Genomic DNA, 132,023 nt, shown 5'->3' on the forward strand with positions numbered 1-132,023 from the left:
ATTTGAAATGGTAATCTTATTCATAAATGACTGATTATGAAAAATAGTCAGATAAATAGTATGGGGTACTTTCACATGAACAAAATAGATTACTGGATCCATTTAGATTGCTTTTGTGTGGATATATTAAGTTCATGGAGGATAGGTCCATCAGTGGCTATTTGCCAGGATGGGCAGGGATGCCAAACCATGCTCTGAAATGTCCCTAACCTCTGTTTGCCAGAAGCTAGGAATGGGCGATAGGGGATGAACCATTTGATGATTACCTGTTCTGTTCATTCCCTCTGAAGCACCTGGCATTGGCTACCATCGGAAGACAGGATACTGGGCTAGATGGACCATTGGTCTGACACAGTATGGCCATTCTTATGTTCTTATTGTGACAGCATTTGGACTCCATCATCAGTAATGCCCTGGACAGGAGTTTCAGGACTGACAAGAAAGTAACTGAAAGAAGAGTATATTCATTTTCAAGATTACATTTTTAAAATGTAATCCATTTTTATAATCACTTACTTAAAATTTGATTATATATGGCTGTTTCTTGTAAACAATTTCATAAACATCCTTGGTCACAGGGCAAGCATTTAAACACTATTTGTTTTCTGGATTCTTTCATAAGAGATATTATTTCATATAAAACTGCTAAACAAAAAAGTCTAAGCAATTTTAGATTAGAGAATTCCAAAAGCCATCTGTGATTATGAGAGAATTTACCAAAAAAGTATTTCAGTAAAAATATCTTAGAATTGAAAGCCAGAAATATAGCTTTGAGTAATTACATTGACTAAAATATTATGTCCAAATTATGGTTCAAAGCGAAGTTTTTCACATATGGAAGTAAATCCATTAGATTACTTTTACAGCCTGTCAATATTATGGGGGCTGCTAACATAATATCAGCTGTGAGGACTGAGAAGGGGCAGAATAATTTGTATTTGGGTTATCCAAATGGCATTAGAAAGGAGGAGTGTCTTGTAAGGAAAAACTCTGGCTTTCTAACTACAGTATTCTTTAAAGGTTTTATATACATATATAGATATATATTAACAACTGTAATTCCAGCTTAATTTTTGTTATGAATGTTTTTAACTGTTTTGATGAATGACTCTGTGACACTTTGATGTCCATTATTGTTTCAAAAATTGGAGTGCATTTTAATCTATATTGATTTGATACAGGTATCACTTGCTTAAATTCTATGCCTTGTGTTCTGGAGGTCAGACTAAATCATAATGGGCCTTTCTACAGGACTGAAAAGCTTTACAGTAGTCCAGCCAGAAATTCAAAGTTCTGCAAGAGCCCATGCAAATTTTATAATAATTATAATCTCAGCCAAACTCCATGTAGGTTTTATGGACATATTAAGAGGCACAACAGACCACACAGAACTTGCAGTATTTGTAGGCTGCACCTGTAGGTATTGTAATGTCCATGTCAATGTCATAATGCCCATGATTACAGTATCAGTAGGCTGCTCTTGCCAGTCCTGTAAGGTTCACATCAGATATCACAGAAAATAAAGTGTACATCTGACCTCATGGAACTCTCAAAATTCTCCATAAGTGGACTGAATTCACTACTCAACTTTTCAGTATCACTGAAGGCAACAAAATAAATTGATATTGGAGTTTATAGCCCAAGCTGTTCATGCCACAATGTTCCCAAAAAAAACACCCCAAAAGTTTGGGAGACTTTTCAAAAGTGAAATACTTCTGACTTTTCACATTATCATGCCTTGTTTCATAACTACACCTCAAAAGTACATTTCCTAAAAATTCTCCTCTGTCAGAGGAGCACACTTGATAAGTTTCAGACAGATTATTACTGTTTTGATGAAACTGGAGGGGGTTGAAATCTAATTTATAACAGAAAGCTAAACCAGTTCAGTGGCGGATTAATGATTTTGCCGCCCCTAGGCCCTGAAATAATTCCCGCCCCCTCCCCCAGCAGCTCCCGGCTCCCCCGCTGTAGCTCACCTCCGCTCCAACTCCGCCTCTGCCTCCTCCCCTGAGTGCGCTGCCGGGTCCTGCTTCTCCCCGCTCCCTGCCAGTGCTTGTGCGTGAAACAGCTTTGCGAAGAAGGGGGGAAGAGGGGGAAACGCAATGTGCTCAGAAGAGGAGGCGGGGCTGGGGCAGGGATTTGGGGAAGGGGACCAATAGGGGCAGGGAGGGGGTGGGGAATGGGGGCGGGGAAGGGGTGGAGTTGGGGTGGGGCCAGAGGCGGAGGGCCCAAACCAGCACCGGGGGAAGCAGCCTCTGGCTGTTATTATAAATTTGCCACCCCTGCAAATTTGCCACCCTAGACCTAGGCCTTGTCGGCCTAGGCGTTAATACGCCACTGAACCAGCTGCTATCTACTGTCCAGAAGACATAAAGATGGAGTTATGGCTCAGTATTTTTTGTATATGCTAGAAATCCAATAGCACTTTGATGAGATGGATATTTTAACAGATGATGGAACCAAAGACCTCTTTCCTGCCGTATCTGGAATGAGTATGAGGAAAAAAATCTATCCTTTGCATTTTCAAAGTGATGTGCTGGGGTTTGGTCACATGAATTTGATCAATAATTACTTCTTATATGCTATATTGCATACAATAATGTTAATAAAGAGTTGCATGGCTGCTTAGTCTGTCATTTGCTTTGAATATTTTGAAGTTTTTCTACATGTATTTTGACATTTCAGTTTTATTTGCCACTGAAACTGGTTCGCCCCATTAGGCTTTTAGTTTGTTTGTTTTTTGTTTCCCAAAGTTTATTTTTAATATAACATTTCAGAAGTTCTAAAATTAGCAGGATGTTGTTTTTTTCTTTTGGAGGATTTATAATTACTATCCACTGTTAGGGGTTTTTGCAAGATTGTGCCTGCCACATGTGAGCATTCAGAAAAATTCAGGAGCACCTTATTTTTAATAATGTCTGTATCACAATTTGTTACTGAAATTTTAGGATTATGTCTATATAGTTGCATAACATTTAAGTTGTTACATGCTGATGGATTTTCCTGTAAGTGTAATCTTACACTTCTAATAAATTCTGCCTGTAACAAATACAGTAAATGAAAATGCTAAATTATGCCATTCCTATTTTCAAATATAAACTTCTCTGTCAAGAGGAAATTAACATAATGGAAATATATTTGGGATTATTCCATGGTTGAATCAGCAAAAGATTGCATAAGCATCTGCAGAAGCAGTTTTGTGGGTAGAAAGATTGAATAGCTGTCCATAGGTGCTGTTATAGTGGAATCCCTTTGCTCAATATCCTCCTGTCCAATGAGGTGGAATGTTTCAAAGGCACATGGTTTATGCTGCTCAAAATAACTTGGGACCTGCAAACTGACAAATGCTATTGCTCCGGTGGTGACAGGTTGTCCGGCTTCTTACGGCCATCCTCACTATAACTAAGGTTAACTCCTTTCACCTATGGACTTCTAGTTGTTTCTGTTCCTAAGGCCCTGAAGAATTCCTGTGCTTCTATAACTTTAATTTTATACTTCTGGATAATTGCATCGCTGCTGAATGCCAGAGTTGGACATCAACATCTGGAGAAATTGAAAAAGGTAATGTCTTTACTTTAGATTGTTACTGTGTTTTGACAACACTGCACAGGTACACAGAGGGTCGATGAAAATGTATACCTCAGTACTACTTATTGCAGATCAGAAATATGCAGGGAGCAGATCGCTTTTAAACCATCTGATTTAAATTACACTGAAGCATGTGAGTTAGAGTGAAAGAGAAACAATGTCCAATAGGATCATGAAGAGCTTGAATAGGATTGGTGGGGTTCTCTTAGCCTGTTTGCCTCTGATGGAAGAATCAACAGAAGGCAGCAATGACATGAAAATTGCATTGCTGGAATTTTACTTTTGTTTTCCCCCCTTTTACCATATAGCAAAATGATTACTTTATAATCGCTAGGATTACACCAATATAGAGCAATTTGCATTTCCTTCATAAAGAAAATTGAGCCTAATTTAATTTGACTCCTTGGTTAAATACTTTCTTTCTTTTTTTCAAGTAAAATGACACTGCTGGCTATATTTAGTGTTGGGAGATCTGCTCTCTGGATTAATGTACACAACAGCTGCAGAAACACTCCAGATAGAAGGGCATTGCTCTCTCTCCCGCCCCACCTCACTCAGAAAGACATTGACTGTCAGTGGCAAGTGTTTGGCCCAATATATTGCAACATTAAGCAGTAATCAGAAGCACATCTTGAATTATATTAAATAATACTTAATTTAAAAGAGAATAGAGTAGCTCTTGAGCTCATCTGCTTTGTCAGGATAGTATTATGCAGATCATGTTAAGCAAATTGATCATTTTACTGGCAGATTTTTGTTCACATCATTAGGTTTAAATTTATTTAGAAGCTCTTAGGTTTGTAAACTAAATAAAAAATCAGCAAATATTAAAGGATCCAATTTCATAAATTTCAACTCTACTCTTTCCCCTGACCTTCCTAAAAGTTCATGAGTACAGGGTATATTTTCTTTCCTCTTTTTTCCTCAGAGAATGCGATCAAAATTAAATAAAATTAAATGTATTTGTACTGATAACCAAAAGTAATTACTTATTTAAGCTAATAAAAACTCCTTCTACAATAAGTTTAGGAGCAAGCTTTTATAGACAATAGTCTATCATAGTTAAAGACCATGACACAACATAGTTCAGACTTTTTAGGTACTATTCCTGTATATTCTTTTAAAATTTTACAACAGTTTTGTTATGGGACTGAAGGAATTATACAGACCTTCAATGTTTCCTGCCAACAGCTAGCATTAGCAGGGTAACTACATTTTTATAAGTAATGCTACAGTAAGATTTTGGGCTTTAAAAATTACGTAGAACAATAAAGAACAATCGTATAATGCAGTCAAAGATCATAAACCATTGTCTGAGTGATTAGTAAATCAGTATTGCACAGTACAAATCAGTCCATTTACAATTAATTACAATACTAATTAATATTTCACTTGTTTTAATAACCAATGTACTGCAGGGACGGGCAAACTCAGTTTGTCTAATTTCAAACTCACTCAAATCTTGTAGTTTGAAAGTCTGACAACTTCAGTGTTAATTGATTTCACATTTTGTTTAGGAGAGGCTGCAAAAAAAAAAAAGGAAGAAAAATTTAGTGAAAAAATTGGGGTGAAAATGGAGCATACAACAGGCAGAGAGAAAAACAAATATAGCGGGACTGTGGGAAAAAAGAGTGAAGAAAAGTAGTCAGAAAAAAAATCTAATGAGGAAAAATACAGGTTATCTATTGTAAATAAGGCATCCACCTGTACGTGGCAGGAGGAAAGGCTTCCTTTTCACTAGAAAATGTTTTTATTTAAACTGAATCTCACTTGAGAAATCATAGGTTTAAATTACAAGAGGAAAAGTTTTGTGATCTCAAGCAAGTATGCACACTCAAAAAACAGGACGACTGACAAGAAATCTCAAACTCCACTAAGTTTGTCCATCCCTATCATACAGACTGTTAGCCGAATTCTGCTTCAGGTATACCAGTACAACCCCATTGAAGTAATGTCCTCATGTGCATGGTATAACACAGCAGAACATAGCTCATTGTTTAAATAATGTAAAATACCACACAGTACCTTGTTGGGTATCTTAATGTGTCAGCCTAACAATGAACACATGAAATATATTAAAATTATATCTGAGCACTAACATTTAAGTTTTGGCTTCAGACATGAACTAAGGTTGTATTCAGACTGTCCTCAGTCCTAATTCATAGTGCTCCCATGCATTGATCAGACCTAATACTAGCAAGAATAATATAAAGAACTGGGGTGGATAAGACTGAGGCTAAATCAGGCTACATATTCCATAAAACATTTGGGCCACAATCTCTGATCTTTAACTTCTGCCTGGAAAGCTTATCTATAGTTCTGGGCACGGAGGACCCACCGAGTCAAGTCCCCTTATGTTTGGATGGGAGCCAGAATAGGAGCACAAAGTTTTGTCACTCTTGCTTTGCTTTATAGTTGTGGCTTTTTTGTATCTATACATGACATCCTGTTCTCCCTTTGGGTTTACCAAAGCAGTGCTGTGCAAAATCTTTGGTACAAATATTTTATTCACCAAAGAGTGCATTTTTGGGTTGAGCAAAACTCAAAAATTTCTGTTGAATTCAGTGAATAGTTTCATCTGAAAAAAAATTGGTTTTAATGTAGAAGAATTCAAACCATTTTTATATAAGTTTCTAAACAAAACATTTTTTTTACATTTTAAATTTTTTTTTTTACATTTTGATGTTTGTTTTGAAACTTGTTTAAACTAATTTTTAAACGGTTAAAAATCTAAAAATGAAACTAAATGTTTTTGTTTCAGGTTGAACAAAATGTTTCAATCAACCCAAAATTTATTTTTGTTTGTTTTTCATTTCACTGAGAAAACTGATTTTTTTTGTTTGTTTGTTTTAGGTAGACCCAAAATGAATTTTTTATGGTATTTTGGGCTGGACAGCAAACAGAAAAATCATTTGTTCACACAGCTCTAGAGTGCTAAATCTCAAAGTCTACAAACTGTGGGCCCAGAATCAGAGGTGATCTGTGTGGGAGGGGAGCACCTGGGGGTCATGTGACACCACCACTCCCAATTTCTTGGGATGCCTCTCACCAGGACACCCAGTAGCAAGAAGGATGTGGGTCCCTCTAGTGGCAGCACTCGCCGTGTGTCCATGCAGCATGGGGAGAGAGCAAGCAACAGGGAGGCTGGCTGAGCTCCCCACATCTGCTACATGGGGCTGCTTCTCCTCCCTGCTGCTGGAGTCTCAGCACTTTCTGATGCCTGCCTTGCAGACCGCCCATTGATGTGAGTCGGAGATGGAGGCAGAGGCAACACATGGAGTGGTCACATACCCGCCCCCAAATATTTTAATTGTGCCCCCACTATCCACAGTTATGCATCATCTCTGGGCCCAGTTATACAAACTCTTTCTTATGGGGGTAATCCTTGATATAAATGGGATGGTCCATGTGATTAAGGATTACTTGAGTCAAAAAAGGGTTACAGTATCAGGGCGTACAATACTGTATTTAGGGCCCATTGACATTGGTTCTGGTCTCACATCCCAGTAGGAGAGGAAGACATCTGGTTATAGAAGCAACTACGCCAGCTCTCCAAGACTGCAGCGCTAATGCTGACTTCTGATAAGTAATAGATAATTTAGAAAACGTGTTCATCTTTAGCAGTTTTATATTTTAAAATTAATCCTGAATTTATTTAAATTTCAATCTGACTTCAGCTAGTATTGCTCAAAAATATTGTTTGCTTTGCAGTCCAAAGAGAGCTACTGAGAAGGCAAAAATAACTCAAAATCAGGGTAAGAGAGGGTCTTAACTAGTCTCATTTTATTAGAGCACCACACATCTAAACTTTGAACTAGGGATAATATCTGTTGTGCATAATAGTCACAAAAGTGGTTTATTGTGACCATAGTCCAATACCACGTATATAGTTCCTAATATATGGCAAGATTAAAAAAGCTTTAAAAAAAGAACAATATAAAGGAAAAGGGAAAATTTCTATGTGTTTTTTTAATTTCATGAAGGTTTGAAAATTCTACGTTGCTTCTTTCTTAGACATCCCATTGATGTAACTCTGATATAGAGGGTCAGGTGAATAAATATTCAAGGGCAGGGCTTAAAATATATATTCATAAGAATGGCCTCTGTAGAAATATGTCAACACTCACTAATAAACATGTAATTGTCTTCCACAATTCAGCAACACTCTACCTTTTTTATTAGATTTTGTTTACACAAAAGACCTGATTCTGATCCAATCTAAGTCAATGACAAAATTCCCATTGACTTCAGTAGAAGCTGTAGCAGTCCCAAAGGGAATCAGTGTTTTCTCCATAGATCCTAAGTTTACATCAGTTATAATCACAATTTTTAAAAAATCCATGAGAAACTAAATACTTACATACAACCTAAAGGCTGGAATAACAGTATGTGGAGATATTTAAATTATTTTTACTTATTTACAAAATTATGTAACAATGAGCAAACACTTGTAAGAATTTCTTAGCCTCCCAATCAAATTATGTTTGTAACTATTAGGGATTCTAAAATGTATTATAGATTATACAAAGCAGGATGCATATTAAAACGTGAATGTTGAAAAGTAAATTATCTAGAAAAATATATCTGAAGCAATAGACAGACTTGCATTTTACCCTTATTATAGGTATTTTTCCTATCAGAGGCTGTTCCTTTCTTTGAGAACTGGGAAGCTTCCTTTATTTTTCTTTGTTTTCATGCCAGTATTTTGAAATGTGATTTCTATTATGAGGTTAACTGCAATTGGTGTGGGCAGCTGGATTAAAAACTACTAACTGTATCTAAAAGTGATATACCATTTTCTTGTAAGTAATTTTCCATAATACATTTTTTTTAAAAAGTCTTAGGAACACAGAACACAGCTGACTTAACTCCCCAGCTCCAGCCTAACCTTTCATGAGCGTCTCAAAGTCTGTCTAACATATCAACAGGCAGTAACCGGAAACAGAAACTAGGACAACTGTTATGTGACAATTCCCACAAGCATGTGGGAATGTGATTGTGATCTTCAGATATCTGAAAGATCACATGTGACATCTCTGTGCTTGTTTTTTAATTGCCAATGTACCATTTTAATTATTAAAAACTAATTTGTTTAGTGTTGAAGTTTTTGTGTTTGGTTAATGTTATATTTTATAAATTGGGTAGGGATGACTTATGTTAAATGAAATTAATTGGAGATGGATATAGTCTAATATCACTAATGATTTAGTGATTTAATGATTTAATGATTTAACCAGAAGCAGTAGAAATACAGGAAGAAGGCCTCAGCTCGTGTGACATGAACAGAGCAACACCAATTCTCAACCTGTCAGCAACTGACCCACAAATTTCAATATGCAAGAAAAAAGGTCAAACTAGCAATCTGCTAGTTATTCTATGGCTGGAGATTTTAAACCTCAGTTTCTTTCATATTCTATTAATGGGAGTTAGAAGTGTCAGGCAGAAATTATATGTGTTGACTAAATCTACTCATTTTAAAATCAGACTGAATGCCAAAGAAGGTGTTTGAATGCTTCACTTCCAGATTACCACTTTATTATTAGATAGCTTGTAACATCAGGCATTCAAATTTTTTCCTAGCCAAACACAGAAGCTGACTTGTGTCCAATGTGCCCAAGAATTATCCCTATTTGCTAAGATTTCACTATCATTTATCTCAACAAGACTCAGGATTCTTTCGGTGACAACAAGAGAATGAATTTAAGTGTCTCCATACTATATAAAATGAATTGGCACATGACAGTCTCATGGTACAAGCTTCTGTCATTTAGAAATCCCCTTGATTTCAACATATGACATTTAGGTCAAGCCATTGCCAAAATCGACTTGTGGAAGCCAATTCGAGCATTGTGGTATATCTGACCCTAAAGGACATTTGGCTAACAACAGAACATTGGCAGATATGTAGGCTTTTTGGAAATCAGTGTTTATCCAGTTAATTGAACCCAAATTAGCAGGGTGGACAGAAGAACCATGTATAGTCAATGTTGCTGGTCTCTGTCCTTGTGTCAGTGGAGACAATCAGGTTTTATCTCCCCATTTTCCATCCTAAATATCACTAACAAGCTATTTAGAAGTAGCTCACAATTTCTCCTGTTGACTTTTAGTTTACTAAAACAGATGCTCTTTTTTCCAATCTCCACTAAAAAATTTGGCTAAGGTTTTGGTGCTTTGATTTATCTGAGAAAATCTAGTCTAATGTGTCCTTGCTAGAGTCCATCTCTGTTGAGTAGCGCTTTACTGGGGGTAGGAGGGTGTCAAGTCACAGAGTCTAAACATAGAGATGCATAACTCTGTATAAGTTTTATTGATCACATCAGCACTGTATGGGTATCTCACACACCACTGACTAATCTCCCAAACTTCTATCCCGCTATGCATTGGGTTCACCGTGAAGCATGGAATAGATTATGTAGGGCAAACTCTTCTTTGGCTGTTCCAACGTTCTGATGAGAAAAACGAAGGGGAAATCCTCAAGACATAACCAGGCCAAACCAAAATCCTGAAATTTGAGCCAGAAAGGAGATGTTAAAGACTGGATCAAAATCTGGATACTTTGCAGTTCAGATTCTAGTTTTGAAATCTGGACAGTTTTAGCTTACCCAGATGTACTTCAGATTCCTCTGTAGTCCCTACCATTGCAATATAGGAACTCTCTATGTACTTCTTTATCACTTTGCTCTGTGGAGTCCTTGAAGAGTACAACTTCTTTTAATAAAAGAAAATAAATTGCACATCTCTCAAGACTTATTTGTAATTTGGCTGTTTGATTTTCTCAAAGCAAGTCCTTGGTGAAACTCAGCATTTTTTCATTTGACTCTAGCTATCATATTGTTCACAATATTTCTGATTTTAGATAATCAAATGCTGTCTCAAAGTGTGATGTTTGACTAGCAGCCAACTTCTACCTTACTAAAAATAGAACAAAAGAATTATCTTCTAGGCAAGCTGAAAATAGAAAATAGAGTTAGATACAACAATTTGACCCTGAATGATCTCTAAAGAAAAATGTAAGCATAACTAGGATTAGATTGAGCTTTTATGTTTAGCCTAAGTATGAAGATATGCCTAGATGCACTTTCCTAGGAGGAACTCTGTGCTCCACTCCTGCTCTGATGGGTAGGAGGAAGAAAGTTAACTCATTCCCTTTCTGGGGTACTGTTTGTTTTCCCATCTCATGCCTGGCCAGAGTTGCTGGCTGGCACATAGCTGGGTGGAGTCTTAGTTTTGCCTATTTCCTGCCCACATGTTTACAGGGGTCAGTGTTAGGTACAGAGCCTCAGCTCTCCCACAGTGTCTGAGGTCTGAGCCATCAGGCAAGCAGCCCTAGTCTGGCCACATGAGAGGGGAGATACTTTGCACTCCCCTATGTGATTGTGTTATAGCTAGTCAAAATCTAGCCCTTGGTATTTTAAAGGTATCAGGCTTCAGTTATACATGTTTTGGTTTTTGTTATTTTTATTACAGATCCTTTCTGAAGAAGTTGCATGACCAAAAAATTATATCTGCTATTTTATATTTTCAAAGTAATGCTCCTTTTTTTGTTATTGAAAGATGCCTATTTATTGTACTCTTTTGCTAGTGTACATTCTTCAACTACTTTGGTAAGCCAAATGTTCCTCCTTATGACTGGCTTAAATGACCTACCAGACATCAGAATTTTACTTCTTCAGGGAATTAGAGATCATTTTATTTGTGTTTCAATGTTTTGTATGAAGAATCCAGAGGAACAACACAAGCCCCAGCACAAAGATTCAGAAGAAACACACAGAAACACAACTGTTTGTTTTGTCTAGGTGCAGAAAAACTGCCTGATGATAAATGAGGACCGTGGGAATAGACATCACACTAAAATGAGAAATGTGTAATCCCAATAGATCTATATAAATGAAATCTTGATTAGCCATCATTAGATGATTCCATATATCTTCTCCATCCAATCAATTTATGAAGCATTCACCTTTATTTCTCTGCAGGAGATGACAGGGTTTGGTCTCATTGAGTCATTTTTCAACTTGTATCTCCTCGTGTGACCATCCATTGTGCTCATATTTGTACAGGAATGCATCCTTCCTCTTCAGGTCTTGATGGACAATGCATTTAGTTTTACAGAGAGCACAGAAATGGAGTGACATTGTGGTTAAATATAATGAACTTTTCAGGATAACAAACTTGCCCAGGCAAATCAGTGGGACAAATACTGCTGTTAGTTACACTTGTACAATTGTACACTTGTAAAATATCAAACCATTCCCATGTATAAAACCACAAAGAGACAGATTGTAACATTTAGCCTCAGCCTTAAATGGAGTGATATGAAACTGCCCCCACTCAGAGACACTCTGTAAGGGAGTGTGTCTCCGACAGCCTCAAATGGAAACAGGCAATGTGCTTTCCTCCCCATGCCCAGCCAGCTCCATGGTATGGAGTAGGAATTAGGATATGGCTCTGCCTCTCCTTCTTCCTGACCTGCTCTGGAGTGATTTATGCCCCTGGTGAGCCCAACAGAGGGACTGAAATTGTCCCTGGCCTTGGTGTGATATAGATAAATAGGAGAAGAAGTCTCCTTGTGCCCTCCCATTTACATATACAGGTTAAGGACAACTTGGCTGACAAGTTAGGTTATTACAATCTTGCAGGGTCTACCAGTACTTCTTGTTTCATGTTATCTGCCTTTCTGATAGGTTTCAGAGTAGCAGCCGTGTTAGTCTGTATTCGCAAAAAGAAAAGGAGTACTTGTGGCACCTTAGAGACTTACAAATTTATTAGAGCATAAGCTTTCGTGAGCTACAGCTCACTTCATCGGATGCATTTGGTGGAAAAAACAGAGCGGAGATTTATATATACACACAGAGAACATGAAACAATGGGTTTATCATACACACTGTAGGGAGAGTGATCACTTAAGATAAGCCATCACCAGCACCAGGGGGGGGAAAGGAGGAAAACCTTTCATGGTGACAAGCAAGGTAGGCTAATTCCAGCAGTTAACAAGAATATCAGAGGAACAGTGGGGGGTGGGGTGGGGGGGAGAAATACCATGGGGAAATAGTTTTACTTTGTGTAATGACTCATCCATTCCCAGTCTCTATTCAAGCCTAAGTTAATTGTATCCAGTTGGCAAATTAATTCCAATTCAGCAGTCTCTCGTTGGAGTCTGTTTTTGAAGCTTTTTTGTTGAAGGATAGCCACTCTTAGGTCTGTAATCGAGTGACCAGAGAGATTGAAGTGTTCTCCAACTGGTTTTTGAATGTTATAATTCTTGACGTCTGATTTGTGTCCATTCATTCTTTTACGTAGAGACTGTCCAGTTTGGCCAATGTACATGGCAGAGGGGCATTGCTGGCGCATGATGGCATATATCACATTGGTAGATGCGCAGGTGAACGAGCCTCTGATAGTGTGGCTGATGTGATTAGGCCCTATGATGGTATCCCCTGAATAGATATGTGGACAGAGTTGGCAACGGGCTTTGTTGCAAGGATAGGTTCCTGGGTTAGTGGTTCTGTTGTGTGGTGTGTGGTTGCTGGTGAGTATTTGCTTCAGATTGGGGGGCTGTCTGTAAGCAAGGACTGGCCTGTCTCCCAAGATCTGTGAGAGTGATGGGTCGTCCTTCAGGATAGGTTGTAGATCCTTGATGATGCGTTGGAGAGGTTTTAGTTGGGGGCTGAAGGTGATGGCTAGTGGCGTTCTGTTCTTTTCTTTGTTGGACCTGTCCTGTAGTAGGTGACTTCTGGGTACTCTTCTGGCTCTGTCAATCTGTTTCTTCACTTCAGCAGGTGGGTATTGTAGTTGTAGGAATGCATGATAGAGATCTTGTAGGTGTTTGTCTCTGTCTGAGGGGTTGGAGCAAATGCGGTTATATCGTAGAGCTTGGCTGTAGATAATGGATCGAGTGGTATGATCTGGATGAAAGCTAGAGGCATGTAGGTAGGAATAGCGGTCAGTAGGTTTCCGATATAGGGTGGTGTTTATGTGACCATCGCTTATTAGCACCGTAGTGTCCAGGAAGTGGATCTCTTGTGTGGACTGGTCCAGGCTGAGGTTGATGGTGGGATGGAAATTGTTGAAATCATGATGGAATTCCTCAAGAGCTTCTTTTCCATGGGTCCAGATGATGAAGATGTCATCAATGTAGCGCAAGTAGAGTAGGGGCATTAGGGGACGAGAGCTGAGGATGCGTTGTTCTAAGTCAGCCATAAAAATGTTGTTATACTGTGGGGCCATGCGGGTACCCATCGCAGTGCCGCTGATTTGAAGGTATACATTGTCACCAAATGTGAAATAGTTATGGGTGAGGACAAAGTCACAAAGTTCAGCCACCAGGTTAGCCGTGACAGTATCGGGGATACTGTTCCTGACGGCTTGTAGTCCATCTTTGTGTGGAATGTTGGCGTAGAGGGCTTCTACATCCATAGTGGTTAGGATGGTGTTTTTAGGAAGATCACCAATGGACAGTAGTTTGCTCAGGAAGTCAGTGGTGTCTTGAAGATAGCTGGGAGTGCTGGTAACGAAGGGCCTGAGGAGGGAGACTACATAGCCAGACAATCCTGCTGTCAGGGTGCCAATGCCTGAGATGATGGGGCGTCCAGGATTTCCAGGTTTATGGATCTTGGGTAGCAGATAGAATGCCCCAGGTCGGGGTTCTAGGGGTGTATCTGTGCGGATTTGTTCTTGTGCTTTTTCAGGGAGTTTCTTGAGCAAATGCTGTAGTTTCTTTTGGTAACTCTCAGTGGGATCAGAGGGTAATGGCTTGTAGAAAGTGGTGTTGGAGAGCTGCCTAGTAGCCTCTTGTTCATACTCCGACCTATTCATGATGACGACAGCACCTCCTTTGTCAGCCTTTTTGATTATGATGTCAGAGTTGTTTCTGAGGCTGTGGATGGCACTGTGTTCTGCATGGCTGAGGTTATGGGGTAAACGATGCTGCTTTTCCACAATTTCAGCTCGTGCACGTCGGCGGAAGCACTCTATGTAGAAATCCAGGCTGCTAATTCGACCTTCAGGAGGAGTCCACCCAGAATCCTTCTTTTTATAGTGTTGGCAGGAAGGTCTCTGTGGGTTAATATGTTGGTCAGAGGTGTGTTGGAAATATTCCTTGAGTCTGAGACGTCGAAAATAGGATTCTAGGTCACCACAGAACTGTATCATGTTCGTGGGGGTGGAGGGGCAAAAGGAGAGGCCCCGAGATAGGACAGATTCTTCTGCTGGGCTAAGAGTATAGTTGGATAGATTAACAATATTGCTGGGTGGGTTAAGGGAACCATTGTTGTGGCCCCTTGTGGCATATAGTAGTTTAGATAGCTTAGTGTCCTTTTTCTTTTGTAGAGAAGCAAAGTGTGTGTTGTAAATGGCTTGTCTAGTTTTTGTAAAGTCCAGCCACGAGGAAGTTTGTGTGTAAGGTTGGTTCTTTATGAGAGTATCCAGTTTTGAGAGCTCATTCTTAATCTTTCCTTAGCCTTTCTGATAGTCATCTCCTTAGAGCAGCAGTTGTGTCTTTATTTGTGGCTTGTACAGCATCTTGCACACTATCAGCAGGTACATAAATAAATATTCTACTTTAGCTCCATTATATTTCAGTAAGATTGGATGGTTGTAAACGAAAGCAGAAGCTGGCCAAGCAATTATTGTAGCATCTATACTGGCATTGACCTATGCATTAGAAAGACATTGTCCTCTAAGAGGTAATATTCCCTTCTCTGTCCAGTCATTTACAAAGCTGTGAGCATCCCAAATCACTGTTCTTTTATGTGTCAAAATTCCACTGAAATGTTGTGTCAACCAAGCACAGCGGGACAGCGGGATATGGTCAAGAGTTGGTACCTATCTCTCTCCCCAGGGGCCAGGTCCTTGGGAGCCAGTTCTCTCTCTCTCCAGCTGAGCTGCAGCTCTTCCAGGCAGCAGCAGCTGCTCTCCCTGCCCTCCTGATGGGGAGGTTCATTGCAGTTACTCCTGTAACTGGACTTTTAGTGTCAGGACACTGCCAGGTCTGCTTTTTGACTGGACTTTCCAGTTGAAAACTGGACAGGCTGGCAACCATAATGGGCCCCTTCCGAGTGTAGACCTGGTGCAATGGCACCATCGGCACCATTGTAAACCCAGTACTGGATGCAAGGGTTGGCTTGTCCTGGTTGGCTAAGCCTGACTCTTACGAACAGAAGGCAAAAAGAGAAAGATAGAGAAGAGACAGAAGCAATAAGTTTTGTGAAGAAACTGACCCACTATGGAAGCAGTAATAGTAGAACATTAGGTTCCAATTTTAGGAGTTGCTTAGGATAAAGCCATGGAAATAATGATGATGTCTGGTTCCCCTCCTTCCATCTGGTCTGTTGAGAACATCTTACAGGATCAGGAAAAACAAAATGTAGTGGTGTCTCTGGGTCCCAGCATGGGTTGGTGATGATGAAGGCAAGAAATACAGTGATCCTTGTTAATGCGTCCTCCAGGCATAAACCAGTTGCCAAGTACTCCCCAGAAAAGGAGTGTACAAAAGGGATAGCAACCTTGTCTATCCAAACTGGCTAATGAAAACAAGTGTCTGATGGTCCACATATGCACACTTTCTCTGATCTTGCATTTGGGCCTGTTGCTATAACAATTCTGTAATCCTGAAAATCCTTTTATCAGCAGTTCTTTTAGTTCAGAAAAATTCAGTTTACACTTGCCTTTGACTTCTTTCTGTGCTTCTTTCCGCAACAACTTTACATAACATGTGTACAGCTAAAATGGTCTTTCTACCACCTTTTACCCACTTTGGATAATTTAAGGCTTCAACCCTGATGTAGTTCCAATCTACAAAATTAAGACTGGGATTCGGGCAGCGCTTTGGGAAATGGGGTGCTTATTGCAGAATTATAGCTAGGAGGTGACAGGGCAGCAAGAGAAGTGTAATAGCACAGTCCATCAGCAGGGCTAGCTAGACAGGGGAAGTTTCAGGTCTCAAGGTATGGATGAGCAGATGATGTAAAGAGGAGGGATTTACATTTATTAGACACTAGAAGTCTGTTGGGGGAAGGTGGAACCTATATAAATATAAAATAGATGTTTCACCTTTAAGAACCTTTCCTTTTAACAAACACTAAGGTAAGGAATAAATTAAGTAAGAAAGAGGTACTCTACTTTGCATCTTTTGGTATTGGTAAACTCATAACTAGCCATACCTTTATTAACTTCATTCAGAGAATATTTACTATATATATACATACACACACCCCTGCTACCTAGTCCTCTGAATAGAATCTCTCCTTTTCTTCTAAACAACTTCAAGCTAAATTTTCAAAATATAAGCACCTTAACAGGATATTCAAGTCCCACATTTGGATATTCATATTGGGCCTTATATGCATAAAATGAGGATTTATGTGCTGAAATGCTGATCTGAGCATCCAAATGTAGGATTTCGAATTCTTATTAAGGCATTTAGAATTGAAATTTGGGCTTCCCAATACCACCTTGTCATCTTTAATGGTTCACTGCATCTTGGTTGACTTGACTTAAATAGTTTTATATGGTCCAATTATAGAAATGGCATTCTTGTCAAAGTATAAAATCAACATCCATCTTTACTCAAATACATATTGTGAAGTTAATGTGCTGAACTGTATGTCTTAATCAATGGATAAAACAATTCATAATATTCTGTCTGATAAGTATGTAAAGTAAGTAAAGTACAGTATATGCTGTGCCATAAGTTGTTTTTTGTAATGGTTGAAGTTATAGTAAAGAACAGTATTATCAGACGCATAGATAAACATGATGTTGGGAGTAAAACATGGCTATTGTAAAAGGAAATCATGCTTCACCAATCTATTAGAATTCTTTGAGGGTGCCAACAAGCATGTGGACAAGGCAGGAGCGTTGGAAGCTCCCTAAAAGTGCGCGGGTGACTGATGCTTGAACTGTAGCCCTGCTTCCTGATCTGCCCCTCCCACCTGAGGCTCCATTCCACCTCTTCCCTTGCGCCCCCGTCCCTGCTCCACCTCTTCCCCAAGGCCACGCCCCCACCCTGCCTCTTCCCCTGAGACTCTGCCCTCACTGTGCCTCTTCTCCCGAGGCTCTGCACACTGCTTGCTCCTCTCCGCCCCCTCGCCCCCCATCGCTTGCCCTTAAGGCAGGAAAAAAGCTACGGAGCCATGGCCACTTCCTCTCTCCCACCCCATTCCAGCGCCCCTCAATATATTGCTAGTCAATATAGTGTACTTGGACTTTCAAAAAGCCCTTGACAAAGTCCCTCACCAAAGGTACTTAAGCAAAGTAAGCAGTCAAGGGATAAGAGGGAATGTCCTCTCATGGATCAGTAACTAGTAAAAAGATAGGAAACAAAGGGTAGGAATTAGGGCTGTCAAGCTATTAAAAAAATTAATCGCAATTAATCACGATTAATCGTGCTGTGAAACAGTAATAGAATACTATTTATTTAAATATTTTGGATGTTTTCCACATTTTCAAATATATTGATTTAAATTACAATACAGAATACAAAGTGTACAGTGCTCATTTTATATTTTTTATTATAAATATTTGGACTGTAAAAATAAACGAAATAGTATTTTTCAATTCACTTAATACAAGTACTGTAGTGCAATCTCTTTATCATGAAAGTTGAACTTACAACTTATGTACAAAAAATAACTGCATTCAAAAATAAAACAATGTAAAACTTTAGAGCCTACAAATCCATTCAGTCCTACTTCTTGCTCAGCCAGTCACAGACAAACAAGTTTGTTTACGTTTGCAGGTGATAATGCTTCCCGCTTCTTGTTTACAATGTCACCTGAAAGTGAGAATAGGCATTCGCATGGCATTGTTGTAGCCGGTGTTGCAAAATATTTACATGCCAGATGCACTAAAGATTCATATGTCCCTTGATGCTTCAACCACCATTCCAGAGGACATGCGCCCATGCTGATGATGGGTTCTGCTCAATGATCGAAAGCAGTGCAGACCAATGTATGTTTATTTTCATCATCTGAGTCAGATGCCACCAGCAGAAGGTTGATTTTCTTTTTTGGTGGTTTGGGTTCTGTAGTTTCCACATCGGAGTGTTGCTCTTTTAAGACTTCTGAAAGCATGTTTCACATCCCGTCCCAATCAGATTTTGGAAGGCACTTCAGATTCTTAAATCTTGGGTCGAAAGCTGTAGTTATCTTTAGAAATCTCACATTGGTACCTTCTTTGTGTTTTGTCAAATCTGCAGTGAAAGTGTTCTTAAAATGAACAACATGCTGGGTCATCATCCGAGACTGCTATAACATGAAATATATGGCAGGATGCAGGTAAAACACACAGCAGCGGACATACAATTCTCCCCCAAGTAGTTCCGTCACAAATTTAATTAACACATTTTTTAACAAGTTTCAGCAGCATAGAAGCATGTCCTCTGGAACAGTGGCCAAAGCATGAAGGGGCATATGTTTAGCATATCTGGCACTTAAATACCTTGCAATGCTGGCTACAAAAGTCACATGCAAACATCTGTTCTCACTTTCAGGTGACATTGTAAATAAGAAGTGGGAAGCATTATCTCCCATAAATGTAAACAAACTTGTTTCTCGTAGTGATTGGCTGAACAAGAAGTAGGACTGAGTGGACTTGTAGGCTCTAAAGTTTTACATTGTTTTGTTCTAAGTGCAGTTAAGTAACAAAAAATCTACATTTGTAAATTTCACTTTCATGATAAAGAGATTGCACTACTGTACTTATATGAGGTGAAATGAAAAATACTATTTCTTTTATCATTTTACAGTGCAAATATTTGTAATAAAAATAATATAAAGTGAGTACTGTACACTTTGTATTCTGTGTTGTAATTTAAATCAATATATTTGAAAATGTAGAAAAATATTTAATACATTTCAATTGGTATTCTATTGTTTAACAGTGCAATTAAAACTGTGATTAATCGTGATTAATTTTTTTGAGTTAATCTCGTAAATTAACTGCAATTAATAGACAGCCCTAGTAGGAATAAATTCAGAGAGTTAAATAGCGATGTCCCCCAAGGGTCTGTATGGAGACCTATCCTGTTCAACATATTCATAAATGATCTGTAAAAGGGGATGAACAGTGAGCTGGAAAAATGTACAGACAGTACAAAATTATTCAAAATAGTTAATGCCAAAGCTGACTGCAGAGTTACAAAGGAATCTCATTAAACTGGGCAACAAAATCGCAGATGAAATTTAGTGTTGATAAGTGCAAAGTAATGCAGATTGGAAAATATAATCCCAACTATACATACTAAATAATGGGGGCTAAATTAGTTGTTACCACTCAAGACAGAGATCTTGGAGGCATTGTGGATAGTTCCCTGATTCACTCAATGTGCAACAGCAGTCAAAAAAGTTAACAGAATGTTAGGAACCATTGCAAAGGGATAGATAATAAAACAGAAAATATCATAATTCCACTTTATAAATACACAATATGCCCACATCTTGAATACTGAGTGCAGTTCTGGTCAGCCCATCTTAAAAAAGATATATTTGAATTGGAAAAGTACAGAGAAGAGAAACAAAAAATAATTAGGGGCATGGAACAGCTTCCATATGTGGAAAGATTAAAGAGACTGGGACTGTTCATCTTAGAAAAGAGATGACTAATTGGGGATATGAAAGTGGTCTATAAAATCATATTTTGGTATGGAGAAAATGAATAGGGAAGTGTTATTTACCCCCTCACATAACACAAGAACTAGGGGTCACCCAATAAAATTAGTAGGCAGAAGGTTTAAAACAAGCAAAGAGATGTACTTCTTCACACTGCGCACAATCTGCTTGTGAAACTCATTGTCATGGGAAATTGTGAAGGCCTAAAGTATAACTGGGTTTCAAAAAGAATTAGATAAGTTCATGGAAGATATGTCCATCAGTGACTATTAGCCAAGATGTTAAGAGACACAACCCTATTCTCCAGGTGTCCCTAAGGCTCCAACTGCCAGAAGCTGGGACAGGATGACAGGGGATGGATCACTCAAAATTACCCTATTCTGTTCATACCCTCTGAAATATCTGGCACTGGTCACTGTTAGAGACAGAATACTGAGTTAGATGGACCATTGGTCTGACCTGGCATGGCCATTCTTATGTACTTAATATATTATTTTCTATGAGTTTTCAATGAAAAATTGCCATTAGAGTGTGTTTTAACCCCAAAAATTGACTTTGTGGGGTTATACACTTATTGACTCTCAGTGATTTCAAACCAAAGTTGCTCAGTTTATAAGTACCATAAAGCTGTTTGTTTGTTTTTTCTCCTAATTGTCAGTCCTACAAATTCAGCATCAAATCTAAAAGTCAAAGCTGTCTTGCACATAGTCAACCATAAAGGCTTTGCAACTGGAAGTTAGTTAACAATTCTCTTGACCTATTACCTGGAATAGAATAGTTCTGCAAGTCTAAGAGGAGTAAAAAGTAATAAAAACTGATTTTAGTTCACAAAGTCAGCAGATCTGACTCTGAATATACACAAGAACAGGTCTATTTAATAAAAAGAGCCCATTTTTAAAAGAACATTTTTAGAATAGAAGTACAATTTAAAAACTTTGTGTTCTGCTTTTCAGACGCATATAATTCTGTGCTGGTAACTAATATACTATTGATGAGGTGTGGTCCTATTTGTCCTTTTTGTTGACAGCATGCAAGACAACAGTTTAGAATCTTCCACTTCAATATCTCAACTTCTGAGAGAGAGTTATTTAGCTGAAACCAGACATCAAGAGAACAGTGAAAGAAGTAGATCAGAAGCATCTCCACACACTTTCCATTATGGCAGTACTTCTGGGGCTTCAGAGGAAGTAGCTGGCCAAGATGACCTACCAGATCTCTCTGCCTTTTTGAGCCAAGAAGAATTAGATGAAAGTGTAAATCTGGCAAGACAAGCAATTGATCAAGATCCACTTGAAAAACAGGATGAGCAACAGACACGTGTACATTATAGCTCTGATCAAGTGAAAAACTGTGGAAAAACAGTTTCAAACAAACAAGTGGCCCAGTCCACAGTTTTGCCAACTTCAGACAATGGTCTCCACTCAGACTTTTGCCTGGATCATGTCACAGAAACGAAAGGTTCCAAAGAAAGCACTCAGGATCTAAAGAAACAACTGTTTGGTTCTGAAGCAGAATCCAAAAAGGAATTCCTAAACAAGGCAGCAGATTTTATTGAGGAGCTTTCTTCACTTTTCAAAGCACATAATTCTAAAAGAATAAGACCTAAAACGTGCAAAAACTACAGGAGCAAACTTGAATCTAAAAATAAGGCTGCTCAAGAAGATAGCCCTAGTTTCCCAAAGCTGTCAGAAAAGAGAGAACGACCTTCTATTCCAGTACCTCAAGACTTGGATAATAAAGCAGAGCATATACTTGAAAAAACAAATGATCAACAGGAGGAAAACTTGGAAGCTATAAATCAATTAGAAAGTACAGACTTAACAACAGAGGCAGCACCCACATCTTTATATTTTGAGGAGCCTATTGGACAGCCACCACGCTTTACACAAAAGCTGAAAAGCAGAGAAGTTCCTGAAGGAACCAAAGTGCAGTTGGACTGCATTGTGGTAGGAATTCCAGCACCTGAAGTCAGGTAAACATATTCAACTTTTGCCGTTTTGTATTTCATAATGGCAGGTGGATGTGTTACACTTTTAAGATGGTTTTGTATATATGTTTTAAAAGTTTGTAGCAGAAATTCTTTGATCTTGGTTATTAAAATTAATTAGGAAAAACAATTGCTTTCTTTAAATCATCCAGAGGGTTGTTGCTGTTAAAACTTAAGACATTTAGGGGGCATGCTTTTTCTCTGAATTGTAGAGGAGATACCTGTTAAGAGCTACACTTCTGTAATTAGAAAATGTGTTATCTCCTTTCTGAGAAAGATTTGTTCTTTTTATGGGAACTGAGTGATTAATCAAAGTGAACCAGGTGAAAATAGGTATATGCATGATGCTTGTTGCTATAGTTTGAATGCATTTGGGTTGAGTAAGTACAGGATTGTATGACCAAGAGATTTTCACTAATAAATGCATAAATATAAATGATGAGAAATTAAAAATCCCCTCTTCAGTTATTACACTCGGAGCCAGGAACTCCTTAATTTTAATATAGGGTCTGACAAGGATTCCCTCTGTAGCCTTGGGAAAGTCACATAACCTTAGTGTCTTCAACTGTGAAATGCTTTAACTAATCACTGTTTGTTACTCATGTGGTTGGACAGCTAAACCATATGGTATAGTTTCTGCCTACATCTCAGGGGAATGTCAAGGATTAATTAGGTAATGTTTGTAAAGACCTTTGGTGATGAAAGGCACTATAAAAGTGCTAAACATTATATGCCAGGGACACAGATTGGGAAATAGTTTATTAAAATGCTCACTTTTACCTTCAAATTCTCAGATTTTATTGGTGTTTCTCAACCTAAACTTGTTTAAAGATAGCCCATAGATTAAATGTGCTCAGTCACCTGGGTGCAACCCCAGTGACTGCAATGAGGATGCATCACAGTGCCTGAAAGGAGAATTCAACCTATCCACTAATGAAAAGTCATGCTATTTACTTTTATTTCTCAATTAATATTGACAGTATCTTAAATAGCCCAATAGCTCAGACAGTCATCTACAATTTTCTTCATAGTTTAGAAGTCTCTTTTAAAATATATTGCTGGGTCTTTCTTGTATCTTCAGAGTCGCCATTCCCAACTAGGTTTATCATTTCTCTCACAAGAATAACAGGCTTCAGCATCAAGACATCCCAAGATTTTTGTAGTAAAAAATCTTTGTCTTCCACTCTCCCAGCTTTTTTCCCCAAGAATTGCTACTTCTCAGAAAGAAGCAGTCACGGCAGCACATTCCTGTAATAAGGACAAAGGAATGAGCATCTACAAACAAATCCTTTGGTTTTGGCCATGTTTCAGCTAAGAGAAATCCTTCCAAGAAGACAAGAAGTCTCACAATGTATGGGGCTCCACTCTTATCTGACACTGCCAGATCATTTTTATTCTTGGTGAGCCTAGCTTCTGAACCCCTAACCAGGCCACAACCCATGGTGCCACAAAGAATTTCTTGCTAAGTTTCTCAATGGCAATAATGTGCCCTTCCTCCACAGGAGCTGATTGTTGTTAACAGAGGAGGTAGGGGTATATTGTTTCTAGGCTGAAATCAAAGGGAAACATCTTAATGGGTAGCAATGTGCATTCCGTATGTTTCCTGCCCAAACTCACTGCTCGGATTAACAGTTTCCTCTGAGCCTTTCTTTGTACTCCTCTTGTTCAGCCTCCATCATCACAAATGCCAAATTGAATTCAGCTCTTTGTTTGGTAGAAGAGAAAGAGGATGAAAGAAGATAGTAGTGTAAGGGAGTTGCTTTTCCTGAAGAGATTAAAGGGGAAACATTGCCAAGTCCTAGATACAAATTCCCTACTTTGAAGAAATCTCTAACTTCTCAGATTCCAAAGACTCCGGGGCTGACTTGTCCAGGCACTTTGCCTTCGAGGATCTTTCCTATAATACATTTTAAAAAATTCCACAAGACCTATACTGACTCACACTGGGAGCCAGACAAGTGGGTCCTATGAGATCAAACCCAGAGCATAAAAGGTTTGAACATCTCCCTGAAGCAGGTGGAATTAAGGGCAGGGATAGAGGAATCCCAAAGAGAATAAAAAAACCGAGGAGCAGCCAAGCTCAGGAGAAGCTTTGGCTCAGCAGTAATTTCTGTTACTAAACTAACCAATAACAGTAAACACTAGGAAGAGGCTAAGTTTGTTCTGTGTATGTGTGTGAGTTTACAGTGTGTTAAAGAGCAGATTGGGAACACCAGCTGCTTGCAAAGGGTAGTCTGGTTTTGTGTTAATAGTTTTTGTTAAGGCATAATGCAGCATTTGGCCTGTGAATCCCACATCTCATTACCCCTGTAAATGGGCAGTAATAAACACTGGGCATGGGTGAAAGGAAAATCTATCCTGAAAACCAAGAATACTCTTCCATCTTCCAGGTTCAAACCTAGCCAAGATTATACTTTGTGAGAACTGGTGAGAGCATTATGTGGTATTTTGTGCTGCTTGATTGTATCTGTCTATATTATATGTTTCCATATACAATGATCCAGACTCACTCATAGTCATTGGTTCCAGGAAAAAATAAAATCCGAAAATAATTTACTTGTGGACCAACTTCCAACAAGCTATGGGGACTTGAGCATACAATTCACTAAAAATATTGGGTATCTTTATTGGGTGTATAGAGCTGTCAATGACAGTAAAGAAGGTATCTTGTTGCCTGTAGATGCTGAAATGTGTTGACCATGGATTACAAAAAGTATTGGAGATCAGCCTACTTTGAGGGTAGCACTTTTTAAGAAGGTGTGTGGTTGGTTAATGTAATGGCTGTGAAGTTATGCAAGGAGGAGACAACTATATTCTAATAGCCAAGAAAGACAGATACAAAAGTCAACAGCCTGTGGAAAGCAGGAATTTATCAGCAGTTCATGAAGCAGAGCTTAATGCGGGGTTCATGGAATGCTTGTCCCTTCTCCTAACCTTGCAGAAGCCCCTCTCTGAATGCTCAATTGCTTTAATAATCTATGGTTAGAGAAGGGCAATGGCTTCTCTCCAAATCATAATTCACCCCCCATCCCTGCCCCACACACACTCCTAGGCCTGTAGGACATTCTGGCACAAGTTAATACAAGAGTGGGTCAGTAGTAACTCGCATTGGTCCTCCCACTGACCAATGGAAGGTAGTCAGGAATGAGGGCATGGATTGTCATGTTGGATGTGACAGCATGGCTTCTGATGGAATATTTGGGTGGCAAAAAGGTAATTTGTTTCTATGGTACAACCTGGGTCTTAAAAATATACCCCTACAAAGACTATTTCAAAAACTGTGTAGAAGAGATGGTTCAAACTACAACCTTTAGTCTGAGGTTTGGATACAAGCTATTGCCTGGAATCTATAATTCCTGAATCCAAATACCAAATTTGAATGAATCTGAATTGAAGGAAGTTTTGATTTGTACTTTGAAACTCCAGGTTTAGAAGTGCTTAGTTCCATCATGTTGGTTTGATCTATTAGAGTTATTCTGACCTCATTTACACTGGTGTAAATCTGAATAACTCCACTGACTTCAAAAAAGAATGATTGTCAACACAAATTGTTGTTTAAACAGGTTCCTTTTTTGATTCATAAACCTGTGATAAGATAGTATTAAGAAAGAATAGAAACTAACTTTATCATTTGACATTCGGTTCACATTGCTGGTATCAGCCATCTTGACAGAATGTACTGGCCTTCTGCACACAAAGTGGTGGAACAGATTTCCTAGAGAAGAATGCCTAAAAGGAACACAGTATCATGGGTTGTCTGCAGCTACAATTTTGATTTATGTTTTTGCTGGGCTTCAAAGCAAATGATAGTGATCCTTCTTTTCCAAGAATATGCATGTGGGCATTTGAGAGTGCATTTACTTTTTGTAGCCACTATCTGAGGTAAATGTCAATTAACTTTTAGCAGATATTGGGATTGCAATGTGGGTTTTGTTATTACTGATTTACTTTTCACGTTAGCCTGTCATTACTGCTGCAGAACAAGCACTTTTCTAAACAAGTAATTTAAATCCAAAATGTTATCATGATTTCAGTGCTTCTAAATCAATGAGTTTCAGTACCGCAGAGAGATGGGTGCAAAGAATTTCCATCAAAGACAGATGGATTAATAGGAATAACTGCTACCAAATGGTCAATAGTAGCAAGAAATCAGACAGAGTCTAGTTCTTTTGACTCAATGGCAAGATGGAAGAAGTCAGAGGTTTGAAATAAAATATCCTGATTATCATATTAGAGGCTGGAGTCTTGAAGTGAACCTCTCATCCCTGGGACTGCCTGAATGATTTGAGGGGTGGGCACTGGAAGTTTCCTAAGGGATCTGATTGGAAATAGTAATGTAGGGAGGGGAAGCTGTCTACTCTATGACAACTAGAGCTGATTAAACTATTCATTATGCATATGATTCAATGTTAATTTAGCCACTTATTTGCCTAGTGAATTATTCATACAGTGATGATTTTCTTTAAATATATTTGTCATTTGTAAATTTTTGCTGAATAATTAGAGAAATAACTTTCAGACTATGAGAGACAAGATGGGTGAAACAGACAAGCTTTCAGACCTGAACAAGAGCTTTGTGTCTCTTGTCTCTCTCACCAACAGAAGTCCATCCAAAAAGAGATATTACTTCACTCACCTTATCTCTCTAATATCCTGGGATCAACACAGCTATAACACTACAAACTTTCAGACTATGAGTTGTTCATAAACTGTTCACTTTGACTATTCATTGTTTCCATTGTGTGATGGAACAGCAAAGATACATGATATAATTTCTGCTTTGATTGGCTGACGAAAACTCTTTTTAAAGGATGAATAATGAATAGTAAATAACATACTTCAGTATGAATTTTCAGACAAATAATCATTTGTGCTAAAATTTGCCAAACTTTAGGATTCACAAATATTTTCACAAATGCCCAGCAGTTGTCTGAACACCTATTCATAATAAATAATACAAATCCATGGATCGTAGCAAACCAAACCTGGTATTTTTGTTTGCAAAAGTGTCCATTAATTTTTAGAAAACTATTTGACCAGCTCTGGTGAGAACACTTAAAACATGTTATTATAGCAACAATGAGGTATCAGGGAGACAACTTTTACCCCAGAAAATATATACAAATAAAATATGAGTTATTTGATGGCAACAGAATTCATTTGTAAATTTCCCTCTAAACCCAAATACAAAATTCCCTTATTTAGCTCAGCTTTTATATCTGCAGAACCAACTGAGACATCAATAAAAATCATTCTTTTAAAATTACATTTGTACAGCAATATTCAGTATCCACTTGTTGTATCTACTAAATTATGGCAAGAACATACAAGAGCACATTAATAGAATCCCCATCCAGTAGCTGGGCACATTATTTGTGAATCCCATACATTAGTGCAGAGGTTTGTGTCAATAAGCAGCAGCTGTACCAAGTGAAACAAAAGGGAATCTACCCCTGACTAAGACTGTATAAGTTGTGCTAACTTTGGACTTGTCTGCATGGTATCAGCATAGTGTGGCAAGTGAGGTGTGAATCTGCAGCATATGAGCTTGCTGCACACTATCTCACTACATGGACCCTCCTACAGCAAATTAAAAGTTCTGTAGTGTTCTCTGAAATACTGCTATTTGAAATGGGAATATGGCAAAGTGCATTACAGAACTCCCAGTGCGCTGTAGTAAGGTACATACAACCAGTTAGTATGCAACAAGGTCATGCATTGTAGATTCACATCCTGGCTTGCTGTATGCTAACTCATTGTGTAGACAGGCTCCTTGTCTCAGGTGTGAATCGCTTTTGAACATGTATCTCTTATTTTTTAATGGTATTGATATACTGCCATGTATTTGTACCTGATTTGACAGTGCCACACTGTATGTGGTTAATTCCATGTGCAGTGACTTGTTCATGTGTTTGTGCTCATAAGTTTTAGTTACTATATGTGTAAACAGAGTGCAATGTGATGAAAACCTAGGCTTTGTTGCAGTGTCATTTCTCCATTCCATTTTCAGGTTTTACACTTGTATAACATGAAACTGCTTCAGAGTAGCAGCCGTGTTAGTCTGTATTCGCAAAAAGAAAAGGAGTACTTGTGGCACCTTAGAGACTAACAAATTTATTTGAGCACAAGCTTTCGTGAGCTACAGCTCACTGTTTACTTCAAGCAAAAGGGTTAATAATCCAGTTACTCCCTGTAAATGATCAAGTTTCTTTACACTCTGTTTGTTCAGCACTTAACTTACTGTTTGTAAAAGTGGCATTGTAAGAATATTTGTACATGTTATAACGAAGGACTTACCTGATATTTTTAACATAAGAACATAAGAATGGCCATATTGGGTCAGACCAGTATCCTGTCTACTGACAGTGGCCAACACCAGGCGTCCCAGAGGGAGTGAACCTAACAGGCAATGATCAAGTGATCTCTCTCCTGCCGTCCACCTCCACCCTCTGACTAACAGAGGCTAGGGACACCATTCCTTACCCATCCTGGCTAATAGCCATTAATGGACTTGACCTCCATGAATTTATCAGGTTCTCTTTTAAACCCTGTTATAGTCCTAGCCTTCACAACCTCCTCAGGCAAGGAATTCCACAGGTTGACTGTGCGCTCTGTGAAGAAGAACTTCCTTTTATTTGTTTTAAACCTGCTGCCCATTAATTTCATTTGGTGGCCCCCAGTTCTTATATTATGGGAACAAGTAATTAAGTTTTCCATATTCACTTTCTCCACTCATAATTTTATATACCTCTATCATATCCCTGCTTAGTCTCCTCTTTTCTAAGCTGAAAATCCTAGCCTCTTTAACCTCTTCTCATATGGGACCCGTTCCAAACGCCTAATCATTTTAGTTGTCCTTCTCTGAACCTTTTCTAATGCCAGTATATCTTTTTTGAGATGAGGAGACCACATCTGTACGCAGTATTCAAGATGTGGGCATACCATGGATTTGTATAAGTTGTATATAGATACATTTATATATATAAATATAAATATATATATATATATGTATTTATAGATACATACGTTGTATATAGATACACTTATATAGATAAGTTGTATATAGATACATTTTTGTATCTATATTTTAATGTTGCATTTATAATATTGTAATTTTTCTTTCTAAACGAGAACTCTTACACTTAGTGGATGTAACATAGAGACTTGCAAAATTAAATTAAATAATTTACTGTATTTTAATGCTAATTATGTAACTGTAATTACAAACTACAGAACTGGCCAAACCAATCCCACTCAGTGTCTTCTGCAGGAGTTCTCTCTGAAACTTGGACAACAACCATCCAGGGACAGGAAAGCTATTTTTAAGAGCAATTTTACAAAAGCCATTTGTAACACAGTGCCCCTTTGTGGATCATCATCAATAAGGAATGAACCCAGGACCTCAGGATATAAAAGTATGAGCCTCTACTGCCTGAGCTAAAAGATCCTGCTCTGTCAACCAAGGCTGCAGCAGACTTATCAACCTATATCTGTAGCCCAGCAATCACCATTAGAGGGGGACCAAGCACTATACTGAATGGGTGGAGGTCAGATGATGTTACAGAGATAAGAAGTTTAGATACTAGGTGAAATACAAAAAGAGCAGAAGTCCGTGATTGGAATTTGGATGTGTCTGACATTCATAAGTCAAACTGAAAAATAAAACACTATGGAACAAATTCAATGGTGATGTAAATAATAGTGTAAATCATGTTGGGTGGAACTGGGCCAGAAAACGGATGTAAATGGTAAAGTAGTGTAATCTACCAACTGGGCAAGTATTTGTGGGTAATCAGTGAGGGACAAAAAGATGGGTGGCACAAGAAGCTCATTTAAAATAGTGGTAAGTGAGCCTCTGAAGATTTGATTGTTTTGATTTGGATACTTATCCGGACCCATAAGCCCACAGGTGGCAAATGAGGCAATGCCTCAGGAAGATTTAAGAAATTAAGCACATCACTAGGTGAAGTTGGTTAAGCTCATCTACAAAGATGTTTCAATGTATCCAAACTTTATCCCTTTTATTTTATATCAGTTTTATGCAATGCCATAAAAAAAGGAAAAATCAAAGAATGACAACACAAAATCTGGTTATACTGACCCCAAAACTGAGTTCACAGCTACAGAGAAACACTTAGCTTATTATTATTTAACATTTATGTTACCATTTATATTATGGTACATATACCATTTATGTTATTTACCTAGAGGCCACCCAAGATGCAGCTTCATTGTACAAGGCATTGCATGAACACATAGAAAACGACTGCCTTGCTCCAAAGAATGTATAATTTAAAAAGTTAATTTGAATTACAATTTAACCCCTGCCCCCAAAAAACTCTGAAACAGTAAGTCACATTGACTTTAGCTACAGGTCAGATATACAATAGGCATTTGGGGTGAGAACCATTAAATTCTTTTCATGGAGCTAAAGGTTGTGAGGACTTCTCTCCATGCTTCCTTTGCAACTCTCTCTTTTTTTTTAATTGTTAAAGTAGTAGGTATAACATACATCCTTCCTATTGGTGGCAGATGACCCCTCCTTATCCGCTCAGGCTAAGAGGGGTCTAAATTTTTTTCCAAACTGTTTGGCTCATCTCTGCTAAGTTAATTTTACTTATGAATCACATTGCATGATTTGGCACACACAACCATTCTGTAAGTGTCATGAGGATTTGAAGTGCTATAAACAGGCTGCATGTCATGAAATTTCTATGAGAGCACTCTCTAACATACACACAGATAGCTAAAAAAGGTTCATTTGAGCAGTGCTTTGTTTAAGAAAATAGATCTGTGATTGATTAATTTGTAGTTAAATTTAAAAGTCATATAATCTCCATTAAGTTGAAAAATATTTCTGAGTTTTATAAAAACTCATTTATTGTCTTTTATCTCTTTAAGCCATGGGGCCAAACTTGTCTTTGATATAACTCCATTCAACTCAGTGGAGTTATGCCAGGGATGAATTTGGCCATAAGTGTTTGACGCTGGTTGGGCTTCATGTGAATCTGACTTGTGTAATGGAACTATCACTACAATTTGTGGCAGGAATAAATGTTAGTGACAGAGAGTATTGATACTTTAGTCACGCCACGTATCTCAATGTCAGTACTCCCTTTATAACTAACATTTCATTATGCAGCCATGGACAGTATTTCAATGGTAAGAATAAAATGTTCATTAATAAGGATTATGTCACAATCTGACATTTTATATGATGGATGTAAAATCCTACTAAAACATTTCCTAAAATGTTATTTTACAATTTGTGGTAGTGAGGAGAGGACTATTGGTGTAAAAACATACCTTTTATTTATAAAAATTACAAGGGCATATTGTACTCTTGATCTTTTTGTTTTCGTTTTCTGTAATCTCAAAATAATTAGTGTATGAACTTTAAGTAAGATGGAAGTAGTGATTAAAAATATATTACATGGGAAAACTGAGCCTATGTCTGAAGCATAAGTTGAAGTTTACTTTACTAACTTATGCTGCTCATTTTGAAGGGATGAGAGAAATAGTAACTGCAGAGGAGAGAACAGCAGTAACTGAGTTATACATTGTCATCTGTAGTGCTCTGTAACAGAAGACTGCATTCATGCAAGTTAATAGGAAGAAATGGTTTACATGAAAATACACTTGACAAACAATGGAATGAAGAATAGATTCCAACCTACCCCAATAGAATTTTATTCAAAAAGTTGATCAGAAGGAGCACATATAGCCTTTCCATTTTAGTGTTGCTTGTATAAAAGTATTTAGTGTAATGTGTCTTGCTTGTCTGTGCTTTGTCATACACAAACACACACACACACATACAGCAAAGAACCATATAATCTTACTGTAGCCAGTAGAATAGCTACTGGTGCCTGCGGGTGAGAGCAGCATGCAGAGCCTCCTGCCCCCGCCCCGCCCCCCACCACCTAGGTGCTGGACTTGCTGGTCACTTCCGGGGGGCAGCACAGAGCCAGAACAGGCGGGGAGCCTGCCTTAGCCCTGCTGTGCCACTGTTCGGGAGCCGCCTGAAGTAAGCCCACACCCCAAGCCCCTGCCCAGCTCTAAGCCCCCTCCCACACACCCAGAGCCCACACCCCCAGCCAGAGCCCTCAAGCCCTCCCACATCCCAACCCCCTGCCTCAACCCGCAGTCCCCTCCTACACACCAAATCCCTCGGCCCCCACCCCCCAGAGTAGATCCCCCCCCTGCACCCCAAACCCCTCATCCCTGGTGCCAGCCCAGAGCCCACACCCCCAGTCCAGAGCCGATACCCCCTTCCACGTCCTAACCCCCTGCCTCAACCCACAGCCCTCTCCCACACACCAAATCCCTCGGCCCCACCCCCAGCCTAAACCCCCCTCCTACACCCCAAACCCTTCAGCCCCAGCCCAGAGCCCGAACCCCCTTCCATATCCTAACCCCCTAACTCAACCCACAGCCCCCTCCCATACACCAAATCCCTTGGCCGCACCCCCAAGCTCTGAGCTCCCTCCCACACCCCAAACCCCTCATCCCCGGCCCCGCCCCAGAGCCTGCACCCCCAGCCAGAGACCTCACCCTCCCCGCATCCCAACCCTCTGCCCCAGCCCTGAGCCCCCTCCCACACTCCAAACCCCTCAGCCCCGCCTTCACCACATGAATTTTGTTATTGACACATCACCTTCATATTGGTCATGTAACAAAATTCATTCTGTGCATGAATGTAAAAAATTAAATGGAACATTGATGCCTGAGCAATGGTCCCCTAGCATTCTGTTAGCTTTTTTGATTGCCACTGCACACTAAGTGGATATTTTCAGGGAATTATGTTATTTGACAATCAAATGTATTTGAAAAAAATGAGAATTCACTGAATAATATCCACTGAATACTTTATTCAACCAGTCTTAATTATTTCTTTGAGTTAATTAGAAAAATGGAAGAAACCAGAAAATACAACTATTGCTTGTAAGAAACAGTATTGCATATATGTGGAAACAGTTGGGCTGGATAAACTGGACAAACCTCAAAAGGTTTATAGTTCAGAATTAGTTTAGTTCAATATCTAAAAACAGATGCTTCTGCACTTTACCCAGAACTTTTAATTCCTGACTTCAATAAACCATAGTACCTTTCATTCTCCTCACCCTCCATCAATCTGAGTTTTGCTTTGGAGAGAAACCCAGCTGCTTTTTACCTTCCTCCATCATTCCCTCCACATCATTACAGGACAGCAGGATGGCCTCCTCTCTCCTCCAGCTTGTTTGCGTAAGGGTGAGCTGATTGGTGCTGAGATTGCCTATCTCATGGAGCTGCCTTCTGAGGTGCTGCTTTTCAAACAAAATCTAGACATGCTCTTTTGTTTTCTGTATCTTCTAATGCACTGGCTCTTTGAAATGCTGAAGAGATTTGATATCTCTAAGTGCCTAACAAAATGTTGTGAAATCCCTGTTTTCACATGAGAAATAGGATTGGGATTTCAGGTTCACACCCTGTGTAATCTGCAGCATCTAAATGAGTGTTAAAAGGCAAAGGAGCAACAGGACCCAGAGAAGAATTTAGGGTCCAGCTGCCTGAATGGCCATCTGCCCCTGAGAAAACTTGTCCATGGAGATGTCTTATAATGTGGAAGAAAACTTCTTTTCCTTAGGATATAAACATTAACCTTATATATGTAATGATCATGTGGTCACAAACGGGCAGCAACACATGACAATGTAAAGAGTCACATTAAATTAAATTCCAGACCTTTTCTTTACTTTGTTCCAAGCTGAACATGACATTGTAAGAGAAATTTCTATATCAGGAATTTATACCAGGCAAGTACAGATGGGTCTGAACTAAAACACCAGATCTGAAAACTCCCAAACTTTGGATGAGTTCATAGATTCATAGATACTAAGGTCAGAAGGGACCATTCTGATCATCTAGTCTGACCTCCTGCACAGCGCAGGCCACAGAATCTCACCCACTCACTCCTACGAAAAACCTCACCTATGTCTGAGCTATTGAAGTCCTCAAATCGTGGTTTAAAGACTTCAAGGAGCAGAGAAGCCTCCCTCAAGTCACCCATGCCCCAAGGTACAGAGGAAGGCGAAAAACCTCCAGGGCCTCTCCAATCTGCCCTGGAGGAAAATTCCTTCCCGACCCCAAATATGGCGATCAGCTAAACCCTGAGCATATGGGCAAGATTCACCAGCCAGATACTACAGAAAATTCTTTCCTGGGTAACTCAGATCCCATCCATCTAATATCCCATCTCAGGGGATTAGGCCTATTTACCCTGAATATTTAAAGATCAATTACTTACCAAAATCCCATCATACCATCTCCTCCATAAACTTATCGAGTAGATAAGGATCTGAACTTTAGGGGTTGGGCCTAGCTGTGCTGGAAAGGCAGATGAGGTGCCATCTCCTTTGGCCCACACAGAGTAACCCATCTTATCTGCTCCCGCTTGGACTTTCATAACTGCATTGATCTTTTTAAAAAGTTGTTAAACACATGTACCAGAAACATGGATACCACAACAAAAAACAAGGAAGAATAACAATCTTTACTACTGTACAGTGATCCAGTCACTCTTTCCAATCCCCAGGCCACACATAACAGACATATCTTATTTGAATGATAAGATACTTACGTAAACAAGCTAGTGAAATGGAGTCAGTCAAGAGATGCTTGAAAGTTTGAGATTAGATTTTTCTACATGTCCAAAAACTAATGTACATTTGTCCATTACATAATGTTTTTGAAGTAAATCTAATGTAATTCGTATGACGTGATGAGAAACTGAAGCTGAATTCAAATTAAGACTCTATTCTCTTCCCCCGTCATTTTAGCAGTGAGATCCCCTATACCTGGAAAAATACCTCATTGTTGTCTGACATAAACTAGTATGTTAATAGGTATAAGTACTGTATAGATTGTAGCTCTACTATTTTCTGTAATTATGTGTTCCAAAAACAATCAACGGTTTAGTCTTTCAACTGTCAGTTTAATTTGCCTAAAGGTATCTCTCTGCTTAAGGCAATAAGCCATCTGTTTTGTTGTTAAACTGCCTTCTGGTTGTCAAGTTTTTGTTATGATAAACTGTAATCTTGCCTTGCAGGTGGTACTGTGAAGGAAAGGAGCTTGAAAACTCACCAGATATTCACATTATCCAGTCAGGAGATCTGCACTCATTGATTATAGTTGAAGCTTTTGAAGAGGACACCGGACGTTATTCTTGCTTTGCTTCAAACATCTATGGGGCAGACTCAACTTCTGCAGAGATATACATAGAAGGTAACATTATAAATCTTTGCAAAATGAACTGATCATAAATCTTTAAAAACAGAAAGATGTGTTTTATTTACTAGCACTAAATTTACTGGTTTGCTGCACAGCTGATCAGCGGAAAGTCAACAATTCCAGTCTATTAATACATTTTATCATTTTCTCTCTGAAAGTTCTCTTATATAGGTATTCTTATTGATCTTTAAATACGTTTTTACTAAGCCTTGAGTCTGCAATAAACTCAGATCCAGGACCTCTTGCAGATCTCATTGTAATATCAGGGACTAAAAGTGCTGAGATTGTGATACCTCTCTATAGTTCTTTTCTGTAGCTCCTCTAGAAAAAAGAAAACCCAACCTATGTGTCTAATTCCCCATCAATCTGTTTTCTCGCACTTGTTGCACAAACATATCAAGGAATATGATAGTTCTGGCAGTAATTATTATTTCAACAAGGAAAACTGAAATGTAGCCTGAGATTAACCTGTTATCCCCAACTTGTAGCTATATACAAACAAGTCCAACATATACTTTGATCCTTATATCTGCATATAATATGTACTGTAAATGAAACTGAATGTATTTGTTTTCTCAGATTTAAGCCCTTTATCTCATATTTTCCATCCTTATGTTCCAAAACCAAGCCATTTAGCTAAAAGTGGGTTGTGTCTATCATGGCTAGGTTTTTACACTAGACCCATTATCATAGTAGCTGGAGGGCCTCACAATTTTTAAAAGGTTTCAGAGTAGCAGCCATGTTAGTCTGCATTCACAAAAAGAAAAGGAGTACTTGTGGCACCTTAGAGACTAACAAATTTTAAATTATTAAATTTGTTAGTCTCTAAGGTGCCACAAGTACTCCTTTTCTTTTTGCGAATACAGACTAACACGGCTGCTACTCTGAAACCTGTCATTATGCAAGGCACTGAATTTAGCCGTATAGTAAAAATTTTTTCAAATTTGTTAGTCTCTAAGGTGCCACAAGTACTCCTTTTCTTTTTACAATTTTTAAAAGAAATTCATAGGATCTTGGTTTCTCTCTCTCTTTCCAGACTCTAAGCAGAAGGGGTTTTTATGTCATATTTTTGTTAAGAGTGTGTGTTTATTGTGAGTTATATGACCTAACTTAGTTTGGCACTATTCCCCTAACTGGTCAGCTGCTGTTGGTGCCAAAAACTATTAACTGGCTAAACATTGGCTGTAACACTACTACTGACAATAAAGAAATCTCAGTACTAAGTAACTCTTGTATTATAGCTCATGTAGGGCAAAATTACCTTCTATTTCAGACATTTACACTTTTGCTTGGTTTCAGTCTTGTGAGCCACATTTTGGAGAAAAATGGGAAAACAAAATAAAATTGTGCAAAAATATTAACATGCAGTTTAATATTTGGGGTTGCAAGGGAGAGAACAGGGAGGCCTGCAATCAAGCAGACAGTGACCCTTTATTGGGTTCTGATTGGTTAAAGATGTCTCACTTTGGGATCTACATCTTTGAGTAGACAGAATGAGGGTCAGCTAACTAGAGCCTTTTCATTGTTTATGGGAATGAAGAGGCACCTCTTTTATAAACTTAATTGCTCTTCAGTTGATTCAGGCCCTGAATTAACAAAGGACTCTTATAAGCTTAGTTTATTTTAATGGCTCATCCCAACGCTTTACTCAACTCTGTCCTAAGGGTCAAAGGCAAAGTTTAAGCCTTGTTACCCCAATTTCATTTGTGATTTCAGTCTCATAAAATGTAATAGAATAACAACATTATTCTATTTTTTCAGTCATTTTAATTGTAATCATATATTTCCATGGGTGTATCTCTTATTTTTATAGGTTTCAGAGTAGCAGCCATGTAAGTCTGTATTCGCAAAAAGAAAAGGAGTACTTGTGGCACCTTAGAGACTAACAAATTTATTTGAGCATAAAGTGAGCTGTAGCTAACAAAAGCTTATGCTCAAATAAATTTGTTAGTCTCTAAGGTGCCACAAGTACTCCTTTTCTCTTATTTTTATATAATGGAAAGATAGTTTTCAAGTTTTCAGTTATTTATCTTACTACTTCCAATCATTACATTTTTTAAAATTGCTCTGGAATGGGAATATTGATTTTAATATATGTTTTGATATCTATGTGGAGTAAAGTTTTTCCTTCTACCTATTTGGTTCCAAAATTCAATATTTAAATTGTAAGAGTATTTATGGGATATAAATATGTGCCTTCTACTTGGTTTGGCAATGTAATATTACATTGCCAAACCTAGCAAAACCTGCTGTAGCTCCATTTTCTATGTATTTTGTACATGCTACTGTATTTAGGGCCAGATTGTGAGATCCTTACTCTTGCTAATGAGTATCTTACACCATGACTACTCCCATTAAACTCAATGAGACTGTTTGTGGAGGAAGGTACTACTCAATATAAAGGTATCACAAACTGTCCCTTAATGATATTCTCTCTCTGTTTCTGTAATTTGCCAATGAAGAGACAAATCATGGGAAATGCTGAATACCTGCAACACCCACTTAAAACAGTGGGAGTTGTGGGTACTCAGCAGGTGCTTACTACCTCTCCAGATTTGGGCCACAATCTGCTTTTATAAAAGACAATTGGAATTGGATAGGAGACACCGCTAGGTGGAGACATTCTCTACTAGGCACCTCAAAGAAAAAACAGATTCTGACCACAGAGAAAGCAGAGTCAGATATTGTCTTGAGTACCAGGCCACTGACAAATGGAGCTATGATTCCTCTTACCAAAACAGTGCTAAATGGGCAGCGGCTGGAGGAGGAACCAATAACCCGAAGAATACTAGATGTGGTTACAGGTCCCTGATGTTTTTGTGGTAGTAATACCAAACATCTAAGTTTAAGCTTTTATTTGACCACACAATACTTCCAAAGGCATGTGCCACAGAGCATAGAACAGTCAAAAGATTTAGATATTAGTGACATTTTAAGGAGGAATTGTGTGGCATCGAGCCAGACATTCACTTTAGATGCTGTTTTCCTCACTTGAATCCATCCCATTTCAAATCTGTATTGGCCCAAGATTTATCATTAGTAGTGTTGGATTTAATTCAGGATACAGTGTTGCTTTTAATTCAGTATACTGCATTACTTCATTTTTACTGCACGTAATCTTTTGGTTTGTTTTAACTTTATAATCCTAATTTTAAAAGGCTATATAAGAAATCCTAATAATGGAGGTTTGCGTACTAGCTAGACAAATTGCTGAAAATTTTAATTCCATGTGAAATGTTTTTCCCTTCCATAGGTGCCTCCTCTTCTGAATCTGAAGGTGAAATTAGCACAGAAGAAATGGACCAGTAAGTATTGCTTGTGTTAAGATATTCCAAAAATTTTATTGAAAAAAAAAGTAGGTGTGGGATTAAGTTTTAAAAATATTTTTAATCTCTAAAATATAAAATGGGAGAATTTGTGGTTGTTTAAGTGAGCAGTTTCCCTTCTTCAAAGTGGTAGGTGCACAGATTCTCAGTGTGGGTCACCACCTGTCAGTAGCCATAAAGTACAGAACCAAAAGTTGACTGGATGCTTGACAAAAGACTACCCCCCACTTTCCAGGGACCCCTGCAGTTTCAAGACGCTTCCAAAGATAGCCCCTCTGGACTCTGAAACAAAAAACCTGAATCTCTCATTCTGCATCAGCACCTTGCAAAAATAATACTCAGCAAGAAAAATTTTACTACTGCAGAGAACTGTAACCATAAGTTTAAAAGATCTCCCTTTTTCAGGAGGTCTGGATCCATGGACCTATCCCTTCAAAGAAGGGGAAATTGTCAGGTAAGCAACCACAAATTCTCCAATTCTCTCTCAAGGCTAGCTCCACAGATCCTCAGTGTGTGATTTTCTCAACAGTGACAAAATTCCTAGGGAAGGATCAAAATAATGTCACTGAGAGAAAGGATTCCCCTACTCTATGAAATCACTGCAGCATACAAGACTTGCCTGTCAACATCTGCATCAGCTGAATACTGCATATATCTTGTAAAACTTGGTAAATGAATACAAGGATGACCATGTTGTAGCTTTACAGATTTCATCATAAGAGACCTCTCTTTTCATCTCATGATGTCACCAGCGCTTGTACTAAGTGAGCTCTGGTGCCCATTGGAAGTTTGAATTGTTTTGCTCTATATGCCTATCCACTGTGATACTGATGATTCTGATGCCTTAGTACTTTTTTTTTTTTTTGGATGAAATAAGACCAGTAAGGCTGTTTTTCTTATGCAGTTCTTTTCAGACAAAACTTTAAAGCTCTTCTTACAATCAGCTAATGCCATAGCTTCTTCTTTGGATGAGACGGATACGGACAAAAAGAAGGCAATGAGATCTCTTGTGCTCAGTGAAAAATCAAATCTACTTTTGCAATAAAGGAGACATCCATTCTCAAATTCACCTTATCTTTGTGAAACTTGCAGCAGGGTGGATCAACTGAAAAAGCTCCCTACTCTGACAACCTTCTTGCCAAAGTGATAGCGATCAAAAAGGTCTTTTGATAGCCAGTGAATACAATGAAACTGATTTCATAGGTTCAAAGGGCACCTCCGTTAAGGCATTGAGCAGCACAATGTTCAAATCCCAAGACAAAGCTCTCTGCACCTTATGGATATGCAATAGCTGAACAACTGTAATGAAGATTGTTGAATATGACTCTTTCAGAAATTTACTATACATCTATGCTGTTGCCACATTTGGATCAGTGACTGAGTCGCTTGAGCGAGCCCCTCCTTGGATGGGACTCTGATTAGAATGTTGCTCAGGAAAGGGTATTCCTGTATCCTCTTCTGTCTGCGAGGATCCATTATAAAGTAAAATTATGAACATAAACTAAAATTATGACTGAAATGGATTTATCAGACTAGTATAGGGAGTGGGTAAACCTGTTTCTCAAAGACAAAGGACAAGCTGATGCCTCTAGCCAGGTATCATCAAAGTTGATTGTCATCACCTGTCAAAAAAAGAAAAGGAGTACTTGTGGCACCTTAGAGATTAACAAATTTATTTGAGCATAAGCTTTCGTGAGCTACAGATCACTTCATCGGATGCATATGCTCAAATAAATTTGTTAGTCTCTAAGGTGCCACAAGTACTCCTTTTCTTTTTGCGAATACAGACTAACACGGCTGTACTCTGGTACTCTGAAACCTATCACCTGTCAACAGGCCATTCTTTGGCAATGAGAGGGACAGGAATAGGTTGAGCTGCATTTTAACAAACAACATGGAACCTCTTTCACCACAAGACTCTGTGTCTTCATCCTCACAATGGGAAGGCTTTTTATCTAGGGATAACTCCAGGAAAATGCAGGAACTCTGCTGAACTAGTGAGGCATTATATCTAGTGTTGGAATTTGTATTGCAGGAAGATTTGTTTCTCCCCTTTCAGGCTTAGCCTTGGTCCATTTGCTTTTGCAATAGTCTTGCCTTCTTAGAGTAGTAATTAGAGGAGTAGTCATGAAAAGGATATACAGACTAATAAGACCAGCTATTCCTTTTCCTGGATTTGGAGTTAAGAAGGTTCTGTAAGGTCTTTTTTAATTTAATTGAGGATTCCACCACCATTTTGTCAAACTACTCCCCACATAAGCAACTTCCTGAATATTTTGAAGCCCCTAACATAATTTCAGCCTGTATATTTCCAGGCTCGTAATGAGAGGTGCCATCTGGTGAAAACATCAAAGCATCCCTGGTTGCATCAACTTTGAATGCTGAAATCATTGAGATGTTCTTTAACTCCAAACCTAACTACAATGATTTCTTAGCCTTTTTTGGCAGTTTGGCTGCCAAATTGTCAGTTAAAGCCAGTATCATAGAGAGGAACATACAGCCTCAAATGACTCAGGTTGGCTTGGTTCATGAATCTTCCTCAAATTTTGGAATTGACATGAAGCTAGAGCTGAGCAAATAATTGATTTTTCAGCTTGGTGACTGTCCCAACTTTTTTGTTTGTTTGTTTTGTTTCTGCTTTGGCTGTTTTTTAAACCTCCTATTTCTGTTGTTCTTGTTGGTTTTTTAAATAAGTCTAGCTGAATTTCAAAATGAAATGTCATTTCAAAACAAAAAGTCAAAACATTTTGTTTCAAAAATGTTGAAATAAAACATTCAGACTTTTTTTTTAAATAATTTCTTTTGGCTGAAACTATTAGCTGAATTTGACCAATCAACTGCATTTTTTGGCAAATAAAACTATTTGAAAATTTTTGCCCTGCTCTACCAAAAGCCCTACATGAAATCAGGAGAGTTCCACCAGTCTTCAAGTTTCATAATGAAAGTTTTGCACAGCACTAGCAATGGCTTTTCTAAGGGTCTCATTCCTAACCGTTCTTCTCTTTCGCAAGATTATTAGAGGATGAGCCATTTGATGCCTCCAGGTCTGTCAACTATTTTCCTGCTCTTAAAGAGATGGGAAAACACCACCTGATTGTTGTCTCCAGATTGCTTGCTTCAGTTAGGTTTTGAAGCCATGTACTACAGTCCTGTATTTCTTGGTAAAGAGAATACTGCTCTGAGTTAGACAGCTAGTAGCTGTCCCCAAAGAACAGGATGATGTTGAATTAGATGTAGGATAACCAGAATTTCCTTTTCTTGCTATTTAGCTTCCAGCTGTCATCACATGAACCTGAATATTCTATATTTAAAGAAAATGAATACTACATCATCTGCTAAAAACGTAACAACTCTCACATTTGCAAATAAGAAACCAATGTTTCCTGAAGCTGAATACTCACTTTGCAGCAGTGTTTTTTCAGACTCTTGAGACTGGCTTTCCTGGGAAGGCTCTGATACCTTCCAGAGGAGGTGCACATATGGCCCAAAGAAAATGAAAAAGAAGACTGGCTCTTCGTTTTAATCATTTTTACTTAGCACTAAAAATAAAACAGAACCAGCTATCATTCAGGATGTTTGCTGAATTATAAATGGAAATGACATAGCAGAAATAAAAACAATAATTACATCTGTAAAACGTGCTACCAAAATTCTTAATATTTTTGTCAATGTGAAGATATCCTGCTGCTCTTTTTTAAGAACCAGATTATTTATTCTGCGTCATAGTGGACAACAACATTTCTGTTAGACTCTGAGGGCCAGATCCTCACATGTGCCTAAGGAGTATTGAGTACAATTGAGGAAGGAATGATATGCACCCCTTGTTCCTAAAGTTGGCTCTGTGCTGGTCCAATCCCCCACAATAGATTGGAGCAGTTTTAGAGACACAAAACTGGTTAATCCATGCTGGTTTTTATAATATACGTAAAACTAAATCAGCCACCTGAGTAGTATATGGCAAAATTATGCAGCAAAATTATTAACTCCACATATATATTCCCATGTGAAATTGACTTTATCACATTGATTTAGATGAGACCTAAAGTTAATCCTAAAATGAAGTTTTTATAGTATTGTAATACTGTGCATATTATGGGAGCATAGTTAATCAGAGAGAACACCTATGCAATAATATCCTCTACTCACAAAAGCACACTGCTCATTTTTAGAAAAAACTGTTTGTTTGTTTAAATATTTCACAGAGTCCAGAAACCAACTGATGTCTCTTTGAGTGCACCATCTCCTGCTATTAACACTACAACCACTCATCAAGAGACACCAAAGGTGCCATCTACTGTGGGTCAGCCAGTTTATCAGGTACAGGATATAATACTCTATATGATCTATTTAAGAAAAATCTTTCTTTAAAATATACATCTTATACAGTTCAATTTTTACACATAATGTGCCTGTCTGATAGACTTGTAGCTCTGAACCTCATGATGATACGTGGTTGTGTGCACACATAGATATCATGATGCTAGCTAACCATATAACACATGGCAGAGAGAGTGGAGCCTCTTGCTCCTGGAGCATAGGCATCAGAAGCACCGGGAAAGTGGTGGGTTTCAGAGCCCGAGCCAAAACATCTACACAGCTTTTTTTAGCTCCATAGCGCGAGCCCGAGTCTGTAGACCTAGGCTCACCTCTGAGATTTGCTGCCAAGGGTTTTAAAATGCAGCATAGCCATACCCTATGGGTATGTCTACACTACGAAATTAGGTCGAATTTATAGAAGTCGTTTTTTTAGAAATCGTTTTTATATAGTCGATTGTGTGTGTCCCCACACAAAATGCTCTAAGTGCATTAACTCGGCGGAGTGCTTCCACAGTACCGAGGCTAGCGTCGACTTCCGGAGAGTTGCCCTGTGGGTAGCTATCCCACAGTTCCCACAGTCTATGCTGCCCATTGGAATTCTGGGTTGAGATCCCAATACCTGATGGGGTAAAAAACATAGTCGCGGGTGGTTCTGGGTATATGTCATCAGGCCCTCCCTCCCTTCCTCCCTCTGTGAAAGCAACGGCAGACAATCGTTTCGCACCTTTTTTCCTAAGTTACCTGTGCAGACACCATACCATGGCAAGCATGGAGTCCGCTCAGCTCACTGTCACCATATGTCTCCTGGGTGCTGGCAGACGCGGTACTGCATTGCTACACACTGCATTGCTAACCCATTGCCTTGTGGCAGCAGATGGTGCAATAGGCCTGAAAACCATCCTCATCGTGTCTGAGATGCTCCTGGCCGCCTAGGTAAGGTTGGTCAGGAGCGCCCGGGCAGGGACTAAATTAGGAGTGAGTCGACCAGGTCATTCTCTTTAGTCCTGCAGACAGTCCTATTGCACCGTCTTCTGCCGAGCAGCCAGGAGATTGGATGGCTTGTAGTCCTATCGCACCGTCTGCTGCCAGCCAAAGATGTAAAAGATAGATGGAGTGGATCAAAACAAGAAATAGACCAGATTTGTTTTGTATTCATTTGCTCCCCCCCTCCCTTCCTCCCTCCTTGAAATCAATGGCCGACAATCGTTTTGGTGAGGTCTGTCAGGGGCACCTTGAAAACTTTAATGGAAATTCAGCCCTACCTGAAATACCAGAGGGAGGGATAGCTTAGTGAGTTGAGCATTGGCCTGTTAAACCCAGGGTTTTGAGTTCAATCCTTGAGGGGGCCGTTCTGTGTAACAGTTGTTTTTGTTTCTCCTTGATGTAAAGCCACCCCCTTTATTGATTTTAATTCCCTGTAAGCCAGCCCTGTACTCAGTCATCCCTCCCTCTCTCAGAGCAACGGCAGACAATCGTTCCACGCCTTTTTTCTGTGCAGACGCCATACCATGGCAAGCATGGAGCCCGCTCAGATCACTTTGGCAATTAGGAACACATTAAACATCACACACATTATCCAGCAGTATATGCAGCACCAGAACCTGGCAAAGCAAAACCAGGCGAGTAGGCAACGTCAGCGTGGTGACAAGAGTGATGAGGACATGGACACAGACTTCTCTCAAAGAAGACACGGGCCCTGGCAATGCGGGCTTCATGGTGCTAATGGGGCAGGTTCATGTGGTAGAACGCCGATTCTGGGCCCGGGAAACAAGCACAGACTGGTGGGATTGCATAGTGTTGCAGTCTGGAACAATTCCCAGTGGCTGCGAAACTTTCGCATGCATAAGGGCACTTTCATGGAACTTTGTGACTTGCTTTCCCGTGCCCTGAAGCACATGAATACCAAGATGAGAGCAGCCCTCACACTTGAGAAGCGAGTGGCAATAGCCCTGTGGAAGCCTGCAATGCCAGACAGCTACCGGTCAGTTGGGAATCAATTTGGAGTGGGCAAATCTACTGTGGGGGCTGCTGTGATACAAGTAGCCAACGCAATCAAAGATCTGCTGATATCAAGGGTAGTGACCTGGGAAATGTGCAGGTCATAGTGGATGGCTTTGCTGCAATGGGATTCCCTCACTGTAGTGGGGCCATAGATGGAACCCATCTCCCTATCTTGGCACTGGAGCACCAAGCCGGCAAGTACATAAACCGCAAGGGGTACTTTTCAATAGTGCTGCAAGCACTGGTGGATCACAAGGGACGTTTCACCAACATCAACATGGTACATGACGCTCACATCTTCAGGAACTCTGGTCTGTTTCAAAAGCTGCAGGAAGGAACTTTCTTCTCAGACCAGAAAATAACCGTTGGGGATGTTGAAATGCCTATAGTTATCCTTGGGGATCCAGCCTATCCCTTAATGCCATGGCTCATGAAGCCATACATAGGCAGCCTGGAGAGTAGTCAGGAGCTGTTCAACTATAGGCTGAGCAAGTGCAGAATGGTGGTAGAATGTGCATTTGGATGTTTAAAAGCGCACTGGCACAGTTTACTGACTCGGTTAGACCTCAACAAAACCAATATTCCCACTGTTATTACTGCTTGCTGTGCACTCCACAATATCTGTGAGAGTAAGGGGGAGATGTTTATGGCGGGCTGGGAGGTTGAGGCAAATCAACCTGGTTATGTGCAGCCAGACACCAGGGCAGTTAGAAGAGCACAGGAGGGTGCGGTGCGCATCAGAGAAGCTTTGAAAACCAGTTTCATGATTGGCCAGGCTACGATGTGAAAGTTCTGTTTGTTTCTCCTTGATGAAACCCCCCACCCCTTGGTTCACTCTACTTCCCTGTAAGCGACCCACCCTCCCATCCTCCCTTCGATCACTGCTTGCAGAGGCAATAAAGTCATTGTTGCTTCACATTCATGCATTCTTTATTAATTCATCACACAAATAGGGGGATAACTGCCAAGGTAGCCCGGGGTGGTGGTGGAGGAGAGAAGCACCAGGAGGTGGGAAGGACAAGGCTACACAGCACTTTAAAAGTTTAAAACTTTAAAACTTATTGAATGCCAGTCTTCTGTTGCTTGGGCAATCCTCTGGGGTGAAGTAGCTGGGTGGCCAGAGGCCCCCACACCATGTTCTTGGGCGTCTGGGTGAAGAGGCTATGGAACTTGGGGAGGAGGGCGGTTGGTTACACGGGGGCTGTAGCGGCGGTCTGTGCTCCAGCTGCCTTTCCTGCAGCTCAACCATATGCTGGAGCATATTAGTTTGATCCTCCAGCAGCCTCAGCATTGAATCTTGCCTCCTTTCATCACGCTGCCACCACCTTTCAGCTTCAGCCCTCTCTTCAGCCCGCCACTTACTCTCTTCAGCCCACCACCTCTCCTCCCGGTCATTTTGTGCTTTCCTGCACTCTGACATTGTCTGCCTCCACGCATTCGTCTGTGCTCTGTCAGTGTGGGAGGACAGCATGAGCTCAGAGAACATTTCGTTGCGAGTTTGTTTTTTTCGCGTTCTAATCTTCGCTAGCCTCTGGGAAGGAGAAGATCCTGTGATCCTTGAAACACATGCAGCCGGTGGAGAAAAAAAAGGGGACAGTGGTATTTAAAAAGGCACATTTTATAGAATAATGGGTACACTGTTTCATGATAAACCTTGCTGTTAACATTACATACATAGCACATGTGCTTTCATTCCAAGGTCACATTTTGCCTCCCCCCACCATGTGACTAGCTTCTCACCCCTCATCCCTCCCCATGGCTAACAGCGGGGAACATTTCTGTTCAGCCACAGGCAAACAGCCCAGCAGGAACAGCACCTCTGAATGTCCGCTTAAGAAAAGCACGCTATTTCAACCATGAATGATATCACTTTCCTGAGGATAACACAGAGAGATAAAGAATGGATGTTGTTTGAACGCCAGCAAACATATACTGCAATGCTTTGTTCTACAATGATTCCCGAGTACGTGCTACTGGTCTGGAGTGGTAAAGTGTCCTACCATGGTGGACGGAATAAGGCTGCCCTCCCCAGAAACCTTTTGCAAAGGCTTTGGGAGTACATCCAGGAGAGCTGCGAATGCCAGGGCAAATTAATCATTAAACATGCTTGCTTTTAAACCATGTATAGTATTTTAAAAGGTACACTCATCAGAGGTCCCTTCTCAGCCTGGCGGGTCTGGGAGGCAGCCTTGGGTGGGTTCGGGGGGGTACTGGCTCCAGGTTCAGGGTGAGAAACAGTTCCTGGCTGTTGGGAAAACTGGTTTCTCCGCTTGCTTGCTGTGAGCTATCTACAACTTCATCATCATCATCTTCCTTGTCCCCAAAACCTAATTCCATGTTGCCTCCATTTCCATTGAAGGAGTCAAACAACACGGCTGAGGTAGTGGTGGTTGAACCCCCTAAAATGGCATGCAGCTCATCATAGAAGCAGCATGTTTGGGGTTCTGACCCGGAGCGGCCATTTGCCTCTCTGGTCTTCTGGTAGGCTTGCCTCAGCTCCTTAAGTTTCACGTGGCACTGTTTCGTGTCCCTGTTTTGGCCTCTGTCCTTCATGCCCCTGGGAGATTTTGACAAATGTTTTGGCATTTCGAAAACTGGAACGGAGTTCTGATAGCACGGATTCCTCTCCCCATACAGCGATCAGATCCCGTACCTCCCGTTCGGTCCATGCTGGAGCTCTTTTGCAATTCTGGGAATCCATCACGGTCACCTCTGCTGATGAGTTCTGCATGGTCACTTCTGCTGATGAGCTCTGCACTCACCTGCAGCTTGCCATGCTGGCCAAAGAGGAAATTGAAATTCAAAAGTTCGTGGGCTTTTTCCTGTCTACCTGGTCAGTGCCTCTGAGTTGAGAGTGCTGTCCAGAGTGGTCACAATGGAGCACTCTGGGATAGCTCCTTGAGGCCAATACTGTCTAATTGCATCCACAGTCCTCCAAATTTGACTCGGCAAGGCCGATCTCAGCACTAATCCCCTTGTCAGGGGTGCAGTAAGGAAATCGATTTTAAGAGCCCTTTAAGTCGAAAAAAAGGGCTTCGTCGTGTGGACGGGTGCAGGGTTAAATCGATTTAACGCTGCCAAATTCAACCTCAACTCCTAGTGTAGACTGGGTCTAAGACTATGAGGCAGTGATCAAAAGAAGCAGCTGCACCATCTCAGACAGTAGAGGGAATCCATGCACTCTCTACCACTTCAGACATTCCATGTAGTAAAGGGCAGTTGCATATGTAGATCAGTTCATTAGTGTCTTCACATTACAGACTGATTTGTTCACATTCAGTAGTGATAGACATATCATATAATGTAGCCCCTTTTTTCCTGATGAGGCTCATTGCAATTAGTTTTAATTCAATGAAGCTGCTATGATTTGTGTTAAAATAATTTCTATAATGTTTTTATTTAGCATATTATTTTATATTTTAATATTCCTATTTAGAGTTTTCTAATTGATCTTAGCTTATAATTCTTCTCCTTTGTGAAGGCAGAATATTTGCCTTTAAGAGTAAACTATTTCCCTCTGTAAAGGAAACCGTTAGCCATATTTCAATATTAATTGAAAAGTTGTGAGCAGATATGACTGAATCCTTGATGAGCAACTTCCTTAAAATGTTATGTCTAAGCCTATTTTCCTACACTTTGCCAAGAGTATAAATGAGCTAATTATTTCGCCGGACTTTATTATACATATAATTAGTGGTGTATTGTATAGTACCTATATAATATTTAGGAAAGCTATGAAATACACTGTAAAATATTATTTGTACAACAAATTTTTACTATATTTTATGGCTTAATGAGCTAACAAAATAGTGCACCAAATTCAGCTCTCACTTATATTACTGTATAGCTGAATTAACCTCCTTTAAAGCAGTTACTCTGGATGTACACTACTGTAACTGAGAGCTGAATTTCTTTCAGGAAGTTAAATGTAAATAATGGCAATTACACAATGGAATGGTGGTAAAAATAGCAAAAAGTAAAGATATCCATTTAACTGGACATCTTAGGTCTATTAGGAGGGAGTAAAATGGATAATAGCAAAGGTGTTAGACACAGTAGGTACAAGTCCTCCTTTGTTAAACTCTCTACACCTTCATTATCTTCTCCATTTTCTTATGTGAAATCATATAGATGAGGCATGGTCTCAAGAGACAAAGTGCTGTATATCAGTTCTGATTGACAAGGGAACAGGCCTTTCATTCTGTGACACTATACCAGTACAGAGAGGACGATGTTTCTAAGGATATTCAAAGTAGTTTTCACTCACCCATCTTTTCCTGGAAAATAATCTCTTACCGTTGTTGTTTTTTTTTCCCCTATGACTCTAAGGACTTAATTGCTCATCAGCTTTTTTCTCCTACAGACTTTGAGGGCCACATTTTCAAAAGTGGGCTTTCATTTTGTACTTTTATACTTGCATTAAACACAATTTGAATAGTTAGGTGCGCAAATGTCCAGTTTGCAAACACAAATGCAGAAATTGTGCTCCCACGGTTGCATACACAATTTACCTCAGCAAAATTAAAGGCCATCTGAAAATGTGCCTCTATATGCTATCAAAATAAGATTACCTTGTGATTTCTGTAAGTCATTTTCACCTCAGAGACTCAGTTTAGTTAACTAAAGGCTCACTATCATAGTTATTAGCACATCTCACTTACAAAAACTGAAAAGTTTATACATCTGCATAAGAAGTCTGTATACAGTAGCAAGTTACTGTGCAACAATTAGCCATCTTGGGCCAGATTTGTAAAGATATTTGGGCACTCAAAGATGCAGGTAGTTACCCGGTGGGATTTACAAAAGCCCATCTAATGCCTACCTGTATCTTTAGGCACTTGAATACCTTTAAAAATCTGGCCCCTTATGTATAGAAAACTCTCTGTGATGCTTTCCAGAGATACCCAGGGTACCCCCTGACCTTAACATGAGGATGTCTTGTCAGTTCCCTGATTCTTACTCTCTGTGTTAGCAATAGGCACACATTAACCCCCCAAGGCCTCCAAGACTCCCTCAGGCCTGCCCAGCCCATGATCCACTGAACACTCACTGAACTTATAGATTCTCTACTCCCAAAAGAAGAGTACACATCAGCTTACTAGCTGTGACTCAGGATCACCACTCTTCTTAACAGATTGCATTTATATATATTTATAGTGAAAACAAGATTACATTTATTATCAAAGAACAAAAATTTGAATTATAGTAAGTAAAAATATTGGAAACAAATGGTTACATATAAAACAAAATCATAACATGCTTTCTAGAGCCTAAACTTAACTCACAGGACATTCTTAGTCTCATATAGCATGGCTTACCCCAAATCCTTTCCCCAGTGTTTTCAGCCAGGATGGCTGAGATCTTCCTTTCATAAGATCAAGCCCATTGGCAGTTTCTCTGCCCAGACTGAAGGATGCCCAGTGTACCTCTATTTCCCCCAGTTACACCCCTAAAAGTTCATTATCTTTACTTGTAAACAGGATAACCCCTCTGTTGTTTTTTCCTCCAGCACTCGCAATCTATTCATAAGCATTTGAATTAATATGCAAATAGACTTCCATTGTAAAATACACAATACACAATGGCCAGCCAGGGAGATAAGAATCTTCTATCTCCTGCCTGGAGAAGTCTGACTCATTGCATACTAGCTCTGTGTGACCTGTCTTTACCTACAAGACCTTAAGGATATAATGTTTTGTATATGTACATAACTGATTACACATTATCTGCAGATACCTTTCACAATAATTATGATGATGAATGTGACACAGTAATGCTTTCAGTAGAGACCTTACATGACCTCTTTTGGTGAACCCAGGGGATACCTGTAACCCTATGTACCCCTGTTCCCTGTCTGCCAGTGTCCGTCAAGTGGTCCTTGGGTCACACTCCTCACTCTTAAATTGTGATGAACTAAAAATCTTGAGGGAGTTCTGATTGTACTACCCTGGGGAACCTGCTATACTTTTCAGCCCTTTACCAGACATTTTCAAGATATCAGTCAACACTGATTTTAGATGCCTATATAAAAATGAGGTCTGCTGTACCATGGTAAATTTCTCCATTTCCTGGAATTAGGCTGGTAACATCAAACCTGATGCCCAAATCACTGAACTAATGGGAATTTGCTGTTGACTTCAACAAGAACAGGATTGATCCTTTGAGTGAACCCAGCTTTGACAGCATTGCCTGGGGCATGCAAGCAAGTCCATCAGTTGTCTAGAAAAAGTCATCAGTTTCAGTTTTGTTGGCTTGTAAGAGACTGCCTTTGAAATTTGAAAGCATCCTCTCTCCAGTGAAATTGAAAATTTAATTATACTGATTTAGGGCTATTTCTGCTCCCCAGAAAGGAATTGTATAACAAGCTCTGGTCAGCAAGTTATGCAATGTAAATTAGAAAAACTCTGCCAGCAGCATGATATTTTCATTTTGATTCCACTCACCCAGCTGAGTAAGGTCAGTGCTGAGGTATTCCACCTCTGTAAATCTGGTTTCAGAGTAGCAGCCGTGTTAGTCTGTATTCGCAAAAAGAAAAGGAGTTCTTGTGGCACCTTAGAGACTAACAAATTTATTTGAGCATAAGCTTTCGTGAACTACAGCTCACTTCATCGGATGCATTTGGTGGAAAATACAATGGGGAGATTGATATACACACACAGAGAACATGAAACAATGGGTTTTATCATACACACTGTAAGGAGAGTGATCACTTAAGATAATCCATCACCAGCAGCAGTGGGGAGAAAGGAGGAAAACCTTTCATGGTGACAAGCAAGATAGGCCATTTCCAGCAGTTAACAAGAAAATCTGAGGAACAGTGGGGAGTGGGGTGGGGAGGAGAAATAACATGGGGAAATAGTTTTACTTTATGTAATGAGTCATCCATTCCCAGTCTCTATTCAAGCCTAAGTTAATTGTATCCAGTTTGCAAATTATTTCCAATTCAGCAGTCTCTCGTTGGAGTCTGTTTTTGAAGTTTTTTTGTTGAAGGATAGCCACCCTCAGGTCTGTAATCGAGTGACCGGAGAGATTGAAGAGTTCTCCAACTGGTTTTTGAATGTTATAATTCTTGACGTCTGATTTGTGTCCATTTATTCTTTTACGTAGAGATTGTCCAGTTTGACCAATGTACATGGCAGAGGGGAATTGCTGGCACATGATGGCATATATCACATTGGTAGATGCACAGGTGAACGAGCCTCTGATAGTGTGGCTGATGTGATTAGGCCCTATGATGGTGTCTCCTGAATAGATATGTGGACAGAGTTGGCAATGTGCTTTGTTGCAAGGATAGGTTCCTGGGTTAGTGGTTCTGTTGTGTGGTGTGTGGTTGCTGGTGAGTATTTGCTTCAGGTTGGGGGGCTGTCTGTAAGCAAGGACTGGCCTGTCTCCCAAGATCTGTGAGAGTGATGGGTCATCCTTCAGGATAGGTTGTAGATCCTTGATGATGTGTTGGAGAGGTTTTAGTTGGGGGCTGAAGGTGATGGCTAGTGGCGTTCTGTTATTTTCTTTGTTGGGCCTGTCCTGTAGTAGGTGACTTCTAGGTACTCTTCTGGCTCTGTCCACCTGTTTCTTCGCTTCAGCAGGTGGGTATTGTAGTTGTAAGAATGCATGATAGAGGTCTTGTAGGTGTTTGTCTCTGTCTGAGGGGTTGGAGCAAATGCGGTTATATCGTAGAGCTTGGCTGTAGACAATGGATCGTGTGGTATGATCTGGATGAAAGCTAGAGGCATGTAGGTAGGAATAGTGGTCAGTAGGTTTCCGATATAGGGTGGTGTTTATGTGACCATCGCTTATTAGCACCGTTGTGTCCAGGAAGTGGATCTCTTGTGTGGACTGGTCCAGGCTGAGGTTGATAGTGGGATGGAAATTGTTGAAATCATGGTGGAATTCCTCAAGGGCTTCTTTTCCATGGGTCCAGATGATGAAGATGTCATCAATGTAGCGCAAGTAGAGTAGGGGCATTAGGGGACGAGAGCTGAGGAAGCGTTGTTCTAAGTCAGCCATAAAAAATGTTGGCATACTGTGGGGCCATGCGGGTACCCATAGCAGTGCCACTGATTTGAAGGTATACATTGTCCCCAAATGTGAAATAGTTATGGGTGAGGACAAAGTCACAAAATTCAGCCACCAGATTAGCCGTGACATTATCGGGGATACTGTTCCTGACGGCTTGTAGCCCATCTTTGTGTGGAATGTTGGTGTAGACTGCTTCTACATCCATAGTGGCCAGGAGGGTGTTTTCTGGAAGATCACCAATGGATTGTAGTTTCCTCAGGAAGTCAGTGGTGTCTCGAAGATAGCTGGGAGTGCTGGTAACGTAGGGCCTGAGGAGGGAGTCTACATAGCCAGATATTCCTGCTGTCAGGGTGCCAATGCCTGAGATGATGGGGCGTCCAGGATTTCCAGGTTTATGGATCTTGGGTAGCAGATAGAATACCCCAGGTCGGGGTTCTAGGGGTGTATCTGTGCGGATTTGTTCTTGTGCTTTTTCAGGGAGTTTCTTGAGCAAATGCTGTAGTTTCTTTTGGTAACTCTCATGGGATCACAGGGTAATGGCTTGTAGAAAGTGGTGTTGGAGAGCTGCCTAGTAGCCTCTTGTTCATATTCCGACCTATTCATGATGACGACAGCACCTCCTTTGTCAGACTTTTTGATTATGATGTCAGAGTTGTTTCTGAGGCTGTGGATGGCATTGTGTTGTGCACGGCTGAATTTATGGGGCAAGTGATGCTGCTTTTCCACAATTTCAGCCTGTGCACTTCAGCAGAAGCACTCTATGTAGAAGTCCAGTCTGTTGTTTCGACCTTCAGGAGGGTCCACGCAGAATCCTTCTTTTTGTAGTGTTGGTAGGAAGATTTATGTTGATTAGTGTGCTGTTCAGAGATGTGTTGGAAATATTCCTTGAGTCGGAGACGTCGAAAATAGGTTTCTAGGTCACCACAGAACTGAATCATGTTCGTGGGGGTGGAGGGGCAAAAGGAGAGGCCCCGAGATAGGACAGACTCTTCTGCTGAGTTAAGAGTATAGTTGGATAGATTAACAATATTGTTGGGTGGGTTACGGGAATCACTGTTGTGGCCCCTTGTGGCATGTAATAGTTTAGATAGTTTAGTTTCCTTTTTCTTTTGTAGAGAAGCAAAGTGTGTGTTGTAAATGGCTTGTCTAGTTTTTGTAAAGTCCAGCCACGAGAAAGTTTGTGTGGAAGGTTGGTTCTTTATGAGAGTATCCAGTTTTGAGAGCTCATTCTTAATCTTTCCCTGTTTGCTGTAGAGGATGTTGATCAGGTGGTTCTGCAGTTTCTTTGAGAGTGTGTGGCACAAGCTGTCAGCATAGTCTGTGTGGTATGTAGATTGTAAAAGATTTTTTACCTTCAGTCCTTTTGGTATGATGTCCATCTGTTTGCATGTTTGCTTTGGCAGATGAAGGTCACACATATGATTTAAATTTCTAAGAATTAACACCCCCTAAGTATTTTGTAAATCGGAATGCTCACTTAAAAGGAGCCTACCTCTCGGGCAGCCTACATGGATTTGCTTTGCTGCAGTACCCATGGCAGATACAATGCCTGTAATGAAGAATTCAGTCCTCTTTTCTAGGGTTAACATAGTAAAACAACTCTTTTTAAAAGGGTTAGTGGTACACAGGCAACAGCATATCCAGGAAGATTACTATCATTATCAGTCTTCTACAGAGCAACTTCTTTTCTCCAGTTTAAATATCCTAGTCTGGATCCTCAACCCCATTGTTTTTCATACTGCATGCTAGGTAATACCATGAAAGAACTCATGACTGTAAAACTAAATAGGCTTTTTATTATGAAAATTATTTACAGAAAAGCAACTGTAACTATCATTCTAGTCATATGCACACAAACTGGCTTCCTCGTACCTAGGGTTGCCAACTCTCTATTTGCAAAAAAACTAACGCCCTTGCCACGCCCCATCACACCCCTTCTCTGGGGCTCCACTCCTGCTCACTCCATCTGCCCCCCTCATCACTCGCTCTCCCCCACCCTCGCTCATTTTCACCGGGCTGAGGCGGGGGTTGGGGTACGAGATTGGGTGAGGGCTCCAGCAGGGGATGCGGGGTCTGGGGTGGGGCCGGTGATGAGGGGCATGGGTTGCAGGAGGGGGCTCTGGGCTCAGGGTTGGGGCCAAAGAGTTCAGAGTGTGGGTGGGGGCTCCAGCTGTGGCAGGGTGTTGGGATGTGGGAGGGGGTACAGACTCTGGGCAGGCGGCGCAGGCTCCAAAGTGGGGCCAGAAATGAGGGTTCAGGGTGTAGGAGGGGACTCTGGGCTGGGGCCAAGGGGTTCAGATTGCAGGAGGGGGTTCAGGGCTGGAGTAGGGGATTGGGGCATGGGAGGGAGTTGGGGCATGGGAGGAGGTTTGGGGTGTGGGCTCTGGGCAGCGCTTACCTCAAGCAGCTCCCGGGAAGCTGCCGGCATGTCTGGCTCCTAGGTGGAGGCACAGCCAGGCGGCTCTGCAGTCTGCACACTGCCCCTGCCTGCAAGCGCCACCCCAACAGCTCCCATTGCCCGGGAACTGTGGAGCCGGTGCTGGGGGGAGAGGGGAAAGCAGTGTGCGGAGCTCCCCTAGCATCCCCTAATCCTAGGAACCAGAAGGAGATTCTGGCAGCTTTCTGGGAGCCACACGGAGCCAGGCAGGCACCCTGCCTGCTCCACTGTGGGCAGCCAACTGAACTTTTAATGGCCTGGTCAGCAGTGCTGACCAGAGCCGCCATGATCCCTTTTCAACAGGCTTTCCGGTCAAAAAACGGATGCCTGGCAACCCTACTCGTACCGCCTCCAAACTCTTCCCTTCTGCAACCTGTGCTCCCCTTGCAAGTTCTATGCAGTTTGCTATCCCCACTAAATCTACTTTGTGACATTCTAGTAACAAAAAGCACACTTAACATAAAGCACAGCAACATAAAGCTGGTCACAATTCAGCCTGCTAAGGATTCCCCTTGCATTCTGCTCTAAAGCCTGTGTAGCCATCTCCCTTTGTAGAATAATTTTATTAAGGAAAACCAAATGTGTTTTGCGTTTCATTGGTACACAATACCTGAATGGTTTTTCAATTTATAGTTCATTAACAAGAAATTCAGGCAAACACTTCTCCAATTTCTCTTGTTCTTTGTTCCATTTTTTCTTAGTAAAGAACCTCTGTATTGATTAGATTAGAAATCATGGGGGCTTTTTGCCTATCATACAGCCATTTTACAAGGTGGGCTGTAGTTGTAACTGTGAGCAATGATTTATCTACATTTATTTAATTTTGCTTAAATGGGTTGTTCAATAAGTAAAACTAAAGTCTTCAAATTTAGTAAGAGTGCTTAACAAATTTAGAAAGAAAACTTATGGTGGAATCAGGGCTGGATTAAGGTTATGAGGGGCCTCAGGCTAAAGGGAGTGAAGGGCCTAAGTATGAATTATATATTGCAAAAAAAATTATGAAGTCATCAAATATTTATCTACATACATATTTACATATTATTTATTTATTTAAATTTAAAATGTTTATTCTACGCTCACTACACTCAATTCTTCACACAGATACATCTGAGTAAGAGGTAGCACGAGGGATGCTGCACTGTCCTTCTCTTAGGCATCCTTCCTCCTAGGTAGTGGAGTGTTCATCTGTATGAGGATGCACATTGCAATATTCCCCATCCTGCTCACCTCTTTCAACCTTGTGCTTCTACCCTCAGCTCAGTGCATGGCACAGGGCAAAGCCAAGCCCTGCAGGTGTTTCCCCCAAGCTATGGACTCTACACCACGTCCCTATTTCACTCTGACTGCAGTCTGTTTTTATTATGTACAAGAAAACCACTCAAGTGTAAAATCCACTGAAATAGAGGAAGTAGTAGTGGGAAAATTACATTGGGTGGCATTTTATTTTAGGCTGTCTTGCGCTGAAAGCTGCCTCCCAGTGTTGCACTGGCTGAGGACAATGAATTACTGTTTTGACATTGAACCCAAATATTATTTGTGGGATGATACCCAGTTTGTGTAGTTAATCTCCAGTGATTCACCACATCAGGCCGTTTTGTCACCAAGCTCTTCCACAATTAGAATCATAGAATAGAATCATTGGACTTGAAGGGACCTCGAGAGGTCATCTCGTCCAGTCCCCTGTATTATCTAGAATGGGTGATCACCAGCTCTGACATGAGGTTTTTAAGCATGAGTTCTGCGTGCATCAACCTCTTATGGTTTGCATTTGTTTGTTTTAAACTTTCTGTAAGAAAAAGGTAACAGCTAGAAGGGACACAGATCTTTAGATGGTTGCCCAGTCATAATATTTAGCACTTCTGCACTATGTTAGCTTTTCAAAATCACTGTAAAAGATTAAACAAACTTAATTTAAAGCCTTTCAGCTTTTAAATTACTAGGAGCTGACAAAACAGAGCTATTCCCTGTTGTGTTCTCTGCCCCCCTGAACAAAAAGACTTCACTGAAAATCAGCATCTTAAAAGAACCATTAAGGATCTTTCAAAAGAACAGTCCAACCAAGGCTGCTGTAGTGACACCCTTGTTACATCAGTTCTGGTGTTTGTTTAAGGCTGGTGTTTCTGTTTCCTTTGCATGTGTAAATCAAGCAGACCTTGCTTTTTTTTTTCCCCCTTACAGTGCTCAGAGTTTAGGGGAGGAAAGTGAATGAGATTCTGCTTATACCAGGTGTGAAAAAGCAGAAGGGACCAAAATCTATTTTTGTGCAAAAATCTGTTCTCCCTGAAGTCAATAAAGCTACACAGGTGTACCTGTCAGCAGGAACTGGCCTGTGTTCTCATTCCCTTCTCAAATCACATTCCATGCTTACCCAACATTTTCCACTTGGGAAAGAAGTTAGTTTTAGTTGGGGCAGAAAAATGAGGACTAACTTCAGATTTATTTAACTTTAAGTTTTTGGAATGAAACTCAAAAGAAATTAAATGTGAGGTACTTTTATAATGGATTGAACTGCTAGAGTACCAGCAAATGGACAGAATCTGCCTTTAGTCTACTCAGCCAGTCTTTCTATCATAGCCTGCTAAGAAGTGGATTTAAAATCCTTGAGGGAGAGGGGAGGGAGAAACCTTCAACATTGTGTGTTGAGCTTCCTCCAGTACTTTTGTAACCCCTTAAAAGTATAAAGATGCATTGGCCTGTGGAACTAGGCTGAGCATAAGGAAATAACTTGGTTCCCTGTGCATCCCTGTACAGAAAAATACATCAAAGAAAAAGATTGGATTTCTTTGATTTTTAGTACAGTTCAATATAGTATTGAACACAGTGCATCATAAATCTGAAGCCCCTCGATGGAAGGTTCTGTAAAAATTAAAGTACTGGTATCCAGAATGGGATGTTTTGTTTTGTTTTTCCTACAAATGTGTGGCAATTCATTCCTTACACATGGGAGGGGCAATAGTTCTGGCTGGACCAGGATAGAGTTTGTGCAAATTCTGTGCAAGCTTCCCACCCTACCGCGCTGGTACTGGCTCTTCCCCCGCCACCCCCTTGCCTTGCCCTCCCACAGGCACTCAGCAGTTGTCCAGATACGGGACCCAGCACACATAAAAGATGACAATGACAGGCACTAGGATCCAGGAGGCAGCTTTCTGGAGCTGTCTGCCAGCCTCAGCAAAGGAGAGGGACAGAGGGAGCCTCTTCCCTCCCAGACAGCTAAGCAGAGCTCTGGAGAAATTGGGGGTGGGGGAATAATGCCTGCTTAAACTACACCCATAGCTGGCATGGGTTCCCATTGTAACTGGATTTTTAGTGTCCGGTCACCAGTGTTAACCGGATACCTGGCAGTGTGTTCCTCCAGCTGGTGATGGCTGTTGGCTGAGCTCCTTCCTAGCCACAGGGGGCTGCTTTGCCTTTCCTGCTGGCAGGGAAGTGCTCCAGCAGGGCTACATGAGCAAGCTCACTCTCCCCCATGGAAATCAATGGCAAAACTCCCATTGACTTAAATGGGGATAGGATTTCTCCTAAGATTTTTGTGTGGAAAGCCTATCTTTCACCATATAAAGCTCCCTATCCAGTTTGGAGATTAACTCATTCAACATACTTTTAAAAATGAACAGCCAGTAGTTTTAGAAGAAAACTTCTGTATATTATGCTTTAAAGATCTGCATGTTCCTATGCGTAACTGTGCTATAATCAAATCTGCCATATCAATCCATTGTCTATTTTATTTATTTTATTTTAAATTTAGAAGTGCCCATGCTAAGATATAGTTGTCCAGTTACTGAGAGACAAATCTCATTATGGACTGTCTCAGCCAGTCAGAGGAATTACTCTTTAGCCCTAGTCTTTTTTCGAAAATGTTTTCCGCGAGTAGTAACACCTAGTCAGTCCCACCAGCAGTGACAATGTGGGAGCACTAGCTCAGGGCTCTGCCAGCTCCCAGCATTTTTACCACTGTCAAGAAGACTTGCTATGACCAGGATTAGACAGCACAATGTGCTTAAGAGCTCGGCATATCTCTAGAGTTTTGCCTGTGTTAGCACTCCCACTGCTGCTACTACTGGTACAACTGCAGATCCATTTGAAGTGTGAGGGATATCGTATGTTTCTCCTGTGTACTGCATAATACCCATTGTATATCTAAACTTCACCATTGCATGTCTCTTAACCTCCAGAGTCAAAGCCCCACTAATTATTTGCAAGGATTGGATGGAAGACCCTTAATAGCTGCTCCTGTGTTTACAAAGGTAATTTGTTTTGAATACACATTTCAAAATGAAACAAGTCAACTAATTTTTATGCATACATAACTTAAAACGTTGTTTCCTACTGTTCCTACTGTTGCTATATAGCAAAAAGGAAATCTACAGCATTCTTTTCTATCAAATTTTTTTAAAACATGTTGCAAAGTCATAAGACTTAGTTTTACTTCCAGAATCATTAAACAATGTATTGATCTTTTTTATATTTTAGATGCTACAGGATATTTCAGCTTCTGAGGGTCAGCTGGTTGTCTTTGAGTGCAGGGTGAAAGGAGCTCCTTCTCCAAAGGTTGAATGGTACAGAGAAGGGACATTAATACAAGATTCTCCAGATTTTAGAATATTACAAAAAAGTATGTTTCCTGCATGGAAATAGTTTGTGTGCCATATTATAGACATTTAAACAAAAATTCGGACATATTTGCTCTTGGACTGTTTGGTTACAATACATAGAGCTATATTAAACTATGGTTTATGCTAACAGACCAGAGTCCCCATCAACAGTAGTGTTGCATTGGCTCAAGATACACACAAGTCTCACTTCTCTGGGATCCCTCAAGGAGCCAGTGTTGCCTCAAAGAGTGGGTGGTGCTTCACGGAAGGGTGTAGCGAAGGGGCTGTACTCATTCAGAGCATCTCCTCAGTAGATGCTATTTGCAATTTAAAATTGGTGTCCTGTGGCAGAATGCCTGAATGTGGCATGAACAGCAATGCAAAGATTGTGTGCTCTCCCATGGGGTAAAGCTTGCTCTCCTTTACATCTGTGGAAGATAATCTACGTCGTAATGTGATAAGTAGAGTCCTTGCTAGTGGGCCCCAGTTCTGAAGTTCTGATTTAGAATTTAGTTGTCAGAATTCACATTGTTTTATTGTGGAGTTTACTGAGGAAGGATTGGGAAATGATTCCAGTCTAACCAATCCTAAGTATTCAGATTGATTTCCTGAATGGACAGAGTAGACACAAGTCCTTGGGGACATCACTGTAACACTCTATACATAGGCGCCGACTCCGTGAGTGCTCTGGGGCTGGAGCACCCACAGAAAAAGAATACTGGGTGCTCAGCACCCACCAGTGGACCCTGCCAAACAACTCCTCCCCCTCCCCCACAGCACCTGCCACCCACCGCTGATCAGCTGTTCAGCGATGGGCAGGAGGTAATGGGGAGGAGAGGGAAGAGTGGAGTCAGGAAGAGGCAGAGTGAGGACAGGACGTGCTCAGGGGAGGGGGCAGAATGGGGAGGGAAGAGGCGGGGCGTGGTGAAGTGGGGGCAGAAAGAGGCGGGAGGGGGATGGGGCTTTGGGGAAGGGGTGGAGTGGGGACAGGGCCTGGGGCAGAGCAGGGGTCGAGCACTCCTGGGGAAATCAAAGAAAGTCAGTGCCTGTGATTCTATATGCTGATTTCACCTACATATAAAGGGCCAGATTATGGCTTTTCCCATATGACTGCACTTTAGAGTGGGGCCATAATCAATCACAATTTATATTTGTTTGTTTTTTGTTTTTGTTTCTCTTGAGTTTGTGACCAAATATTTCTTTGTCTTCCTATCCTTACATAGTTTCTTTGAGTTCTATGTTACTGCCTTCTTTTGCTTCCATCTCCCTCTACTCCTCCTTTGCCTGTTTCCTGGTTGTCTGTCTTCTTTCTCTATTTGTCTCCTACTCCATTTCTGTAAAATCCCATCAACTGAGAAGTGTTTAATCTTTAATAAAAAGAAAAGGAGTACTTGTGGCACCTTAGAGACTAACAAATTTAATCTTTAATGTTAACCCTAGTATATTGGTGTTTATGGACTGCTAGCTACCTATTTGCCTATGTAGTTAGCCTCATTCACACACAAACTCCACACATTTGTGGTAAATGATCAGTAAAATTTCAGGTGTATGTATACATATGAACTCACAAACAACTATTTTTAAAATGTGGATAATGTCTTTCTGCTGTTTTTAAAGAGTTAATTGGAACATTACTCTCTGTTGACCAGCCCAGAGCAGGAGAATGCACTTTATGGATTTGCTATTCTCTTGACACTAAAAATTCAGGTTTTTTGTTGGCACATCAACAGAAATTTATATTGAAAGGTATGTTACAGTAAATGGAGAATTGAGACATTGCTTCATAGTGGGTCATAGTGAGAAAAATGAAGCATATTCATAAAACTAATGATATAGTCAATTCAATAATTATTTTGCTATTGTTTTTCCCCTTTAGAACCTCGATCTATGACTGAGCCAGGTAAATATAATCTATCATTTTATTTCTTTAGGATTATATAAACATGAGGATTTAATCGGATAAAATAAAAAGAATTATAACAATGAAAACAAATAAGGTCGGTGGTAATTTTTACTCATGGTTGCAGATTATTTCTGGGTGCTAATTTCTGTATTTGAATGCAAAATGTAAATTTCACATAGACTTTTCTTTTATCTATTTAGCTGTTACGCAAATATTTACTGTACAGTGTTCCATAAAAGTGAAAGTATAGAAGCTCTGAAAAAGAGAAAACCCACTAAAACGAAATAACTTCTCTCATTTTAGAAGAAAACAATAAGGCCTCCACTCTGTTCTGATCTGACCTGACCTGGGACCCAAGTATTCTTTCTTACAAGCTAAACATGAATGGAATAGTCTGTATTAAGGTTCCCTATTTTCTTGGGGTCAGATGTACATCAGATGATGTAGGAATAGACTATTTTTATCCAGTTTGCCAGTCAGGGAATATTGTCTCAGATGTTTAGCCATGTCAGCTATTCCCTCTTACCTCCCCAGCTCCCAACAAATGAAATCTGAGAGTGCCACATCAGACATTCGACCCCTGATATCAGAGAATCCGCTCAGTGGCTGGATTTGCCAATGTCAGGGGCCAGGGCTGAGCATGGGCTACCCTTCACAGTGTAATTTAGAAATACAAAAATAAACAGACAAAAATGCAGAAGATTTGGAATTTGTGATTGCTTCCCCATAAGGAAGTCTCCGCTCTAATTATTAAAGAATAAAGGTGCTCATTTGAAAACAGAAAGTTCCCTGCACCTGAGAAAGTAGCCATAAATTACTGAATCACTATTTTTAGCTAAAAGAAAAGGAGTACTTGTGGCACCTTAGAGACTAACAAATTTATTAGAGCATAAGCTTTCGTGAGCTACAGCTCACTTCATCGGATGCATTTGGTGGAAAAAACAGAGGAGAGATTTATATACACACACACAGAGAACATGAAACAATGGGTTTATCATACACACTGTAAGGAGAGTGATCACTTAAGATAAGCCATCACCAACAGCAGGGGGGGGAAAGGAGGAAAACCTTTCATGGTGACAAGCAAGGTAGGCTAATTCCAGCAGTTAACAAGAATATCAGAGGAACAGTGGGGGGTGGGGTGGGAGGGAGAAATACCATGGGGAAATAGTTTTACTTTGTGTAATGACTCATCCATTCCCAGTCTCTATTCAAGCCTAAGTTAATTGTATCCAGTTTTTTTATTTTTAGCTGTCATTTTTATAAATAAGAAGTTTAACATCAGCCCCTTGCAGAGAGGTTTTTTGTTTTGTTTTAAGATCTCCAACAAATCCCTGTGGATTCCTACATTTTCTCCTGCTCCACAATAGCTTTCACATCAGCTCAGGAATGACTAGATGTAACTTCCACCAGAATCCATCAATGCCATCATTTATCAGCTAGTGGTATCACTGCTTAATGTGAAGCAGTTGTTAGCAGGTAATCAGCTGGGTGCAGTTGCCACTGACTCATCATCCACTGCTCATTCAAAAAGAATCTGGATTTCCACATAAGCAGTGGTTGGCAAATCTTAGCATAAGCTAGGTACAATAATAAGACAAACTAGCATTACAATAAACTATCATTCTGTTACCATTATTGGCAAGTAACCTCTCTACTGCTACTGGATTCTCCCAATAAGTACAAATTGTTAACAAATCAAAATGTGGCATGGTCTGTCCCTCCACAAGATACTGATAGAAGATTCGCAAAAAGAAATTTCCACCAAATGCATCCGATGAAGTGAGCTGTAGCTCACGAAAGCTTATGCTCTAATAAATTTGTTAGTCTCTAAGGTGCCACAAGTACTCCTTTTCTTTTTGCGAATACAGACTAACACGGCTGCTACTCTGAAACCTGATAGAAGATTGATCACCTGTTCTTCCTGGCAAAGTTCTTACAAAGCAACAGTAAAACCTTCACTGGTCCTTGAAGAAAACTTTGTCAGCCCAAACTTCTATAATCTTGAAATGCTATCCAAACTTGCTGCTTGACTAAATACAAACAATCCCACCATGATGGGTATTTATCAGCTTGCGGCAGCTGCCAGGACATGTCAGACACTGGTCAGCCAGGAACAGCATAGTCACAGATTTCATTTTCAAACCAACTTACCAAATTTGTATTCAGAATTTGGTGCCCACAATGAGTCTCCATGGTACAGAAAGAGTGACTTTCTGATGTGGGACTGTGGGCACAGTTCACTCCATGTGCAAAATTGTGCCTGTAAATTTGAAAGTCAGGCCCTAAGTGTAGGTGTGGTCTTTGTTTTTTCACCTCAGGGGATGATCCTACCTAAACTGTTTCCAGCTAACTGCACCCATTTTTCCACCTATCTTAGGGCCTTAAGAGCCCTGACTGTAGTTTGGAAAGATTTGGCCCATTGTATTTGCTTAAATTCAATTTTAAGCTCCTCAGTGAAGGGGAGCTTGTTTTCTGGCCTTGTATATAGTAGGGACTAAGGGACTATGCCAGGTGTCCAGTTTTCAACTCGAAAGTCCAGTTGAAAGGGGCACCTGGCAATGTCCGGTCAGAAACAGTAACCGGACACCGAAAGTATGGTTAGGCGACGCGTTGGGGGGTGCACATACAGGGTCAAGTCCCCCCCCACAGCAGCTGGCCTGGGCAGGGAGTGGAAGGGGTGGGGACCAGAGCCTCTTCTGGCCGCTAGGATGCTGCCTGCTGCAGCGCAGCAGCTGCCTGGGAGAGAACCTGGCAGGGAAGGGGCAGCAGTGGCAGGCTGCTTCCCGCCCAGGCTCAGCTTCCGGGGACAGCGACTGAGCATGTCCCCCCCTGGCATGCTTGTCTCCTGTCTAGGGTTGCCAACTTTCAAATGGCACAAAACCGAACACCCCTTCCCTGTGGCCCTGCCCATGCCCTGCCCCTTCTCTGAGGCCCCGCTCCCACTCGCCCCATACCCCCTCCCTCCATTGCTGCTCTCCCCCACCCTCATTCGCTTTCACTGGGTTGGGGCAGAGGGTTGGGGTGTGGGAGGGGGGTGAGGGCTCCGGCTAGGGATGCGGACTTTGGGGTATGGGAGAAGGCTCTGGGCTGGGGCAGGGGGTTGCGGTGTGAGGGGGAGTATAGGCTGTGGGTGCGGGCTCCAAGTGGGGCCAGAAATGAGGGGTTCAGGGTGCTGGAGAGGGCTCCAGGATGGGGCAGGGTATTGAGGTGCAGGACGGGTGGTGAGGACTCCATCTGGGGGTGCAGGCTCTGGGGTGGGGCTGGGGATGAGGAGTTTGGTGTATAGGAGGGGGTTCAGGGCTGGGTGTTGGGGGGGGTGCAGGGTGCGGGCTCTGGGAGGGAGTTTGGGTGTGGGAGGGGATTCTGGGCTGGGGGAGGGGGTTGGGGTGTAGGATCCCGGCGGCGCTTACCGCAGCTCCCAGGAAGCATCCGCCAGGTCCCTTCAGCCCCTAGGCTCATGGGTGGCTAGAGAGGTTCCACATGCAGCCCTCCCACCCACAGGTGCCGCCTCCGCATTGCCCATTGGTCGTGGTTCCCGGCCAATGTGAGCTGCAGAGCTGGCACTGGGGATGGGGACAGCGTGCAGAGCCTCCCTGGCAGCCCATGTGCCTAGTGGCTGAAGGGACCTGGCAGCTGCTTCCTGGAGTCACACAGAGCTAGGGCAAGCAGGGAGCCTGCCTTAGTCCCAGGCCCCTGCTGCACTGCCGACCACACTTTTAACGGCCCAGTCAGCAGAGCCGACCAGAGCCGCCAGGGTCCCTTTTAAACCGGGTGTTCTGGTTGAAAAGCGGACGTCTGGCAACCCTATTCCTGTTCTTGGAAGCTGAGCCCAGGCAGGCAGCAGGCTGCCACCGCCGCCCCTCCCCAGCCAGGCTCTCTCCCAAGCAGCTGGCCACACTGTACAGAGCAGCAACCGGGAGCAGCTCCCTCCCACTCCCCGATCAGGCCTGGCTGCCAGAGAGGGTGGCCGAACATGCCGGGGGGAGCCGGCACAAGGGAGGACAGAGCACCTCTCCCGCCCCCAGGTAATGTGGAATGGGGAGGGGCATAGGGAGAACATGGGGTGCCCTGGGCTGGGGGTTGGGCCGGGGTAGGTTCTAGCACTCCTGCTGGAGTGTCTGTGTTTTAAATATTACAAAGTTGGCATCCCTAGTAAGGACATTTTAGAAAATGTTCCCAATATTGCTAACACCTGTTCAGCTTCACTTGTGCAAGCAATGTTAGAGCCCTATTATAGATGGGACACCAATTGCTGCAGATCTGCCAGTGACAGCTGGTAGCCAACTTATGCTAGGGCTGCCAACATTGTTAACACTGGTGAAGCTGAATCAGTCTTAGCAGTAGTGGGAAATTTTTAGAAAATGTCCTAATGTAGGCAAGGCCTTTATGTGTTTCATTAGCATGAGTTCACTTACAGTGGGCTATAAAACACTAATATTTCTGCTGATGAATTTCAGAGGAGATTTGCACTTTGGTAATTGCTGAGGTGTTTTCAGAAGATTCTGGGAATTTCACATGTACTGCAAGCAATAAATATGGCACCGTCTCTAGCATCGCTTGTCTAACTGTTAAAGGTAAGAGAGAATTTTTAGTAACTTTCTTGCAAGTACATATAAATGGATCAGGCTGTGATATTGTATAGAGCAGATTGCTGTGTCTTTTCAGAACTTCACTTCTCCAGTTAGAGTACTTCTGTCCATCCTGGTAGGACATGAAGGGACAAATCCTGCAGCATCTTTTCTCAAGCTAAACTGTCACTGACCTCAGGATTTGATCAATAATCTTTTTTGTAATCTCCCTGGATTCTCTCCAGTGTATCAGTTCTCTTACTGTAGTATAAAGCCCAAAACGAACACGCTGGCCCAGATCCTCAACTGCCACTCACCTGCTTTGAGCTTCTGAGATACAAAGCAACTGGTTGAGTAATGCATCAATAAATGGAAAAAAAAGACTCAGCACAGCATTAGTTTGCATTTCGCTCATGTTTGGAAGGTTTCCTTTGCAACCATAAAAGCTAGAGAATTTTTCTGACTGATTCTGAAGATGTTTGCAAACTCATTGGGGAACAAGGGTGCAGGTCACCTCTAGATCTTTCCAATTGTAGAAAAATTCTTTTTTTCCTCTCTTTATAATATTCCCTGTTAAGTTTAAGAAATAGGTATGTGTATGTATATGAATACAGCCAAGCAATTCATTCCAAAGCTAGGTAAAGCATTAACCTGAGCTTTCCCAACTGCAACAGTTATGATTTTACTGTAATCTAATTCACCACATTTAAGTAACAATATAAGTTTAATATTTGCCATTTCAGGGCCTGAGGACCATAGCAATACTGCTGCCCTTCATACAATGAGTTCAATCAACTTAATTGCTGCTGAACAACATCCTACCCCACTCATCCCTTCACCTCCAGTGGTGGATCAGCCCTCAAAACCTAAATTAGAAGGGGTTCTTGTGAATCACAATGAACCCAGGTCAAGTTCTAAGATAGGCCTCCGGGTGCACTTTAAACTGCCTGAAGATGATAAAGAAAGTGAAACATCATCAGAAGATGGAGGAATATCTGCAAACCAGATTAGACCACACTACTTCCAGGAAAGTAGTGGACAGATAATGAAAATACCAGAGCCAACCTCACCTACAAAAGAGCCCCCTCCAGTACTGGCTAAACCAAAACTGTAAGTAAAAGTCTTAATATGAGTGTTAGAAATCACATTCCATTAAATTAACTCTGATTTCATGTGTATTTCATGAGAAAATGAAAGTGCATTATAACATTTTTTTAAAATTCAAAAATATTTTCCCATTTCTTTTTGTGTCATGAATTCTATGATATTTTGTGTGTGTTGTTGCAAGTAAGAGATTAATCATACTGCCTGGATCCAGGCAAAATGCAAGCACACTTTGCAAGTTTCTCACTCAGCTCTGCTTATGTAATCTTATCTGGAGTACATACATACAATTTTGTATTTCATATAGATCCGTAGGTGTAGTATTTCTTGACTGAAACTGAAGATTCATGAGACCTTCCCTTATAACTTTATAACCCAGAAAATTAATCTCATCCTGAGACAAATAAAATATTTAGAAGTTTAAGACAGTGTAATACCAGTGCAGGATTAGAGCACTGTGTGGTATGAGGGGAGATTTTAAGGACCAGTGTAATTTTGTTCAAGGGCAACTTCTGGAATCCCAGTCATGATTTACACTCAAACTGCATCCTCTTTTATCTGGACACCCTTTTGCAGTTAATTAAAGAAATAAACTTCTATCTTTTTGCTAATGGAACTTATAGAGTTCCTTGCCTCAAATCCAATTTAGCAAGCAGCGTAGAGCCCTTCATAACAAACAAACAAACAACAAACAAGCAAACCTACATAGCATCTTTCATATAAAGATCTAAAAGCACTTTATAAAATTAACTAATTAATACTCTGAGGCAAGTTTGTAGTATCATATCACTTTCACAGATGAGAAAACAGAGATTAAGTGACTTGCCAACAGCTTGTTTGGCACATTTGGAAGGAAAAATCAAAGCACAACTACAAAATGTGGAATAATAAACTAAATGGTAGTACTGCAGAAAAGGATTTAGGAGTTATAGTGGATCACAAATTGAATCTGAGTCAATAGTGTAATGCTATTGTGAAAAAGGAAAATGTAATTCTGGGATGTATTATGTAAGCCAAGGGAGGTAGCTGTTCTACTCTACTTGACACTGCTGAGGCCTCAACTGGAGTAACGTGTCAAGTTTTGGGTAGCACACATTAAGAAAAATGTAAACAAACTGGAGAGAGTCCAAAAGAGAGCAACAATAATGATAAGAGATGTAGAAAACCTGACATGATGAACGGTTGAAAGAATTGCGCATGTTTAGTCTAGAAAAAAAAGGCTGAGGAGGGACATGGTAAGTCTTCACAACATTATTAATGTTGCCCAACATTTGAATGACTATGGAGCTCTGTGGAAAAAATAATATGTGATCATGTAATTAAAGGCTGTATCATAATGCAGATGCCCAAGGAGGCCAAATTAAACTTGCACAGGTAACCTTAATTCTGGCATTTCGTAACTTTTCAGTTCTTGACTTTGAAACCTTAATAATGTTCTTTTAACATAGTTTTTGTGGGTACTAAATTATGTGAAGAACAACAGTTACATTTAAATAAATCTGAAGTCCACTAAATTCATGGGGTTTGGATTTGGAGTGCCAGAAAGATAAATTTTCATGTGAAATTTATAAATCCTGTGAAGAAAATGTAAGTGAATTCATAGACAGATGAATGCACCATAAGGTTTGAAGACTCTTCATAGAATGGTGAAGATTAAAGTGCAATATAAAATGAACATTAAAAAAATAAGCAATAGCAGCTTGTCTATCTTTCTTTGTTAGATATTAAAGGAAAATTGAGCAATTTATTACATGATGACTCTTCACATCCCCTATTTGTTATTTATGTTGTTTTTCACTAAGGGAAAAGGCAGCCTATTATCCATTTGCTATATTTCCACATGCAGAATAACAAAATATATCACATAATGTGGGAAAGAATTTGCCTTGACTGCAAAGTAAACAAAGACATCCACTATAAATAACATCTAGGAAATAAAAATTGCATGAAATGCAGCTACTCCCTGAATGATGTACTCCAGCCCTGCACTGAATGTCAACACTAGCCAAATTAAGGCTGATTACATTTACTCTTGAAGTGTAGTTATTACAGAGTTTTGTTTACCATACTATTGGCTTCAGCACTTAGTTTAAACTCTTAACCGATGTTAACAACATAGGCTTGATATTGGATTGTAAAAGTTCATTTTAATTGTTCTCTCAGTTACACCAGTGCAAGCTCACAGACTTCAGTGGAGATGAACTACTAAGTACTAACAATAACAGCAGAATCTGACTCTCTTAAAATAAAGGAAATGAAGTCTCCAGATCAGAATTTTATATTCCTGCAAATAGTTCTCTTCACCTGTTAAAGTTTAAAAAAACAAAACTGTCCCAATCAAATAGTATGTATTATGGCACTGGGAAGAAAGGGGAAGGGCTTTTAGCAGGGGAAAGGAGTGGTTTATTTTAACAGTATTTCCTTTCCACCCGATATCATTCTCTTTGCTTGATGCCACAGTACATGGCATGTAACTGGAGCTGGGAGAAGGAAAGACGCTCTCCCTAGTTTTTGTTATCAGCATCACAATTTCCTCCCCTTTTGAGCCCAAGGTGTGACCAGCTGCACATGAAAATTTATACTCTCCTAATTACAGTGGCAGCGCAGAAACCTGTTTAACAGTTTGGTGTGGCACATGACAGATTTCACCCATCCTTGTTTTGTATACAGCGATCCCACTCAGTTACAACAGCTCCACAACCAAGTCTTGCTTGAACAGCAGCATCTACAGCAGCCATCTCCCACATCTCCAAGAGAACTGCCATTCAACACAGGTATATTGAACTCTGCTACTTCATTCAACCAGCAGTCTACATCAACTATATACAAGCAGGTCAAAGTCTCTCCTTCCCAGACATTCAGCTATACCCGACCGAAACAGTTCCTTGTTTCCCAGAACACCACACCACCTATCAACTCCCCTTCCAGCTCCCCAGTGCCTACATTCAGCAGCGTGCCTCAAAGAACCCAAAGAACAATGAACAAGGAAAATTTCATAGGATCTCCTCCACCAATCCAGACAAGGTCTCCAGGAAGGTTTACAAGCCAAAGTGAGCAGCCTCTAGCAAGTCCCAAAGAATCAGTGTTGCCTCCACTATTGCTTTCTATATCTAGCCTGAACCAGTTTCAGCCCCACAGCGTACTTCCTACTCCCGTCTCTCCAATCAGCCGGATTCAGAATCCAGTAGCCTTTCTCAGTTCTGTTCTTCCTTCACTTCCTTCTATACCACCAACCAATGCTATGGGTCTGCCTAGAAGCGCACCAGCTGCGTAAGTAGCACAAACTTACAAGCTGAAGTTGGTACAGGAGGTTACTTTGAAACCATGGTTAATTTCTGTTTTGTGCTCACATGGATGTTTTGTTGAAATAATGTCATTCATGAAATAGAAATAAAAAGATATTGGTGGGTTTTTATCCTTTAGCAGCATGCCCACTTCTTGGAAAGGAGGATTTGATTAATTCAATCCTTATGCCCAATTAAGAAACCTCTGAGGCAGGCCCATCTGGAAGGACGGTAGCTACAATATGATACCTGGAGGACAGGGTGGACTCAGAATGACAAGATGGTAGGGTTAAAATGGATGGAGGCGGGAGATATTGAGGACTCTCAAGACTTCGTCAGGGATGCAGAGAATTCTGTTAGTGGGAGGAAGAGATTTTACAGGTTAAGTAATCTAAACCCATTTATCTGTGAGCTATAAAAGCTCATTTACCTACTGTGCATAAATTATTTAAAAATTTTAAAGGATTTGGTAACCAAGACATGATGACCCAATGGTAAGCATATAGAATAGGTAGATCTAAAATTAATTTACAAAAGGATGCTGTTTTGTTTGCAATTGTTAAATATTTAAAGACACATATAAAAGCTCTGATGAATTAATAGTTTCCAAATAAATGGTAATTTAATTATTAGAACAAGTGGTAGAGAGAGGTTTATGTGACAGACTAGTGTGCTCTGTGTAACCAAACAAGTAAGATGTTATACCCAAAAGATTAATGTTTCAAGTGTCTCGTTTTTTTGTTAGAGAAACAAGGTGGGTGAGGTAATATCTTTTATTGGACCAACTTCTATTGGTGAGAGAGACAAGCTTTTGAGCTTACATAGAGCTCCTCTTCAGGTCTGGAAAATGTACTCAGCGTGGAACAGATTGTTTAGAATAAGTAGATGACACATATTTCAAGGGACTGTTCAAGGTGAAGTTAATACCCCTGCAGTCATGAGAGGAAAGGGGGGAAAAAAGCTGGGTGTGGGGGGGTTAGTGTTTTACATAAATCTAGTGCCTCTTTTCAGTCCAGGATTTTTAGAGTCTAGTAAAGTTATGAATTTAAGCTCCCAGGCTTGTTTTTTGAAGGTGTTGTGCAGGTGTCCTTTGAGGATGAAGACTGATAGGTCACATATGGAGTGATTGCTTTGTGAAAAGTGTTCACCCACAGGTGATATGGTGTTTTTGTCTTTTATTATTTTCCTGTGTGAGTTCATTTGAGAATATAGGGATTGTCTGGGATTGTTATTGGTTATTTAGTACACTGGGTGAGGTATACACCATAGTGTGATTGGCATGTATAGGACCCACGGATCTTGAAAGGTATGTGATTGGGGATATTGATAATCGTAGCAGTGAAGATACAGCTAGAGTTTTTGCATCTATTGTTCTGGCTGGGTCTGGTGCTACTTTGAGTTGGTGTGTCCTGGTCTGTAGGAAGCTTGTTTCTGATGATGAGCTGGGAGAGGCTGGGGGGTTGCCTGAAGGCCAGAAGAGGGTGTTCTGTCATTGTTTTCTTGACAGAGTTGAGATTATTATTAATGATAATAATAAAATAATAATAATAACTGTTGTATCTCACACCAACACTGCGTGAGATTGTAACACTTTTAAAGACCTTTTCATCTCCAAACACTTTACAAAGGGGGAGGTAGCATTACTATCCTTATCTTACACATGGAGTAAATGAGAGACAGCAAGGCAGTGACTGTCCAGAAAAACCTAGAGTCTCCTAACTCACAGTCCTGTGTGCAGTCCCTATGACCATAACTTTATGTCAAATACAGACAAATCTAGGAATTTACAAAAATTTATGTCTACTCCCAACACTCACCAGCCTTTCACAGTAAAGTTCGAAGAAATCTCTCCCCTGGTACATTTAAGATTGCTCAGCACCACCAGGTAATTGGTTTCTGCTGAGCTCAGCAACATTTCTAGAACACATGCCTGGGGTCTTCTGCAGTCAAGCAGCCTGGAAGGCAGACACATGAAACAGAGCTGTCATGATCTTAGTTACGATTTTAACCCTACCCCACCAAACAGTGAATGAGATCTCTGCAGGCTTTTACAACCTCACAACAACAACAATAGGCAAAAAACAAACAAACAAAAACCCAGTTGGAGCTAGTGCATAAGTACTGCAGAATAATTGTTCCCTTCACATAAATCACACTTCATGTTTATATAGCACTTTACAATCATTAACTAATTAATCCTCAGAATACTGAGGTATGGTAGGTAACTATTATTATCCATATTATTCAGTTCCTGGCTCATAGCCCAGAGCTAACTCCACATGTAAATAGCTCCTAAACTGCCAAGGGCCAAATGTGCATCTTAGTATGGGAGCAAGCATCAAAATGAGGGGCACAAAAATAATCATACAGAGGAGCTGAAAATTATTTGAGTTAACAGATGAACATTCAGGTCTAGGTATATTTGGTCCTACCTCGGTGAAGTGGGTTGGACTAGATGACCTCTTGAGGTGCCATCCAGCCCTACATTTCTATGATTTACCAGAACTTTAGCTTCATTATTTTGCATTGGTGATGTTAAGAATTACTGCAGTAGAAATGGTGAGATAACACCAAACTTGTGTGGGGGGATGATCTAAGGTAAACGTGCTTTTCATAGTGAGGGACTGTTACCCCTTCTACCGATACTTCCCATTAGTCAGAACACAGCTAATTAATTATATTAGTACATTCCAGATTTACTCCCCAATTGCTTTTGGGGCAGGAAGGCCATAGTGTTCCAATGTCATAGTCGCTTAGTGTTGTTTAATATTCAAACATTTATTAAAGTTTTATTTAGTTTAAAAAGAGATAGCATCTCAGAAATCAGGTTTCAGAGTAGCAGCCGTGTTAGTCTGTATTCGCAAAAAGAAAAGGAGTACTTGTGGCACCTTAGAGACGAACAAATTTATTTGAGCATAAGCTTTCGTGAACTACAGCTCACTTCATCGGATGCATTCAGTGGAAAATACAGTGGGGAGATTTACATACACACACAGAGAACATGAAACAATAGGTTTTATCATACACACTGTAAGGAGAGTGATCACTTAAGATGAGCTATTACCAGCAGGAAGGAGGGTGGGGGTGAAGGAAGAAAACGTTTTGTAGTGATAATCAAGGTGGGCCATTTCCAGCAGTTGACAAGAATGTCTGAGGAACAGTGGGAGGTGAGGGGGGGGATAACATGGGGAAATAGTTTTACTTTGTGTAATGACCCATCCACTCCAAGTCTCTATTCAAGCCTAAATTAATTGTATCCAGTTTGCAAATTAATTCCAATTCAGCAGTCTCTCGTTGGAGTCTGTTTTTGAATTTTTTTTGTTGAAGAATAGCCACTCTCAGGTCTGTAATCAAGTGACCAGAGAGATTGAAGTGTTCTCCAACTGGTTTTTGAATGTTATAATTCTTGACGTCTGATTTGTGTCCATTTATTCTTTTACGTAGAGCTGTCCTGTTTGACCAATGTACATGGAAGAGGGGCATTGCTGGCACATGATGGCATATATCACATTGGTAGATGCGCAGGTGAACGAGCCGCTGATAGTGTGGCTGATGTGATTAGGCCCTATGATGATGTTCCCTGAATAGATATGTGGACAGAGTTGGCAACGGGCTTTGTTGCAAGGATAGGTTCCTGGGTTAGTGGTTCTGTTGTAGGGATTTGGCTTAGAAGAACCAGGAAGGGGAGGGCACAGAAAGGAATGAATGATCAGGGGAAAATATCAGAAGAGAAGGGGAGAGTGAAGACACACCCACTACATGGTTACCCTGATAAGGTAAACACCATTAACTTTTTTGGTATGTTACATCTATGTCTCTGTGTACCTACGCCTAGATGTACACACATTTCTTGAACAGCTTGGTGTTATTCTGATGACATCATTCCAGAAAGGAAGGATCTGGAACCAAGATGTAGTATATAATGCGTATTCTTTTCTAGATGTGCATTCTTAATTCCTACTGGCATTAATGAGAGTTAAATGCACACAGTAAGATAATAAGTTTTTTTCTCTGTTTAATAGATAAAGCAGTCTGCTGATTTCTTTGCATATTTAGAGTATAATGAATGACATTACAAAAGCGATTGACTACTATTTATCATTATCAGCATTTTAGTAACAGATCTGTTTTCTAGAGCAACCCATGGACCAATGAAGAAAAATCTAAAGCCCCTGCAATTAGCAACAGATGATTATATTCATGACAATAAAGCTGCAGTTGTAAGGGACCTGCAGAGAAAAATGAATTTCAAAGAGGATGTCCGTGGACATAGTAGTCAGCAGGTAAAAATATTGATTGTTATTAAAGTGCACTTCATTCACTCATCACAAGCAAGACAGATGTTGAGTCTTATGGGACATAGATGCTTGTAAGGCTGTGAGGTCTCATAGTAAGTACTGCTTTGCAATAACAAACTGGAATTTTTAAAAGGATATAAAGAGGTATGGATTGTAGAATGTTGTACTGTGAGAGTTCTTATGACTGAATTACATTTTTGCTTCATAATCTCTAATAGAGAAAATTTAGGTAGCAGTGCAGAAATATAAAACCTTATCTGGGCATAGGCTCCTCACCTATACTGAATTTCATTTCCTTACTTTTCATGACATTTAATTAATTACATATATCTTAATTCATCTACTGTACATATCTGTTACAACTTAAGTAGAGGCAACTAGTTGTATGAAAGATTGCTTGTTTACTTGGGTTGAAATAGTATGAATTAATATGCTATTTTAATTCTTTTTGTTATGAACATTTTTTCAGACAGCTTAATAATATTAGTTGAGAGGTTATTTCATTATCAGCTTATCATAAAAATGTTTGTGGTAGCCGTTATGTCCTTCAGTAGGAACTTCAAAGCCAGTGTTAGGTGAGCTTAATTAAATAAGTTTTTAACAAAGCTCAAGAAAGTGAATATCAGTTGAAATAAGTAGGATCAGTAAATACTTCAAAATGTGGGTGAATAAGAAATTAAGGTGGCAACAAAATGTTGGGGGAGGCTGAGGAAATTCCTTGATAATGCAGGTTCAACAGCCATTTAACAATATTGGTATGAACTTGGACATGAAGGACTGAGCGTGTACTAATGGCTACAGAGTAGCCATTTTATCTGTGGAAAAGTATTCTATTCTCACCACTGACATGGGACCCCTTGTACTAAATCTGTTTACTGAGGCTTAGTCCCAAAAGGAGGCATTTGCCCAAGTTTCTCACAAAGAAGAACTTTTTAAAAAGTGTATGTAAGCATCTCTGAAAGAGAATACACAGGTATCTGAAAACTGTGGCTCTGTGGAGTCAGTTACCCACTGTTACAACTGCTGTTGTAATCTCTGGCTTTTTAATTATGCTGTTAACCTTTCCTCTCATGGATTCCCCTCCTAGAACACTTCTAGTAAAACAATTGGCATGTGGTATGTTTTGCAGATGAATCACAAGTGTTACAGTTTGTACTTGCTATGATAGTAAGACAAATTATTTAGATAACTACTGTGAAATACACGTCAGTCTGTCAAGATAACTGCATGATAATCTCTGTAGAAACAAGGGGCACTACATAGTATTAAAGTTATCTGCTGATGCCACAAGTTATTTATATACTGTATTTATCATAGGGAATGAGACCAAACCAAGATCCTGAATCCCGCAGCCCAAGAACTTCGAGGAAGTTCAGATTTTACCCATCTCTAATTACTAAGATAACTTGCCAGACAACATACAATTTGGGGGAGGTTCAACAAAAGTTAATGTTAAAAAAGAGGGGAAGTCTAGTTCCACCGCAAAATGAACAATCCATCTCCTCCGCAATGGACTCAGTGTTAGAGCTAAATCCACTGTTTTCACCTCTGCTTCCAAATCCCCACCCTGAGTCGCTAACATTTTTATACCTCCACAACTGGGGGAGGATACTGGTTTGGTTGATACTAGCACCTGAAAGTTTGAGAGTAAACCTCTTGGTATTGGTCTTCAAACAGGACATGAAATGAAGGAGGGGAAAAAAAAGAATAGTGGACATATGATGTTCTCCACTAATACCACTGTTTTTGCCAGGTGGGCAAAAATCACCATACTGAAATTGATACATTATATCTAGGTGTTTCTGTACTTTGTACCAACAAATGAAATATTGAAAAATATTTTTTTAAATTTTGTATCTGGTATTTCTGCATTAACTTGGCTTTTTGTTTGTTTATTTGTGGGGATTATTTATATATTTATTTTGAGTACCAGGAGACAGTTCTTTTTTAGGAATTTGTATTCAGTTTTTATCAAACATTGATAAATCAGTCCCGCATAGAAAAGGTAAGTATTTAATGAATGGATATGAGTATTGTCCTATATTGAGCTTAGCTAGTAGTTTCACTATATTTGATTTTCTCAATATTGTTTTTACTAGGGCTGTCAAGCAATTTAAAAAATTAATCGTGATTAATCGCATGATTAAAAAAATTAATTGTGATTAATTGCGCTGTTAAACAATAACAGATTACCATTTATTTAAATACTTTTCAATTTTTCTACATTTTCAAATGTATTGATTTCAATTACAACACAGAATACAGTGTACAGTATTCACTGTATATTCATTTTTTTATAAATATTTGCACTGTAAAAAAATAGCATTTTTCAATTCACATAATACAAGTGCTGTAGTGCAATTTCTTTATCATGAAAATTGAACTTACAAATGCAGAATTATGTGCAAAAAAACCCTGCAGTCAAAAATAAAATAATGTTAAACTTTAGAGCCTACAAATCCAATCAGTCGTACTTTAGACAAACAAGTTTGTTTACAGTTGCAGAAGATAATGCTGCCTGCTTCTTGTTTACAATGCCCTGGTCTATACTAGGTGTTGAGATCGAATTTAGCAGCGTTAAATCGATGTAACCCTGCACCCATCTCCATGACGAAGCCCTTTTTTTCAACTTAAAGGGCTCTTAAAATCGATTTCCTTACTCCACCCCCGACAAGGGGATTAGCGCTGAAATCGGTTTTGCTGGGTCAAATTTGGGGTACTGTGGACGCAATTAGATGGTATTGGCCTCCGGGAGCTATCCCAGAGTGCTCCATTGTGACCGCTCTGGACAGCACTCTCAACTCAGATGCACTGACCAGGTAGACAGGAAAAGGCCCGCGAACTTTTGAATTTCAATTTCCTGTTTGGCCAGTGTGGCAAGCTGCAGGTGACCATGCAGAGCTCATCAGCAGAGGTGACCATGATGGAGTCCCAGAATCGCAAAAGAGCTCCAGCATGGACCGAACGGGAGGTACGGGATCTGATCACTGTATGGGGAGAGGAATCCGTGCTATCAGAACTCCATTCCAGTTTTCGAAATGCCAAAACATTTGTCAAAATCTCCCAGGGCATGAAGGACAGAGGCCATAACAGGGACCTGAAGCAGTGCCGCATGAAACTTTAGGAGCTGAGGCAAACCTACTAGAAAACCAGAGAGGTGAACGGCCGCTCCGGATCAGAGCCCCAAACATGCCACTTCTATGATGAGCTGCATGCCATTTTAGGGGGTTCAGCCACCACTACCCCAGCCGTGTTGTTGACTCCTTCAATGGAGATGGAGACAACATGGAAGCAGGTTTTGGGGATGAGGAAGACGATGATGATGAGGTTGTAGATAGCTCACAGCAAACAAGCAGAGAAACCGGTTTTCCCGACAGCCAGGAACTGTTTCTCACCCTGAACCTGGAGCCAGTACCCCCCGAACCCACCCAAGGCTGCCGCCCGGACCCGCCAGGCGGAGAAGGAACCTCTGGTGAGTGTACCTTTTAAAATAATATACATGGTTTAAAAGCAAGCATGTTTAATGATTAATTTGCCCTGGCATTCGCAGCTCTCCTGGATGTACTCCCAAAGCCTTTGCAAAAGGTTTCTGGGGAGGGCAGCCTTATTCCATCCACCATGCTAGGACACTTTACCATTCCAGGCCAGTAGCACGTACTCGGGAATCATTGTACAACAAAGCATTGCAGTATATGTTTGCTGGCATTCAAACAACATCCGTTCTTTATCTCTCTGTATTATCCTCAGGAGAGTGAAATCATTCATGGTCACCTGGTTTAAATAGGGTGCTTTTCTTAAGGGGACATTAAGAGGTGCCCATTCCTGCTGGGCTGTTTGCGTATGGCTGAACAGAAATGTTCCCCGCTGTTAGCCACACAGTGGGGGGAGGCAAAATGTGACTTTGTAATGAACACACATGTGCTATGTATGTAATGTTAACAGCAAGGTTTACCGTGAAAGTGTGTACCCACTGTTCTATAAAATTTGTCTTTTCAAATACCACTGTTCCTTTTTTTTTCTCCACCAGCTGCATGTGTTTCAAGGATCACAGGATCTTCTCCTTCCAAGAGGCTAGGGAAGATTAGAAGGCAAAAAAAACGCACTCGCAATGAAATGTTCTCTGAGCTCATGCTGTCCTCCCACACAGACAGAGCACAGACGAATGCATGGAGGCAGACAATGTCAGAGTGCAGGAAAGTACAAAATGACCGGGAGGAGAGCTGGCGGGCTGAAGAGAGTAAGTGGCAGGCTGAAGAGAGGGCTGAAGCTGAAAGGTGGCAGCAGCGTGATGAGAGGAGGCAGGATTCAATGCTGAGGCTGCTGGAGGATCAAACTAATATGCTCCAGCATATGGTTGAGCTGCAGGAAAGGCAGCTGGAGCACAGACCGCTGCTACAGCCCCCATGTAACCAACCGCCCTCCTCCCCAAGTTCCATAGCCTCCTCACCCAGACGCCCAAGAACACGGCGTGGGGGCCTCCAGCCACCCCAACCCAGAGGATTGCCCAAGTAACAGAAGGCTGGTATTCAATAAGTTTTAAACTTTTAAAGTGCTGTGTGGCCTTGTCCTTCCCTCTTCCACCACCCCTCCTGGGCTACCTTGGTAATTATCCCCCTATTTGTGTGATGAATTAATAAAGAATGCATGAATGTGAAGCAATAATGATTTTATTGCCTCTGCAAGCGGTGATCGAAGGGAGGTGGGATGGGTGGTTAGCTTACAAGGAAGTAGAGTGAACCAAGGGGTGGGGGGTTTCATCAAGGAGAAACAAACAGAACTTTCACACTGTCACCTGGCCCGTCATGAAACTGGGTTTCAAAGCTTCTCTGATGCGCACCGCACCCTCCTGCGCTCTTCTAACCGCCCTGGTGTCTGGCTGTGCGTAACGAGCAGCCAGGTGATTTGCCTCAACCTCCCACCCAGCCATAAATGTCTCCTCCTTACTCTCACAGATATTGTGGAGTGCACAGCAAGCAGTAATAACAGTGGGAATATTGGTTTCGCTGAGGTCTAACCGAGTCAGTAAACTGCGCCAGCGCGCTTTTAAACGTCCAAATGCACATTCTACCACCATTCTGCACTTGCTCAGCCTGTAGTTGAACAGCTCCTGACTACTCTCCAGGCTGCCTATGTATGGCTTCATGAGCCATGGCATTAAGGGGTAGGCTGGGTCCCCAAGGATAACTATAGGCATTTCAACATCCCCAAAGGGTTATTTTCTGGTCTGGGAAGAAAGTCCCTTCCTGCAGCTTTTGAAACAGACCAGAGTTCCTGAAGATGCGAGCATCATGTACCTTTCCCGGTCATCCCATGTTGATGTTGGTGAAAAGTCCCTTGTGATCCAATAGTGCTTGCAGCACTATTGAAAAGTACCCCTGGCCGTTTATGTACTCGCTGGCTTGGTGCTCCGGTGCCAAGATAGGGATATGGCTTCCATCTATGGCCCCACCACAGTTAGGGAATCCCATTGCGGCAAAGCCATCCACCATGACCTGCACATTTCCCACATTTCCTTGATATCAGCAGATCTTTGATTGCGTTGGCTACTTGCATCACAGCAGCCCCCACAGTAGATTTGCCCACTCCAAATTGATTCCCAACTGACCGGTAGCTGTCTGGCATTGCAAGCTTCCACAGGGCTACTGTCACTTGCTTCTCAACTGTGAGGGTTGCTCTCATCTTGGTATTCTTGCGCCTCAGGGCAGGGGAAAGCAAGTCACAAAGTTCCATGAAAGTGCTCTTATGCATGCGAAAGTTTCGCAGCCACTGGGAATCGTCCCAGACCTGCAACAGTTTGCGGTCCCACCAGTCTGTGCTTGTTTCCCGGGCCCAGAATCAGCTTTCCACCGCATGAGCCTGCCCTATTAGCACCATGAGCAAAGGGCAAGTGCTTTGAGAGAAGTCTGTGTCCATGTCTTCATCACTCTCGTAACCGCGCTGACGTCGCCTACTCGCCTGGTTTCGCTTTGCCAGGTTCTGGTGTTGCATATACTGCTGGATAATGCATGTGGTGTTTAATGTACTCCTAATTGCCAAAGTGATCTGTGCGGGCTCCATGCTTGCCGTGGTATGGCACCTGCACAGAAAAAAGGCGCGGAACGATTGTCTGCTGTTGCCCTGACGGAGGGAGGGGCAACTGACGACATGGCTTATAGGGCTGGCTTACAGGGAATTCAAATCAACAAAGGGAGTTGGTTTGTGAGAAACTGAATGGCCACCTCAAGGATAGAACTCAAAACTGGGTTTAGCAGGCCATTGATTTCACAGACGGAGGGAGGGAGGAGAAAATGAATACAAAACAAATCTGGTCTATTTCTTGTTTTGAGCCACTTCATCTATCTTTATACATCTTGCTGGCAGCAGACTGTGCAGTACGACCGCTAGCCATCGTCACCTCCTGGGTGCTCAGCAGAAGACGGTGCAGTATGACTACTGGCCATCGTCTTCTGCTAGCTTCAGATTAAAAGACAGTGCACTGCCGGTAGGACTCAATCACCATGAGATGAAATAAGGGAAATGACCTGGCTGAATCACTCCCATGTTTGCCCAGGCGCCCGGTTAAAAGAGCACTCAGGACTATGTCGACGACGGCTACCAGTCATACTGCACTGTCTGCTGCCAAAAGACAATAAACTGCTGCTGTGTAGCAATGCAGTACCATGTCCACCAGCACCCAGGAGACATACGGTGACGGTTAGATGAGCGGCCTCCATGCTTGCCGTGGTATGGTGTCTGCACAGGTAACTCAAGAAAAAAGGCACAAAACGATTGCCTGCCCTTGCTTTTACGGAGGGAGGGAGGGAACGGGGGCCTGACGATATGTACCCAGAACCACCCCGACAATGTTTTAGCCCCATCAGGCACTGGGACTTCTACCCAGAATTCAAATGGGCGGTGTAGACTGTGGGATCTGTGGGATAGCTACCCACAGTGCAAAGCTCCGGAAGTCGACAGTTGCCTCGGTACTGTGGACACAGTCCGCCGACTACATGAACTTAGAGCATTTGTGTGGGGACACACACACTCAACTGTATAAAAACGCTTTCTACAAAACCGACTTCTATAAATTCAACCTAATTTCGTAGTGTAGACATACCCAATGTCACCTGAAAGTGAGAACAGGCGTTTGCATGGCACTGTTCTAGCTGGTGTCGCAAGATATTTACATGCTAGATGCGCTAAAGATTCATATGTCCCTTGATGCTTCAACCACCATTCCAGAGGACATGCGTCCATGCTGATGATGGGTTCTGCTCAATAACTATCCAAACAGAGTGGACTGACACATGTTCATTTTCATCATCTGAGTCAGATGCCACCAGCAGAAGGTTGATTTTCTTTTTTGGTGGTTCAGGTTCTGTAGTTTCCGCATCAGAGTGTTGCTCTTTTAAGACATCTGAAAGCATGCTCCACAATTCAACCCTCTCAGATTTTGGAAGGCACTTCAGATTCTTAAACCTTGGGTTGAGTGCTGTAACTATCTTTAGAAATCTCACATTGGTATCTTCTTTGCATTTTGTCAAATCTTTAGTGAAAGTGTTCTTAAAATGAACAACAACATGTGCTGGGTCATCATCTGAGGCTGCTATAACATGAAATATATGGCAGAATGCGGGTAAAACAGAGCAGGAGACATACAATTCTCCCCCAAGGAGTTCAGTTACAAATTTAATTAACGCATTGTTTTTTTAACGAGCGTCATCAGCATGGAAGCATGTCCTCTGGAACGATGGCCGAAGCATGAAGAGGCATATGAACCTTTAGCACATCTGGCACGTAAATATCTTGCGACACCAGCTACAACAGTTCCATGTGAATGCCTATTCTCACTTTCAGGTGACATTGTAATTAAGAAGTGGGAAGCATTATCTCTTGTAAATGTAAACAAACTTGTTTCTCTTAGCGATTGGCTGAACAAGAAGTAGGATTGAGTGGACTTGTAGGCTCTAAAGTTTTATATTGTTTTATTTTTGAATGCAGGGGGTTTTTTTGTACACAATTCTCCATTTGTAAGTTCAACTTTCATAATAAAGAGATTGTACTACAGTACTTGTATGAGGTGAATTAAAAATACTATTTCTTTTATCATTTTTACAGAGCAAATATCTGTAACCAAAAATAATATAAAGTGAGCATTGTACACTTTGTATTTTGTGTTGTAATTGAAATTGATATATTTGAAAATGTAGAAAACCACCCAAAAATATTTAATAAATTTCAATTGGCATTCTATTGTTTAACAGTGCAATTAATCGCCATTAATTTTTTAAATCGCAATTAATTTTTTTGAGTTAATCACTTGAGTTAACTGTGATTAATCGACATTCTTAGTTTGTACACATATTACCTCCACCTCCTCCTAAAAATTGTTGTATAGGATTTTTCTTATGCAGAGTGTTATATTGTATCTCAAGTATCAGAGGGATAGCCAGGTTAGTCTGTATCCACAAAAACAATTGAAGAGGTGGGTTTTTTACCAATGAAAGCTTCTGCCCAAATAAATTTGTTAGTCTTTAAGATGCCACCGGACTCCTCATTGATATTGTATCTTAGAGTTGTCCGAATTTCAGTGGCAGGGAAAGTTATTGTTGTATAATACAATTTGTGAAGCATCTTGGGATCATCCGGAATGAAAGATGCACTATGCTGAATTGTAAATATAAAGTGCTGCTATCATTTTATTATATTACTATAATTACTATTATATTACACAAGAGTGATTCCACATACATTTACATCTTTATTCCCTATTATCCAACAATGACTTTCATGTGAAATCTGTTCAGCTTACAAATCAAGAGTTTGCTAACTGTGCACTCAGCATGATATTTTATAATCCAGATGTGTTCCTTCAGCTTCATTCAGTATATCATTCATCACCAAAAATAAAGGATTCTAGATTCAGAATATAGCCAGTAATTTTGCTGATGATGCATGGGTGAAATAGATTATAATATAGTCTTCCCCAGCTAAGTTAGCTGTGCAGTGCTGGCAAGAGTAAAACATGTTTTTGCTAATAGCAGATGTAAATTTTACTGTGTGTGCAGTAATAAAATGCCATTTTTACTAAATTCTTTAATCCTCATAACCATACTTTAAACTGAATTATACTTACAAGCTTCATTTTAATTAGACTATGAATGGGGAAAGTTCTACTATTTGAACAACACTTGTGAGTTAACAGCAGTGTTATTTCCTTGGAAAGCTACCATACAAGTTATATAATTCATTGGAAAACAAAGATAATTAAATCTCAAAACTCTGTGTTATAGTAAAATTAAGGGAACTAGATCTACAATAATCAAGGAAAGTTAGAGTTAAGGAATGAGAACAAGGAGTTGGATTAGTTGTGCGAGTAGAACCCTTGCAGCCCTAAGAATTATGAATTGTACTCACCCATGTATCTTGTTTACCTGGAAGAAAACCATGCAGCAATGCTCTCCGGCTGTATCTCATATGAGACATTGAGAGCAGCATGTGATTATTTTAATGTTAGTACAAAGAGTAAAGCTGCAGATGATTAAGTAATGGCCATTTGGGCCCTTTCATGATACAGGAGGCCGAGAGTATATCCAAGGGCTCTTCTAGGCACCCTAACCAATAACAGAACTACACCTCATAAAAACCAAACACAGCAACAGCAGATCAGAGTTCATTTCCTTTCCACTCATTCTGCACCATCACCAACAAAACAACCAATCATTGATAACCACAATTATCTCATCTCAGAGCCCACAAAACATAATCAGACCCAACAAAGACCCCCAAAACTCCCTCAGAAAACCCTGTACCCTAAAGCACCATAATCACACATACTTCAGTCATCCCCAAAAGCAACATACAAATGTAGGCTATTTTGGATAAAGGGAGGGAACTAAATTCCGAAGTCAAGGTGCCCTCATGGAGAATGCCCAGTTGTATAATACAAGACAAAACAGGGTTAGTAATTGGCAATATGCCAAAAGATATAATTCAAGACCTTGGTATTAATATGTAAAACTCTTAGCAATCTAGGCTCTCTGGAAATGTCTACACAGCAAAAACAATCCTGTGGCAGTGAGTCTCAGAGCCCAGGTCAACTGGTTTAGGATTGAGGGGCTCACGCTGGCTAAAAACAGCAATGTAGACTTTCGGGCTTGGGGTGGAGCCCAGGTTCTGAGACCTGGCAAGAGGGGAAGGGTCTCAGAGCCCAGATTCCAGCCAGAGCATCTACACTGCTATTTTTATCCCACCAGCACAAGCCCCATGAGCCCAGGCTCTGAGAGTTGCTGTTGTGAGCGGGTGGGGGAGTTGCAGTGTAGATGTACCCTAATTACTTGAGCAGTCACCAGTTGCTTTATGTCCCTGGTGGACTGTTATGGTCTTTTTTAAGGCCCTAGGTCTAATCAAGATCAAAGAGAAAGGTCTCTTTTGGACAATGATCCTCACTGATAGAATTCACCACCTAGAAAACAGTCATTGAGATTTTCACATTCTACTTGTTGGGACACTGCAAACCCATAAATTTCAGTTGGTCTGCCTTTGACAGTTTGGGTGCACCTTGCCCTCCCCTCTCACCCCCCCACATTTGCTCTTTCTTCTGTTTTCCTCTTGCATCTGACTACTTGAGAACTGATTATATGGGGGTGGTTTGTAGTTTTGATGCCTGTGTATTATATGTGAGTGGCTGTGATCTTAGATTTTTACTATTTTTATTTCATTTTTGACTGTACAGCAAGATGTCACTGTGACGGGTTCCCCCTGGGATGCCACTTGGAACTGGGGTACCACTGACCTCACCTGACCCACCAGCCTGGGCTCCTTTTCACACTTTGGTGCTGTGATAATTTGCCATGCTCTCCAAGCTTGCTCTTTCACCAGCATATACACAGATAGGGACACACCCAGCTGCAGCTTTACACACAGATGATGAGATCAGCTCTGCAAGGGAAGGCTCAGCTAAGGCACCTCCCAGTTGCTAAGGCATGCACCCCCCACCCAAAACTGTACCATCTCACGCTGCACAGGGAACTAAACAGCGTAAGCTCGTAAAATTCACCCCCTCCCTAAATGTGGAAAGAGATATGCATTAGCTTTCTGCTCTAAATTATAATTTACAAACGCACTGGTTTTAGACAAAACAAAAACAAGTTTATTAACCACAAAGGATAGATTTTAAGTGATTATAAGTGATAGCAAACAGATCAAAGCAGATTACCTTAGTAAATAAACAAAACCACAAACTGAGCTTAACGCACTAGATAGATAGCAAATTCTCACCCTGAGTGATAAACAGGCTGGCAGATTCTTAAGGCACAAGCTGCCTTGGCTTTCCCAAGTTTTCATACACAGGCTAAAAATCCCTCTAGGCTGAGACCATCACTTTCCACAGTTCAGTCCTTGTCCCTCAAGTGTTTCCAGGTGTGTTGTTGTAGGGAGAATGAGGTATCATCATGATGTCATTGAACCCCTTTTATATCTTCTTCCCACTTGCTAGAAAGCTCTTTTGCTGTGACCTGGGTCAAACAGTTCCCATTGTGTAGTACTATCTCTGAGAGATTTCTATTGTACACAGTTCCTGGGGTAATCCTTGTGCTTGTGTGCATTTCCTCAATAAGTCATTAACATTGTTTGGCCTTTTTAATTTTGTACCTGAAAGGCTGCTTGTGGATGTTTTCAACCTCAAATGTTTCAGTAACACATATATAGCCAAATTTCATAACTTCACATATGATGATAGCACATACAATCCAATGAGCTATTACTGTCTAGCAGATCAAGACTTTTAGAATGATACCTCACAAGGCATACTTTGTACAAAACATATCCTAATTACATCACTGTGGTGAATATTGGGGTGCCACGGTGTCACAGTCACCACCAGCTGAAGGAACAAAGAACCTTGAATTTTAGTCCCTAAATTGCAGTTCAAGCCTTTGTTCTCTTCCCTTCAGCCAATTTATTGTCCAGGACTTCGGTCTAGATTTATTACTCAAACTTCTGATCATTAATTATGATGATGCTTTATGAAATGCTTTACTGATGTCCAAGTTAGTCCCAATCAGAACCACCTTTCTCTAATCTTTCTATGTAAATTACCCTTTAAAAAATTCTATAACCTTTGTTTGACAAGATCAGTTATGCAGAAAAGCTGTCAGCAATCACTTTGTTTCTGTTCTTTCATGCTAATCCTAAAAAAAAAAATCAAACACACACACAATGAGTAAATAGACAAATAGACTAAAGTCTATTAAATTTTACAGTATTTACTTATTTCAGCAAGAGATTCATGTTCCCCATTTTAAGTTTCTTATGATACCTTCACTCAATAAAAGTTAAAGTTAAGATTCCTACAGCAATATTAACATGGCCTTGTTTTACTTTATATATTATTATAGTTTTAACAAATCTATTGAATTATATAACAAGAAAAAACAGGAAGAGGAAATACGACACCTACAACATTCCTGAGTTAACTGTACTGTAGGAACCTTATCTTCAGCATTTCTTGACTTTTAAAATTTAAACTGTGCAAATCTAGGCCATGATTCTGCATAGTCATCTGGGTGCACAGACTGCTGTGTCTGCATGAAGCCCCACTTACATCTCTGGGACTCCACATGAGCACAACAAATTGCCAGCATGGATCACAGTGCAGGATCAGGATATTGCAATAACATGGTCATTTTTGCATGCCATATTTTTAATTAAAGAAACACAAAGAAGAAAGAAAAAATGTCTATGGTTGACTTTTAAATGGCTCCATCAGATGGACTCCCTTCTCCCATATTCTCTTCTATAAAGTAGCACAATATAAAGGAGAAAATGCCCTTATTTTGTAATTACATACTGCATCTTTTTTTATAGCAGCCAGTATCAAATAAAAATCTGCAGAAAAACTGCTGAAATACCCCAAGTATCTAGAACAAGTATCAGACTCTCCAATTATGTTGTAATATTTCATTACTTCTGAACTTCATTCATATTTTTATTCCAAAATCAGCCCCAGATTCATTAAAATATGCCTTTAAGTGTTATGGTAATATCTTCTTAATCCCATTACTTCCCTCTGCTAGAGAACAACATATGATGAAAAATTGGCCCGCAGACTTCAGGGACCAAGCAATGATTCCCCAGTCTTCAACTATACAACTCAAGATGTATCGAAGGTACAACATTATTATCCAACTTTTGTTACACCATATGTAATTCTTGTCACTAGATTTTTCATTTCCAAATTCTGCCTTTGACACAATTGGTAAAAAAAAGGTGATATGAAAATAATTGCTTCATTGTTCTAGAAAGTTATTATATTTGCATTTCTTTGTAGGTTTGAAAAATTGCTTGATCAGCATTTGTGCTGTTAAACACACTAATATAGTTTAAAACTATACTGTTGAGCCAGTCCAGTAACAGGTCTTTGCACTGCTACACAAAGATCCTATGTAAAAATCTCTGGGATCAAACTGTGGTCCTTACGGTACCAGGGGCTGGGAGTGCTGTGAAGACATCACACTTGGCACTGGCAGAATGGAATGCCTTTTGTTGCTTGATGTTGACTACTCTGGAGGTTCAAAGAGCAGTAACCATTCCAACAATTCTGCTGTGTTGCGTTGGGTTCTCCTTAGCACTGTAATATCTCAAACGACTATACGAGAGAAGATTCATGTGCCATACGTTCTTCTTTGTTCCTTTGTTCTTTATTACAATGTGCATAAAAAACAAGGGTTTATTGGCTTCTGTATCCAAATCTCCATCCTCTAAATTTTCAGTTGTGGTCATGCAACTTGCTTATTCCATGAAGACATAACACTCCCCATCCTCATTCAAGTTCCATCTAATTCAACTGTAGCTAAAAGTTGCCTTCCTGAATTTTCCAAATTGTTCATGGATTGTACCTTATTTCTGACCTCATATCCTCTACCTAATCACCTGTTCAATCACCCTATTCTTCCTCTGAGCCCTGTAGCTACACAAATGCCCATGACACTTTACAAAACAGTGTAGCCAGGGCACTGCTGAGGGATAAAAGCTGTTGTAAGAGATTTTCTGATGTCCTAAACATACAAAAAACAACATTTTAGTTTAGTGACTCGCAGGCAACTTCACAATTGTTAATCTGCAACCACAGTTTAAAGGTGAGATAATGGATGCAGGAAAAGATCAATGATATTAAGGTGTAACTGGAACTAAACCTCCAGTATAGTTTGATTTGACAGGTATGGTACTTGGGGAAGCCATGCCTGGAAAGTAAATGATCATCATAGATCAGAAGTCCCACAATACAATGTATTCTGTTCAGATCAAGATACTTATTTGATGGGTTATTCTTTCAACATTCCAAGGAAGGAATGGAAAAGGGCTTAACATACTAGTCTGGGACATGGGAGACCTAGATTCAATTACTTGCTCCACTACAGACTTCCCATATGATGTTGGGCAAGTCACTTAGTATCTGTAAAATAGGGAGAATAGTACTTTCCTACCTCTCTGAGTGTTGTGAGGGTAAATGCAGTAAAAAAGAGATTGTCGGGTGCTCAGATACTATGATAAATGGGGACTATATAAGTACTTAAGATACAGTAGAACCTCAGAGTTACGAACTGAACAGTCAACCACACACCTCATTTGGAACCGGAAGTATGCAATCAGGCAACATCAGAGATAACCAAAACCAGCAAATACAGTACAATAGGGCAGTGGTTTTCAAACTGTGGGTCGGTCGCGACCCAGAACTGGGTCGTGGAATGTAAGGCACTGGGTCGCGACAGCTCTGTCAGCACTGCTGACTGGGCCATTAAAAGTCTCAACCCCCCCTCAAACCCAGAGCCCCTTCCTGCACCCCAAACCCCTCACCCAAGAGTTTGCATCCCCAGCCCAAAGCCCTGACCCTCTCCCACACCCCAGCCCCCTGTCCCAGCCCTGAGCCCCTACCACACTCCAAATCCCTCTCCCCAGCTCCGTTGGGTCGCAGGCATTAACAATTTTCTTCAACTGGATCACCAGAAAAAAAGTTTGAAAACCATAGCAATAGTGTGTTAAACGTAAACAACTAAAAAAAGGGGGGAAAGCAGCATTTTTTCTTCTGCACAGTAAAGTTTAAAAGCTGCTTTAAGTCAGTGTTCAGTTGTAAACTTTTGAAAGAACAACCACAATGTTTTGTTCAGAGTTACGAACATTTCAGAGTTATGAACAACCTCCATTCCCAAGGTGTTCGTAACTCTGAGATGCTACTGTAGATAGATTTCTTCCTAACAGCATGTTAGGAAGCAACATATTGTACTAGTTTCTGATCATAAGTCAAAATATCAATACCCCTTGACCAAAAAAAAGGAAAAAAAAATAAAATGTTTCCCAATGTTTCTATAAATCTAGCCAAACACTCTTAAGTATTTGCCTTCCTACTTTAAAGTTATGCTGTAACAAACCTCAATGTCAGGACACAATTGCATCATTTTTGGGGAAAGTAAAGTGTGTGATAGGTATATGATCATGATCCCTTGAAATATATTTACTTATGCTACAAACAATCTGTTCCACCTTGTATTTACCTGTGATACTCTGAATACTTTCCCCAGACCTGAAGAAGAGCTCTGTGTGGCTCGAAAGCTTGTCTCTGTGACCAACAGAAGCAGGTCCAAAAAAAGACATGACCTCACCCACCTTGTCTCTCAAAGGAAATACAGGATGTCAAGACCATGAAAAAAATTCTGTTCTGGTGGTAGACAAGCTATTTGTCCAGTTTGAAACCAGACAGTCCTGTTTTCATATGGTTTGTGCCTGTCTGATACTAATAAACAACTAGAAATGGTTTTGTCTGGTATCATAAACGGAGGATGCCATTTTTCAGAGATCACCCCTCTGCCCCCACTGGCATGACCTCACATGCACTATGTGTGTGAGGTCACACTGGCTAGGGTAGGGCAGTACACTCTGAACAATGGCATTCTCTGTACAGCGTGTGAGAGGTCATGCTAGCAAGGGTGGAGAGGTCACATAGGTCGGGGTGAGGAGAACTGAGAGGATGTCCTATATTCTGGAGATGCATCAGTGGCCATTCTGTGGGGCCTTAGAGAAACTAGTAATAATGTCTGCAGGTCTTGGGAGATGGTGGGGGGGAGTCTGCACAAGTGTTTGCTCTCTGCTTTCAGGAACTACCTGAAGAATTCCAAAGAAGCCCTTAGAAGTTCTCACAGCAAATTTCAAATCTAAGAAGAGTGAAAAGAGATATCAGAAAAGTGTGGTCATAGAAAAAAAGAGAAATATCTGCTTAGAATCACAGCTTATGAGAGAAACTGGTGTATCTGAATTTGGATGATTTAATTTATGAGTAACTCCAGGAAAAAGGTTTCAGAGTAGCAGCTGTGTTAGTCTGTATTGGCAAAAAGAAAAGGAGTACTTGTGGCACCTTAGAGACTAACAAATTTATTTGAGCATAAGCTTTCGTGAGCTACAGCTCACTTCCAAATGCATCTGATGAAGTGAGCTGTAGCTCATGAAAGCTTATGCTCAAATAAATTTGTTAGTCTCTAAGGTGCCACAAGTACTCCTTTTCTTTCTTCCAGGAAAAAGGGAGATGACTATGAAGCATTTTCATGCCAAGGTTATTTCTTAAAATATACAAATCACTCTCTGATTTCATATGGAATCTGCCCCCACACAGTTCTGTTTCCAACATCAGGAAAAACAATTGATTGCTTAACTTCCCCGTAGACCTGTACAAAGGCCAAGACCTGTAGTCTGCAGGAAAACATAATAAATTTAGTAAATCTGAAATCAGAGTAACTCCTGATTTATGCTAGTGTAACAGAATAGAATTTGGCCTGTCATATAAAGTGATGTGCTAAGACATGCTTTGTGAAAGAAAAAACTAAACAAGATGAAATTCAGTACGGATGTATTCAGCTTGCCAGCTGGTGGTGAGCCATAGGGTAAATCTTAACCAACCATTACAGTAGGTAACACCATCTTGCACAATACCACAGACTTGTGGGCTCAGGAACTCTGATCTGGCTGTGTGGTGTTCACTGCAGGGGAGGGAGACAAAAATGTGTTTCCCCCATCTTTCTGCTCCCTCAACTCCCATTCTGGGTTAGCCAGTTCAACATCCCACATAAGTTAGAGAAGTCTGAAGGCTGTTGTGTGCACGGGCTGGTAACTGTATCTTAGGGCATCAGAATGTACAGTACCCCTCCTCAGCCACACACTCTCATATCCCCACCATGCCCCCTACACTGGGTTGTTAGGACAGGGGGGGTGACGAGCCAGATCTATGCCAGCCAGGGATTCCCTTACACAGGGAAATCTATAACTAGCCTATTAAGGCAGTTCCTGTGGTACAAAGAGGGCTGGGCAGTGGAGAAGGAGCCTATGGTCTGTAGGTAGCAACTTTTAACAACCACAAAAAGGAGAGTCCTTTTAGCTAAGTAAAAGGAACTGTGCTGCACTTCTTATCTGACAGGCGATCTTTGCTTATCTTGCACGTGAGGGTATTAACATAAGTCATGTGCGGTATTAAGAGGGTTGATTCATAAATATTTGTAAATCTTTAGAGGGCAGATGCTTTAGAAATTCAAGTATTATTATCCTGAATAAAGAAAAATCATCACTATCTTTTCAGAAATACTTAATTTCTGAAATATGTCTCTTAGGGTCTTGGAACCTTTCCTTACTGAATATTCTTAGATCAAAGCAGCCTATATTTTATCACAGTTCCAGTCCCTGGATGTAGGCAGTTAAAACTCAATTTTGATGACACACATCTGCGTCAGAAATAGGATAAGGACAGAATCTATTCCCAGTGAAATCAATGGCAAAAACTACTATGGACTTCAACAGAAGTAGGAGCAATGGTGTATTTTCGCCTAGGCCGACAAATTTGCAGGGGCGGCAAATTTATAATAGCAGCATTTTTGTAATCGCGGCATTTTTGCACAAGCCCACTGTCTGTCAGATGCCTGTATCATAGTTTGTTCATATTGTAACTGCGCACCAAACTGAAGCATCAGTGACGCCGCGATTCTAACAATCATAGCACGTATTGAAACCACCAATGACAGCACGACATCATTTAATACACATACTTGCGACAATCCTAAATGTTAATAATATGACCGGAAGGAAGAAATTAAGCGGTTCTCAGTTAAAAATAAATGCTATACAAAAGAAAGAAAGGGAAAATGAAATGACAGCAAAAATGCGCATAATAGATTCCTTTGTTGTATCAGGTAGTATGGTTCACAAGTTCATATGGGGGCGGCAATTATTTCAGAGCCTAGGGGCAGCAAAATCATTAATCCGCCACTGAGTAGGAGACATATCTTTGTGTCAAATAGAGAAGAGGCTGACGCTGTATGTACAGATCTCATAATAAGAGAAGTTTTGGACAGACTTCTCATTGGCATTGAGAGGAAGGTGCAGCTGAACAATGTGAGTCTTTCCATTGACTTCTGTGGCTTAGGATCAGGCCCTTAATGATTCAATCAAATTATAACTGGTTGTTCACACTGGAATGGTCACTGTTGCACCATATATTTTATAATCGGAGGACCAGTTTCAAACTTACATTTTTACATAGATTCATAGATTCATAGATACTAAGGTCAGAAGGGACCATTCTGATCATCTAGTCCGACCTCCTGCACAGCGCAGGCCACAGAATCTCACCCACCCACTCCTATGAAAAACCTCACTCATGTCTGAGCTATTGAAGTCCTTAAATCATGGTTCAAAGACTTCAAGGAGCAGAGAAGCCTCCCTCAAGTCAACCATGCCCCATGCTACAGAGGAAGGCGAAAAACCTCCAGGGCCTCTCCAATCTGCCCTGGAGGAAAATTCCTTCCTGACCCCAAATATGGCAATCAGCTAAACCCTGAGCATATGGGCAAGATTCACCAGCCAGATACCCAGGAAAGAATTTTCTATAGTAACTCAGGTCCCATCCATCTAATATCCCATCTCAGGGGATTTGGCCTATTTACCCTGAATATTTAAAGATAAATTACTTACCAAAATCCCATTATCCCATCATACCATCTCCTCCATAAACTTATCGAGTAGAATCTTAAAGCCAGATAGATCTTTTGCCCCCACTGCTTCCCTTGGAAGGCTATTCCAAAACTTCACTCCTCTGATGGTTAAAAACCTTCGTCTGATTTCAAGTCTAAACTTCCTGGTGGCCAGTTTATACCCATTTGTTCTTGTGTCCACATTGGTGCTGAGCTTAAATAATTCCTCTCCCTCTCCTGAGTTTATCCCTCTGATATATTTATAGAGAGCAATCATATCTCCCCCTCAACCTTCTTTTAGTTAGGCTAAACAAGCCAAGCTCCTTAAGTCTCCTTTCATAAGACAAGTTTTCCATTCCTCGGATCATCCTAGTAGCCCTTCTCTGTACCTGCTCCAGTTTGAATTCATCCTTTTTAAACATGGGAGACCAGAACTGCACACAGTATTCTAGGTGAGGTCTCACCAGTGCCTTGTATAATGGTACTAAAACCTCCTTATCCCTACTGGAAATGCCTCTCCTGATGCATCCCAAAACCGCATTAGCTTTTTTCACAGCCATATCACATTGGCAGCTCATAGTCATCCTATGATCAACCAATACTCCAAGGTCCTTCTCCTCTTCCGTTACTTCTAATTGATGCGTCCCCAACTTATAGCTAAAATTCTTGTTATTAATCCCTAAATGCATAACCTTACACTTCTCACTATTAAATTTCATCCTATTACTATTACTCCAGTTTACAAGGTAATCCAGATCCTCCTGTATAATATCCCGATCCTTCTCCGAATTGGCAATACCTCCCAGCTTTGTATCATCTGCAAACTTTATTAGCACACTCCCACTTTTTGTGCCAAGGTCAGTAATAAAAAGATTAAATAAGTAAGACTACATCATGGGCCAGATTGTGCTTTCAGTTACACCATTGCAAAACCAAAGTAACTCCACTGGTCAAGATTTTGGCAGTAAGGTAAATAAACCTGAAAATGTTTCATATTTTTTAATCTTTATATCTTTGTCTTTTGGCAGCTATACTTTCATTTATTTAAACATGAATTAAATTATTACACAAAAAGGCAGTACTTTGTATATTTAGCAGGCTATTAGTTCTGGAAAACACCCTTGAAAATCGCTGTCTACTCTTTCAATGTGCCACATTCTCGAGAGAGGCCTAAAGGAGTTACGTGCACAGCTCCCATTGAAGAGGTGAAACTCCCTTTGACAAATCTCAGTCTTAGTCTCATTTTCATGAAACATATACACCGAAGTTACAATAAGAGCTTGTGGGTGCACATATTGGTGTATACTGCTGCACAATGCACAATGCACCTTCATCTACTGTTGGGGTTAGGGTTTTTTAGGTTTTCAGGTCTTTTAGATGACATTTGGTTTAAGACAACAACTGACTGGAAATACCTTTGAGTGTAATAGTGTTGTTCAGATCACTGCCAATATAATTCTGCAGGAATACAAGATTTCAAGCTTTGAACAGAGGTTGATGAATGAAATAGAGTTTCGCCTGGAACGCACCCCAGTGGATGAATCAGATGATGAAATCCAACATGATGAAATACCTATGGGCAAGTGCATAGCACCCATCTTTGACAAGAGACTCAAGCATTTTCGGGTCATGGAAGGATCTCCTATTACATTCACCTGCAAAATTGTTGGAATACCCATACCCAAGGTAGGTGATGCTTATAGTCAGATGTACAGAAATAAAGGGTACTTACCATTAATTCCAGTATATCACTTCTGCAGACCCTCACTCCCAAGACTGTTGTTCTGCATAGGTAGTTCTCAAAGTAATCAGTAAAGCAGTTAATATAGCAATATCTCCCCACTACTGCTTAGTGAAAGTCAGTCCTAAGTGTATGGACTGATCTCCAGATCTCTTTTGATCAAAGGAAAACAAAACTTGATAAAAATATTAAGGTCTGATTCAGTCTCATATACGTGGGCTGATTTGATGAGATGTCTAGCAGTGCACATATACTCATACAACCAAGATAACAGTTCTGTAATGTTAACTTACATTATCCCAATACTGAAACATTCAGTTGTTTATTTTAAATATGCGGTAGCAAATGTTCAGAAAACACATTTTACTCTTATCTGCAGATTGCCTTGTCACTATTCAACTGCAAAGCAAATTTAAATAGCTGTTTTTCTTTATGATCACTTTCAGGTATATTGGTTCAAGGATGGCAAGCAGATTTCAAAGAAAAATGAACATTGCAAAATGAAGAGAGAGGGAGATGGAACATGTTCTCTACACATTGAAGCTACTACTAATGATGATGATGGAAACTATACAATAATGGCTGCAAATCCTCAAGTAAGGGAATTTTTTCTTTACAAATGCATGGTTTTTTTCAGCTTAGAAAGATAAGTAATTAGGAACATAAGAATTGCCATACCGGCTGAGACCAGTGGTTCATTTAGTTCAACAATCTGTTTGTGACAATGGCTAGAACCAGATGCGTAGAAGCAGCCACGTAGTAGACAGTTATGGAAAACCTGCCTATGCTGTTACTCATTTCCTCTCTAAATTGAACAGTCACAATAAGTTTCCCTTTATATGAACGTGTGTCTGTGCCTCTAATAATTTTTGGTCACCCATTCCAAACATCTCCTATTTCTGCTATATCTTTTTTGAGACAAGGTGATAGGAAATGGATGCAATATTTCAGGCGGGAGCAATATTTATATAAATGCCATTATATAATATTTTCAGTATTAGTTTTTGTTCCATTCTTTATACATGCTATATTTTCTTTTCTTTTTTAACAACTGCTGTAAATTGGAAACCACAGATCAGTGCATAAATGAGTTTGCATGGTGACCTGTTGAAAATTGAAATCTAAAACATTACCTGTTTTGTTCAAAATTTCTCCATCTATTCCTGAGCAAGTTTCACGATTAGATGGATTTACTAGAATATTTTTTGATTATATAGTCCCCAAACCCAGAATAGATTAAGTTGTTATGGGTGCATTGCTTAAAGTAACATGATAGTTGAAACAAACTTGATTCTCCACGCTGTTACTGCAGTTTTGTTTCGTGGACTGATATTGAAGTCAATCGAATTACACTGGTGTAAAAAGAGTACTTGTGGCACCTTAGAGACTAACAAATTTATTTGAGAATAAGCTTTCGTGAGCTACAGCTCACTTCATCAGCAACCGATGAAGTGAGCTGTAGCTCACGAAAGCTTATGCTCAAATAAATTTGTTAGTCTCTAAGGTGCCACAAGTACTCCTTTTCTTTTTGTGGATACAGACTAACATGGCTGCTACTCCGAAAACTGGTGTAAAACGGGTTGAACCTATGGTGAGCCTAGCAAAGCAGAGTAGAATTCTATGTGTGGACAACAATTGTGTTGTCAAATATATGTTCTTTGATTGACAAATGCCTAGTGAGGATCAGGTTAGCCACACAGTTGGTGGGTTCCTTTGTTTGTGTTTTACTCTATAAAGATAGAACTGCTATAATTTATATATAGTGGGCCAAATTCATCACTGGTGTAATTCTAGGCTTGCATGATCTTTCCTTTATTTCATTGACTTGTATGGATTTGATTTCAATAGATTTACCCCATTCCAGTAGAGCTACACAGGGGATGAATTTGGACCCTTAAATGTTAATATATTTTGAAAGATGTGAAATTGCAAATTGTTTTGTGGCACTTCCCAGTACTTAAGTAATACTGTTTTATTAAAGATATTGTATAAATGTCCTGTAGTACATTCACAGTTTAAAATATATTAGTTCTGTAATGTACAGTAGAGGATCAAACACTTGTAATGAAGAATTGAACGAGTAGTTAACTGACAATTGATTCTACTTCCATTGTTTTTTAGGGAAGAATCAGTTGTTCTGGCCACTTGATGGTTCAGACTGTTCCCATGCGTGGCCGATTAACAACTACTCAGTCTCATAGGTAAGATGAAGTACAATGCCAGAAACATACAGTTTTGCTTTACCGGGATTGCCATTTTGACCCAGAATATTTTTCAGGTTGAGTGATTTACTTGAATTTCTTGGTCCTGATTGGTCCAGAGCCATAGAATTTTATTGGCATGGTTAAAATTTGCTATCTGTCCCAACATTATCTGCTCATCTTTTGATCCTTCATTGATATTTTGGTGTAATTTAGTTTCTAGAATGTTTGCACTTAGCTGATTAATTGAGGAAGGACGGCCTGTGACCAAAAGCACAGAACTTTGAGTTGGTGAGTGAAATTCTGGCTCCACTGAAGTCAAATGCAAAACTCCCATTGGCTTCAATGGGAGCAAGATTTCACCCAGAGGATCCAAGTTCCATTCCTGCTCCTGCCATGGACTTCCTGTGTTAATGCGTTCAAATCACTTAGGTCAAGGTTTTCAAATGTTACCAGTGAATTTGGATGCTGGACTTGAGGCACCCTAAAGTGACTTGATTTTCAGAAACTGCTGAGCACCCACCTTCTGAAAATCAAGCCCCTTTAATGTGTCTCAATTTGGACACTCAACATCACTGGTCATTTTTTTTAATTTTGGCTTCAGCCCCCCATCTTTATCTCACTCTCCACATCTGTAAAATGAGGATAATAATGATTCCCTACCTCCCTAGTTGTGGGGTTTAATTCATGAATGTCAATACAGTGTTTGATATCATCAGGTGGAAGGTACTAATTAAATACAACGTATTATTATTACAGTTAGTTAATCACAATTGCAATGGAGTTAGTGGAAATGGATGGAATAGTAAAAATAAATTCTGCCAGAAAAATATGGAATGACTTAGGAATCCAGTTTTACTGACTATATTAAAAGTTCATTTGAAAATCCTGACCAATTTAAAATATGCATTCATTATATTGTACTTAATGCTTTTCTTTGTACACCTGTTCTGGTCATTACTTTTTGGTTTTACCTAAATATCTATTGATAATTTTCTACAGTTTTTGCCCCATACCAAATTTTAGGGAAATAATTTATATTTCTTCCAAGCACATACTGCAGTTTTGTATTGCAGAGCAAGGTCCCGTGTGCAAGAAGGAGATAAAGAACCACTACAAGAACGCTTTTTCCGGCCATATTTTTTGCAGGCACCTGGAGACATGGTAGCTCATGAGGGGCGACTTTGTAGACTGGACTGCAAGGTATTTTCATGGCTCACTCTTTCTCTCTCTGTATACATACTGCAAAAAAGAAAAGGAGTACTTGTGGCACCTTAGAGACTAACAAATTTATTTGAGCATAAGCTTTCGTGAGCTTATGCTCAGATAAATTTGTTAGTCTCTAAGGTGCCACAAGTACTCCTTTTCTTTTTTGCGAATACAGACTAACACGGCTGCTACTCTGAAACCTGTATACATACTGGTAGCTGTCTTCTTTAATAGGCGTTCTTCAATACTTTCTTCTAATATTTAATGCCTTTCTTGTGTTTGTTCTCTCATTTCTTACTACCACTCTGTCTGAGCTTCAGGTGTTTTCTACCTAGCACATGCCAAATGGAATGAAAAACGCTGTATAAATTTCACCAAAACTAGAAGGCTCATTTACAACAGAGTTCATACAATTATGTGGCTTAGTTTCTACCAGCCTTTTAGCAGAGTGGCAAACTGAAGGAACTTCCATAGAGATGTAGGGCTCCTCTGCTGAGTCATTGAGTCATCCTGTAAACAGGTGCTTGAACACACCCCCATATAGCTATAAAAGTGGAGCAGAAATGATTGAAGATACTGTATGCTGTTCATTCCAAGGTTCATACTGTATTTTATTGATAGTAAGAAGACTAATATTTTTTAGAAAGGTGCAACAGAGCCTCGATCATTCTCTTTTTCTCTCAAGGGCACAGAGAAGAAAAATTCCCAACTTACTGACCCATGCTCCCAACTCTGAGGAGTTGTGGGTCACAGGGATTAGTGTCTACCCAAATGAGCTACGCAGTGGTATAGCATTTGTGCAGAACCCAGGGACCTTTAAGCGATTCATAGCCTCCACCATTCCAGATCTGAGGATGTACACACACACACACACACACTGCTGACATGAGTCCCATTACCATGCAAGTAGCTCTTCCCTAGCCCTGAAAGGAGTAGAAAACAGAGTGGAAGTTATCGCCTATTTCGAGTGAATTTTCCTTAGGAATAATTCAGAGTTTAGTAGGCGAGCATGCCACAGAGACTGGTTACTCTCTAGCACTGCTCTTCTACCAGTGCTTGCGGGGACCTAAAAGCAAAGTGGAGATTTCATAAGATTGGAGAAAAGTAATCTCCATGCCAGGTAGGTTCCATTTCCCTTCTCCAATTTGTGGAATTTGTGCATTTGCCTCTCTCCATAGAAGGGAAGCTTTTGACCCTGAGTGAGCACCTATCTATAATGGAACAATCCTATAGAATGTAATAGAGGTATAAAATAACCATATTAACTGACAAAATTCTATTGTGTGTTGATTTAAGACTTCTACAGATTCTGTATTATTAAATTCTATGTGTTTCAAGTGAGTTCTGTAGAACCCAGTTGATTTCATCCCTATTAAATTCTATAAAAGTTCGGATCTAGTGTTTTGGTTTCAGCCAATCACAATCTGAAAACAAGCAGAATACTAACATTTTGCTTTTTATAAATCTTATTTGTGGAACAAATTTTTTTCCTGGAAATAATCACCAACAGCAGTTAGCAGTTCTATCTCTGGCCTCACTTTCTATTCCATATTCTCATATACATCATTCATAAGTTATCTTAAGATAGTTAATTTATTGGGTTGTTGAATTTGTGTGTCAGTCTGTCACTTCTCTTTAGCTGTTTCATTGTCTGTTAGGTGAGTGGGTTACCAACTCCAGACCTGATGTGGCTTCTGAATGGCAAACCTGTATTACCCGATAGCACTCACAAGATGTTGGTCAGAGAGACTGGTGTTCACTCTTTGCTTATTGATCCTCTCATACAAAATGATGCTGGAACTTATACTTGTATTGCAACCAACAAAACAGGACAAAATTCATTTAGCCTGGAGCTCAGTGTTGTAGGTAAGACTTACTGAAAGGTTTTAACAAAAGACTATGTACAGTATGATACTGTAATTACTTGTATCTATTACTTTGTATGTATTGAGACTGAGTCTCTTCTCATGCCACTGTACATCAAAAGTAACTCCATTGCAGTCAGTGGAATTACACCAGTGTAAAACTGATATAAGGAAGAGAATCAAATCCAGTGCTTCCTTTGTAGAGGTATTCCAGTTATTCCTTCAGGGCTGTGATGTGTCCATACAGTATCTATGTGCAAACCCCTGCCTATTCATCCATAATCTTTTTCTTTTTCAGTCCCCTGCCTTCATACATTGCTGTTCTCGAGCTCTTCCCCAGGAAAGACATAGTCTTGGGTTTTAAAAATACTCTATGGCCTCCCTACCATGTCACAGTTACAGTTTTATTAGTTTAAAAAAATATTTAAATGTAAAAATGCTGAATGCTACTCATTTTATTTAATAAGCCTGATGAAACCTGAGCAGCCATGGTAAAAGTGCTGTTGAAATCCACATCTGCAGCATTCATTTCCTGCAATGGTAGCATGTTTGGACCCCATATATACATTCATCTATAGAAAAAAATCAGTTCTATGTATGATTTTCAGTACATTCCCTTAAGGATCTTGGATCTTAAACAGGTTGGTAATCTTTCATTAGAAAATAAAATCACAACCTGTTAAGGCCATGTCTACACTACCAATTTTTGTCAACAAAAGTGATGTCAACACCCGAAAGTCAACATGTAGACTCCCTCCTCAGGCCCTACGCTACCAGCACTCCCAGCTATCTTCAAGACACCATTGACATCTGGAGGAAACTACAATCCATTGGTGATCTTCCTGAAAACACCATCCCGGACACTATGGAGGTAGAAGCCCTATACACCAACATTCCACACAAAGATGGACTACAAGCCGTCAGGAACAGTATCCCCGATAATGTAACGGCAAACCTGGTGGCTGAACTTTGTGACTTTGTCCTCACCCACAACTATTTCACATTTGGGGACAATGCATACCTTCAGTGGCACTGCAATGGGTACCCGCATGGCCCCACAGTATGCCAACATTTTTATTTTTAGAAAGCTTCCTCAGCTCTCGTCCTCTAATGCCCCTACTCTACTTGTGCTACACAGATGACATCTTCATTATCTGGACCCATGGAAAAGCAGCCCTTGAGGAATTCCACATGATTTCAACAATTTCCATCCTACCGTCAACCTCAGCCTGGACCAGTCCACACAAGAGATCCACTTCCTGGACACTACGGTGCTAATAAGCGATGGTCACATAAACACCACCCTATACCGGAAACCTACTGACCGTTATGCCTACCTACCTGCCTCCAGCCTTCATTCAGACCACACCACACGATCCATTGTCTTCGGTCAAGCTCTATGACATCACCGCATTTGCTCCAACCCTTCCGACAGAGACAAATACCTACAAGATCTCTATCAAGCGTTCTTACAACTACAATACCCACCTGCTGAAGTGAAGAAAAAGATGGACAGAGCCAGAAGAGTACCCAGAAGTTACTTACTACAGGACAGGCCCAACAAAGAAAATAACAGAACGCCACTAGCCATCACCTTCAGCCCCCAACTAAAACCTCTCCAACGCATCATCAAGGATCTACAATCTATCCTGAAGGACGACCCATCACTCTCACAGATCTTGGGAGACAGACCAGTCCTTGCTTACAGACAGCCCCCCAACCTGAAGCATATACTCACCAGCATCCACACACCACACAACAGAACCACTAACCCAGGAACCTATCCTTGCAACAAAGCCCGTTGCCAACTCTGTCCACATATCTATTCAGGGGACATCATCATAGGGCCTAATCACATCAGCCACACTATCAGAGGCTCGTTCACCTACACATCTACCAATGTGATATATGCCATCATGTGCCAGCAATGCCCCTCTGCCATGTACATTGGCCAAACTGGACAGTCTCTACGTAAAAGAATCCATGGACACAAATCAGATGTCAAGAATTATAATGTTCAAAAACCACACGGAGAACACTTCAATCTCTTTGGTCACTCAATTACAGACCTAAAAGTGGCAATTCTTCAACAAAAAAGCTTCAGAAACAGACTCCAACGAGAGACTGCTGAATTGGAATTAATTTGCAAACTGGATACAATTAATTTAGGCTTGAATAAAGATTGGGAGTGGATGAGTCATTACACAAAGTAAAACTATTTCCCCATGTTTATTCCCCACCCCACCCCCACTGTTCCTCTGAGGTTCTTGTCAACTGCTGGAAATGGCCCACCTTGATTTTCACTACAAAAGGCTTCCCCCCCGCCCCCCGCTCTCCTGCTGGTAATAGCTCACCTTACCTGATCATTCTCTTTACAGTGTGTATGGTAACACCCATTCTTTCATGTTCTCTGTGTATATAAATCTCCCCACTGTATTTTCCACTGAATGCATCTGATGAAGTGAACTGTAGCTCATGAAAGCTTATGCTGAAATAAATTTGTTAGTCTCTAAGGTACCACAAGTACTCTTTTCTTTTTGCGGATACAGACCAACACAGCTGCTACTCTGAAACTGTCATAATAAAAATCTGAATTTCATGTTCACACTTGCTCCCTCTGTCAGCAGATCGCGTACACATTGGGGGCTCCATCGTCAACAGTATGAGCATTGCACTGTGGGTACCTATTCCACAGCCCAGCTCAACACCTTCTGTCACTAGGTGTTGTGGGAAGGCAGAGCAGATCGCGGCACATCTTGGGACCTGGCTAAATGTCCTGTGATGCATTGCCTTGTGTCCCAGCATTCCGTGGACTTGCGGCTTTATTTCACAGCATTTTTGGAACAGCCATTCTCTGCTGTGCACCCCAGCATCTTTGTGAGAAGGGATGGATTCAGCCCTGCTCTCCTATCCTCTTTTAACTGTCATGAAGACATTGCGGATGGCAGTGCAGTTAATCGTCAAGTTCCTAACTGAAGAAGATTCATAGGCACCCGACATTCTGCATGACATGGATAGGAGCAACTTTAGATTGCTTTTGGCATTCACAGAGCAGCTGCATAGGGTAGACCATCACTTTTGGGCTCAGGAAACAAGCACTAAATGGTGGGATCGTATCGTCATGCAGATATGGTCTCAAGAGTAGTGGCTACAGAACTTTCAGATGTGGAAAGCCACTTTCCTGGAACTGTGTGCGGCGCAAGGACACCAGAATGAGAGCTGCCCCCTCGGTAGAGAAGCGTGTGGCAATTGTTGTGTGGAAGCTGGCAACTCCAAACTGCTAACGGTCGGTTGTGAATCAATTTGGAGCGGGAAAGTCGACCGTTGGGGCTGCATTAATGTAAGTGTGCAGGGCAATAAATCGAATCCTGCTACGAAGGACCATGACTCTGGTGCGTGAAATAGTGCACGGCTTTGCAGAAATGGGGTTCTCTAACTGTGGAGGGCAACAGATGGTGCATATATTCCAATTTTGGCACCAGACCACCTTGCGACAGAGTACATCAATAGGAAGGACTAATTCTCCATGGTATCGCAGGTGCTTGTGGATCACCGGGGGTGTTTCATTGACATCAACACGGAGTGGCTGGAAAGGTGCATGACACATGCATCTTCATGAACACCAGCATGTACAGAAAGCTACAAGCGGGAACTTCCTTTGCAAACTAGAAGATTACAATGTGGGATGTTAAATGCCCACAGTGATCCTGGGAGACCCTTCAGCCGTGGCTCATGAACCCTTACACAGGACACTTGGACAGCAGTAAGGAGCGGTTCAACAACAGGCTGAGTAGATGCTGGATGACAGTTGAGTGTGCCTTTGGTAGATTAAAAGCGCGCTGGAGATGCCTTTATGGCAGGTTAGATCCTAATGAGGATAACATTCCCATAGTCACAGCCGCATGCTATACATTGCATAATCTCTGTGAAGCTAAGGGTGAAAGGTTTGCTCAAGGTGGAGTGCTGAGACAGACTGCTTGGCCTCTGATTTTGAGCAGCCAGATACTGGGGCTGTCAGAAGAGCCCAGAGAGGGGCAATTAGAATCAAAGAGGGTTTGAGGCAGCATTTTGACATTGAGCACCAGTAATGTATATCTCTGTCACTGTGTTAGTTTTCCTAGGAAGCAACTGTGTCATTTTGGGCCTTATATTCCTGTGAGACAATGATTACAATGCCTGTGCATGTATTGGTAGTGCCTACAATCTGAATTTGTAGAAAAAAATTAAGGTGATTCACCATTAAAAAACTTTGTTTTTATTGAACAAGAAACAGCACACACAGACACACAGATGCCTGCTGGGAAAAGAGGAACCAGGGAAGGACAGACTTTCACAGCTGGGTGTAGGTCCAGCTATCATTGTGAAAGTTGTTCAAGGGGGTGGAATGAAGGGGAAACCAAGAAGTCCCGGAAAGTGGAAGGGAATATGCGGGTGGAGTTGGGGGGTGGGGCATGGAAAAGTGTTCTGAATGTGTTGCAGGGGTGGGCGAGCATAGCTCTCTCAGTCTGCAGCACTATTAAGGACTGCAGCATCTGCTTTTGCTCCTCCATTACTTTAATCATCCGCTCTGTAGCATCCTTAACAAACTCCTGATTCTCTTTTCTGTCCTACTGTTTGGCTTCCCAGAACTCCTGGCATTCCCTTTTCTCTGCATTGGAGCATGTCGCCTTTTCTGTGTCTTGGGCGCTTTCTTATCTGGTGAAGACACTCAGCAGAGGGGCGGGGGGGGGTGTTCCTGAAGGCCACACCTGGTGAAGCATAGAGGACAATGCACAGAAGCGGGATAGTTAAATTCACGGACAGTATTGTAACACTTCAGTTATATACATTTTTTGCTACATTACAATCACTTTCTCACTGACCCTAATCAGGCACACATATCTGCGAACAGCCAAAGCATGGTGAGTATTGGGGGAGATGGGGGGGAGCTCCACATGGGGAAAAGAGCACACACTCTCTGCAAGGGTCGTGGTGCAGCATTCTATGGAAAAAATTCTAAAATTCTCCCGCACTTTTCCCACAGGCAGTGATCATTCTTGCAGACATCTCACTGCTAAGAGTAAGCAGGGAAATGAAGGTACATCTACTCCATGATTGTGGCTTCCACCCTGCTCCCTAAGCTGCTTGCCTGTCTGCCACTTTGGTCCCTGCAGAAGTGATTGCTGAATGGCACAGGAAAGTTTCCTACAATGGGGGAAGAAACTTTCGGCAGAAGATTACCAAGTACCTCCAGGAAACTTTCCTGGAGATCTCTCTGGAGGATTCACATGAGATCTTGGCGTGCATCAATGCACTACTCTACCATACCAATTAGCTACACAGGGAAATGTCCAGCTCACAGAAACGCAGCCGGCCTCCCACATTTCTATACCCTGAACCCACCTCCGCACCACACAAGCCACAGCCACTTACCAGGCATCTCATCTCCTGCTTCTTGCTCCCCAGAGAGCGACTGCTAAGACTGGCTAGACACCTCAGGAGTGGGGAACAGTTCCTGGCTGCCTGCCCTACTGGGCGACCCCGCCGGGAGCTGCACATCCTCGTTTAACTCCACCTCTTCATCAATAACTTCGTCCTCCAGGTTAGGACCTCTTTCCACTACCTCCATTCCCTCTGAAGTATCCATGGGGTTCTTGGTGATGGAGGTGGGGTCGCCACCAAGGATAATGTCCAGCTCCTTATAGAACTGACAGGTCTTAGGTGAAGCACCGGAGCAACAGTTTGCCTCCCTCGCCTTATGGTACGCCTGCCTCAGCTCCTTTATCTTTTCTCTGCACTGTAGTGTGTGCTAATCATAGCCTTTTTCATATAAGCCTTGAGAAATTGGAATCCCAATTCCTATGGCTCAACCGCAGCTGGGACTGCACAGCCTCCTCTCCCCAGATACATATCAGATCCAACAGCTCTATGGTGGTCCAAGTGGGAGAGCGTTTGGTGCGATAACCTGCGAAGGTCACCAGGGGAGATGCGATGAGACCTCTCCATGCCGAGCCAGCAGGAAATGGAATTTCAAAAATTCCTGGGGCTTCTAAGGGGGAGGGGCAGATGGTCGTTGACCTGGCTGCAGGGCAGTGGAGTTCAAAACACTGACCAGAGAGGTCATGATGGGCATTGTGGGACACCTCCTGGTGGCCAATTACAGCGATGAAATCAAGCACGTTATATATTCTGGCACTTTGTTGAGAAATATGTAGAGGAAAATGATGCAAGTCTCTCATTTGGGGTGGAGATACTTAGTCACCAAAACCACTTTCCCAACAAAAGTCACATCGTAATGTGTAGGCATGCACTGTTTGGTCAACAAAAGGCAGTTTTTGGAGAAAAAACTTGGTAGTGTAGACAAGGCCTAAGATGTCATAGGAATCATTTTGGATTGTTTCCACATGGTTCAGTGCAAAAGACTGAATAAAGTCATTGATGCACAGTAATTGTTCCTCCTCCTTTCCAGCAAAGGAAGTCAAACGAGCCCCAGCATTCCTGGAGAAGTTACAGAATTGTGGTGTGCCTGAAGGGCACCCAGTCAGATTAGAAGGCAGAGTGATTGGAATGCCACCACCAATATTCTACTGGAAGAAAGACAATGAAACCATCCCTGCAAACAGAGAAAGGATGAGGTATTGTACAGTCATTCACACAGTTAATATCCCCTTGAGGCTGGGCTGGTTGTTGGCTCAAAAGTTTTGTTGTCAGAGCAGGTTTTGTCCTCTCTCTAGATGAAATTCATTTCACCCACTTAAAGCCTAAGGAACTGGTCTTTAGTATGAAGGATAAGGGAATAAAATCCACTTCCCTAATTTGGGATCAGAGTGCAGAAGTGCAGCAAAGCTCCCTACACCCCACAGCCACTGCTCCAGCCAATAGACTAGAATAGTAGAGATAGTGTTTTTGGGCCACTTGCATAGTTTGGTACTCATACTTTATCACAGATCATATTGCCCCTTCCCGTACTCACCCCAACACAGTTCTCTGCTACATGGGGCCAGTTGTGAAACACATATATGCCTTTCTGGCAATACATAATCCATCCCTGAAGGGTTTAAGAAGTGCCTTGAACTGCGCCTTTGTACCAGGATGAATTTCATCCCACCTGCCTCTCCGTTCTTCATCACCTTCTGTGTGCCTGCTGCTCAGTGCATCCTACCAATAAAGGGATCAGCACTTCACTGCCATAACCTTTCCAATTTAACAATATAATTTTGTATTTAAAGATGAGCTTCTCTTTTATATTTATGTCAGTTTAGCTTTTAAAACTAAACTTAAAAGAGATGAGCCGGCTGAGCTGTGAGTAAAGTGCTGCTGGGATCCATCATTGCAAAGGTCATTTGATCTTTCAAATTGCCTTTTTACTGGTAGATTTGGGGGGAAATCATAAATGATACTGACCTTTATTAAGAGGATTTTTAAAGCAATATCTCATTCTAGGATAAGAGGGAAATATTTGATTTAAGAATATAGGCAATTATTATGCAAAATATTAAATTCACAAATGAGCTACAGCTCAGTTTACATAATGGACTAAAATGTAATACAATACATTGTAGGTGTAAATAAGAAAGTCAAACTCATCATAATCACAGAAGTCAGAGGTGTAAAACCATATAGGTCCTGTCTAGTTCCTCACCCAGCTATCAACATAGGAATGTACTGTACAGTATATTATAGCCACTGCCTTGTCCAGTCTAGTTTTAAATATTCCAAGAGATGGGGCTTCCACCCTTTCCCTAGTCCACAGCCTAACAGATCTCCCTTTCAGGAAATTTGTATTTATTTCATCCCATTACTTACAGTTATATACACATTCTTCCCCTTTCCACCCTAAATAATGCCTCTTCATTCATGTTCCCCAAATGCTGGCTGGCTAGTACACAGAGGAGGACACCAGAATCTGCAACTAGAAGTGGGAGGATAGGAGGCAGAAGTTGGCTACGCAGATTTGATCTTTCCCAGAACTCAGGGAGGAGAGTTCTGTAGGTCCTGCCATAGAAGGGATTAGCAGAGCAGGATCCAGCAGTCAGGAAGCTCCTTGGTCCCAAACTGGCATCTTTCCACACTTCAATCCTTTGTGCAGATTTATTCCTGCTCTGGACAGGAATACTCCTTCCTTAATACAGAGACACACTACTAGTCTGCAGCATTAATGTGCTTCCATTTTTGTGTCCCAGAAATACTGTTCCAGAATTTGGCCTTTGGTATTAAACACCTTCCACATAGTCACAGTCAGTTCTGTCCTCTCTTAATTATTGCTAAGCATAATTAACTTTTTAATCTTTCCTCATGGGGAATCCCTCCAGTCTTCTAACTGACATTGTTCCCTCTTTGGATTTCTTCCAAATAGTTAGTATCTTTGATACTAAGTTTCCTAGCAGAGATCTCATCAGTGCTGTAGATAAAATAATTATTTTCCTCTTCCTTAAAATGAAAACTCTGAAACCCACAATTGCAGTGTCTTTTTTTTTTTGCCAATAAAATTCTAGAAATTTTAATTTCCCCAAGGTTTGAAGGGTGCAGACAAGTAAAGGTTCAATTTTATATTTTAAAATAATGTTCATTATTCATATCGTGACAAGCAAATTTGCATTAAGTATCTGATTCTTTTGAAGTGAGCATAAAAGTGGTTGTGTCAAACATTAAATCCACCATTAGATAAACTCAGCATCAACAAATTGGCTTGTGCTTGTAACAAATGCTGGTGGTGTATTTTTTTGTGGGCAACAGCAGTTAATTTTCTCTCAGACAACATAATTTTTTTGTGCATTCACTTTTTAGTACAGATGGGCCCAATACCAGAATATTCAGATAATTATTTTTAATGCCCTGAATTTCAGATCTAAAATTCTAGTTTAGCACGTGAAAGATAGGAACTGACTGCAAAATTTGGGCCCAAGCCCAGGTACAGATTTCAGTCCACATTTCTAAAACTCAGAAGTGTTTGGAATCCAGCATTTTGGCTCAAATACATCACTGCTTTCTAGCTGAATAAAGAAAATCTGCTATAAAATATTTCCTTAGTTTTGTTTATCTTGGAAATTAATTATATTTTATGATTTCTTTGCCAGGATTCCTACTCCTTTGTAAATCTGTGGGTCAATGTAATGTTTGAATTAGATTCACACTCTGTAAGTTCAACATGGAGTCATTGGCTCCCTGCTGGCTATTCTGCTAAGTAGTTAAAAACAGGATGGAGCTCTGTCCTGGCTTGCCTCATTTTTAATTAATTTCGCAACACCCATAACATCCACAGGAAGTCTGAGTATTCGTCCAATCTGTGTGTTGTGGAGCAAGGAGGTGACATGCACCACCACAGCCCAAGGCCAGAGTGTGGGACTGCTCTATGAGGCCTGCCCTGCACAGCTTCTATTTCAACCTATCATAAATCCAACCCCAGCCCTTCAGCGTCACCTGTGTAGTGTTAAGATGCCAGGATCCACATGAACATAAAATGTCAGTCTTTTCCCTGGCTCATCACTCTCTTGCCAGCAAGCTTATCTTCTATGTTGGCTTGCGTGAGGCCAGGAGACCCTTTCTGCAGTGGAAAGAGGGTATGCATGTAACCTGCTCCACAGCTGCTGTCCCTGGTATGTCAGCATAGCCCATATGGGTGAGTTAAGTGGAGAGCTGAACAATAGTGAATGTTACCCTTTCGGAATGCTGTTCCTACCAGAGCCGGCCAGAAGATGGAATTTCCATCACCTGGGAAATTCAGAATGTTTGAGATTTTGTTTCATTCTGAATCAGAACAAAACTGTGAACCTCAGAATTTCTTGAGAAACTGAATATTCCTATTTGGGAATATGTCATTGCTGCCTATCCTTGCTTTTCCTGTCTGCCGCTGCTGTTGCTGGGGAAGGAAAACTCCAGGGCTGATAATAGGAGAGGATGGGAGGGGAAGGAGGGAAACCACCAGGGTGATGAGAGGAGAGCGGCCCACAGAGCAAACTCATCCCAGTCCATGACATCCTGCCTTGTGAGCTGCTGAGGACCTCGGGAGGTGGGCAAGCTGGCAGGGAACCAGGCAGGTTTCCACTAGGATTTTGTTGAAATCAATAATTCCCCTGGAACATTTCAATTTTAATGAATCTGCATTTTCCAACAGCAAAACGTTTTACATGAAAATTTCCAACCAGCTCTAATTACTACCTTTATGGATGTTCTCCTCCAGGATTAATATTACAGTTTTGCTGGCATTTCATATATTGCATCTCCAGTTTCTGCATTAGAAAAATAAATACTTTACAACTGTTTTAAATGGGTTTGGACAGGTATAACTAATTGGAACTTACTAACATTCTATAGCTGATGCATAATGAATAGAATCCAGCTCACTCTCTCTCTTAGTTGTGATGGCTCTGCAGGGCTGAGAGGAGAAAACACATATTTGAATCACTAGAATGAATAGATCAGACTCCAAGAACATGCAAGGAGCAGATATGTTGAGTATGAAGTTGCTGCTTTTATACAGGCCTTCAGAGTAAAGCTGCACTCTAAGACTATGATTTAGTATTTATTTAATCTATGTGATATTAAACCCAAACAGCAGATGCACACTTGGGAAATACTAATTCTGTACACTTATTTTTCCAGCATGCATCAAGACACAACAGGGTACGTCTGCCTTTTGATTCAACCTGCCAAGAAAGTAGATGCTGGTTGGTACACTCTGTCCGCGAAAAATGAAGCTGGTATTGTTTCATGCACTGCTAGACTTGATATATATGGTAGGTGTCCTATTATTGACTACTAAGTAAAACAAAGCAAAACTTACGTGATTTGGTTCTTATTGTACTCTTTGCAGTTCTTGCTGAAATCTTTTTATTTACATTGATGGGAATTGAATAGACCCATTCTTAGTATAGGGGTCAGAGTATGTCCGCAGCCTAATATGGCCACAAAGAGAAGTAAGAACCACACACATCCTGCATGGTCATATTAGCACTCTTGTATCACAACTTGGGTGGAGGTGAGAGGTAAAGCAGGAGTTGTGCACCAGACTCAGGAGACCTGGGTTCACTTTCCAGTGCTACCATGGCTTGTGTGACTTGGGCAAATCACTTAAACAGTCTGTTCCTCAGTTCCCCCATCTATAAAATGGCAATAATACTTCCTCTATCCTGTTTATTTTGACTATGAAAATCTTCGGAGCAGAGACTTGTCTTACTATGTTTTTGTACAGTGCCTAGTTACAATGGGCCCCTGCTTTCTCATAGGGCCTCTAGGCACTACCATAATACAAATAAATAATAATAAACAGTTCCTCCTGAGGAAGCAAAGCTAAGCATCGCCTCTTACACTAGGATAAGCTGACAGACTCAATGTAGCCCATAGGTCAGGGGTGAGCAAACTTTTTGGCCAGAGGGCCACATCTGGGTATGGAAATTGGCAGGCCATGAATGCCCGGTGGCAGAGAGGGACTCTGTGGAGTGTAGCATGGAGGGGCTCTATAAGGGATGTTACTGAGGTGGGGGGAGGTGGGACTCATGGGGTGTGGCACAGGGGGTGGAGGGGCTCGACAGGGGAGGTACCAGGGACTCCTAGGGGCCCTGCTGGCAGTGAAACCAAGGCGGCTGTATAAGGAACCACCACGGGCGAAGGCATCCTAGCTGGGATGGATGCCACCCCTGGGCAGTTTCAAGGTGCTTGAGGGTGGGGCATAGAAGACCAGGAGAGGACTGGGTGTGCTGCCGCATAGAGGGGGCTGCTACGTAGGTTCGGGGTTCCAATCCCAGAAACAGCGTGGTAAAGTCATGCCTGGGCACTGTGGCTCTGCACGTGCCAGAAGAGGGTGGAATTATGAGTTGGGGGCTGGGAAGCACCAGGTGGGCAGAGCGGAACAAGCCTCTGATCCCACTCCCTGGCAGTTTTTATTGCAAGATGTGCAGTAAACAATACAGAGATAAAAGAACAAATCGAATACACTCTGTTTCCACTGACTTCATTGGGGGACAGGACCAGCACAAATATAAGCAATTACCTGCAGAAACATTAGAGGTTTCTAAGATATACATTTATGGAGAGAAATTTCACATGGAAACAAGTTTTGGAATCATAAGGTTATTTTCTGCATATATAATTTAATGAAATCACTGAGTCAAGCAGCAGTGTTCATTCTCTCTTGAGCATCTCTCAGATTTTATTAGTCAATTTTCCATTTAGGCAAGTGAGAATTATGCAGTTCTGTGGCTACAACAAATTGAGAAGCCAAAGGAAGGAACTGAATAAATTGGTATATTTTTCTATCAGAGTTTCAGTCCAAATTAAAAAAAAATGTCTGTCTAGGCTTTATGAAAATGTCCAGTAGAAGATGGCAGGGATGCAACCACTAGAGCAATTACTCTAAAAACTGATTAGACCACTGAACAATTTTGGCAATCAAATTAATCTGTCCTCTGTTGAAGCCAGTGACTTAATGCTAAAAGGCTCCATTCATCTTTATCAGTCCAACACCCTGTTCTTTTCCTCCACGTCTTTTTGTTACAAATTCATTCAATTTGTCTTGTTAGAAAAAAAAACCTTGCACGTAAGAGGAGGTCCAAATTCTGGTCTTTCAGGAATTTGTTCTGTTTACTAATAGTCTTTTCTCCAAGTAGGTATCTGAGCATTTCATTTGATTTAATCAACCACTTTGTATGCTTCCACAAGAACATATAGAGCCACCATGCACAGTTCATCTGACGTAGAGCACTCTGTTTGAAACTATGATATTGAGGAGCTATGAACCCCTAGATGAAAGTAAATGCCATTGTAACAACAGCATAGCCATTATCTGTAGCTAGTAAGGAATTAAAAAACGTTTATCCTGAATGCCTAAGCTGTGTAATAAGATAGCTCACATATACTTTGTAGACCGTTTTTCTGCAGCATTAGCCACAAGCTGAGAATTTTCAATCCTTTTAATCTACATTTTAAAAGGAATTACTAGACTACTTTACCTAGAAAAAAAAGAAAAAAGGCAAGCTGCCAGTGCCATGGAATTAGTCCACATCCTTGTCAGATTCTGCCACTGAGTGGCCTTATGGAGAATTGCATTTTAAACTTCATTAATGCTTGATGATAGACATAGGGAGCCAGAGAGAGATTGGCATATTTAAAAAAGATTAAATAAATATATATCTAAAGCATCCCAAATTTTGAAGGAGATATAAATAGCACACACCTAAAGAGTGCAAACTGCAAGAACAGAAAGGAATTGTTTAGGTGGTCCAATTAAGAGAAATGACATAAGAAAATTTGGACTTATTATCAGAAAACATTTTCTAAGAGTCTCTGTGGAAAATCTGCCAAGGGAAGTGACAGAAGCCTCATCATTTGTGCCATTTAGAACTAAGCTAGAACGAACAGAGAAGGGAACAGTTCTGCAGTGTCAGGTGGTTCTGGTAGTTAATAGTCTTCTTCAGCTCCAGAGTCTCCAATTCAGTGAAGAAACATTTTAAAGAAAAAAATATGTAAAATCAACAGAAAGGGTATCACCAGGGAAGGAACCTGTTTGAGAATGGGAGAAAGAAAAGGCTGTTTATCCAAAACAGTCTGAATCTTAAAGAAGGCTAGAGTTAAAGTTCAGTGCAGAAAAGGGATAAAGGATTCTACTCCTGTGTAACAATTAATTCCTTATTTATAGGTCTCCCACATAGTACTGCTCATCCAGCTACTACAATGCTGCAGCCTAAATATTTACTGTGTTCCTGGTTATCCCAGAAATCATCCCTGTTCTATAACTCTGCCCCAATTTCCTGTAAATCTTTTTATTGATTTTACTATTCTGTTATTTACAAAAACTCTTACAGTGGACCCAAGCATCTCTCCAGTGATTAGCTTCTTTGTTTTTCTAATTGATCAGTGTTGATTACATCTGCCAATTACCTGTTATGCCCTAAATATCATTATGATGTTTGAATATGAAATGATCGATTATGAAGTCTTTAGAAATTGCATTTGTCAACTATGGAATCAACTACATGTCAAAATTTAAGAAGATGGATCTACTTTTTAAAGGACACTTTTTCCAAATGGGTTTCAAATCTGCACACCAACTCCTGAATTTGTGCATCCAATTAGCACAAAGATACACAAATGATTTCTGGTAGAAATATGTTTGTCACATTTGCATGCAGAATTGGAGGTTTTGTGCACAAAAGTAGAGTCTTATTAAGGTGGTGAAAGAGGCTGTGAGAACTACGTTGTTATAGAACAGCTAAGTATTATTAGTATTAACTTCAAAAACGTTCAGTGTTACTTTTAAATGGGCAAGTACAAGCTGTATTTGCGTTTTAATATCACTGAATCTAATTAACTGTTAGCAACTAGATTTATAATGATGTAAAGCAATATATTTCCTTTTATTTTGCTTAATAACTTGATTAACAAATTGATAATTTGTTCATAATCAGTCACCGAAAGTAGCTACAGTGAAAATTAGAGATGGACCAAAGTCAGAACTATTTATCTTTTAAATAAAACTAATAATAAAAAAATCTTCCCCTGATTTTTTGGAGGGTTCTGGGGGTAGGGACAGGGAGGGAAATCACTGCTGATGGAGATTTATGCTTTTGTTGATCTCTATTTGCTGATCCACAAACTCTTACTATTGACTGTAGTGCTTACAACCATGAGTAGGCTCAGTAGGTGAAATCCTGGTCCTATTGTAGTCAATGGAAATTTTGCTATTGAATTTAGTAGAGCCAGGATTTCACCCATTGGCTCTAACAGGACTTTGCATCATTGTAAAGCACTGTACTTGAGGATATCTGAAGGAACAGACCTACATTGGTAATAGTTTTTTTTTAAAAGGACTTGAGAGGGGTTCCTATCTAGAAACATAGAAAGCAGCACTTTCCAAACGGGTGTGAAAATTTCCATTGGCTTTTTATATATGTTAAAATAAATGTGGACTTGACTTGGAATTATGTTTTCTCTTCACTGTTTTTGTTTCTTCAGCCCAATGGCACCAACAGATTCCACTACCAATAAAGTTTCGACCTAGTGGTGGCCGGTATGCAAACCTCACGGGTCAAGGACTCGACATTTTTTCTGCCTTTTCAGCTGTTGAAAGTCCAAAGTTGTTTTCATCCCCATCCCAGAGCGTGGTAGAAAGTGAAGAACTTTAAAAACCTACAGTTCCAATTATATCCGCAGAAATATTAGAACTATGAAAAAAAAAGAGAGAGAGAGAGAGAAGGCACAAACCAAGAGACTCAAGGTTTACAAGCAACTTGTTTTTAGTAAGTGTTCTGCTGCTGGAACTGCTGCAAGTTACATATTGTACAAGATGTCTGCTTGTATTTTACTCCAGTATGATTATTGTATAGAGTGTAGTGCAAGAAGTTCAGTGCTATGTCTTTTTCTAAGAATTTCAGAGTGAAGAGACATAGTTTTAGCACTTAAAAATCAACACCACTTTTTAATGCTTCAGTTAAAGCACCTGTAACAAGCAAAGTTAAGGATTTGTGGTTTTTAACTGGATACTGCCAATGAAAGGACTGACACTGTGATAGAGAGTAAAGAATGTGACTTTGAATGTAATCCTAAAAGGATTTGCATAAGGAAAAGAAAAGAAGTTGGAACATAATTTTTGTATGTGATCATACTAGATAAACATAGCATTTCATGGAGGTACAGCTATATACAGTATACATTTATATTTGTGTGTGTGTGTGTATATATGTATGTACATACCATGCCATGTATACTCATGGTGTTTTGAAACATATAGTAAGATATAAGGTATAAGTAAAGATATTAGAAAATTAACACATGAAACTAAACATCCTATTTTGTATGAGGCACATACTGTAGAGATCACAGCTGAAACTACTGTATATTTCCATGTATGCGTCATATTTGTTCCTTTTCAGTTTTAGTGTCTCCCTGATTTTAAACACACAGAGTATTGTTCTTGTAACTTCATGGTTTTTAAATTCAAGTCTCTTTTTCCACGAATTTTTGACATGCCTAGACAAAAAAAGCACATCATATGGCTCATTTGTTAAACTGACTAAAGAGGAACTGTGGCCTGGTGCAGTTAAAACTTCTTTCAGGATCATTTAGAAAACTTAATCACAGGTAGAGTTCCTACTATTAAAATAGGGGAAAATCCATCTTAACATGCAAAGAAGGTTATAATATTTAAGAAACATAGTGGTTAGTATAAACAACTAAAGTAAGTATTGTACCCTGATAAATAGTAGGTAAACCAGGGAATGCTATAAGGGGACTATAACGAAGGATATTTAATAACAGCACTAAACAAACACTTTCAGTATATTTCTCTTTTACATAATTTTATTGACACCCTTCTGACCCCAATGGTTAGAGGTTAGGAATGTATCTGATGATTTCCTGCACATGATTTGGACTTTATTTTCAGCAATTCTAACTCACTACTTTAAACTTGATCAGGGACAGCCATGGGGTCCTAACTAGAATCATACAGGGGCTTAAAGATCACATTTACAGATGCTGTAATTTTAGGTTTTATTTGGCTTGCTTTGCAATTCAGTGTTTTTTCACAGTTTAAAAAAAGGTACTAAATTCAGAGAAAGAAAGAAAGAAAGAAAGAAAGAAAGAAAGAAAGAAAGAAAGAAAGAAAGAAATTAAAGCAAGGAGAAACTACACTTTAAAAGAAATAAATTACCACTGAAAATAAAATGTGCCTAAATTAGAAGTGTACATGCACTAAACATGAAAATATACAGGCATAAGAGTTAATGAGACACTGGGTATATTGGGACACTGGGAAGGAGATACACAGTGTTTCACTGTCAGATCACTTTCAAATCTAACCTATGTGTTACTATCTGAGAGCCATCTAGGGTTCAGATCAAGTGAATATGTGGTGATGCTGTATTTCCTAGTAATAAGAAAAGGAGTACTTGTGGCACCTTAGAGACTAACAAATTTATTAGAGCATAAGCTTTCGTGAGCTACAGCTCACTTCATCGGATGCATTTGGTGGAAAAAACAGAGGAGAGATTTATATACACACACACAGAGAACATGAAACAATGGGTTTATCATACACACTGTAAGGAGAGTGATCACTTAAGATAAGCCATCACCAACAGCAGGGGGGGGAAAGGAGGAAAACCTTTCATGGTGACAAGCAGGTAGGCTAATTCCAGCAGTTAACAAGAATATCAGAGGAACGGTGGGGGGTGGGGTAGGAGGGAGAAATACCATGGGGAAATAGTTTTACTTTGTGTAATGACTCATCCATTCCCAGTCTCTATTCAAGCCTAAGTTAATTGTATCCAGTTTGCAAATTAATTCCAATTCAGCAGTCTCTCGTTGGAGTCTGTTTTTGAAGCTTTTTTGTTGAAGGATAGCCACTCTTAGGTCTGTGATCGAGTGACCAGAGAGATTGAAGTGTTCTCCAACTGGTTTTTGAATGTTATAATTCTTGACGTCTGATTTGTGTCCATTCATTCTTTTACGTAGAGACTGTCCAGTTTGGCCAATGTACATGGCAGAGGGGCATTGCTGGCACATGATGGCATATATCACATTGGTAGATGCGCAGGTGAACGAGCCTCTGATAGTGTGGCTGATGTGATTAGGCCCTATGATGGTATCCCCTGAATAGATATGTGGACAGAGTTGGCAACGGGCTTTGTTGCAAGGATAGGTTCCTGGGTTAGTGGTTCTGTTGTGTGGTGTGTGCTTGCTGGTGAGTATTTGCTTCAGATTGGGGGGCTGTCTGTAAGCAAGGACTGGTCTGTCTCCCAAGATCTGAGAGAGCGATGGCTCGTCCTTCAGGATAGGTTGTAGATCCTTGATGATGCGTTGGAGAGGTTTTAGTTGGGGGCTGAAGGTGATGGCTAGTGGCGTTCTGTTGTTTTCTTTGTTGGGCCTGTCCTGTAGTAGGTGACTTCTGGGTACTCTTCTGGCTCTGTCAATCTGTTTCTTCACTTCAGCAGGTGGGTATTGTAGTTGTAGGAATGCATGATAGAGATCTTGTAGGTGTTTGTCTCTGTCTGAGGGGTTGGAGCAAATGCGGTTATATCGTAGCGCTTGGCTGTAGACAATGGATCGAGTGGTATGATCTGGATGAAAGCTAGAGGCATGTAGGTAGGAATAGCGGTCAGTAGGTTTCCGATATAGGGTGGTGTTTATGTGACCATCGCTTATTAGCACCGTAGTGTCCAGGAAGTGGATCTCTTGTGTGGACTGGTCCAGGCTGAGGTTGATGGTGGGATGGAAACTGTTGAAATCATGGTGGAATTCCTCAAGAGCTTCTTTTCCATGGGTCCAGATGATGAAGATGTCATCAATGTAGCGCAAGTAGAGTAGGGGCATTAGGGGACGAGAGCTGAGGAAGCGTTGTTCTAAGTCAGCCATAAAAATGTTGGCATACTGTGGGGCCATGCGGGTACCCATCGCAGTGCCGCTAATTTGAAGGTATACATTGTCACCAAATGTGAAATAGTTATGGGTCAGGACAAAGGCACAAAGTTCTGCCACCAGGTTAGCCGTGACAGTATCGGGGATACTGTTCCTGACGGCTTGTAGTCCATCTTTGTGTGGAATGTTGGTGTAGAGGGCTTCTACATCCATAGTGGCTAGGATGGTGTTTTTAGGAAGATCACCAATGGACTGTAGTTTCCTCAGGAAATCGGTGGTGTCTCGAAGATAGCTGGGAGTGCTGGTAACGAAGGGCCTGAGGAGGGAGTCTACATAGCCAGACAATCCTGCTGTCAGGGTGCCAATGCCTGAGATGATGGGGCATCCACGATTTCCAGGTTTATGGATCTTGGGTAGCAGATAGAATATCCCAGGTCGGGGTTCTAGGGGTGTGTCTGTGCGGATTTGTTCTTGTGCTTTTTCAGGGAGTTTCTTGAGCAAATGCTGTAGTTTCTTTTGGTAACTCTCAGTGGGATCAGAGGGTAATGGCTTGTAGAAAGTGGTGTTGGAGAGCTGCCTAGTAGCCTCTTGTTCATACTCCGACCTATTCATGATGACGACAGCACCTCCTTTGTCAGCCTTTTTGATTATGATGTCAGAGTTGTTTCTTCGTTACCAGCACTCCCAGCTATCTTCGAGACACCACCGATTTCCTGAGGAAACTACAGTCCATTGGTGATCTTCCTAAAAACACCATCCTAGCCACTATGGATGTAGAAGCCCTCTACACCAACATTCCACACAAAGATGGACTACAAGCCGTCAGGAACAGTATCCCCGATACTGTCACGGCTAACCTGGTGGCAGAACTTTGTGACTTTGTCCTGACCCATAACTATTTCACATTTGGTGACAATGTATACCTTCAAATCAGCGGCACTGCGATGGGTACCCGCATGGCCCCACAGTATGCCAACATTTTTATGGCTGACTTAGAACAACGCTTCCTCAGCTCTCGTCCCCTAATGCCCCTACTCTACTTGCGCTACATTGATGACATCTTCATCATCTGGACCCATGGAAAAGAAGCTCTTGAGGAATTCCACCATGATTTCAACAGTTTCCATCCCACCATCAACCTCAGCCTGGACCAGTCCACACAAGAGATCCACTTCCTGGACACTACGGTGCTAATAAGCGATGGTCACATAAACACCACCCTATATCGGAAACCTACTGACCGCTATTCCTACCTACATGCCTCTAGCTTTCATCCAGATCATACCACTCGATCCATTGTCTACAGCCAAGCGCTACGATATAACCGCATTTGCTCCAACCCCTCAGACAGAGACAAACACCTACAAGATCTCTATCATGCATTCCTACAACTACAATACCCACCTGCTGAAGTGAAGAAACAGATTGACAGAGCCAGAAGAGTACCCAGAAGTCACCTACTACAGGACAGGCCCAACAAAGAAAACAACAGAACGCCACTAGCCATCACCTTCAGCCCCCAACTAAAACCTCTCCAACGCATCATCAAGGATCTACAACCTATCCTGAAGGACGAGCCATCGCTCTCTCAGATCTTGGGAGACAGACCAGTCCTTGCTTACAGACAGCCCCCCAATCTGAAGCAAATACTCACCAGCAACCACACACCACACAACAGAACCACTAACCCAGGAACCTATCCTTGCAACAAAGCCCGTTGCCAACTCTGTCCACATATCTATTCAGGGGATACCATCATAGGGCCTAATCACATCAGCCACACTATCAGAGGCTCGTTCACCTGCGCATCTACCAATGTGATATATGCCATCATGTGCCAGCAATGCCCCTCTGCCATGTACATTGGCCAAACTGGACAGTCTCTACGTAAAAGAATGAATGGACACAAATCAGACGTCAAGAATTATAACATTCAAAAACCAGTTGGAGAACACTTCAATCTCTCTGGTCACTCGATCACAGACCTAAGAGTGGCTATCCTTCAACAAAAAAGCTTCAAAAACAGACTCCAACGAGAGACTGCTGAATTGGAATTAATTTGCAAACTGGATACAATTAACTTAGGCTTGAATAGAGACTGGGAATGGATGAGTCATTACACAAAGTAAAACTATTTCCCCATGGTATTTCTCCCTCCCACCCCACCCCCCACTGTTCCTCTGATATTCTTGTTAACTGCTGGAATTAGCCTACCTGCTTGTCACCATGAAAGGTTTTCCTCCTTTCCCGCCCCTGCTGTTGGTGATGGCTTATCTTAAGTGATCACTCTCCTTACAGTGTGTATGATAAACCCATTGTTTCATGTTCTCTGTGTGTGTGTATATAAATCTCTCCTCTGTTTTTTCCACCAAATGGATCCGATGAAGTGAGCTGTAGCTCACGAAAGCTTATGCTCTAATAAATTTGTTAGTCTCTAAGGTGCCACAAGTACTCCTTTTCTTTTTGCGAATACAGACTAACACGGCTGCTACTCTGAAACCTGTTTCCTAGTAATGTTTCTAAAAAGAAAATAATTGGATTTTGTAAATTAAATTAATGTTGTTTGTGGGTTTCTTTTTGAAGAAGGGCCAAATTCTGCTCCCATCTACAACTCTGAAACCTCCAACTATTTCAGTGGTACAAATAAAAAGCAGATTTTGATCCAACATAATAAAATTCTACAGCAATTTTAGCATTTTATATACATAGAAATAATAAAGCTACAGTGCATTGTCAGAAACTTTACTGAGTATCTTTAGGCTTGACAGAATTTTATCTTTTTTTTTTAATGATTTCAATGGATGAGATTTTAAAAATCTGTATTGATTTAAATTTCCACAGTTGCACAAAATGATGAGTTTTAAGCATTTGTTTATATCAATTTAAATGTTCACAGTTGCAGAAAATTGGGGTGAGGGGATCAGACAATAATTGCTTAATGACAGTACATGTTAAGATTCTAAAAGTTAAAGCTTTTGACACAAACTGTCAACATATACAAAGTATCTTAAGCAGCATTTTTTTTTTACTTTGCCTTATGTAAACTTTAATTATCAATGGAAATATTTTTTTGCCAGTCTGTGTATGGTGAAATCAATATTTATTGATAAAAATCTAACCCTTTCAAGCCTAAATATGTAGACTAAGTTATTAAATAATATAAACTAAAAAACTAAATCTGTACAAACTTTTCAGGTTTAGAAGAAATGAATGAATCCTCCTTTATTAGGTAGTAGGTCCAAGAGCAATCATGTTACCTGCATTCTGTGCATAGTTTGAAAGACAGGAAAAGCAGTATGTTAAACTTGTTAGTATATATAAATATCATACCATAAGGATATTTTATTTTAGGTGCTAATATTATAATTACTAGTATTACTGACAGCAGTAAATGTTCTCACAGCTTTAAAAATTCAGAGAAAGATGTGATTCCCACCCCAAAGAACTTACAATGTAAATTAAAACACAAAGAACACAGACCAAACATGTGGCCTGAATCTCTTCTCCCTTATGCCAATTTTACATCAGTGTAATTCCATTGATTTCACTGTAATCTCTCTTGATTTACATCACAACAAGTGAGAGATGATTCACACCCATAACAGGTAGGCTGAAGGTCAAGTGGTACAATGTTTTCCAAAACACAACTTCTGTACTTTTGCAGTGGGAAGGAGAGGCAGATATTATTGAAAGACTTGCTGGAAGAAATGTTGTAAAGGAGGGAGATGAATGAAGGGTTGATCCTTAGTCATTCAATAAGAGGTTCCTAATATCTCCCAATGTGAGAGGTTAAGCCAAACTGGGTCCCCAAAATCTGGCAGTCGAATACTGGCTGCTGACATCACTGTCTTTCACTCTTATTAGCTAAGGATCATGATCTCATTCATACCAGTACATTGAATACTGAAGTCAATGGAGATACTTCAATGTACATGGAATAAATGAGATCAGAATCTGATCCTAAAGTTGCAGAAAGAAAAGGAGTACTTGTGGCACCTTAGAGACTAACAAATTTATTTGAGCATAAGCTTTCGTGAGCTACAGCTCACTTCATCGGATGCATTTGGTGGAAAAAGTTGCAGAAGTCTCTGTAGATCAAATTATGTTGCCCGTAATCCAACAAATTTCCTTTTCATTTAAATAGGCATTTTGCTACATGACAGACAACAAAATTTTGTCCAGTATAAGTAACTTATATCAAAAAAGATAGAGATCTTTACCAAACAGATAAATTCTTGTTAAGAAACAAGAAATTAATTTCCAGTATTGTTAATAACTACAGAATCCTTCTCTTCTGCATACACTGAGCCCAAAATGGGAATATAAAAAGGAAGTTTATGTGCATAGATATTAATGCTAATAGATCTGACTGTGCTTGTCGTAATGAAACCTTTGTAGAAAAAGGCGTAAGGTATCTTGTGTGTTGGTGACTATTGAAAAAGCTGAGGAAAAACTGTAAGTAGATTTATGTAAACAGCAGAGGGCAACAGTGAATTATCACATAACTTGTGTGATGTCCATTTGAGAAGTTAATATTATGTGAAGAATGGCTCTATGTAATGATATGGTGTCAAGAAGCATTAGAGATTCTGTGATTGTGCTTTCTTCCTGAACAGCTTGCTTAGCATTTCATTGTTTTGTTTTATTTAATGAACAGTAACTAATTTGACCTTGCACAAAAAAGGCATCCTGTTGTCTTATTCAGTAGAGGCCATAACAAAAAATTCATACCAGCATCCAAGAAGTCAGTAAGTTATCATCTAAATATCCATTTAATAACTACAATACTAAGTAGAATTTTAAATGTAGTGACTCTAAAATTGTATATGTTAAATAACTGAATATTTCCAAATTCATACATTTGTAGCTTTATTTGCCTTCTGGTTCCTTTTCAGCCTTATAGTTTCACACATGTTAACACACAGGCTCAGGGTATTTCAGAGGGTAGTCAAGTGGCTGTGTTTTTGTTCAAAATTCTAGAAAGCACGAGTATTGCATCTTTGCTTCGAAAATAGTAAACATGTAAAACCTATAGATCCAATTCTCAGCAGCCTTACCCGGTCTAAGGAAAACTGGACTGGGCCTTCTTGTCTCTGAAAGCAAGGACTGAAGACAGTTTTTGAATGGCTGATGTGGGCAAGTGTGAAGGGCAAAATAGGACACATACTCTGGAAAATTTGAGCCAACATGTGCAGTCTTTTCTTGAAGATATAAATAGTTGCTACTTGCAACTGTTAGTAATAGAAGTACTGCAAAAAGAACTCAATTCTGCTATTGATGCAAGAACCATTAAAACAGTCTCTGAAAAGTGACCTCCGATACCCACTAAAAATGGTACCTGAGCAAATATACAAAAGTAGATCTAATGAAATACTTTAATTTGTTAAATTAAATACTGAACAAGTGATTCATTGTTAATTGCCTTATTAATTCCAATAGGAAAATCTTCACTTTGAGCTTTAAAATATTTTACTTTTTTCTTGATTTAAATGGATTTATTATTAATTATTATTATTATTATTTTGGTCTAATGATTCAAAGTCATCCTCAAAAGGAAGAAAGAGTTAACAGAGGTTTCAAAATATATTTTAAATGCACATAAAAGAAAAAAAGCCTGACTGTTCAATAATGTATTGTCCCTCATCCCATTTAAATAAATGCTTCAGAGTTGCATATCAAAGTGTGTCTCTTTGACATGTTTTTAGATAAATTAATTGTTGGCAAAAGTGTGCAACAGGACCACGAGTCTCCTCAGGGCTTGCTTTTGAGAGCCGATGATGTCAGTGGAGACTCCATGCACAGAATAACTATATGACTAGGCCCTAAATCATTTAGAGGAAAACCCTAAAATACTATTAGACAAGTGTTTATTAGCCATACTTCCAGCAAGCAGCAGTTTTGTGAAGTACAGCAGTGGTCTTTTTAAAAAATAAATTCACTGGACACATTTCAACTGGGAGTGAATCTTTTTACTAAATCTGCCTTTGTTTTAATTTGTGCTCTCACTCTCTAGGTGTAATTCTCATCCCCTCCACCAAAGTCTAAATAAATGGGCTTTTGCACAGGGGACCAGTGCAGGGGTAGACAGCCAAGAGCATTTCTCCCTCAATCTGGTAGTGAGCATAAAGAAACAGAATGAGTTAATCAAATACACAATCTACGCAATACTGATGGTTTTACAGCATTTTGTTCTTCCCCAGGTGGGTTTTTACTGTGATTGGTTCAACACACTTTTGTGAAGGGGCCTATCAGCATACTTCACAGTGACTTTGAAATACATTGCAAGTTTAAAGCCAACAGTGAGGGAAGTTGGATGCTACAGATATGGGTGTAAATTAAGAACATGGATATGCCCCAGTATATTTGCTAATCCTGATTTTGCTCTTATTTTCTCATATTTCTCAATTACGGCTGGCCTGAATTCAATCAGTCTCTGCCTGTTAGTTGAGAAGCAATATTCTGAGCGTTACATTAGTAGTTCAGCTATCATTCCATGAGCAAAAGTGGATCTCCTATGTCTTCTCATTTCTGCTGGGGTACTAGCCAGCTGCATAAGCTACTGTGAACTAACCTACTTGCCCCTTGAATCCATCACAGGTACACAGAGCCACTTATTATATCACACATACTCAAATCTTGAGCCACACTGCACCATCAGTTTAAGCAGAGTTCTCCATTAAAATCAATGGGGAGTTCTGCTCAGAAGCTGATGGCACAGTATGGTCCCTTTATTAGGATTGTGACACAGCTTTCTAAATGTTAGTCGGTAAAATCTGGAAAAATACTGAAGTCACCATTCTCAAATGTTGAAAATATGACAATGGACTATAGAGCATGGCTGATTGTGGGAACCCAATTCAGAGTTTGATCAGGCCCTTCTTACTCCTTGAAGTAAAGCATGTGGTCACTTTGAGAAATTTCTGTATCCATTAACATACATTTTGCATGCTAGTTTTCTGTATGATTTAAGACTAAACTACAAGTTGGGAGAAACATTTGTGTACACAGTCTATCATTTATAATGTAATTAAATGATACATGGGGTTTGTGTTGGTTTTTTTAGCAATGTTTTCTTGCAGTTTTATTAATCTTTGCTTTATAAAGTATTTAAGCATTTTTTAAAAAGTATGCCAGGATGAGTGGCTGAAACCAAACTGTTTAAAGATAAACCTGTGTAGAGGAAATGGACTGTTTCTTCAATAAAGCAATGATTATTGTTCTTAATAAATTCCTGGACTTCTTACAGTGCTAGAATAGATACATACTTTTAAAACATTAAAAGGAATTATTCTGTAAATTCTTACTGAAATAAAAAAAAATCTAGATCAACTTTAGTATGAGATACACCTTAAAAATGGGTTTCTTAATGAAAACTGAACCCACAAATCTGGAAGCCTAAATGTAAGCAGTGCTCATCACCACAAATAGAGTGTAACATGTATTGGAAAATAAAGTTTTGCTTAGTGGGTATTGTTTCTAAACTAGCGTTTATTGGTCCATATCACGTCAGTCACTTTTCCCAGTAAAATCAGTGGGAAGTTCTGCTTAACAATCATAGGAAAATTTGGATGTTATATTTTCATAGTATACATGATAGACTATAATCCTATGAAGCCAGTGGCATATAAACTCTTGCGTGAGTAAAGTGAGCAGAATTAAATTTGAGTAAGGCTAGCAGCATTTTATTATTACTATTAATTATTTGTATTACAATAGCACTTAGAGACCTCAGCTGAGATTGAGGCTCCACTGTACTAGGCACTGGATGCACACAGAATATGAAACAGCCCTTGCCCCATAAAGCTTGCAATCTTAATAGACAACAAGACATATGGCGAGAGGGAAATGACGTATCGTCACACAATGAGTCACTGGAAGAGATGGGAATGGAACCCAGGTCCCCTGACTCCCAGTCTAGAGCCACATTCGCTGCCCCAGTTTGGCCCATAGTGGAGTCCAACAGTGCTCCATGTAAGTCAACAGCAAACTTCCGCTGGCTTGAAGATCAATTCCATAGGTGATATTTATGAGTCTCTTGCATACGGTGACCATGTTGCTGAAAAGTGATGTCTCAGAGTTATACAGCACACTGTGTCTGTGAAGCAGTTTCATCCCATCATAATTTCACAATCACGTAAAGAACTTCATTCTTTTGTTTAGCAACAATCCTTCAAAAAATCAGGACAAGCTCCATGAAAAATGGACATCCAACCCTACCATACCAGAGAGGATCAATAATGAGAGAATCGCTGCCTTTTGGTTTTATGTTTGTCCAGCACCTAGCACAACAGAGCCCTGACCACACAGTAGGGCCCCTATGCACTATAGCAATACAAACTAGTAATAATAAATGGGTGCTCCTCAGAGCACATCCACAGACCACATTAAGAGCTGTCAACTGGGAAAGAAAGGGTCCTGCCCACTTCCCATAACAATCATGTGGGAGAAGGAGAGAGACTATGCAGAGCTCCCACCACAAACCATGTGTGCTTCCCCAGGTAACACGCTTGTTGGGTTCCCTTTCTCAGTCACAGTTCTCAAAGGTTACTGCAGCTCTGTGAGTTCCAAAATTACTGCAGCAACCTCTGTGGCAAAACAAGCAGGCTGGGATCCAAAGAGAACCACAGAGGACAGCAGTGACCTCACATATCTATAGAGAGCCCTGCCCATTGACTTCAACGTGAATCATACTTAGGCCAAGGCAGAGCACTTTTGAAAATTCCCCCCCTATATATTCCAGCTATCAAGAAAGGTTATTTATTTTTCTGCCATGCGATTATTCATTTAGGATTACATTTTCCCATTTAGGAAGATCAGCAAATACATCATCCCATATCCTTGTCTGTGCATTAGGATCTGGGTGTTGCATATCTGACAGAGAGTGGTTTTCAGCTCCACATTTCCGCCAAGCAGGTTAATAATAAATAATAATAAAAAGTATGTAGCACTTTATACTATTAAAGCACTGTACAAAAAATAAAAATCCTCAGAGAATCCCTGCGAGATTGGTAAAATGTGCATTTTTAACATGGCGATGGCTCCATCCATAATTATCGTCATTTATACACTTATAAAGCACCTTCCCCACCTCCAGGTTCCCACACAAGACACCAAAGATTCTATAACTGGGTCTGTTGGATCCTTGATAGAACTTGAGAACCTAGCAGTTGTCACTAGATATAAGGAATAACAAAGACTGCCCATCCTGTTACATGCAAATTGGTATGAGCATGTGGCAGGAAAAATAATGCAAAAGGGCCAAACTCATGGAGTTCTTTAAATTACAAAAATGTAAAACAATCTGACTAGATTTTCCCTTCCCAGTTTTCCGAGGTTAATATTGTCCTTCCCCAGAGAAATCTGTCTCAAAAGGTTTTTCTAAATGAACACAGATGAAAGAAAACAAAACCAAACCCTAGGTTATTTGTCCCACCTGGGAGAAATTCTGCAGTTCCTCTTGCTCCCCACCAAGTCTCTCCTTCATATAGGGTTTGCCGCAGCCAAGAAGTATAAACTGGCTGTTAGCGAATTACATTTCCCCGCAATCCCTCAGCACATAAGAGAAAAGGGAGTTCTAGCCCATCCTGCACTTGGAATTTGGGTTTCACTCCCTACACAGAGAACAGCCTGTTTTTTCCCTCCCAAATCACAAATTGCCACTCAAGCCCCGCAGCGACCATGGGCCCTGTCCCACAGGTAAGTTCAAAGATGGAAACCCTGGAATGGGATTTGAGCTTGTTATGGCATTGAGCATATTATTTAAGGACAAGCATTAATTTCCTATTAGCATACAATTTTTTATATCAGTTACAAGTATATTTAGTAGAGCAACAAATATTTAGCAAAACAAGTATTTCTGGCCTCCACCAATACATTAATTTTAATAGCAGAGGCAAATCACAATCCAAGGGAGTGAACACTTACTTAACATTACTAGAAGAGAATGACTGAATAGCCCAGGTGATGTGTAATAATGGGATATTATGGGACCCATTTCTGATCTCATGTTCACGGTTTTTATAAATGTGTAATTGCATTTGACACAGTATCTTGATAATAAAATTGAGTTACTCCTGGTTTGCACAGATGTAAGTGGGATCAGAATCTGTGTCAACAATTAGAATTCAGCCTGGGTGGGTAAATGTACCAAGTTCCACGTGGCTGGGCCTCTGCTTGCATTTGGAGTCCCACTGAAGTGAATAGGAATGTGTGTGGGCACATTGGTCTGCCTATAGGGAACTTGGTGCCGGATTAGGGCTTACTTTAAACAATCCGACTACATTTTCCCTTCCCAGTCTTCTGAGGTTCTCTGACAGCTGTTCAACAGCCTGTGTGAAATTAACTGGTGTCTCAGTGGTCAAGTATCCACATCACAAAAACCTTGACAGTCTTAGACAGAGAGGCCTCAAGCAGCTGCTGATTTCAGGGTGTCCAACTGATTTTCAGAAGTGCTGAGCACTTCCACTTCACACTGACTTCAACTGATGTTGTGGACACCCAGACTTAAAAATAAATAAATAAATAAATCAGGCCAAGGTCCCTCAAATCCAAACACAGAGAAAGCAAGACATCCAAGACATCCACTTCTGAAAATCTGGGCTTGAATGCTAAGTAGACAGTGCTATGCATTCTCTCCTAGTAAGGGCCCCTCCAGATCAGAATTAAAGCACATTGCCAGATAAACATGGGGAAACTTGTACTATTGCCAACTGTGCTATAGATAAATCGGAAATTTCAACTTCCAGTCTAGCATTATATCCACCTTAAGAACAAAGCCACTGCAAAGTTATGTATAGCAGAGAAATGGCTTTTTGTTACTAATTACTATTAAGAAGATAAACATAAGATCATAATAACGGCCATACTGGGTCAGACCAAAGGTCCATCTATCCCAGTATCCTGTCTTCCGACAGTGGCCAATGCCAGGTGCCCTATACAGGGAATGAACAGAACAGGTAATCATCAAGTGATCCACCTTGCCCAAGTAGTTTATTGAGTTTGAACTCCCAGTAGTATAATCAAGACTAAGAGGATGGAGATTTTAATTTTCTTTTACTGTAGTTCAATAGCAGATATGGATCCAGTGGCCTAATTTACAATGTGTTTACATCCAATCCATTGCACTATGGTGTCTTTCAAGGAGACGATGTGTTTAAATTCTTCAGTAATAGGATTGTAGATCTTTGATCTCTATCTTGATTCACTTTTCCCTTTTTTTTTTTCCCTATCTATTCAGGGGATACCATCATAGGGCCTAATCACATCAGCCACACTATCAGAGGCTCGTTCACCTGCGCATCTACCAATGTGATATATGCCATCATGTGCCAGCAATGCCCCTCTGCCATGTACATTGGCCAAACTGGACAGTCTCTACGTAAAAGAATGAATGGACACAAATCAGACGTCAAGAATTATAACATTCAAAAACCAGTTGGAGAACACTTCAATCTCTCTGGTCACTCGATCACAGACCTAAGAGTGGCTATACTTCAACAAAAAAGCTTCAAAAACAGACTCCAACAAGAGACTGCTGAATTGGAATTAATTTGCAAACTAGATACAATTAACTTAGGCTTGAATAGAGACTGGGAATGGATGAGTCATTACACAAAGTAAAACTATTTCCCCATGGTATTTCTCCCTCCCACCCCACCCCCCACTGTTCCTCTGATATTCTTGTTAACTGCTGGAATTAGCCTACCTGCTTGTCACCATGAAAGGTTTTCCTCCTTCCCCCCCCCCCCCGCTGTTGGTGATGGCTTATCTTAAGTGATCACTCTCCTTACAGTGTGTATGATAAACCCATTGTTTCATGTTCTCTGTGTGTGTGTATATAAATCTCTCCTCTGTTTTTTCCACCAAATGCATCCGATGAAGTGAGCTGTAGCTCACGAAAGCTTATGCTCTAATAAATTTGTTAGTCTCTAAGGTGCCACAAGTACTCCTTTACTTTTCCCTTTGTGGGTTTAATAGCAGTATTATAATGTAATTCTTTACACACTATTTCAATATTTTATACTTAAATTATCAGTTATATTCTACTGGAAGATAAATAATAATATATGGAATATGCAATGGGAGGAGCATGTGTATGAATTACTGTTACATGGATTATGTATGGCATGAAATCATATAGTAGTTTGTGTACCACAAGATTACACGTGAAAAAAAGTAATTTTAGAAGTGCTTTATCATTTAATTATAAACTTGTAGCCCACCAATGCTGTTTCTAAACACTAAATATACTTTTTCGTTTACACTTGTGTATTGTCCCATGTGTCTGCCAAGAGACTTAAAAGGATAATTTTCCCTGAGGCAAAGTCTGTGCTGTTCATGCCATGCAACCCCATTATCTAGGTGTACTATAGTAGTGCCTGCAAGC

General features: G+C 40.5%; 1 protein-coding gene and 1 long non-coding RNA gene across 2 annotated transcripts; one reads left to right on the plus strand and one right to left on the minus strand.

The window, feature by feature from the left end:
• Positions 1–2,358: 2,358 nt before the first annotated feature.
• On the minus strand, positions 2,359–41,107 carry LOC122461119. The gene is made up of 5 exons (XR_006282865.1): positions 40,607–41,107; positions 38,650–40,402; positions 35,308–35,427; positions 11,552–11,674; positions 2,359–2,486 (listed from the first exon to the last, which is right to left on the minus strand). It is a non-coding gene; the product is annotated as an uncharacterized LOC122461119 (long non-coding RNA).
• MYPN (myopalladin) lies at positions 3,005–117,871 on the plus strand. The gene is made up of 21 exons (XM_043519324.1): positions 3,005–3,564; positions 21,226–22,170; positions 35,273–35,448; positions 38,708–38,759; positions 42,983–43,097; positions 59,727–59,798; positions 60,025–60,166; positions 62,023–62,046; positions 66,510–66,626; positions 67,364–67,730; positions 70,395–70,994; positions 75,144–75,291; positions 88,362–88,454; positions 95,757–95,978; positions 96,480–96,629; positions 98,155–98,234; positions 99,311–99,437; positions 101,102–101,309; positions 107,757–107,922; positions 111,890–112,023; positions 116,237–117,871. The coding sequence occupies exons 2-21, from the start codon at positions 21,227–21,229 to the stop codon at positions 116,404–116,406; spliced, it is 4,107 nt and encodes a 1,368-aa protein (XP_043375259.1). The 5' UTR covers positions 3,005–3,564; position 21,226; the 3' UTR covers positions 116,407–117,871.
• Positions 117,872–132,023: the final 14,152 nt, after the last annotated feature.

The sequence above is a fragment of the Dermochelys coriacea genome, chromosome 7, assembly GCF_009764565.3.
Source record: "Dermochelys coriacea isolate rDerCor1 chromosome 7, rDerCor1.pri.v4, whole genome shotgun sequence".
Taxonomy (NCBI): Eukaryota; Metazoa; Chordata; order Testudines; family Dermochelyidae; genus Dermochelys; species Dermochelys coriacea.

Excerpts from the sequence above, each read along its gene's own strand:
- MYPN (XM_043519324.1), top strand. The coding sequence starts at position 21,227 with ATGCAAGACAACAGTTTAGAATCTTCCACTTCAATATCTCAACTTCTG. Across the intron at positions 75,292-88,361 it reads GTGGACATAGTAGTCAGCAG|AGAACAACATATGATGAAAA; the intron begins GTAAAAATATTG and ends TCCCTCTGCTAG. Across the intron at positions 112,024-116,236 it reads TGCTAGACTTGATATATATG|CCCAATGGCACCAACAGATT; the intron begins GTAGGTGTCCTA and ends TTGTTTCTTCAG.